This window comes from Toxorhynchites rutilus, chromosome 2, assembly GCF_029784135.1.
Source record: "Toxorhynchites rutilus septentrionalis strain SRP chromosome 2, ASM2978413v1, whole genome shotgun sequence".
Taxonomy (NCBI): Eukaryota; Metazoa; Arthropoda; class Insecta; order Diptera; family Culicidae; genus Toxorhynchites; species Toxorhynchites rutilus.
In genome coordinates, this window is record NC_073745.1 from 213,575,870 (window position 1) to 213,720,048 (window position 144,179).

At 37.8% G+C, this 144,179-nt stretch overlaps 4 protein-coding genes, 2 long non-coding RNA genes and 2 pseudogenes across 9 annotated transcripts in view; 1 reads left to right on the top strand and 7 right to left on the bottom strand.

Moving 5' to 3' along the window:
- Window positions 1–8,531, bottom strand: part of LOC129769334 (uncharacterized) — a 25,790-nt gene extending 17,259 nt beyond the window's left edge. For both annotated transcript variants that reach the window (XM_055771541.1, XM_055771540.1), the window contains exons 1-4: window positions 8,225–8,531; window positions 8,050–8,164; window positions 7,901–7,978; window positions 6,175–7,846 (exon numbers count right to left, since the gene is read on the bottom strand). In XM_055771541.1, the coding sequence (XP_055627516.1) occupies window positions 6,175–7,846; window positions 7,901–7,978; window positions 8,050–8,164; window positions 8,225–8,235 (1,876 nt within the window). In that variant the 5' untranslated portion in view covers window positions 8,236–8,531. The remainder of the gene's footprint in view (window positions 1–6,174; window positions 7,847–7,900; window positions 7,979–8,049; window positions 8,165–8,224) is intronic.
- Window positions 8,532–20,589: 12,058 nt separating this feature from the next.
- LOC129769379 (uncharacterized) lies at window positions 20,590–22,357 on the bottom strand. Its single transcript, XM_055771619.1, has one exon. It carries the CDS (start codon window positions 21,938–21,940, stop codon window positions 20,984–20,986), a length of 957 nt encoding a protein of 318 aa, XP_055627594.1. The 5' UTR covers window positions 21,941–22,357; the 3' UTR covers window positions 20,590–20,983.
- A 6,236-nt stretch (window positions 22,358–28,593) lies between these two features.
- On the top strand, window positions 28,594–29,822 carry LOC129771570 (uncharacterized). The gene is made up of 3 exons (XR_008742409.1): window positions 28,594–28,750; window positions 28,810–29,213; window positions 29,278–29,822. It is a non-coding gene; the product is annotated as an uncharacterized LOC129771570 (long non-coding RNA).
- A 7,588-nt stretch (window positions 29,823–37,410) lies between these two features.
- Window positions 37,411–38,260, bottom strand: LOC129771830 (uncharacterized). The gene is made up of 4 exons (XR_008742486.1): window positions 38,142–38,260; window positions 38,039–38,085; window positions 37,737–37,794; window positions 37,411–37,550 (listed from the first exon to the last, which is right to left on the bottom strand). It is a non-coding gene; the product is annotated as an uncharacterized LOC129771830 (long non-coding RNA).
- Window positions 38,261–38,894: 634 nt separating this feature from the next.
- Window positions 38,895–81,891, bottom strand: LOC129769291 (clumping factor A). 3 transcript variants are annotated; one of them, XR_008741857.1, is made up of 6 exons: window positions 81,656–81,891; window positions 52,435–52,613; window positions 52,035–52,122; window positions 40,533–41,195; window positions 39,449–40,468; window positions 38,895–39,396 (listed from the first exon to the last, which is right to left on the bottom strand). XR_008741857.1 is itself a non-coding variant. In XM_055771427.1 (5 exons), exons 1-5 carry the CDS (start codon window positions 81,743–81,745, stop codon window positions 39,500–39,502), a joined length of 1,989 nt encoding a protein of 662 aa, XP_055627402.1. In that variant the 5' UTR covers window positions 81,746–81,891; the 3' UTR covers window positions 38,895–39,499. The 3 variants fall into 3 exon arrangements, 2 of the variants coding, with proteins under 2 accessions (XP_055627402.1, XP_055627403.1); XM_055771427.1 differs by having other exon boundaries at window positions 38,895–40,468; XM_055771428.1 differs by lacking the exons at window positions 52,035–52,122; window positions 81,656–81,891 and having other exon boundaries at window positions 38,895–40,468; window positions 52,435–52,578.
- Window positions 79,213–79,338, bottom strand: LOC129772047 (U4 spliceosomal RNA; annotated as a pseudogene).
- Window positions 81,892–81,928: 37 nt separating the features above from the next.
- LOC129772112 (U4 spliceosomal RNA) lies at window positions 81,929–82,078 on the bottom strand (annotated as a pseudogene).
- Window positions 82,079–87,760: 5,682 nt separating this feature from the next.
- LOC129770667 (pyridoxal kinase) lies at window positions 87,761–89,519 on the bottom strand. The gene is made up of 4 exons (XM_055773629.1): window positions 89,002–89,519; window positions 88,632–88,881; window positions 88,272–88,541; window positions 87,761–88,208 (listed from the first exon to the last, which is right to left on the bottom strand). The coding sequence occupies exons 1-4, from the start codon at window positions 89,089–89,091 to the stop codon at window positions 87,898–87,900; spliced, it is 921 nt and encodes a 306-aa protein (XP_055629604.1). The 5' UTR covers window positions 89,092–89,519; the 3' UTR covers window positions 87,761–87,897.
- Window positions 89,520–144,179: the final 54,660 nt, after the last annotated feature.

Consider the following 144,179-nt stretch of genomic DNA (forward strand, 5'->3'; position numbering starts at 1 on the left):
CAAGTTTGCCTCAAAACGCGCGATCCTTAATGTGTTAACTAGGCTGGCAGTAAAAATTGTGAATGAATTGGATGACATCGGGTCTAGCTGAAGCGTTCTTTTCTAGACCTGAGACTAATACAGTAAACATTCACTAACTTTGCGAAAAGGGAAAACCAGTCATCGGCATTCGCGTTTTAACTGGTCCGGCATGTTAAACGTCAAATAAAATCGAGGGGAACTTCAATAAATTGTTTGATTCGCGTTGATCATGAAATTGGATAAACAAAAAGATTCCAATGGAAGTTTCACACTGAGTGCGACAACAGGTATGAAATATAATTTGAGGAAATTATTTTTCTGTAATTTAATCAATGTTTTTGTCAAGCGAAAATAATGTCAATTTTCATAACTTTTCAAATTACATTCGAATGTCCCTCACAGCAAATCTTCCATTCGAATATGGCGTTGATTGTTTACGAAATTCGGCTTTTTAACTGGTCCAAGGACCAGTGATTCTATATATAATATGGATAATATGAATAAAACATGGAATAGAAAGTAGAAACAAAGTTGAAACAAAATTTAAGCGAAAAAATAGAATTTTCTTGATTTGTTTTTCCAAAAACTGTAGGAATGTCCACGTGGACAACAGAGGGAGGGGTATAAGAAATGACCACCCTTGTCCACGGAGGGGAAGGGGGTGTCTAAAATCATGCTTTTCTGTCCACGTGGTATGTGGACAGCCCCTTGACTCTTTACAATTTCCTTTCACTATAAATTTCCTAGTCTTGAATGACGTTAACGTTCCTTTTGGAACTATTACCGTCTCAACGTATGCATTAACTAGCGTCATTTATTAATACTTAGTTGAGATTCCTTAAGCCAAATATCACGTCTTGAATGTATTCCGAGGGGCAAGAAGGAAATTTTTTTGACGAAAAATCCCCCGGCCAGAACGGGAATCGAACCCGAACACCCGGCATGATAATGTCAGACGCTAACCACTCGACCACGAGTGCACCCCTAGTACCTTCCTAGTACTTCTACCAACACTCGTCATTGTAATATCAAACGATTTTCACACGCAATTATCGTTCAAGATTTTTCAATCACTCGCAAATAACATATTTCTCCTATTCATGGAATGATATTATAATAGGATGATGACATCTCAAATCGGACGATTCCTTCCTCGAGTTTTACGCTCACCCCTTTGTTTGATTAACTCTCGCAGACATTTGCCTCCACTCCAACCATAACCCTCTACAGCCCAAGCCCGCCTTTAGATGGGCTTCGCGGATTTTCTTTTCAAATTATTCAGTCATTATTATTTTCAATGTTCACCCCCACTAGAACGTCTTTAGAATATTTTCATCTATCACACATACACATTGGTTCTAAGCTGGCAGCTTTCTGCTAGCAGTATTTTATGTTGAAAATCGAAAATTCGTGATAAAAGAGGAATTGGTTTTTTAGATAATTAAAAAACTTGATTGTCGAAACACCATAGAAACGTATCGTGCTCTCTAATACCTCCACAAGACAAATTTGATTCCGTTTGCTTGATTGGTTCTTGAGTTATGCAGAAAGGGCCTGCCCGGGAATGGAAGTAAAAGTGTTCCCAAACCAAATCACCCGCTCTATGGAAAATATTCTATAGGGTAATAAATAAGAAATTTTGACTATTTTTTGGACCATTATGAGGTTCAACATAGGATCTATGGTAAAAAACGTACTTTTTAATGTTTTTCGTGCAATTTTTTTTACTGAAAGTGCAACTTACTATGGTGTATCGAGAAATATTATTAAAAAATATTTTCATCAAAAATTAAAGTACTAAAGAAAATCTTGAAATGTTGAAAAAAAATGTTATTATCCTAAAATCTATAATTATATTGCATTCGTGTGTTCGTGAAAAGTGCCTCCAAATCTTATTACCAGCGCTATGGAAAATATTGTATAAGGTATCAAATTAGAAAAATTAAGTAATTTTTTTTAAACCCTATATGGTTCACTATAAGAGCTGTCGTCAAAAATGTAGTTTTTCTTCTTTTCACGTCATACTCAATAGGCTTGGTAATGGAAATTCGAGAAAATACTCAAAGTACGTTCATTATGATGTACCACGACAAATTATAATTTTTTTGTATAGAAAATAAAAATTTTAAAATTAAAGTAATTTTTTGGTATTTCAAAATTTTGATTTTTTTTTATTTTTAGATCCATTAAAACATAGTTCTCATTTGAATGTACCTATTTTTGATATGCGGTCTTTTCAGAATTTTAGAAGGTTTTGAATTTTTGGAATTATCAAATTAAGTTTTGAGACACAGTACTGCTGTGTTCGTACTTGTTTTTTTTATATTTATGAATTTTTCATAATGTATCGAGTATTGACCGTACTATTCTAAGGCAATTCATGAATACAGCAATAAAAATGGATTTTGCGTTGGAAAATGAAACTGATTCAGAAGAGACATATTGGGTTGGGGAAAAAGAAATGTCGTATATTGTCAATATATGGCAACACTTAAACGCATCTTGTATTATACTTATCGCATCGGGTCATACTATAAGGCTATTTAAAGACGATAATCTGTGCTACAAGTGTCGTTTTGACAGTGTTGTGATTGTCCTTTTCAGCCTCAAGTTATAGCGTGTCAAAGATGGAGTCCACCAAGCAAGAAATTCGCCATATTTTACGTTTTACTACCTGCGAAGTAAAACTGCAACGAAGACGGCCGAAAAAATTCGTGTAGTTTATGGATATTTATCGATTTCGTTCTGATGTAGTGGCTGTTGAAGATACACCCCGTACTGGTAGGCCAATCGTCGTGGAAACCGATAAAATCGTTGGAATTATCCAAGTAGACCGGCATGTGAGCACTCGCTCGATTGGCCAGGAACTGGGTATAGACCATAAAACCGTTTGGAACCATTTGCAGAAGATTGGATTCCAAAAAAAAGCTGGATGTATGGGTGCCACACGGGTTGACGCAAAAAAATCTTTTAGACCGAATCAACGCCTGCGATGCACTGCTGAAACAGAACGAACTCGACCCATTTTTGACTGGTGATGAAAAGTGGGCCACGTACGACAACCTAAAGCGAAAAAAGTCGTGGTCGAAGCGCAGTGAGCCGGCCCAAGCCATCGCCAAGCCCGGATTGACGGCCAGGAAGGTTTTGCTGTGTGTTTGGTGGGATTGGAAGGGAATCATCCACTATGAGCTGCTCAACTATGGCCAGACCCTCAACTCGGTTCTCTACTGCGAGCAGCTTGACCGTTAGGAATGGTGTTGTTTTCCACCAGGACAACGCTCAGCCTCACACATCTTTGATGATCCGCCAGAAGCTACGGGAGCTCGGATGAGATGTCCTATTGCACCCACCGTATAGTCCGGACCTGGCTCCAAGTGATTATCATCTCTTCACGTCCATGCAAAACGCTCTTGGTGATACTAAGTTGGCCTCATAAGAGGCTTGCGGAAACTGGCTGTCTGAGTTTTTTGCAAATAAGGAGGGGGGTTTTATAAGGGGCGGATAATGAAGTTGCCTTCTAAATGGCAACAAGTTTGCGAACAAAACGGCGCATATTTGACTTAAATTGGATAATTTTGAGTAGGTTAAATAAAGCGTCAAACTTCGATCAGAGATACGACATTTCTTTTTCGCCAACCCTATATTTTGAAGGCGATAATATACATTTAGATGATAAATAAAGTATTTTCTTTAAAAACACAAATTCCCGGTATAAATTTGACGGAATGTATTACATATTTAGGGAACATAGTGTTGTGCAATCAAAATTCGAAACATATTAGATGTACCGGTAGGTTTCTTCGGTTTTACAAAAGATGGCGTAACTTGATTATTATTCCAGTGAATCAAATTTCCAGACATTCGTTGGAAAGCTACTGTCATTGCGCGTCTTTTTCAGTATACGTCAGAAAGTTGAAGAGTAAACAACACAGTTCTTGCCACTTCGAATATGTCGAATTTCATACCAACGAGAGTGTTTTTTTTTTCATTACTTCAATATAAAGAAAAGAGTTGTGGAAAGTCATCGCATTTTGATGGAAGTTTATGACGTGGTTTGCACGGTTTAAAAGTGGTAATTTTGACTTGAAAGACGAAGAACGTTCCGGACCGCCAAAAAGTGTGAAGATGAAGAATTGGAGGCTTTACTCGATCAAGGTCCGTCACAAACGCAACAAGAACTTACAGATACATTTGGAGTAGCTCAGCAAACCATATCCGGTCGTTTAAAAGCAATGGGAATTATCCGAAAGATAGGACGTTGAATGCAGTATGAATTGAAGCTACGAGATGACGAACGCCGTTTTTTCACGTGCGATAACTGCTTCAACGGCATAAAAGAACTTTTTTTTTGTATCGAATCGTTACTGGCGATGAAAAGTGGTCCATTACGACAATTCTAAACGTCGGGCAACGTATGGATACCCCGGCCATGCATCAACATCGACGGCCGCGCGGAATATTCACGGCCAGAAGGTTATACCGTCTATTTGGTGGGACCAGCTGGGTGTGGTGTACTATGAGCTGCTAAAACCGAATGAAACTATTACGGGGGACCTCTAACGATGACAATTGATGCGTTGATGTGTTGATGAGCCGTGCACTGAAGGAAAAACGGCCACAATACGAGCAAAGACACGATAAAGTTATTTTGCAGCACGACATGCTCGGCCGCATGTCGCGAAACCGGTCAAAACATACTTGGAAACGCTGAAATGGGCGGTCCTATCCCACCCGCAGTATTCTCCAGACATTGATCCGTCCGATTACTACCGATTTCGATCGATGCAACATGGCCTGGTTGACCAACACTTCTCCAATTTTGATAAAGTCAAAAATTGGATCGATTCGTGTTTAGCCGACAAACCGGCCGATTATCTCCGCAGAGTTCCGCGAATCGCCAGAAAGATGGGAGAAAGTTGTGCTGGGCAATACTTTGAATATTAAATTTGTAACGTATTTTGCAGAATAAAGCATTAAGTTTTGAAAAAAAGCGAAGAAATTTACCGATACTCCTGTACCGTATTATTATATATTATAGATCATCAGAAATATTAGAATATTTTCGATTGTGAAAATTGTGATAAAATTTAGGGCTCTTTTTACGAATACATGAATACAATACAATTATAGATTATAGGAAAAATTCAAAAATGCTAGAAAATCACAAAAAAATAGAAATTAAAAAAATATTAAAAATTTACTAGATATTTTCATACCGCGCAGTTCTCGAAATATTCTCAAAAAAGATCACCAATACCAACACATATAATAAATACACAAACAAATAAATATACATATTTAAATATAAACTAAACCTGTAATGGGTCTCATCATTCTAAAAAAAAAATTAGAAATATATTTTTTGTACCTCGCAACACTGTTAAAATTCTCAAAAAAAAACGCGCATATCTAGGAAAGATGCAAAATCAAACTTAAATACGAATTAGAGTAGTGAATCTTTTGCTGCGAAAAAATACGAATTCACGTTGCTTTGACAGTAGCCTTTGCTCGCATCAGAAAGTTGGAACAGGACAATCAAGATGAGTGCAACAAGATATTAACAAAATCGCCCAGCTTCACATCGATGAAATGATGTAAGCAATATTCCAGCTTGCTGCAGGATAATCAATAATTTTCCGAATTCCTATTGATACTGTACTGAATTTTCAAAAATTGCCTTATCTCGAGTTCGAGATAAGTTTGGACTCAAATTTGTGAGTAATGTGAGTTAGTTTCACCAATCCCGTACAACTTGTTTTCGTCGTAAGGACGATAGTTTGCCAGGTTCGCATGATTTCGTCATTCAATGTGAATGACTTTAGCGAAAAAAAATCGCAAGAACAAATTTCGCACTTGAAAAAATCGTTTATTCTAAAGCAAGCTTAACTCCACTCATAGGAGAAGCAACAACATGCACTGAAGTAAATGTACACAGAAAACCTGGCTAGTTAAAAACACCTTTTGTATCATTAACATTTCAATTACCGCAATAATTGAATTTCTAATCGAATTATATACAGCAGTGAAAATGTTTCACAAATTGAATCTTTCCCTTGATTGGTAACGAAATTTTCTGATATTCTCTGATTTTCGAGGTTTTTCCAGACAGTCGACACCCTCAATGATTAAAATCATGTATGCATTTACACTTACCAGCATTAGAATTCATCCCACGTTTATGAATTCGATGCGGTTCAGCATATGGCACTTTTCGGCTGATCCAAACGTTCGATGCACTATTGATATCTTTCCCGTGTATACTGGCTCGCCTGGCTTCCGTTGCCGACGGTTTCAACCCAGTTGATTGGGTAGTATTTGAACTAGTTGAGTCCATTGATTTCATCTTTTTTCGGACACGAGAGTGCTTATCGCTCTCTGAATCGTGTCGCTTTTTATTGTTTTCTTTATTCTCGCTCACTTTCTTGGACTGATGTTGATGATTTTTTTCGAATGATCTCTTTGATGAACTCGAAACTTCCGTATGAGTCTGCCCATCGTCAATTGACTCGAGAGACATTTTTCTTTTGCCGTGAGAACCCAAATCGGGCGGCGGTTCCTCGTCGCATATTCCTTCCAGGAGACCCTCGAGCACATCGGTTGGTATTTCCTGGTCTCGTGAGCAATAATCGTCTATGCTGATCGGTTCAACACTGGCAGGAACAGCAACGGAACATAATATACCGCATTTGTCCTTGGAAGCAATCGTACTCCTTTCGGAACCTTTTGGTTTGCTTCTAAGTGGAGAATTTCGTTGAGACAAACGCATGAACCATCGTTTAGAATCCTCCAAGTCTTCTTCGTTTTCTTCATCGGAGATGTAAACTGGCACAGAAGCTGAAACTTCTTTAGAAACCTGTTCGACGGCTACATTTTCAATGTTGGGCACTTCATCATTCTGTACCGGTTCCGGTTCATCGTCGTCCTCTAAATCAGCAGCTAAGGCTTCCTGCTTTATTTGACGGTAAAAAGACTGCGTGAGTTTCTGCTCACTAAAATCGTTTTCATCCTCATCGCTATCGTCTACCGAGATAATATTCTCTCGCTCCGGACTGGGGGCCGCGTAAGAATCGCGAAACAGGTCTTCAATTTGATCTGATTCTTGTTCTAAATCGATAATCATCGGCTCCGCAATTTCATCATTTTTTTCACCATTATAATGTTCGCTAACTGATTGGACCTCTTGCTTAATCGGAGGTATTTGGCGTGAAGAGTTATTGTTTACTTCGGCAGTGCAATCTCTCCTTTCCTGTTCGTTTCCAACGTTTTGCCTGTGGCTGCCATTGGATTCGTGTGCGTTTCCAGAGTATCGTTTTTGGTCATTTTCCAAGTTGATCGGTCGCTCTTCTATTTTTTTCGTTTTTTGTCCAACCACATCCTCTCTCTCACTCTGTTCCATCTCTATAGCCCTCTTCTCAGTCTCAGCTAGAATTCCTTCATCTAGCCGTCTCATTCGTTCAACAGAATCCTGGCATTTTACACCTTCATCGTCAGATGAGAGGTCAATTTGTTCCACTATCCGATAAACAGGTGCCCTATTGAATGGATTGACTGGATTTACCTCCTCTTGCGCTTGTGGTAAATCATTCGCACCAATATCCTCCAGCTCTTCATCGCTGCTTAGAATCGTTTCAACATCGCCATCTCTAATAATCCGATTGCGATCCTTGCAGACCTGGTACAGCAAAACGTTATCGTTCGATTCGTAGAACGACTGTGGATTGAAACATGACGTACCGATCCCTACCAGATCTCCTTCGGATAAAATCACGGAACCAGGATGATCGCGGTTGAACTTACGATCGTTCACAAATGTACCGGAGGATGACTATAATGGGAACAAATATATTTATACCTGGTTTCAAACGATGAGTTAACTCACCGTCTCATCCGTTAAAGTGGCCAGTCCATTTTCACATGATATTGTACAATGTTGCTTCGAAATATGCTGGAATTTTATCTATTGATTTGACGAGAAAAAAATATGAGCGAAGTCACAAAACATATCGTGCCAACAAATGTTGACTCTACCTTATTTAGATTGATGGCCGAGCGGGGTGAACGGCTGATATCGGTCCTTTCCTCGACATTTACGATTTTGTGCTCGTTTTGATGTAGCCGCTTTAAGAACCATCGGATTTGTTCCCTGCATAAAAAAATACCACATATAAATTTACGGTTTAAGAACATCAATGCCAGTACCCACCTATATTCCATTTTGTTATATATTTGCTGGAAGGCACAATGTTTTTTGCTCGTCAGCAATATTATAACTGCAGATGCCTCAAAAATTATTCCACAAGTTTATACATGTACAAACGATATTAGATTTTTCCATAAATGAGTATATTGGTTGCTAAAAATCAATTGATTTCTTAACCATATCTATCTTTTTTCGGAAACGAAGATTTTAACAATGGTTCACTTTGTTTATGTTTCCTTTTTGAGTGGCTCTGATGTTTATTCCGTTTATTCGTGTTGACGACACTGAGCTTCGTGCTCCGAATTTGGAAAACGTCAAAGATAGTGATCCCCGATAATCGTTCGATTAATCGATTAATCGAATACTTCCTACAGAAATCGATTATTAATCGAACGAATACTGCACAATCAATAATCGAAGCGAACGAATAATTTACGTCGATTAATCGATCCAAACTCAGAGAGAAAAAAACGTACGGTCGCTGCAGTTTTATCCTGAAAACAAATCAGTATCTTTGACGCTCCCCTAAGTTCGTAAACGAAGCTCAATGCCGTCAACGGGAATTGAGCTTCGTTTACGACTTTAGGAATGAGTAAAAGATAATAATTGATTTTCAGGTGGAATGAACACTTTTTTGATTCCATATGGCTTTCTAGCAAATGAGAAATATTAATCTAACTAATTATTTCTCTCAGTGTGACGATTAATCGATTAATCGATTATTTGGGCCGATTAATCGTATCGAATAACAAACTACTGAAAACTATTCGATTAGCTGATGAACGATTAATTTCAAAAATCGGGGATCACTAGTCAAAGATAATAATGGATTTTCAGCAACGTAAATAGACAGTGACCAGGTATGCCAGAAGAGTACTCGGGTAAGTGCTAGTAAATAGCGTGCAAAATTGTTAAGATTTGTATGGATGGTATGGAAAGATTCGTAAATTAATGAAAAACGGATTCAGTCATTTCATGGTGGATTGATGAAATTCTTGCGTCAATCGAATTCGGTACTCCATAACAATTTTTTATATTGAAGAAAATAATATATGTCTTGAAACTAACTACCGAATATCCGAGAAACATTTGACAGTGCAAGGGTAAAAAGGTTGCAAGTTTTTTCATGCAAAATCAACTTGAAAAATAAATTTAATTGACTCCGTATGACTTAGATTGAGACGAAAAGTTTTTCACGCCCACCTTAGTATATACTTCTAGACGCCTTGGTTGCGACCACTGTCACTCGCGAGAACTGCCAAACTCTCAAGCTGGTGTAAATCAAGATGCTGAACTATAGGTGTTTCGTTCTTGACACTTTCAGGACATGACGTGAGACGAGTAGCGAGACGTAACTTTCAGAATTATTTACTTTTTGTTTGGGTGTGTGGTTATGATTTCAATGTCAACTCGCTAAGGAAAATAATTGAAGGAAAAAATAAGCAAATATATATTCGTGGAATATAGTGCATAACCTCCTTTTGCTCTAGCCAATTACTTGTAACGGCCCTTTCCGGATCTCCTTCCCGGTATATGCACAGCATTCTTCTCCTCCCTGAGCGAAATCAGTGGAGCCACAATCAGCATTATTTTTTGTCACCATCGCCGTAAGCTGATAGTACTCCGCCGATGGGAGCCAAACAGAAGTACATTTTGCTTGGAAAGAAAGGCGAAAAGATATACTAAAACATCCTTCTGCACTGTTATGATTCGACAATAAAGCGCGAGCAGCTATTTTGCCAACGAATGCATTTGTCACCAAAAGATACGACTTGTTTTGTAAGCAAATTTGTTTTTTCACGAGCAATGGCCGAACAGCAATTTTGACATTGCGGTCCACCTATAGTAGAACGCCTTGGTGTACTTAACATACTGCCAGGTGGGTCAAAATGTGAAAACCACTCTACAGCCATTAATTTACAGGATGACATTAACCCCTTCCAATATGATTTAATACATCACAAATCAAATGATTTCACTAGCCTGCTGAGCGTTCTAGCACCCTAGGTTATTCAAGTACCCACGAGTGAGACTCGATGTTGTACGGGAAAGGGTTAACACACTTCTAAAATAAAAAATTGTTGGACGCAAAACCGCAGGGTAGTGATAATGCCCCTCGTTAGAATCCTATCCTAGTCCTCGTCCTAATTTTGATTGGTCGATTGATGATCGATAAAGCAGGAGATTTGAACCAATGAATAGAAAAAAGAACAAAGGTGAAATTATAAGATATTGGCGATCTAACGTACAAATCTACACCTAGGCGGCGCTGCGGTGAAAGTGATGATGGTTTTAAATTTTGCCATGTGAGCTTATGGAAGGTGTGTAGTTCTTTCCATAAATTACAATGTTATAATCATAAAAGATTATTTGATTGCGTTGAGTTTGTAAGAAATTTAATTCTGCGCAATTTTATATATAACATGTTATTTATTTACCTCTTTCAGTAGTGAAAACAATAAAAATGTTGACAATGGTTGAATTAAAGAAGAGAAATCGAGAGCCCAATCAAACAAAAGTAGAAAAATGCACGATTCCTGCATGTGAGAACTACCTTGGAAAGCCCGGAAGTAAAATATACGTGATTTATTTTTGAGTTTTAGGTTACATTAGCATCATTTTTTTAGTTCAAAAACAAAATCCAGATGTCTCACCGATCGTTTACGTTTTGCGTTAGATCGCCAATTAGAAGTTCAAAAGCGAAAGTTATATATTGAAAGTGAGAATAAAACCAGAAATTAAAGAGGCGAAAAGACGAGAAATTATAAAGAAAAGTAAGGTCTATAGGATGTAAAATGTGATTTACAACTAAAATTTGAATTTCGCCTGGATTTGATGCAAAACGAACAGCAAATCAATTGAATAATTTGTCTGTCATAGAAATTGTTAAGGGAAACTACAGTTTGTATGAATTTATAAAAGAACTAAATTATAGAATTATTGAAAATAAAATTTATTTACAGCTTTAAGCTGCCGCTGAAAAAGGGCTGCTTTAAAGAGTTTCCATCATTCAGTTATTCCGAACAAAAATAATGAATGAAAATTAATTTTTCTATTTCGAATATGTATTCTATACAATACAGTATTACGTAATATCGAACTGGAATTGTGTCTGATGATGATTTTATATTATAATGGCGAGTTTTTGTAAATGTTGTGTGTTGTGAAATATATAGCCAAATGGTTAAGAGAGCGTCGTGTTTTAAGTAATCGAATAACTTAAGAATCTCCATTCAAATTTTAAGATTGCACAACTGTCTTCTTTAAATTTTCGCGAATTTGACGGTTGTTTCGAGTTAAATATGATTAGCGAATGGGCGCACCTTGTTACATAGATCTGCCTTGAGCTCACCGAGTACAGTAATCGTTCGCTAACTGGTCCTGGTTTAAATGGTCTGCTTTTTAACTGGGCGAACGTTAACTGATCCTTGGACCAATTGGCGATCTAACGTACAAATCTACACCTAGGCGGCGCTGCGGTGAAAGTGATGATGGTTTTAAATTTTGCCATATGAGCTTATGGAAGGTTTGTAGTTCTTTCCATAAATTACAATGTTATAATAATAAAAGATTATTTGATTGCGATGAGTTTGTAAGAAATTTAATTCTGCGCAATTTTATATATAACATGTTATTTATTTACCTCTTTCAGTAGTGAAAACTATAAAAATGTTGACAATGGTTGAATTGAAGAAGGACATTCGAGAGCACAATCAAACTCAAGTAGAAAAATGCACGATTCCTGCATGTCAGAACTACCTTGGAAAGCCCGGAAGAAAAATATACGTGATTTGTTTTTGAGTTTTAGGTTACATTAGCATCATTTTCTTAGTTCAAAAACAAAATCCAGATGTCTCACCGATCGTTTACGTTTTGCGTTAGATCGCCAATTAGAAGTTCAAAAGCGAAAGTTATATATTGAAAGTGAGAATAAAACCAGAAATTAAAGAGGCGAAAAGACGAGAAATTATAAAGAAAAGTAAGGTCTATAGGATGTAAAATGTGATTTACAACTAAAATTTGAATTTCGCCTGGATTTGATGCAAAACGAACAGCAAATCAATTGAATAATTTGTCTGCCATAGAAATTGTTAAGGGAAACTACAGTTTGTATGAATTTATAAAAGAACTAAATTATAGAATTATTGAAAATAAAATTTATTTACAGCTTTAAGCTGCCGCTGAAAAAGGGCTGCTTTAAAGAGTTTCCATCATTCAGTTATTCCGAACAAAAATAATGAATGAAAATTAATTTTTCTATTTCGAATATGTATTCTATACAATACAGTATTACGTAATATCGAACTGGAATTGTGTCTGATGATGATTTTATATTATAATGGCGAGTTTTTGTAAATGTTGTGTGTTGTGAAATATATAGCCAAATGGTTAAGAGAGCGTCGTGTTTTAAGTAATCGAATAACTTAAGAATCTCCATTCAAATTTTAAGATTGCACAACTGTCTTCTTTAAATTTTCGCGAATTTGACGGTTGTTTCGAGTTAAATATGATTAGCGAATGGGCGCACCTTGTTACATAGATCTGCCTTGAGCTCACCGAGTACAGTAATCGTTCGCTAACTGGTCCTGGTTTAAATGGTCTGCTTTTTAACTGGGCGAACGTTAACTGATCCTTGGACCAATTGGCGATCTAACGTACAAATCTACACCTAGGCGGCGCTGCGGTGAAAGTGATGATGGTTTAAGATTTTGCCATATGAGCTTATGGAAGGTTTGTAGTTCTTTCCATAAATTACAATGTTCTAATAATAAAAGATTATTTGATTGCGATGAGTTTGTAAGAAATTTAATTCTGCGCAATTTTATATATAACATGTTATTTATTTACCTCTTTCAGTAGTGAAAACTATAAAAATGTTGACAATGGTTGAATTGAAGAAGGACATTCGAGAGCACAATCAAACTCAAGTAGAAAAATGCACGATTCCTGCATGTGAGAACTACCTTGGAAAGCCCGGAAGAAAAATATACGTGATTTGTTTTTGAGTTTTAGGTAATGGGAGATTGAAAAACGGGTTAAAGAAAAATGGAAAAACTAACGGAACGTTTTATTAACACGTCTGGCTTTTATAATGGTTGTTAAGCAAGTGAAGAAAATTCTGTAACAAACTAAAAATGTTGCTATGGTTCGCAACAAATCAGAACTACTTCGATTGGATTGAATTGGCTATGGCATTGTACATCTTAATATCCCCGCTCAATTCCGGAGACCATCAATCCAAGACCTGCTCGATGTCGCTGAAATGCGCCTGCTGGCAATCCTTTGGTCATGATGTCAGCTAGTTGCTCATTCGTTGATTTGTAGCGCACAACGACTCGTCCTCGCTGTATCATTTCTCGCACGAAACGATACTTCACATCAACGTGCTTCATACGACCGGTGTCTCTTTCGTCCTCTACAACCCTGATGGTTGACTGATTGTCTTCGAAATAAATTACAGGTCCATCCAGATTCCTACCTATGTCCCGTAACAATCGCTCCATCCAAATACCATGGCATACAGCAACATTAAGAGCTATTAACTCCGCTTCGGTCGATGATAGGGAGACAGTCGGTTGTTTCCTAGTCACCCATCCTACCGTGCAGCCATATACACGGAAAACATATCCGGTGAGTGATCGTCTATCCACCGGATCATTTGCCCAATCTGCATCACAAAATGCTTCCATGATTGGTGCCTCGCTGTTTCCTTTAAAGAACAGCCCAAAATCTAATGTGCCACGGATGTAACGCAGTAAACGCTTCAGGTGCACCCAATGCTCATCCGTCGGACAATTTTGAAATTGGCTGAAATAGTTAACCGCCACACATAAATCGGGTCGCGACGTCAATGTCACATACATTAAGCAACCAATCAGCTCACGATAAGGCTTATTTGTCCGATGGCTTTCATCTCCTTTCAGCAGTCGTAAACGACACTCAATCGGGGTGGAAATAGGTTTGCTTTCATGCATGTTGAATCGCCGCAACAAACCTTCCAGGAAAATACGCTGGCTGATCCGCAAAAATCTATTCTCGATGTTTCTTTCTATTTTCATGCCCAGGAAACTCTTAACTTCGCCGATGTCCGTCATCTCGAACTCGCAAGCTAAAGATCGTTTCACCTCTTCAATTTCCTTCAGCTGCGGACCGATGATTAACATGTCATCCACATAGAGCAACAGGAAAACTAAATTAGCTCCAGTTCTTTTCACGTACAGACACTGATCACTTAAACCTCTCTTGAACCCAAGCTTCTCCACAAATACATGAAATCGTTCGTTCCATGCCCTGGACGCCTGCTTGAGGCCATACAACGAGCGATTCAGACGACATACTAAGCCTGTTTCTTGTTCGAAACCTTCTGGCTGAACCATGTATATTTCCTCTGATATTTTTCCATTCAAAAACGCAGTTTTTACGTCCATTTGATGGATTCTCATCTTTTCATGGTTAGCAACAGCTAGAACCGTACGGAGTGTATCTAACTTTGCAACTGGAGCATAGGTTTCCGAATAATCAAACCCATATCTTTGTGTGAATCCTCGCGCTACGAGCCTGGCCTTGTAGCGATCTTCTCCACCGTCTTCACACCGTTTCAGCTTAAACACCCATTTACAAGTTATCGGGATACGACCTGACGGGATCTTGGTCAAAGACCATGTATTGTTTCTCTTCAGTGCTTTCATTTCCTCGTTCATGGCTGCTTTCCACTTCGGCCAATCAGCTCGCTTCTTCACCTCAGACAACGAACTCGGGAAATTTTCCACGAAATTAATTGCACTCAGAGCGAATCCACTATAGTCCATTTCGTAATCATGTTGCCACATCGGAGGTTGACATTTCCGTTGCAATCGTGATGTACTCCTGGATGTACCCTCTCTACATCGCGAACGCTGCATGTCCCGCAATGCATCTTCTTGATTCGTGTCAGATTCGTGTTCACATATGGTCTCATCAGCACAGCTATCGAAATGCTCTTCATCAGCAGTCTCTTCAACCGCTATCACGCTCTCCATATCACTTTCAGCATCAGAATCTTCCTCGAATCTTTTCATGCGCACGATATCTTGACTGATAACATTTTCTGGAACTGCAGGAACTCTATCTTCGATGAAAATCACGTCTCGCACAACTACAATTGATTTCTGCTGCGGATCCCACACCCTGTAGCCATTGTGAGCGTAACCGATGAACACTCCTCGCCATGATTTCGAATCCAGCTTCTTACGATGTTCCTTTGGAATATGCACATACACTTCCACACCAAACACCCGTAGCTTTTGCACATCAGGCTTGCGACCTTCCCATAGTTCGAATGGAGTTTTCTTGATTTCGAGAGCACTCGCTGGACTACGATTCGAAAGAAATGCTGCAGTTTGGATCGCCGGACCCCAAAACTTTTTGTCAACTCCAGAGTCTTCTAGCATAGAACGCGCCTTCTCCACTAGTGTTCTATTCATGCGTTCACTCACGCCATTCTGTTCCGGGGTATAAGGAACGGTCCACTCGATTTGTATTCCTTTACTGTGACAAAATTCTTGGAACGCACCAGCTCTATATTCTCCGCCGTTATCACAGCGGAAACGCGATATCTTGCAACCAAACTTCGCCGATACAAGGGCCTCGAACTCCTTGAATTTACTGGTGACTTGATCTTTAGAATTCAACAAGTAGATTACCGTGAATCGACTCCAATCATCGATGAACGTGACAAAATATCTTTCGTTGCTTATTCCCACAGGCGATACCGGCCCACACACGTCTGAGTGGATTATTTCCAACACTCGCGTTGACCGTCTATTCTCGCGTGTTGTAAATGGCATTCGAGTCTGCTTTCCAGCGATGCACGACTCACAAACGATTTCGTCACCAGGACGACCTATAAGCTTCGTATTGAGACCGACAATCATTTCGTTACGCACTAAAATTTCCAAATTCTTCGCACTTAAATGGCCATACCGACGATGCCATAGTTCGAGTTCTTTTGGTACACGACCACACGAATAGAACGACGATTTATTTTCGAATTTTTCTTCTGTATAAAGATTCAGATTGTACAGTTTTCCGCGTCGTTCACCAATAGCGACAGCACCCGATTCACGTTCGATGCTAACTGTACCATTTACGAACACTATCTTCAGTCCATTCATCTCGATTTTCCGTACCGACAGCAAATTAACACATGCTTCCGGAATATACAGAACGTCTTTCAGTACTATAGAAATCGATTCACCATTCACTACAGAACGCAGGCGAATCACGCCACGATGCTTCGCGATGATCGATTGTCCTTGCTTTGCAACTGCGATTTCAATGGGCTTCTGCATCGGGATCAATTCCTCGAATAAACCACGGTCATTCGCAATATGTTCCGACGATCCTGAATCGATTATCCAATTCACTTCCTGTTTCTTCGGAATTTTCTCAGCAACAACAAAACACACCGCCTTTTCATCAGATCCGTAATATGCGTTTGGTTTCCTCGATTCATTTCCATTTTTCTTCTCGGAACAATCTGCAACTCTGTGGCCTTCCTTTCCACAGCCGAAACACTTGATTTTGTTCTTCTTCTGCTGCCTTTGCGGCTTCCGAACTCGCGACCCAGAAAAAGCTGCTGAATCCGTATTCGCCTTGATGTTTTCGACATCCGCACTCCTCTTCTTTGTCTCCTCATCGAGTAAACGACACTTGACAAATTCGAGCGTTAACGTCTCCTCCGGCATCGTCTCGATGGCAGTCACAACCGTTGCATATGACGGCCCCAAAGTCAACAATAAATGGCACACGATATCAAGTTCATCAATGCCAGCGCCTGTGGCTTTGTACTCACGTACTATCCGATCGAATTTGAGAAAATGCTCTTGTAGACTAGCACCGTCCTGCCGAAGAGTGATCAGTTTCTTCTTCAAATGCAGCCGACTCGCTATGCTTCGTCTCTCAAAAATTCGTTGAAGTGCTTGCCAAATCGCTTTCGAGGTCAACTTGTCTTGGATATATTCCAATTGACTATCGTGAATACGGGAGATCAACAACGATCGACATCTTTTATCCCTCTTCTGTCTCTTCTCCAAAGCCTTCGTCTTGAAATTTCGTTCCTCAGCCGTGTCTTCCTGATTAATTTTCAGCTCTTCTACTTCCGCTACTTCCTGCTGGATGCATTCCATCAGCTCATGCTCATCAAGTAGAGCCAACATCCGGAACTTCCACGACGGATAGTTAGAACCATCAAAAAGTGGCACACGGACAAAATCGCCTTCTTTTTCCATTTTCATCCAATAAAAACTTATTCTCGACACTCGCGAATAACTGGGCCCATAACCTAATGGGAGATTGAAAAACGGGTTAAAGAAAAATGGAAAAACTAACGGAACGTTTTATTAACACGTCTGGCTTTTATAATGGTTGTTAAGCAAGTGAAGAAAATTCTGTAACAAACTAAAAATGTTGCTATGGTTCGCAACAAATCAGAACTACTTCGATTGGATTGAATTGGCTATGGCATTGTACATCTTAATATTAGGTTACATTAGCATCATTTTCTTAGTTCAAAAACAAAATCCAGATGTCTCACCGATCGTTTACGTTTTGCGTTAGATCGCCAATTAGAAGTTCAAAAGCGAAAGTTATATATTGAAAGTGAGAATAAAACCAGAAATTAAAGAGGCGAAAAGACGAGAAATTATAAAGAAAAGTAAGGTCTATAGGATGTAAAATGTGATTTACAACTAAAATTTGAATTTCGCCTGGATTTGATGCAAAACGAACAGCAAATCAATTGAATAATTTGTCTGCCATAGAAATTGTTAAGGGAAACTACAGTTTGTATGAATTTATAAAAGAACTAAATTATAGAATTATTGAAAATAAAATTTATTTACAGCTTTAAGCTGCCGCTGAAAAAGGGCTGCTTTAAAGAGTTCCATCATTCAGTTATTCCGAACAAAAATAATGAATGAAAATTAATTTTTCTATTTCGAATATGTATTCTATACAATACAGTATTACGTAATATCGAACTGGAATTGTGTCTGATGATGATTTTATATTATAATGGCGAGTTTTTGTAAATGTTGTGTGTTGTGAAATATATAGCCAAATGGTTAAGAGAGCGTCGTGTTTTAAGTAATCGAATAACTTAAGAATCTCCATTCAAATTTTAAGATTGCACAACTGTCTTCTTTAAATTTTCGCGAATTTGACGGTTGTTTCGAGTTAAATATGATTAGCGAATGGGCGCACCTTGTTACATAGATCTGCCTTGAGCTCACCGAGTACAGTAATCGTTCGCTAACTGGTCCTGGTTTAAATGGTCTGCTTTTTAACTGGGCGAACGTTAACTGATCCTTGGACCAATTGGCGATCTAACGTACAAATCTACACCTAGGCGGCGCTGCGGTGAAAGTGATGATGGTTTTAAATTTTGCCATATGAGCTTATGGAAGGTTTGTAGTTCTTTCCATAAATTACAATGTTATAATAATAAAAGATTATTTGATTGCGATGAGTTTGTAAGAAATTTAATTCTGCGCAATTTTATATATAACATGTTATTTATTTACCTCTTTCAGTAGTGAAAACTATAAAAATGTTGACAATGGTTGAATTGAAGAAGGACATTAGAGAGCACAATCAAACTCAAGTAGAAAAATGCACGATTCCTGCATGTGAGAACTACCTTGGAAAGCCCGGAAGAAAAATATACGTGATTTGTTTTTGAGTTTTAGGTTACATTAGCATCATTTTCTTAGTTCAAAAACAAAATCCAGATGTCTCACCGATCGTTTACGTTTTGCGTTAGATCGCCAATTAGAAGTTCAAAAGCGAAAGTTATATATTGAAAGTGAGAATAAAACCAGAAATTAAAGAGGCGAAAAGACGAGAAATTATAAAGAAAAGTAAGGTCTATAGGATGTAAAATGTGATTTACAACTGAAATTTGAATTTCGCCTGGATTTGATGCAAAACGAACAGCAAATCAATTGAATAATTTGTCTGCCATAGAAATTGTTAAGGGAAACTACAGTTTGTATGAATTTATAAAAGAACTAAATTATAGAATTATTGAAAATAAAATTTATTTACAGCTTTAAGCTGCCGCTGAAAAAGGGCTGCTTTAAAGAGTTTCCATCATTCAGTTATTCCGAACAAAAATAATGAATGAAAATTAATTTTTCTATTTCGAATATGTATTCTATACAATACAGTATTACGTAATATCGAACTGGAATTGTGTCTGATGATGATTTTATATTATAATGGCGAGTTTTTGTAAATGTTGTGTGTTGTGAAATATATAGCCAAATGGTTAAGAGAGCGTCGTGTTTTAAGTAATCGAATAACTTAAGAATCTCCATTCAAATTTTAAGATTGCACAACTGTCTTCTTTAAATTTTCGCGAATTTGACGGTTGTTTCGAGTTAAATATGATTAGCGAATGGGCGCACCTTGTTACATAGATCTGCCTTGAGCTCACCGAGTACAGTAATCGTTCGCTAACTGGTCCTGGTTTAAATGGTCTGCTTTTTAACTGGGCGAACGTTAACTGATCCTTGGACCAATTGGCGATCTAACGTACAAATCTACACCTAGGCGGCGCTGCGGTGAAAGTGATGATGGTTTTAAATTTTGCCATATGAGCTTATGGAAGGTTTGTAGTTCTTTCCATAAATTACAATGTTCTAATAATAAAAGATTATTTGATTGCGATGAGTTTGTAAGAAATTTAATTCTGCGCAATTTTATATATAACATGTTATTTATTTACCTCTTTCAGTAGTGAAAACTATAAAAATGTTGACAATGGTTGAATTGAAGAAGGACATTCGAGAGCACAATCAAACTCAAGTAGAAAAATGCACGATTCCTGCATGTGAGAACTACCTTGGAAAGCCCGGAAGAAAAATATACGTGATTTGTTTTTGAGTTTTAGGTTACATTAGCATCATTTTCTTAGTTCAAAAACAAAATCCAGATGTCTCACCGATCGTTTACGTTTTGCGTTAGATCGCCAATTCAAGAGCAGAATTTCGATAACAGTCGACGCCATATTCAAATGGAAGATTTTCTGTGTGGGGCATCATTCGAATGTAGTTTTAAATGTTATGAAAATTGACATTATTTTTGCATGACAAAAACAATGATTAAATTACAAAAAAATAATTTCCTCAAATTATATTTCATACCTGTTGTTGCACTCAATGCGAAACTTCGTTGGAATCTTTTTGTTTATCCAATTTCATGATCAACGCGAATCAAACAATTCATTGAAGTTCCCCTCGATTTTATTTGACGTTTTACATGCCGGACCAGTTAAAACGCGAATTTCGATAACTGGTCTTCCCTTTTCGCCCAGCTAGCGAATGTTTACTGTAGTTTGATAGTTTGGCAATGACAGCTTTATTTGCGACACATCTTGACTCGCGGATCATATCCTCTTGGCCGGGGCCTGGTGCAACCAGACACTTCCGTCCCAGGTGCGAAAGCTCACTCGACGCCAAGGTGTTGTAACAATACCTTTCTACCATTTTTAGTCAGTTTCAGTTTTATTACAAAGAAAATTAAATGTAAGCGATTACATTAGTTATATCAATATCAATTATTAAACAAACATAAAAGCAACTGTGTTGCTTGCTACTCCATTCTCACAACTTAATAGTCGTCCAATTTTCAATTGATATCTCTTTTCGAAACCATTCTTTTCAATTCCTTTTTTCTATTTAAATTTCAACTTCTGGCATTGCTCATCATATTCTATTATTGTTACTGTTCATTGACACTCCGTTCACTATTGGCACTAATCACCGGTGGCAAATTGGCAAACTCCTTCCACAGCCGCTGGAATTCCAACTGAAACGGTAAAACAATATCCGCTTTCGATGTGATTATCATGTTATCCCAGTTGCCGGAAAGGGCCTGCATCGTCCAGTTGGTCGATCCGCTAATGATCATTCCACCGAGGGGTAGCGGCTCGGTACCCATCTCCTGAATTTGGCATTTTTCTATCTTCCTTTTCTGTTGCAGATTACAGCGAGAACATCCATTTTGTGATCCATCGTCGACTAGCTCACATCGTGCTCTTCTTCCGGTTTTCATTCTATCGACATTCTTACCACATTCATTAGCATTATTATCGATAATGGTGCCATCATTCATTGCATCACAGCAAAAACCACTTTTACGAACATTCTCCATATGATAACATCGCGGGCAGAGCCAATCGGTATCGATCAGACAAAACTTGTGGTGCATCAACCGGGCATCATCCATCCGATTGAAACGCACCGGAATTCCTTCTCGGACCAGTTTGATCATCTGTGAACCCGAACTGTACGCCATCGTGGAACATCCGACAACACGTATACGAACGCCTCGTTTCGCAGCCCGCAGGACGGCATCTGCAATGCTATCGACGGTTATAATGTACATACATAGATTGATCGACATCCGGGCCCTGTCCAGAAAGCCCACTATTCGGTTTACGTGCTCCTTTATGAAGTCATCCATGGATGTTCCGGTCGCATACCCTTCGATGCTTCGTTCATTCGCAAAATACACTTCGGTCAATTCTCGACCCACTCGTCGTCGTGCCTCACGTCTCTCATGGTAGGCTCGCAAGCTATGATACATTTCGTAGATCAATTCCGTTCCTACACCAATTCCGAGCACAACAGCGGATACGCGAATCCATCGTGGAAGGGCTAAGATCATATCCTTCATTTCTTTTTTCTTGTTAGCGTATCGGTCGCTAGAAAACTATTACGCGATTTGTAACCAGCCAGTCTGTATTCACTTAACTCACACCGAACTTTACGTACTTTACGTAAACGGAAAATTTCGTGACAAAATAATGAAAACGCGAAAAAATGATTTCTCGATCAGTAAACGGCTTAACAAACTTGACAAAGTGCCATCCAAGACGGGTCTATGGTACCAAGGCGCCTAGAAGTATATACTAAGGTGGGCCAACTTGCTAAAACCACTCTTCAGCCATCTTGGAAGTCTACTGTGTTTTGTTTGTAAACAAAACACAATACGCTATTGCCGAAGCTCGCTGGTGATCAGTCTGTCTCTTTCACGCTACAAGGAAATAATTCCCCTTCTACTTTCTTCCGTGCTGTTTTCATATACCGCTCCCCTAACCCACTTAGTGACGAAACGGCCTCACCTAGTACCATAGACCCGTCTTGTATTTGCTTGTAGCGTGAAAGAGACAGACTGATCACGAGCGACCTTCGGCAATAGCGTATTGTGTTTTGTTTACAAACAAAACACAGTAGACTTCCAAGATGGCTGAAGAGTGGTTTTAGCAAGTTGGCCCACTTTAGTATATACCAAGACGGGTCTATGGTACTAGGTGAGGCCGTTTCGTCACTAAGTTGGTTAGGGGAGCGGTATATAAACAGTACGGAAAGAAGCAGAAGGGGAATTATTTCCTTGAAGCGTGAAAGAGACAGACTGATCACGAGCGAGCTTGGGTACAAGCGTATTGTGTTTTGTTTACAAACAAAACACAGTAGACTTCCAAGATGGCTGAAGAGTGGTTTTAGCAAGTTGGCCCACCTTAGGATATACTTCTACGCGCCTTGGTATATACTTCTAGGCGCCTTGGGTGCCATCATATTAATGCACTGAGAGAAATAATTAATAACGATTTTGACGTAGGACTACGTCTTTCTTTTCTATACCGGGGTATAGAATCAAAATTTCGAAAAAGAAAGCGTTACGCCGGAGACCGAGTTTTTGAGCATTAATAGCTCCTAAACGACTGAACGAAATGGTATGATAAACACTTAATTCGAAAGATAAAATGTCTACGCGTTATATACTTGTTACTTTTTGATCCAAAAACTTGTTTCTACAGCCTTAAAATTGCCTTCATGTTGTTTTCAGGTTATTTAAATCACCAATCGATATATAAGCGAGCGCTGCTCGCAAATCCTCTCAGTTATAATTGAACAGCGATTGGAGCATGTTGTCGCTGTTGTGGTGAAGCTGGTGGTGAAGTTCATCATGAAAGCGCTGATGAACTGTTTGTGCACCTTAGGCCAGAAGGGAATCCATCAGGAGGAAAGTGATGCTACTGAAAAGGCGACAAAGAGAGTATCAGCATCGAAAAACGGTTCCGCTTGAGACATCGATAGTCCTTCATCACCCTTGCGGTTATACCACAGATATAACCCACTTCCTGTTTTCTTGGTAAATGCTACCAATCTACTATTTTTTTTGTCGTACTAATAGCGAATTCGTTTTTGTTCGGTTTCAGCCCCAGTGCTAAACCAGGGGTTAGACATCAACTGAATATAGGCTACCCAAAATCAAAATCAATATGGCGTCATTTGTTTACCAACATATCATTCACGAGGGTTGAAATCGTTGAAATCACGGAAATAGCGCTGCTTTATTTCTAATTGCATGAGCGATTTTCATATTTCGGTTTCACACGGAGATGTTCACACTTAACGTGGAGTTTCAAGTTAGCCACTATTCGACTATATAACCGGACCGAGTTGTAAACAACAGTAATTGACAGAATCAAAATGTTAGTGAACCGCAGCAATATTGGGTACACTGGTAATATGAGGGATTTGACGTTTTAGTCATACCCCTGTGCTAAACTAACTGCTGTCAAAACGCATTTCTTTATTCACTCAGTTTCATTTATTTGTTTATTTACTTGAAACACTTATAACACTTATAACTTAATTTTAACAAGTGTTATAAGTGTTTCAAGTAAATAAAGAACATGATGCGAAAATTTTCATTCAAATTTTAACATTTTAACACCGGCTTCGTGTCTTGTATTTTGATAGAGATTACACTAACAAGTTTGAGATCCGAATTATGGCCCCTAATTGGAAGTTGCCTCCAGACATCGAGACCGCACCACTGTCATCACGAATGTCGCGATCAAACGGATATCCGGTATCCAGCCTATTCGGCCAATATTTGCCATCCGGCCGGATATCGGATGGTAAAAAAATCAATAATTTTTCATTCAAACAAGATAAATCATATAGATAAAGATCAAACATCATATTAACTGATAACATTAATTCGTCAACACTATTACTTTTATTGTGAATTCTTTACCAGACTGATTACGCTTTGCTTCGTACACCAGGACAGCTTCAGAGAAAAATCGTTCTTTGTAAATACTACTGTAAGAAGCTGAAAGATAAACTCTTACAAACCTTGCCGATTGGGGTACTGCTTAGAGTTCAATTACGACCAAACGTAAGGAACGTGAATGCGATCCTTTCGAAATGTTTTCACACAACAGTCGATTTCGTTAGTAATAGGATTTTTTCTTTTCGTGACGATGACTATCATATTCATTTGTAACTTCGTTGGGACTGTCTCAAAAGGTGACGTGAGCTACTCGTATCAGGTTTAATTCAGTTTCGTTTCTTTTGTTTCGTTTAATTTGATTTGTGTCGAAATAAGTGTACCCCCTCTCAGATTATTATCCCTGAAGACAGTTCCATGTTTTTTAAATCTTGAATGAAAATAATTGATTTTTGTTCTTTGCTTATTTGCTTATTCGTAGTACTTACTTTAACTCGACTAGTATTAAAATAATTCAATATATCCACAAAAATTTCATAATTGTAATATAAAATGATTGACAGAAAAAATGTGTTCAATATTCCTTGCCAAGGACTTGACACTTTATTAAGGGATGTTCATTCTATACGGAAAATTTAATAATAGTTGATTATTACTATGTAAAGATGTGTTTATTTCTCCCTAAAATGCAATTTTTTATGAGCTTCATGCAAAAATGCGGTTTCTACCAGTTTCGTCTTCGCAAATAGAGAGCCGAATATCCGGCTATTCGCCTCGGAGCTTGCCGAATATCCAGTATCCGGTATTTTCATTTCCCGGAAAATGAAAGATGGCTAAAAAATTATGCTTTTTTTTATTCTTTATTTGAGAGGCTTTCAGCCTCCTGGGCTGGTTCGCCTAAAAATTATGCTTGAATATTGGGGTTCCTAGCGTTAATAATCGAAATTACACCAATGGCTTTCGTAAAAAAAATATTTTTTGTGTTAATGGGTCAAATGTTATAGGAAAATTGCTAATCCAATAAAATGAAGCGAAAATTTTAATTCAAATGTTAACATTTTGAAACTACCTGTTAATCTGGTACAGGTTGGGTTTTTTTATATTTTGAACATGACTTATTTCAAGAAAAAATGTAATATTTAAGCGTAAAGGTGAGATTTATTGAGATATTATAAGTACTGATTGCGAAATCGTAATTTTTTAAAATTCTATTTGAATGATTACCAAGAATTGTTTACAATGATATTGCAGCGAAATTAGAAAAAATAGCAGTAGATTGTCAAATAACAAATTGTAGAGACCTTTATTTGGGTTGATAGAAACAATCAAGTTTATTATGGTTTTTGGTATAATATTAATTACACCTTCAAAACCACTATCTTTTAAGTTTTACACTTCCAAAATGTTATTCAAAATCCACTAATTTATCAGAATTTATCAAATCAGTTCAGATAATAAAATCGCTCAAAAAGGGTCGCACAAACGAGGAATCGAACAAAAAAGGATCGCACGAAAACAAAAAAAAATGCCTGTAGGGTAACACGGGGTGATATGGTCATATGGGGTGATTTGGTCATATGGGGTGATTTGGACCACCCCTTTATCTCAAAAATTACGGCTCAACTTGGATTTTTTACAATGTCATTTCCTTCTATTGTTGAACTGTATGTACCTAAAGTAAAAAAAACTTTAGTAAAACTTCACAAGTAGAGCATAAATACATCAAGTACTTTGAGCGTCAAAAAATGTGAGTTTTCCGATCGTGGTTTTAAGGTTTTTTCCGCTGATTTAACAAACTTTTCGTGTATTGTGCAGTAAAGTTCTGTTCGCCTACAGAAGAGGAACAATTTGATGTAGCGAAACTGTAAGTTTTATAACAATAAATGAAATTAATTGCATTTTAATTTTTGCGTGTTGTGTGGGGTGACATGGACACGTTTCTGTGGGGTGAATTGGTCCTACAGGTTTGAGACTTTTCTTTGGTCTAATTGTTTCCAGATGCCGCTGAATTACAAGAAGAGGATGGACAGACAACGTTTGAAGAAGGAGGAGCTTGAAAGAGGCAGGCCATCGAGAACGGATTTTCTTTGACCAAGCATCAAAAGTGTTTGAAAATGCTCGACCAACAGTGAAAAGATTCATGCAGAATTCGAGATGGTGTCAATTCAACTTTTCTGGTCTGGAATCTGGCCAAGACACCTAGTATCGATCCCAAAACATTGTTACTGATTGTAACATTATCCCAAAATACTTTACATAAACATAAGTATGTTTTTTACGATTAAACACACACTGGACCAAATCACCCCACAGACGATTCAAATCACTCCGCATCAAATTTTAATGTCAAAAAATCATCTCTTTTATTTTATGATATATTTGGTAGATTGAAGCTTTATATAATGATTAAACATTATTTATTGAGAGAAAACAAGTGTAGCTCAGTAAACAATGGGAGATTTTTCATTTAGATCGTATTGGTTTGGAAATATTAGGCGATTTGCTTAGGTGGTCCAAATTCCCCCCTTTTCCCCTATATGCTGTATTAATTTTTCTCATCTTTCAAACGGGAGCAACAAAACCGTCTTAAGTAGCGTACTTTTCTATGTAGAGCCAGTTTGAGGTAAACAGAGTCCGAAACAAAAAAAAAAGACGGGTGGGTAATGTCGGGGACATAACCGGAGTGACGTAGGACTACTATACAAAAGGGACAGCTTTTGCTAAATATATATTTTAAATATATTGTTTTATTTTCTTCTCCTACGTGAATACCTACCTATCTACCTGAAAAATGGATTAGTTTACTGTTTACTCTTTATGAACATGTTGGGGGTTCTGAAAAGAACCTTTTGTGTTGTGTTTTTGCTTTTTTTTACAAACTTTCTCAATTTTTTCTCACTATCTCATAGTTGATTCTTGATTTTTTTCTGAAGGCTTTGTACTTATTAAATGTTCAACGCCGGGCATCTTTTGGCGTATGCACATATCGTACAATCAAAATGATGGCTGTGATAGGGAATGCATAGGTGGTCATCAGCTCATTCACTATCATATATTTCACTATTGAGCACGTTACCGTACCTTAAACTGTGGTTTCGGAGACGAATGAATTGTAAGATTTGTATCTCCGCAATCAAAGTAAATAGAAATGAAAAAGAACTGAGGTTTTGGAGACGAACTCTACGATCTGTCGAGAATTAAACGAGCTATCAGCGTTCTGAAAACCCTACAGTAAATTAACACAGGATTAAAGTCCTTTAAAATAAGAACAGAGCAGCAGGAAATACATAGCTCGTCATGTTGCTCCTTAGTTATGTTTCTATACAATGCAGATGTAACATCAGTCAATTTTCAACATCAGTTATCAACCAAAGAAAGCAGTTCTTGGTACCGAGAAAATTCGTTAATGCCATCCTGCATACAAAGTGTTGAAATTTGAAGCCACTTTTAATTCGGAAACCATACATGGGTTTGTAAAAACTGAATGATCAATTTAAAAGACCAAACCAATAAGTTCAAGAACAAGCATAAACAAAATAAATCAGTTTATATTATATGTCATATTATGTCACTTTAGAATGCATTGGTATTGTGAAAAACTTTTAATAAGGCCGATTACACATTATCCGGTTTCTGCCGGACCGGTTTGAAACCCAAATGGCAAATTACGACCGTACCAACCTATTTACGGCGCCGTGATGCAGCCGTCTACTGCGACTACAATGTCCGGTGATCGGACAAGCATTACATGCGATGACAGTAGTATTGTGTCGACGACTTGTGGAGATACACAGTTTGGGAAAGCAAATGATTCTCTATAAGATTATCAGACCTTAACACAGTTTCGAATTGTTCAAACTTTGAATGAAAATTTTTACTTCATATTATGTGATTGTTCAAAACACGCAATACTGACTCTTAATTAATCATTTTTGTATAATTTTGCTGATATTTTCACCAAGACTCATCATTATAATATGAAATTATTATCAAACACAATTCTTGCTTAAGAACTTCTCACAACTTGCAAAAGAACGCGTTACTCTATTACACAAAAGACATGTTTGTTAAGAAAAATTTAATTTTCATTAATAATTTTTATTTTGATTATGGGTTAATTGCACTTGGAAATTTATTTTTACTATCACTTCCCAAAAGCGTAGCACGAAGCCCAATGCCATCAACGCGCATTGACAGATGTTTGTCATGTCTGTTAGTATTAGTGCGATTCATGCAATTTTTCGTCCCATGTATTAGCATGTGTGTGCTATTGACGTTTGTTTGTTGATTTTGAAATCATTCCAGAAGCTGCAGATGATATGGATGCCGAAAATTTTATTTCGCTTCTTTATTTCGCTACTGTGGAACAAGTGAAGTGATGCAAATTTCTGCTCAAAGCGAATCAATGGTCACATGCGCACGAGGTTTCATGAAGTGTTTTGCCATGGATTGTGTTCAACGGTGGGTAGTGTTATTATAAATAATTCATTAATTAACTTTTGTTTTTGTTTTGCTTACAGAAAATTTCCCTCATTTGAAATCGATACTGAACAAGTTTTAGGATGTCAACCAAATTTTCAACTGTTTCATCAAGGGGCTTCCATTGTGCTCCCTTGGCCGAGTGGTTAGCGTCATAACTAACATGCCGGGTGTTCGGGTTCGATTCCCGTTCTGGTCGGGGGAATTTTTCGTCAAAGAAATTTCCTCCGACTTGCACTGTGATCACGCGTATTCTAGAACTTGCCACTCAGAATGCATTCAAGGCGTGTTATTTGGCATAGAAATCTCAACTAAGTACTAATAAAAATGACGCAAGTAATACTACGTTGAGACGGCGAAGTTCCTCTAGGAACGTTAGTGCCATTGAAGAAGAAGAAGAATCAAGGGGCAGATTTCAAGCGACTTCATCCAGCTGAATGTGAAGGTGAGTTTTTGTTAATTTGAACACACCAAAATCTTCTAATATTCTTATTCGGTATTTCATACAGTTCAGCCTGACCCGGAACGTGATCGACGAAGAGGTGGTTAAGGCTCGGCTCAAGGAATTCAAGACCAAACTGTCCGATTAGTGCTCGGTGATCGAGATGTTTTCCCTGCCCTACTCTGTCAGAACGCAATCACCCAGCAATCGGTCATTCTTCGCCCAGGATCCGCTGTGCGTTGATGCAAAACGCGCTCAAGAAGCTGCTTCTGCCCCAGGAGTACGTCCTCGAGAAATTACGGCTGAGTGCGTTTCTGGACGAGGATCTGCAGAAGCAGCAATTAGATAGTGTTTGAAAGAAAAGTATGATGTAATTTTAATCACAAAGCATTATTACTGCAATGCTGAAATAAAAAAAAACACTCTAGAATGAATGAATAGGCACACATTCTCTTGTAGGCAGATTTCAAGATGATCACAGGAAGTGAACAGATAATACACATAAATAAGTAGTGCCCCTAGCTTGTTAGAAATTGTTATTATTATTGCTTCATAAAATTTTACACTTTTATCTAACCGTGTTTCTGAGACTGTTAAAAAATATGTGGCAACGGAGCGTGTGAAATAAATCATGCTGTTTGTGACTGTTTGTATGCTGTTTGCAACTGGACAAAAGTTAGTTTTTATAATACTGTTGATGACAGCCATGTTTTTTGTCCAGTAAGTTTTTCATGTTAATTTATCATTGCAAATTTACGTTGCCGTCGTTGTGGGAACTGTTGTAGAACCATATGCGCCTATCATAAACGTGTGCGCTCTGAGAATTACTGAAAAGGTTTGCGAACGTATTTTGAAAATAGGCGGAAAAGTTTATACCTCTGACCGCTCTGATCGCACTTATCGGTAAGAACACCGTCCTGATGTGCGTGTAATGTCTGAGAGGCCTGCACTCACTTTGGCCGTGCTCATGGCGTGCCACACTTCAACATTCGTCCGTATGTACTCTCAAAGGAACGCAAATTTGAGCAGGTTCGTGGTTGCAACCCCAAAAGGCATATCATGAGAGGGTGAATGCCCTAAGCTGCTTACAAACAATAGTGGAAATTCAAAAAACACGGGCTCGATCAGCTAGGTGCAGCTATACCAAGAACAAGGTACAGATGCTTGATCTTCGCTCACTCATATGCGATCGGGAAGCGAAAGATGCGCAAGGGAATTGGGGAATTCACCGCTGCCGATAGCGATCGGGAACATCGCACAGAGATGCGATCAACAAAGCGTAAGCGGAAATGATTTTATTATTCTGCGGAGCAGATACGTCCGGAATCGTCCACCATGGAATCAACAATAAATTAAATATTTTATCGGATGTTTTGCTAAATAAATACAGATTGTAATTTTGTGAAACTGTACATTGTGAATATATGTTTTATATAACTAGTGTTTTCATATGAATATATGTAGTTCTACCAGAACTGTATTTTGTTTGTTGATGTGATGTTTGAGCCGGGTGTTTCGCCGTTTTGTATTTACTGTCGGCATTGCGTGGATAGCAGTTCGAGCTTTTGTTCGCCGACAGCAATTTGTGGTGCGGAAAAGGATTTCCCATACAATGTTGGGAGATTGAAATTGTGGGCTGTCGAATTGAGCCAGCCACCCAACAGCAATCAGTTGTATGTAGCAGAAATATTTGCAGCAATATTTACCTGTCAATCCACTGTATAAACAAATGCATGTATGTGTATGTGAAAGATGTACGGTTTTGTGTAGCGCGAGGTTTCTTTCACATTGTTATCCGGTTATCCGTCCAAACCCAGCGGCGCTTTTTGAAACCGGTCCGGCTGAAACCGGATAATGTGTAATCGCCCTTAACTCTTCTTTGAAAGGTTTAATGGCCCTGAAAAGCGCCGTGTTTTACGGTGGCTGGTTTTGCCACCAAAACAGTCAGTATAAACAAACTTTTTCCTTCTTCTACCTGCTGCCGTTTTGCGATTGCGTTTGCCACTCGCTGAAACTAGTTGTTGCCCCCGAACCGAATATGCTCTGTTCTGTAGGCGGGTTTTCTTATTGTCGTGAGCAGCTTTGCAAGCCATCTCGAGCACTCCGGCGGCCGAAATTCTATAACCGCTATTAAGTATACTGGTGCTCCGGCACCAATCCGTTGATGCGATGTGATGTGAAACGATGCCATTCAACCACACTGATTTACGGTTTGAAAGAGAATAATATATTTTTCAGCGTATCCGCGCGCTTTGTACTTTATCGGTACACGGTCACAGGATAGAGACAAATCGGCAGACTCAGCCAAAGGGGCGAGTCCAACGAGACGAACGAAAGAGCGTTAAAAGGCAGCGATGGCAGAAAAATACATTACGCTACTGACACTCGATCGAGACGGTCATGTTTTTAGCGCCTTACGAAAGAGTTTTTAAATAAAGTTTTCTGCTTTTATACTCTATATTTCCAAATGCGATAAATCAGCCTGTATCAAGGCTAATTCCACAAATTAAATTTCAATACAATTAATTTTTACGACTCTAACGATTTCTTTCTATATTCACAGTTCATCAGAGAAAACAGCAGAGCATCTTCATTCATCTGCGGCGTTTTAACCGCTGTTAGCGGTGATCCCTTGCACTCCTACAAGAAAAAGGCGCGATCGGTGGCGTCACAAACGCTATCTTTCTTCGGATTGTGGGGATCCCTCCAACAGTGAGTAGAGCTTTTCGGGTGTTTTTAAGTGCTTTTGGTGATTCTTTGAACTGAATTTTCATTATAATAGAAACATATTAGTTATTAAAAAGAAAAATCACGATCAAATAAAAAATAGTGTAGTGCTAAATTGCCCTCAGAGGCTAGAAGTGAAGGTGTAAATCGGGAAGTACCCCTTCTTCTTCGCGTTTCTCCTGGCAATCGGCAAGTTTTGTTTTATAAATATAGGTGCTTGAATTTTAGATTTCATACAAGAGCTTTTACGGACATATATCCCAAATAAGGGAAGTGTATCAATATTTTACGACTCTTTCGCCGGCTACACCTGGGGTGTAGCTAGGCAACAAAAATGGCTTCCAGTAGTTCCGGACCTCCAGGAGGCCGGGCTACAAACCGTTACCATTTTGGGCTGACCCACTGAGTGGTGATCTTGAAATTCTTCTATTACGGGCCACAGGGGAAGATACCCTCCCCTCGAACCCCTTTCTTGTAAGCAAGACAGTTGCCAAGGCAGGATCCTTAGAAAGTGCAAGACCACAACGAGACGATAAAAACCGAATTAAATATGTACTCTCAGTAAGAGAAAAGGATGTTATCGATAATTTACTTTCAATTAACAAGCTAATTGATGACACCCCAATAGAAATTATTCACCATCCGACTCTAAATCAACGCAAATGCGTTGTCACCTGTCGTGAAGTTCTAGACTTAAAGGAAGATGAATTATTAAGAGAACTGGCCGATCAAAAAGTGATCGAGGTAAAGCGTATCACCAGGAAAGAAAATGATTCGATTATAGCCACACCAACATTAATTCTGACCATTCGTGGAACTGTTGTTCCTGAATATATAAATTTTGGATTTCTTCGAGCAGGGACTAGGAATTATTATCCGAACCCCATGCAATGTTTTAAGTGTTACCGCTTTGGGCACACAATAAAACGGTGCAGACGAAATACTCCACTCTGCAAAAACTGTGGAAAAGACCACAAAATAAATATTTCCGGAAACAAAATCTGTAAATCCCCTGAATTTTGCGTCAACTGTAAGGGTGATCATACCTCATCCAACAGGACGTGCCCAATATGGGTAAGAGAAGACAACATAACCAGAATAAGAGTAGATGAGGGAATATCTCACAACGAAGCTAGGAAAAAGTATGACCTCCAGAACAATGGAATAACCTATTCCAGTGTGCTGCAGGACAGACTTAATACCATCCAAACAACAGACGATGGCTGCACTCAATGCAAATGCCAATGTAATTCCGCTAGACCCAATCAGGATAATAGCCAATCCATTATTTCAGGCAATGAAACGGAAAGCTCGATAGATGAATCTGAAGAAGATTCCGAAGAATCAGAAGGAGAAGAAATGGAGGAACAAAAGAATATAGAATCTGAAGAGGATAGACAGGACATGCAAACCGAAGAGGAATCAGATAATCCAATGGAATACATTGAAATTTGGAATAAAAATAAAAGGAAAATCTCGAACAAAGGAATATCGTCTGAAGAACATAAGTCTTCTGACGAGGAAAACAAGCAAACCAAAGAAGTTTAACGGAAACGGACAAGGAACGAACAAACAAATCAAATAAATGAAAGAAACAACACACACACACACACCAAAAATAAACACCCACATAACAACAATCAACAATCACATGCTAACACTCTATACCACTCCACTCCAAATAAAAATAACACTAACACAAATAACACACACACCTCCAAAGGGTAATCATAAAAACAAATAAATAATTCCTTCTATTACATAAATTTAACCTTTGATCTGCAGCATTTTTATATCAATCAATATTATTTTAGTTAAACCGAACGGCCCGGAGTTGCCGTCCACCTTATTTTTGAAGGAGGTGGGATGGACGGCGGCTCCAGTCTTCGATCTCTTGATACTATTTACCATACTTTTCATAAAATAATTCATAAATCGAAAGACCTGGAGCCACCTTCCGCCTTATTTAAGGAGGGATGGGACGGAGGGCGGTCTCCAGGCTTTCACTTATTCATATTATATTTAATCGGATTATTTCTTTAAATAACTTTCATAATCGTAGGACCGGAAACCGACTCTCACCTTATTTTTGGAGATGGTAGGGTGAGTGGCGGTTCCTAGTCTAATATTATATTTTCTCTAAAGGCCGGGAGTTGTCCTCCATTTCACTCAGTGGGATTGATGGCGATTCCTGACACTCAATACTTTTTAAATACATATAAATATGTGTATGTGTGTACATGTATAAAATAAAATAAAATTAAATAAAATATATATACATATAAAAAAATGAATAAATTACTAACAAATGCCAACTAACTAGTTTACAATTTCAAAAGCCATACCTATCCCACTCCTTCCCCTTTTCCTACCCATTTCACTCCTCCCTAATCCATTCCTTTTAATCCCACCCAAATCCTTACCACTCCTTTCCTTCCTATCCTCCTGAAAAGGGCCTTTTCGTTTTTTTTTTTTTTGGAGCACGCCTTTCGCCGGGTCACTTGTGCTTCGTTACCGCTTTGGTCCTCGGATCATTAAATACTTACTTCCCTTTACAGCTTATATTAAATATCTTATGAAGCATAGGATCCCTTTCTACCTTCTTCTTGATTCGAAAATCGAGCGGACAGATCTGATGGATGTTATTTTGTTTTTGGTTTCCCTTTTCGCCAATCCCCTCTGGGCTGGTCTTATTGTGGCTCTTCACTGGGCTAGAGGCGAATGAACTGCAAAGTTTAAAGCCTCTTAAAAACAAAGAAGAAGAAGAAAAATACATTCATTACGATTTGTTCGCTCGTTGGATTCACATGCAGGCTAAAAAGGGTCATTTTCAGGATCACAACATTATCTTTAATCTAAAGAGTTTATTGTTTTGTTATCACTCGATTTCCTCATCTTGTTCACCTAATCCTGTTTATCGATTGCGTTTGCCACTCGCCGCAGCTTTCACAGTTGGAAAATTTCTTCCCATCCAGCTCGTGACATGTTGTACAGTAAATTATATTTAATGCGACGTGCCGAAGCACCACTCAGTGTCGCATTGGAGGCTATTTTAACCTGTAATTGAACATTTGCGATGACAGTGGTACAGTGTCGACTTTCGATGTGGGGTCATAATTTGGTCCCCGAACTCTATGTTTACAAAAATATCCAACTAAATATGACGCATTACATGTCCGTCCAATTAGCTAAATGTCGAACTAAATGTAAATTACTGTACTTTCAATCTGGAAACAATTTAAGAATTGGTGAAAATTGAATAATCTGGAAATTCCCCAACCATCAATAAGCTCAGAACAACTGCCAAATTCTCATACTCGATATGATGATTTGGAAAACAAATTATGAAAAAATCAATTTGCGTTTTATTATTATTTTGGATATTGTTTTTGAAAGCATTGAACTGTATTTCGTAAACTCTTTTTTGAAAGGTTTAATGGCCCTGATAAGCGCCGTGTTTTATGAAATGGTTCCAATTTAGAAAACTTAGTACTCGTGGTTTTGAAAAAAAAAAAACCATTTCGAATGCCCTCGATGCCGCCTTGTTCTGGATTTGCCACCAAAGCAGTTTGTATAAAGAACAAACTTTTTCTCTTCTGCTACCTGCTGCCGTTTTGCCATTGCGTTTGCGTCTGCCTGTTGTTGTCTTGATATTCACCGAACCAAAGCGCGAGCAGTTTTGCCAGCCAACTCGATCACTTCGGCAACGGAGCTCTATAACGGCGGCTAGGTGGACTGGTGCACTGGTAATAACGCGCTCGGCCTAGCTACCCTTGCGGAGCAATTGGCGAATACACCTACGGGAAACTGCAGTCCAACACGGTTCGAGAGGGATTTTGCAGTTCCCTTCACTTTTCCTCCTTCCAGACATGGCTACTTGTGTTAGTTTGTTGATGTGATGTGATGCGAAACGATGTGGTGTACGATATGGATGAGAATGATCGTCTGGCTCGCTCGAAAATTACGCATGTGTGAGACTGCGACTAATGTTTCGTTCATTTTTTCCTTTTTCCTTTCCTATCGTGCTTCATTGTATTTCGCTGCTGCTGTGGTTGCCCGTTTTGGTCGGTACGATTTGAGGAGCACAAAACGGACCAATCAAAAATGGGCACATAGTGCATTTGGACAATGCTTGGTATTTCACAATTATTCAATTGTTTATATCTCAAGAAAAATGAAATGTTATTCGTTATGATAGATGCGTAGATATATTTCCTATCAATTTATGCAAACACCTTTGCGATCTATTGTTATAAGCGTTCCAAATCTTGCATTTTTTCCTACTTGTTCAGTGCCTAGATTTTCATTTCACACCCTATATCTTCCGGTTAGACGTAGTCCTACGTCAAAAAAATCGATAACTCTGTCATTGTTCAAATTTGAATTTTCTCAAAAAGGCCTGGTTTAGATAGCTCACCATCAACATGAATGCACAGTCAAAAGTGTAACGAAGTACTTCAGTATCATTTTCTTCTGTTTTTACATCAAAAACAATGTGATAATTGGGTAATTTGGCATCAATTCATAATATTCGGAAAATAATGGCATGGTTTAATGAATAAGGGATTCAGATCCTGGACTAGTCGGCTTGTTTACCAAATTGAAACCCTGCCAGGAACTTATGAAGAGTGATCAGACGAATAGTAGATGCAGCTTACAAGCAGTATGAGTGATCTGGAGAGCTTAAAGGAGCAGTAACCTCTGCGTAGAACGAGATACACACTACAACATGGCGCAGCATGGTCGTAACCACCCCGAATGGGTTTTTTTTTAACTTATTGAGAACTAAAGATGACCTACGAATTAGAAACTTATCCTAATTCATGTTAAATTAACGTTAATTTTGTAAAGGAGTGAGAGTTATTCCATCTGGTTCCAATAGAGGCGAATGAACTGCAAAGTTTAAAGCCTCTCAAAAGCAAAGAATGGAAAGAAATCTGGTTCGATAGTTATGAAACACTTTAGTAATTTTAGTATTTTGAATGTTTCGCGCCTGAACACAACAATAAAGTTGAAATGGCCAGTCTTATAAATGAAAATAGTTATTGTATTCTACACCATATACTTCCATTCAACTAACATCTTACATATCTCTGGACACTCAGAAAAAATGAGTGGTTTTATAGTAGTGAAACATAGTTTTAATCGAGTCCACCCTGTAACTGCCCAGTCTACTTTGTTGTGCAAAATTGGTTCCAACAAATGGTGTCGACAACGGTACCGATATCGTGCCATTTTGCAATGATTCTGTCGACCTACCCTTCGTATTTGACAACCACTTATGAGCCAACATTGGGCCAATCTGGCACCGCGTCGACCACACGCAAAACTGCTCGACCCTTATTATGGCTCTGTTTCTTTTCAAGGAAATGAAAATAAAATGTAATGAAAGAAATACTGTTGATAAAAAATATGTATTTTATTTCTAGAAAAAGCAATTTACACTTAAATACGATTGCAACTTGAAATACAATCATCAACTTATCGGTTATTCACTTAGTTTTATAATGTACATCTAAATATATATTCATGTTAAAAGTATGTGTAGTATATAATAATATTGATGTGAATGCCTGCTGTCGGTGGAGCGGTGGAAGGCAATGCGGGATTAACCTGAAAATAAATAAAATAATTAATACGAAAGTACATTATACGTTAGAGATAATAGGAACGATAACAAAAACGATTCCTTGGTCTAGAAAAAACCAGAAACAAGGAACCGTTTTTACTATTAGGTCGATTCCGTTCATAACAAAAAAACATGAAAACTATGCAACAAAAATAAATCATTGTACTCACCTGTATTTACTATGATGCCTGTTGAAGCTGGAGCAATAAAAGGCAATGTGAAATTAACCTGAAATAAAAATAATAAATAGTATACATGTGTATAAAATATTATAGCCTTTAGAAACGATATTATTTTTATTATATTACCGGAATAAATATTCGTTATCAGATAACAAATATTTATTCCGGTCACATCCCTGGATACGGGAAAATTATCCGGCACAATTATTTTAATAATTCAACTGTCTCTATGTCTCTGCCGACCAATACAACAGATTTTTCTGATAGAACAGTGAAATAAACTTACTCACCTGTCCTATCTGTCTACTCTGCAGTTCGGGAGCGTGATCAAGCCAATCTGAAACGAATTAAATTGAGTTTAAACTGAAAATAAAAGCAATTTTTAATACTTACAAAAATCGTTTCTCTTTCCAAAAACTGTTGTGTTGTGTTTTGACAGTTCAATGAGAAAAAAAAAAGGCTGCTGTAATAGCGATTCGCTCAATTCGTGTAGTTTTATTGTGATTATAGCAGAAGCTTAGGGCAGTGCTGTCTGCGGGTGGCAAGGCCGGGTAAAATTCCGGCACTTTTGTAGCATTTTTCGTCACTCGATCGACACTGTGCTTATAACCGCTCGAAAATATAGGAATCTGGGTATTAGTGTTTCTTATGGCGGGTTTACATTAGGGAGATCTATAGCTATAGATGGATTTATTCACGTGAAAATAGGTGTAAACGGGTGAGAATAAATATGATACACTTATTCGAGGTATATATAACTTGAATAAATTCAGCATATTTAAACGCTTGTGAATTTCTCACTGGTGAGAAATCACTAAAGTTGGATGCAGTTCTACTTCAGGTGAATAAATTTACCGAAGATATGAATATATTCATTATAGAAGTTCACGCTAGTGTAAACGGTTGATGCGATTTCTATAAATCTCATCATATTTCTTCACATGAATATATCCCTAGTCTAAACCCACCCTTAGAACAGCTATAAATGATTTATAGGTTGGAGTCTCGGCTACCAAGGATGTCGCAAAATAAATATAGCTTCCGAGGCGAACATTAATCGAAATAATAAAAAGCTATTCCATTTCTTTTAAAATGTAGCACTTTTTCGGCTTTATATTTTTTCCAGGTTCAACAAAACACAAAATCCCGCTTGTTGTTTTTATTTATTTTTCAATTAAGTATATCTCATGTTACAATTCTTACGTTTACGTTTTCCTCTGACACGCTATTGTTGCTAAAATTAAATTATAAATTACATCTGTTGGGTGGAAACATCTAACGATTAACCTTTCTAGATTATGTTTCTATGTAGTCATTCTGAAATGTTTTTTTTATTATGAAGCGCCTAGCCATATTTTTTCTAGTGACAGTTAATTGAAGATGAATCAGAAGATTTGAACGAAATATGTTGGGTTCTATGAACATGCAGTATTCTAATGTACTGGTTGTCGTTGATGTGTAACATTTCTTATCAAAGCTTATTTATTCTTCATTCGGATTTTAGAGTTTACTTCACATAGTAATGCTGCTATTTTGTCGTACAACACCTAGTGATAGTTCAAGTTAAATTTGTAAGAAACCATTTGGGCCTAAAAACCGATACGACTTGATGACGCGATAAAATGAACAACGACAGCCTGAAAAAAAACTAATTTATTCCTAATTAATCGTAGTTTAAAATTTTTGAGAAAAACATTTACTGTTGTCCGTTTGTAATAAAACGATCGTTGAATGAAGAGCAGTAACTCAATCTAGTCTGAATCGTGATCACTGTCACGATCAGAACCACTATCTGACCCACTGTCCTTATCGCTGCCTTTCGCGGACCGATCATCAGATTCATTATCGCTCTCCTTGTCCGAACCATGCTCTGAGCCGTGTTCTGATCCTTTATCTGATCCGCGCTCGGAACCCTTTTCCGATCCGTGCTCAGAACCCTTTTCCGATCCCTTATCCGAACCACGATCGGATCCCTTCAAGGACCCCTTCTCAGAGCCACGATCGGAATCCTTATCCGAACCATGGTCTGACTCTTTGTCTGATTCGTTGTCGGATCCTTTCTCAGAACCGTGCTCGGAATTGCGACGAGATCCTTTTTCGGAACCACGTTCCGAGCCTTGATCCTTTTCTTCCTTTTCATCATTTTTGGCCTCCTCCTTCTTATCGTCGTTTTCTTTGTCCGAGTCCGCGCAGCTCTTGACGGAACCGTTACTTTTGCTGACTTCATCATCCTTGCTCTTGTCCGAGTCACTCTCTTTCTTGCTTCCCCCATCCTGTTCGTCTTCCTTATCATCCTCTTTGTCGGACTCGCGAGGGCTTTCCTTTCCAGAGTCAACATCGCGAGGACTATCCTTGCCAGTTTCCTTTGGCGTTGTCCTTCCCGATCCAGATCCTTTCTCAGACGCTTTGTCGCTTTCGTTTTCTGCCTCGTCATCGTCATCCTCAATGATACGATTGCGACCACTGCTCTTTTCGCGTTCCTTATCCTTCGACTCTGTTTTGAGCTTATGTAACTTCGTAGTGGCCAAGAATCCCATGTGTTTCTTCTTCTTCTCGGCAGCATCTTTGGCCGCTTTCGACAGTTGTGCTATCTCCAGCAGTTGTGATTTGAGCTTTTTGTTTAAAACATCAACTTTGAACTCGTAATTTTTCTCCATGTCCTTGTACTTTCTCATCAAATCTTGTTCCAAATACAAATGCTTTCCTTTCCAGGCGCTAATCTGTTGAGCGAGAAAAGAACAATTAAGTTTGTAGACAGGTATGATAAATTAATTTACAACTAACCTCTTTCTCCTTCTCCAGAATAATACCATCCTTTTGTTTGATCTTCCTCTGCAGGGTAGCTATCGTTTCCTTCAGCTGTGTCATCGCGATCACATGGTCAGAGCTGTGTGGATCGACGTATTTGGTGTGGGCACTCTTGGCGACCTTTTCCGGAATTTCCGGCATCAAATGTTTGATGTCCATGCGTGCTTTTTTGCTGTGCCGTCCATTATCGTTTTTGTCTACACGATCCAATCCACTCCCACCGCCACTCCCAGAGCCCCCCATAGGAACACTTTCGGGCATTTCCATTGGCACAGGCGCAACGTCACTCAACGGTGCTAGGTTTGACGCGGCAGCACGACTCTCTGCGCTGCTGCTGCTGTTGCTCTTGTCCGATGGACCCCGATCTGGGCGCGATCCTCTGTTCGACGAGTTTCCACTAACAACGGACGAAGACAAGCTCAGTGGCTGTGTGATGCCACTACCGGTGCTACCATTACCCGCTCCTGTAGCTCCTCCTCCACCAGCGGAATTCGCGGCGGACCCAGACGTTGTCGGTGGAGGACCACTATCGGGGCCACGTTTCTTAGCCCGACGGCGGTCACTCTCCGCCTGGCGGGCCTTCGTTAGGGCACGCTTGTAGGACAGGGTGCATAGCCAACAGAGCAGCTTACCGTCGACCTGGTGATTTGAGATGAAAGAAAAAAAGGATAGTGGTGGTTAACTTTAAATTGACGATCACTTTTGGTGACGTTATGCTGCTATTTGATGCGAACAAAAATAAATAGGAAAGATCACAAGCTACCGAGTATGATGTTGGTTCATTGGAAGCGGATTGATGAATATGAACAGAAACTTACAACAAATTTAACTAAAATATGACTTAAGGTTTAGAAGAACTAAGGTACCATACGAGAACTCTGAACTACTTTTGTGTGCGTTTCGCTATCTGGAAGAAGTCGCATTCGGACTAATCTCAGCAAGTGATTGGAGAGGTTATTTTGTAGATAAAAAGGTACAAAGCAATTTTATGTTGTTTAATTTGACTTCCACAAATCTCTACTCAGATGATGATTGCTTTCCGTATAATATGATGGCCATGTATTCTTTTATTATTTTATCCGGGGAGATTGCCCATGATCGATCAACACTTAGTTGAGCTAACCCCTTTCACCATCTCCAGAATATACTATCCTTTTGTTCAATCTTTTTTCTGCAGTGTAGCTATCATTCCCTTTAGATGTGTCATCCAGATGACTAGGTCGGAATGTAGATCGATGTATTTTGTGTAAGCACTCTTCGCGGACTTTCCTGGAATTTTCAGCTTATTCGTCTTAATTCCTTTTGTGCTTTCTTGCATCGTTCGTAGCATTGTCCACATGATTCAAATATCCGCCAAGCCCTGAGCTGAGATCCCTGAAGTTTTTTGGAGTGTATACTTTTACTCAGCTAGCGACGTAACATCTCCAATTCTCACTTTCTCAACTCATGTTGTTACTTCAACTCCTGCTCTTTCATAAGGGTTTCTTCGTCGGCGATCTTCATTTCCTCTTGTAACAATGCTACTCTTGCGCTGGATATGCTACTCTTGATTGTGACGCCGATTGTGGAACTGTCTTTTCATACTCAGGCTGCTCTTGGATACCTTGGACATATAACGTATATACTGTAACAGTTCAGTTCTTGATTAATTGATAAGTGGCTTGAAACCTCTCAGTTCATTCGTCTGTAATTTACTATATGACGTAGTAGATTTAGGATGATTTAACGGTTCTGTTATTGCAGTTTTCACCTTTCACGCTCTACCGTTCTCTTTCTCTATTTTCGTTTACTTTCTCTCTTTTTCTCCTTTATCTTCGTTCTCTTTTCTCTTTCTCATTCTCTCTCTCTTTCTATTTCTTTTTCTTTTTTTCTCTCTCTCTCTCTCTCTCTCTCTTCTCTATCTTCGATCACTTTCTCTCTTTTTCTCCTCTATCTTCGTTCTCTTTCTCTTTTTCTCTCTCTCTCTCTCTCTTTCTCTGTCTGTCTCTCTCTCTTTCTCTGTCTGTCTGTCTCTCTCTCTCTCTCTTTCTCTGTCTCCCTCCCTCTATCTCTCTCTCTATCCCTCTCTCTCTATCTCTCTCTCTCTATCTCTCTCTCTATCTTTTTCTCTCTATATCTCTCTCTTCTATCTTCGTTCGTTTTATCTCTCTTCTCTATCTTCGTTCTCTCTCTCTCTCTTTTATCCACATTCTCTCTCTCTCTATCTTCGTTCTCTCTCTCTCTCTCTCTCTCTCTTATCCACATTATCTCTCTCTCTCTCTCTCTCTCTTTTATCCACATTATCTCTCTCTCTCTCTCTCTCTCTCTTTTATCCACATTCTCTCTCCCTCTCCTCTGTATATCATCGTTCTTTCTCTCTCTCTCTTCTCTGTCAATCCCGTTCTTCCTTTCTTTCTTTATTTCTCTCTCCCTCTCTCTCTTCTCGAACTATCATCGTTCTTTCTTTCTCCCTCTCTCTTCTTTGTCTATCATCGTTCTTTCTCTCTTCTCTGTCTATAATCGTTCTTTCTTTCTTTCTCTCTCTCTATATATTCTCTGTATATCATCGTTAATTCTCTCTCTCTCTCTCTCATCTTCTTTGTCTATCATCGTTCTTTCTCTCTCTTTTTTCTTTGTCTATCATCGTTCTTTCTCTCTCTTTTTTCTTTGTCTATCATCGTTCTTTCTCTCTCTTTTTTCTTTGTCTATCATCGTTCTTTCTCTCTCTTTTTTCTTTGTCTATCATCGTTCTTTCTCTCTCTCTCTCTTTTCTGTCTCTCATCGTTCTTTCTCTCTCTCTCTTTTCTGTCTCTCATCGTTTTTTCTCTCTCTCTCTCTTTTCTGTCTATCATCGTTCTTTCTCTCTCTCTCTTCTCTTTCTATCGTCGTTTTTTCTCTCTCTTCCCTTCTGTTTCTCTTTCCTCCCTTTTATTTTTTCATGCTTCCTCTTTTTATTTTTCTCTTGCTTTTTTCCTCCTCTCTCTGTTCCGATCAATGTGATCCGTCGCGCCAGTAGATTGCTCTTTTTAATAATCCTAATGTCCCAAATATATTCCTTCTCAGTGTTATATTTCTATCAAAATTATTACTCGTACTTCTATTACGAGCAGTTAAAGGCGCAAAGGTCCACTCGATTCGATGCCGAGTCAGCAATATTTTTTGAGTTACAATATCTAACGTTGGGTAATTTTTTAGATGGATTGGGCATTTTCAACGGGGTGTAACATTGCCGGTTTTTTTTTTCCTTGAAATGTATATCCTATCGATACATATGACAAATTACAAAGTATCGTCTTTTCGGCTTGAGTGTCATTTTGTTCCATTGTTCAATTGTACCGTACAGCGGGATAATTGAGAGGTGTTGTGTTAGTATTAGCACAAACAGACCGAATGCGACATCGATTGAAATGTGTCATCTAAATTCTATATTATCTCAATTTTTTAAATATTTAGCAGTAACGACATTTGTATTCAACTTCACGAAGTGTTCGTTAGCGTTATCGTAAGTTTTGGTTATTCTGTGCATATTCAATTTTTATATTTATAGCACGAGGAATAAAACTATTGATCTTCTTGGACGATTTGCACCAGGATAATCTTTATTTTGCTTCTACCTAACATAATAATCATGCATTTCAAACGCTGACTCGTGGACGCATTAAAATGTAACGTATTTGTGCACTATGGACAAAGGTAATAATTTCATAGTAATATAAATTGTCTAAAGTTATCTCATTATATTCTAAGCATATACAGGATGTTACGTAGTTGATCAAGAACTTTCCAGGAAGTGATAAGGAATCATATTGATTGAAAAAAGTCTTCTACGCACCTGAACAAATATGACTGACAGAGTTATACTCTTAGAAAGATTGGTTTATTGTTGATTCATTCGAAAGATTTGAATTTGATACTGAAGATAATTTAATTGAGGCGATTTGATGTCTTAAAGTGAATTATAAATCGATTAAAATCCATTTTTAGCACAGGAAAACACTAACTTTATGGTTGTTACTTTAAAAACACTGCTTTTTTATTTCTATGTTTTACAGCTCTATCCAGTACTACATTTTCTCATCTTGCAAATGAAATCAACATAATCGTTCTAAGTAGCTTACTTTTTGAATTAGAGAAAGGTTAATACTATCATCTTATGGAAGATTCTGGGTCAATTGCCTAACACTCTTGAAATGTTCACTCGAAGGGCTATCATGTGTTGTAACTAAACATACATAAACGTTTTCTCTCTGCTCTGAACCTGCTCTCAAGCTCTTCCATCAGAATGATAAGCTTGAAAATTGATGATATCTAAGTATTTGTTTAACTTAGTTTCTATTTGTACTAGCATTTCATTGTTAGTAAACAATAAGCCTTCATCATTTCATCAAGGAAAATATCATTTACTTCATTTGCAATACAAATCCAGTTCCGGTGTTCTTTCGCAGATATAGATGTAAACCGTGAATCTAAAGTTATACCAAATTTTCGACAACTGAGTAGGTCGATTATAAGTCAGTTTGGAAAACTGAGTTATTGCCATAAAGAGTGTACCGGGAGTAAAAATCCAATCCATTGATATTCGTTCACGAGTTTGTTTGTTTGATCAGCATCACCATCGATAGTTCGTGATCAAAAATGAACTGAAAAAAGTAAGGCCGCTTTGTTCGTGTAATTCGATTCATGAGCAAAGCAGCAAGAATGAAAATTTGCTTACGAAATTTGACTTGTGAGCATATATGAGCATGTCAGAGTAGAGCTGTCTAATTTTCTTTTTATTTATAACGATTAATGAGTGAATGGTCTGAATACAGTATCTTTTAAACACCAGCTATGTTACTTAGAACAGATTTAATGCATTGTAAATTATTATTCCTTCATTGTCAGTCAAATGAGTTTTGCATGGTCAAAAAAAAAATTGGTGAACGTGGAGGATGTCAATAAAATGAGTATTTACTCGTAAGTATACTGCTGATTATCAGCATTGCAAAAAGCAAGGTAGCGAGTAAGCGACTCGTGAGCTCTGTTTCTCGTGAAAAAATGTGTATATCAAACTAGATGTTAATGCATAATCATATGAACTTCCACTACTGATTAGAACTAACTAATTTTATTATGTGGAGTGACGTTACACTGTGTATTTTCTCCACTTTTTGTCGTTGACAAATGTTTAAAGTTTTGAAAAACTACCGTTTTCTCGTCATGACCTACAAAGCTTCAATGCATAGTTACGTATTTAGAAAAATTGAAATTTTCGTCTATATCGAGAAAATTATATTTTCCTAATCTAATCTATCCAACGATTTCGAGCGAAACAATGATTTTACGTTTCTTCGAGAGTAATATTATATTGATGATTTAATTACTATTGACAAGAAAGCTATGATAGACATTTCTACATTCATCGATTGAAACGTAGATTATTTTTTATGAAGCATGTCTTTCAAAATATATATAAATGCATACATTCCAAAACAAATCTTTTTTGTGCCATCCACTTTAAAACAATTCCATGTCAAATGAACTGGATATCTCAAAACATTCCCCTTAGATTTACTTTATATATTTAAATTAGAATAATTGAAGATATGTTTTTTTTAATTCATGAAATTCCAATACATCAAAACTATTAGCAAAATCGTAGCTATTAAAAAAATATATAAAATATGAAATATGCAAATAACCAATCTTAATGCAATTCTACATAAACAATTTTAAAACACATTTTATTCTAAAGCTAATCGTTTTCAAGATATAATATAACCGATTTTATACGAAGAAAATAATGTTTATGAATTTTTTATACAGTTACGAAGCATTTTTATAAAATTTATCTCATCTTCAGAGCGGCTAATTTAATAGTAGAACGTTTCATATATATTTCCTCATGTGGAATGCAGATTTAGTTTGTACAAGAGTGCATGTAGATCTCATTTTAATAATCTTTTCTAAATTGTTATGATTTTACAAAGCATCGAAATTTCATCAATTTTAAAACATTAATTTCTTCATTTTCGTGAGTCTGAGTTTGTTAATTTCAATAAGTATTGGAATAAGAATATATAGTGGAATCCGTTTATAATGACATTCAAGGTAATTGACAAACGCGTCATAATAAGCGGACGCCATACAATGCGTTAATGTATTTAAAATTGTTCATGTTAGGCGACATGCCACTGTAAAGGAAGTCATAATATCCGTCGTTTTACAAATAATTTTAAATAAAACCAAACTTCGTCGTGTAATTACGTCATATTAAGCGATCAATATAAACGGGTTCTACTGTATTTCAAACATCGAAGTATATATAGTTGTGTTCCTTACTGCAAATTATTATACCCGTATTTTTTATTTTTTTCATTAGGGTGCCCATTTCTGTTCTAAATTCTAGTCCAAAAAATCTTAATTTTAATATTTTTTTTTTCCAAAAATGACTTCATTATATTTGAACTTCTAAACCGATTCAAATGATCAACATATCAAATTAAAGCTTATTAGCTGGTGCTTTTTGGGAATAAATTTGGATTTTGTTTCTGTAATTATTGATTGTATGACTGAGGTATTTTTAAAAATTCTTAACTTTTCAACTACTGGACCGATTCTAACGATCGGCATATCAAATTGGGGCTAATTAGCAAGTCTTATTTCAATATTACAACTGTAATTATTCGTAATTATTGATTGTTTTTGTTTTTTTATATTTTACTCGATTAAAGGTAGAGGGCCTTATATTTTGTTATAGTTTTTCTTGAATGCTGAAGTTTTTTACACAACTTATCCGAAAATCAAAGAGTTTGTTTTTTCATTTTTGAACTATTATTTTTCAAAATTAAAACGTCTTCAGTCTTCGTTCATTATTCCAAATTGAATAGACTAGATCTATGTGACAAGAATCCTATTTTTCCGCAAGTGTATTATTTTTTTTTTAAAGAAGACTAGCTCATTGGCTTCAATTTAATATGTCGATCATCTGAATCAGTCCAGTAGTTCAATAGTGATGACTTTTTCAAGAAAGTCATTTTTGGATAAAAGGGGAACACATTATTTTTCGGGTCATCGGTTAACTTTGAAAAATCATAACTAGAAAAAAACACAAAAATGCCTCTCTGATTTTTGGACATGCTATGTAAAAAAACTCAGCAACAAAAAAAAAATAACGCCCTCTAGTCCAAAGCCATGTAGACAATAAAAAAACAAATACAATCAAAAATTACGAAAACAAAATCCAAATCATAAGCAACTGTAATACAAAAGAAAAGTTACCTGGCTTTGATTTGATAGCTCGATCATTTGAATCGATCCAGAAGTTGAAAAGTTATGAATTTTTGAAAAAAATCATTTTTGGGAAAAAGTGAAAAAACCACTCTAAAATGAAAATGGGCGCCCCAAAAGTAAGAAAATACGGGTCTAATATCTTGCGGAAAGGAACACCACTACTATTTGAACGAAAATCTGAGAACCGTTATATCGGTTCGGCATGAAATTGCTAAGAGGCGGTATTTTAATGTTTTAAGATACAGTTTTTTTAATCATGAATTCAGTTTTTGAGTACGTTGTATTATAAATATTAACATTCCTAGATTCCTAGATTAACATTGGCTTCCCAACAATGCAAGATTAAAATCGGCTAATTTAGTGTGGAATTGCAGTTGTAATGAGTCTTAATATGATAAGAATTGTTCGTTTATATGGCCGTCATAGTTTGTACCTGATTATGACTCTGAATTCATAGTAGAAATATTATAATTGTGTGTCCTAGTCCTACCCTCATGAATTCACAGGTACCATTTGGTTAAATTTATTCTTGTTGTGAATGGCGTTTGCTTGTGGTGATTTTTTTTCATATCTTTTAAACTATTGGCAATAAAAAAGGAACGTATTCGTAAGGAACATTACGTATGCACGACGCAAGAGCCAATTTTTTTTATGATCTTTTTTTATAATCTCGTATCCAACGTAAACGCGGTTTTACTTATTTTATCTACGATATCTTTACAATGCCCTGCAACAACTAATTTTTTGTCGACAGACGCTGATGAGTCTGTCCAAATTTTTCCACTCGTTTCAAATTCATGATGAATGAAGGAAATTAGTACACAACGAAAATAATCTTCAAACCAGAGTAGTGAAGAAACCCTATTTGTAAAAAAGACTGAATAACATTTGTTTGTCAGTCAACTATTGATGTATATATGTTTTATCTTTTTTGTAATCTTTCTGTATTCTGTTTTTAAGATTTATTGATCCACTTAAACCTTGAATTAACTTTTGTTCTGCTTTATTTTTTCCTTCATCTCTTACTGTCGTCTCTAATGTATCATATATGAATTGATAAAACATATCCACAGCTTGCCCTATATTGCTATTGTCAGAGATAGTTAGCTTACGCTTGTGTCATTAGGGTTTTATATCAATCTGTTGATAAACTGGTTTTTAAATGTTCGATAAGATGCTGAATTCAGAGAACACAATCAATTTCATTCTGCTCGCTATTAATAAGCCTGTTTGAATTCAAAATACGCGATTCGGTCAATTCGTCATTCAACGGTGTGAAATGCTTCATTCTTCACGAGGGGAACGTGTGGCTAAGTCATGCAAAAATTATCTCCCAGAATTGGTATAAAAAAAACGATTATTTTTTGTCATCGACAAAAAAAATTGTCCACTTAAGAAACATAATTTCACAATTGAAAAGATACTTGCAACAATTTGATTTTTTTTTCAAGGATTCAATAAAGATGAACTTCAGTTATCTTTTGGTACTTTATCTCATTACTACGTTGCCGAGGTTTGCTCTTAATTATTTACGGTACGTTTTACATTAGCGTATTTACGTTCGTTTCCCTAACATTGATAAGAGCCTTGGTACACGAATTACTAAGTACATATTCTTTCTCTGATCATATGTTATCAATACTCAATGAAATAAGTTCAAAAACGTAGAAGACTTTGGCATAAAATTCGTATTTCTAAGATGAAATTGCATTTCCTAGCAAAACTTACACACGACAGTGTTTTACTTTGATATTAACCCCTTAGCCTACGATTCAATTTCCAAAAGAGCACACCAAATTACAAATGCTTCGATGGGTCACACGCATCGAGTAATTCCACTACCCTGCTGAGCATTCTAGAGACCTATATTATGCAAGTTCTTCTTTCTTTCTTTCTTTGTTTTTAAGAGGCTTTAAACATGGAAGTTCATTCGCCTCTAAATGCAAGTTCTAAGCAAGCGGTCTGTTTTATGTTCTCACTATTCTGTCACAAATCTTTACTGCCAACAATTTCAACTTTTTTCATATAATAATTACTTGAAATCCAGCTTTTGACTAAAATATTGTGTTCTACAAAATTTTAGAAGAGTCAATGAAATTTCTAGTGAACATTCATTGTAGGATAATTGTAGGTTAAAAATTATCGAGTATCGATCGTGGAGGGGGTTAGAAAGAAAGGGGTGTAAGTGGCTTGATCGATTTCTCTTCGTCAACTTTTTCTTTAGTTAATAACTCAACTGCAAAAACGTTCCAATTTGAGTTTGCTATAGAATCCGATAGATGAGATTCTGACCTATCTTTCATATTGTCAGAAACAGCTAGGAATGTTTTTGCAGCTAAGTTATGACCAAAAGAGAGAGTCTATGTATAGAAATCGATTATGTCACTTACACCCCTTTCATTTGAGCCCTTCATATAATGGTGCGCTAGGACTCTCAGCAGAGTAATGAAAGGCGAGCCCAATTGATGCGTTTGAATTTGGTCTGCTCTTTTGTAAATTAAACCGTATCTGAAGAGGATTAAATACGCCGTCAAAACGCACTTACTCAAAAATTTTAATTAATATTAAAACTTATTGCATCACAAAACAGCCTTTTATATAGTTACGATAGTTTGAAATATTTCATTTTTTTTTTAATTTCATATCATCATTTTTGTGACTTCTTCTTTTTTTAAGAGACTTTAAACTTGGCAGTCTTTCGCCTGTATCGTGAGCTCGAAACGGCACCACTATACATATTACTTTATTGAATTAAAACATTATTCCAATAAAAAAATTTGTGAAGATTATCGAAGGTTATCTGTTTTGTCGGACATCAGGAACGGATTTCCGGAGGGCATACCTAATTTCCCAGCTTTGGAATGAATTTAACTGAACATGTCGATTGGAACTTTATGTTTCTAGTAATCACACAACTAGAAGATTCTTCTTACTCAGAAGCGATTGACACGAAACTGTCCAAAATTGATCCAAACAACTATGTTACGAATGTTTAATCTAACTGCATAGAATGAATGATAGTAAATAATTGCAAAAGATACAGCACTTCAAAATTAACTATAATTTTTGGTATTGAGGATATCTCCTGTATCTCTACATTACGCTATGTATCATTAGAAAGACTTTTTATACTTTGGACATTTGACCTAAATCGGTTCATTCTAGTCTTGTTGGGTAAAGCTTTCAATTTCGTGCAAAAATAGGGGGGTTTTTATTCAACCTAACATTATAGACTGCAAAAGGAAACTCAACATTATTTTCCGTTGCTATTTTTTCAACGATGAAAAACGCAGAACAAAAAATGGTACAAACTTGGACGCCCATAGTTAACACTCGGTGCGTCAAAATACTGCAACAATTGAAGATTGCAATTTTTTGAGAGCCGTTAGTGGTACAAACTGAACGAAATAGCTTAACAAACGCGCTTTCGACATTCCGACTTCCGTACAACTCCAACTAATTTTTGTACTCCACTGTATAGCATATAGATTTGTAAAGTACTTATTTTTGATTGGCAGAGGAAGCAATATTGATTGATTTTAATTTTCAACTGTGAGGAGAAACATTCTCGGCAATATCGTATCTTTTATAGATCACTTTTCAACAGATCCTTTTTACGTACACCGGATTACGTACACCAAATTACAAGGGACAACTGACTTATGAGTACTCATCTATGGAATATTGCGGTATGGTCTTAAATACGTTTTAACACGGAATCTGTTATTCGGCACTTGAAGATGGTTAATAATTTTAGGGGAAATTCTTGATTTGGTTTTGGCACACTGGTCGACTGTTCCTACCGCATTGTACTCTGATGCAAACCGTCTAATTCAACTAATAGCTGAGTATTCATCGTTTAGACCATATACCTTAATTCTACACTCTGCATAGTACAGTTTTTTTTTCTTAAATGTTATCATTATTCTAGTCTTAATTCTAAGTCCGCTTCCAATCACACATCTCACACTTGCTTTCTTTTGGATAAAACAGCCCATTGTGTTCAACGAGACAGTATTTGATGTGTGCTGTGGTATGTCTCTCCTGTTTCTTGCATTCGCTCTTTAGCATAAAATGAACCACCAGTGCCACGAATTTGATTGTTATTGTGTACAGCATTCGTGTGTTTGTGGCAGCATGTTTCGGTCATTCTCAAAAAGCCACGGATGGTTCCCAGTGGCCCAGGGGGAGAAGTCGGTCATCACTTCAAGTTGGTGTGATGCTAACCTTATAATCTGGCCTATTAAAAGCACATCGTTGTTTGCACTGATCGCATGTTACCGCTGGTCCGTACTTTGACTCGGAGTTTGTACACCTAATCGAGGGGATGGTACAAATATGTTTGCGTCAAAATCAAACGTATTCTTGTTTTGTCTGACGTTGCAGCAACAATAGTTCTTTTGTGCTGACAATCACGGACTTTGTTTGTTAATGAATTAGAATGGATGATGGGATGGGTTGATGGGAATGTATACCGTTATTAGAAACTGGAGAACTGTCTGGGTGAAAGACTTCCGCGATTAATGAGGCTAAACATTCTATTATTCAACTTCTGATAACGGTATAAAACGGGAGGACATGGAAGGGAAAAGTGGTTCTACATAAGATGAACAGTGGTAACACAAACCTTTGGCATTTAGAGCCGATGAAGGCAGCGATGATGTTGCAGAGTTCGCAGGCAGATGGTTTCCCGTACTGTTTGACATTTGCCTCGCATCTCTTGCACGAAGTACTTCCTTTGGATGTCTGCTGGAACTCTGCCCGGCAGTATGTGCATTTTACTATTGGATACGATCCCCGGCAATCCTGCAAAGGCAGATGAAAATAAATTGTTTATATTTAAATAAAGTAGGTGGTAGCATTCGAATAATGTTTATATTTTTCATGAATTAGGAATATATCCTTGATAAAAATTAGCGTGCAGAATCTCACACGACGGCGAGTATTTAAAGTAAATAAATTACACCTATCTGAGCAACGTGAAATATACAGAAGTAGTCATAAGTAGTAAATTATTATAGGATACCGAGCGTAGAGAAGCTCTATGGGAGAGCATTGACCCCAAGTTCAAGAATAGCTGTTTTTTTTGACATGATCTTAACTTAATTATAGTGTTGCCGGACGGTATAGAGTCCAAAAATGTCACGAGCCAAAGTTCTTACGCTTCACATCTACGTCGATTTTAAAGCGATAAACTCGAGCTGGTTGACGAGTTAGTCTACATTGGCTCGTTATTAACCACCGGCAACAACAACAGTCGTAAGAAGACGCAAAGTGTTCGCGACCGAGAGCGCGAAAGTTAAGAAATTGTTCCAATTATCCAAATCTCATTGTCCATCTCTATCCTTATTTCTATCCAATCCGCTCCCTACCCATCATGGATGCAATGTGTGGTGTATTGGCACAAGTTCTAATCACTTAACGAAAATAAAGAACGCCGCGAAAAGTTGCTATGAGACGAAGACAAGGTAAAGAAGAACGTTCGTGATGCATAATTAACATATTGAGTCTCGGATTGTTTTTACAACACTTTCTATTAGGTCCGCATCAAGAGCGTATCCACAATATCAGTGTAGGTTCCGACTCCCAAAGAAACTTATTTTTTAAATTAAAAACATTCAGAAATTTGAATAGAAAGTAGTCATATTTTGTATCACATCCGAAAACAACCCATATATTTTTTTATTTAGTATCTGTCAGTCCCAGTCAATCAGCGCTTTCCTACTAAAAAAGCTCAATGTATTATACCTTCTTCAATTATTCTTCAATTTGTAAATTATTACGCTTCTATATTCTACATGGCATTATGACATTTTTTAAAGGAAAATTTGTTGGATATCCGGGAAACTACAATAGATATTTCAATTTTAGACAACTTCATTTTAAAATTTAGGCAATTAGATATAAACTAATGTTGAAACTTATCCCATGGGTTTCACTATTTCAGGAGAACTTCTCTGATGAAAAGAAATGCAACTTGAATATTTTTTTTTATATTGGAAGGACTTACGGAACGTGTCATGTAATTTTTTCAACTCGTAACTTTGGCAGCAGTTTGGTGGTTTGTGGAGAATTTTATCAAAAAGGCCTGGTTCCGATAGCTTTTCCTCAACACGAATGCACAGTCAGAAGTGCAACGAAGTACTTCAGAATCATTTACTTCTGTTTTTGCATCAAAAACATCGTGATAATTGGGTAATTTGGCATCGATTTATAAAATCCGGAAGGTCTAGTATGGGTTAATGAATAGGGGCTTCAGATTCTGGACTGGTCAGTATGTCCATCAGATCAAAATTCTATCTAGAACTTATGAGAAGTGATCGAACGAATAGTAGATGCAGCTTACAAGCAGTATGAGTGATTTGAAGAGCCTAATCGAGCAGTATCCTCTGCGTAGAACGAGATACACACTACAACATGGCACAGCTTGGTTATGAAACATTGGAATTTTAGTTTTTTGAATGTTTCGCGTCTGAACAAAACAATAAAGTTCAATTGGCCAGTCTTATGATTGAAGATAGCTATTGTATTCTACACTATATACTTCAATTCAATCGACTTCTTACGTATATCTGAGAACTCAGAAAAATTGAGTGATTCTATAGTTGTTAAACGCAGTGTTTATATATTACCTTCGAAACGTAGTACAAGAATTCCTCGAGTTTTGTTTGTAATTGGACAAATATCTATTTTAACACAAAATACAAATACGAACTTTTGCTCCATAGTCAAAAGTGCGCACTTATTGAATTGAAATTCTGAGATAACTTGTAACAAAAATAAATGCTTTATCATTACCAGCGGGAGAAGCATCATTACTAGCGTGTGTAATCCAGTGGGGAGGAGGGGGTGTTGTATAATATTTTATGGGTGGAGAAGAGTGGTTGTTATAGTCGAACATGATTTTGTTATGTGTTGACTAATTTTTGGCACCTAGAAATATGATAACGGTCCGTAGTGACGAACCAGCCAAAAGTGTTGAAAGTCACTATAATACATAGAAAAAAATATGACAACGGGCCATCCACATACCACGTGGACGTTTTCGGCAGGGTGACAATATAAGATATCTGAAAATATCCAACATTTGAAACAGAATTCTTTTTATAACCAAATAATGTTTTCAAATACAACTCATTGTTGAAAAAAAAACAATATTTATTTGAAGTTCATTTTGAAAACATAAACATAAGCGAAACTTAACCGTCATTGAGTTGGAAATAAAAACATTTTTCATTTGAAATTTATTTCGAATTATTTTTAAGCAATTGTTTATTTTTTTCTGCACTGTTGCTTCGTTGCGCTGTTGTGGGATTCGAAGAGACAGACGATGTTTCCTCATGCAGTTAGAAGCCTAATCCCTACCTGCCAGTTTTGCAACGTGGTTGAATTCGTGCTGGAGGTTCTTCTTCTTCTTTTTGGCTTTAAGAGGGTTTAAACTTTTCAGTTCATTCGCCTCTAGGTGCTGGAGGTTGTTGGCTTCCGTAAAATCAAACGTCAGGCACCATAAATTTTTAACCCGCTACAACCCAACCCCGCCTTTAGACGGGCTTCACGGATTTTGTTTTCAAATTATTCAGACATTATTTTCAATGTTCACCCCCACTAGAACGTCTTTAGAATATTTTCATCTATCACACATGCACATTGGATTTATGCTGGCAGCTTTCTGCTAAGAGTATTTTATGTTGAAAGTCTGAAATTCGATAAAAAAGTAGAATGGTTTTTTTTAGATAAATAAAAAAAAATGTCTTAGAGGGTTAAAAGCAGAGTTGCAAAATCTCACACTCACTTTACTGACAGCGCAAGATATTGAGACAACATCAAAATCAACCACCAATTCCGAGAGGAGGCGATCTGGCGTAGTGGTAACATCCATACCTCTCACGCAGAGATCACGAGTTCAATTCTCACTCCCGACATTCTTCCAAAAATGGAAGTAAAAGTGACGAACCAGCCGAAATGTGCTGAAAATCACTATAATAGAGAAAAAAAAAAAAAAAAAAAAAAAAAACCACCAATTCCCCTGCAGTTCATGACAAATGAACCAAACTTAATTCCATGCAACCGACACTTATCGTCACGTGGAACATTTGGTTTTTGCATTATTCCCCACACTCATTCGCTCCACTGTCTCACTGAGAATTTACGCCCGAAATTTTCATACGCATCTTCGATCAGCTGACAGTGGAAGGGAACAAAATTCCATACAAGGAAATATCATCTCACTGACACCGCGTCAGACGTTTAAACGCGTGTTCGTGTGTGTTTTCCTAGTATGTTTCTAGCCCCTGTCCCATTTTTGTGCCGCTTATTGCACACACATCGATGGGCAACGGCACATTTGAGTGCTGAGTTTATGGGTGTATGACCAACGAAAATTTAACCAGGACGCAATGAAAGGTGATATTTTCGGCTTGAGCATTCACTGACATCGAGAATGAACTGATATTTCTGTTGATGGAACGAAAACTATATCAAAACAAACGAGATGGTGAGCCAGCGGTCGTGGGCACAGCGGCACCGCGATAGAAAGAAGTGAAGAATGTCGGTGGAGATATTTTGCACTGATAAAAATTGCTTTTCGATTTCAACATGTTCTTTCGAAATTTTGCATCCTTGGTTAGAAGTGATACCATAGAAACCTTTGTCCAGTGCTCTGCAATGGTTCGCCAAATTCTCTGAACCGCCCTAGGTGCTTGCTGGCACATCCTAGCAGAAGTAAAAATATCAATAAAAGATAATCCAAATCGTAAATCCTTTACTGATATCACCCTCTTCCTCAAAGCTGATTCAGAAATACCGAAAACTGCCACAGTCCGACACCTTAAGACTCCCTCAAGCAAACGACGGTGCGAACTTTTGCCGCACAAGCAATTTTTCAACTAAACGAATTTTTAAAAAAAGCTCTTAAACTTTTTCACGAAAACGAATACACACTTTTATCTACTATAGAATAAAAGTTTCCTCGACAATGAAAAATTTCGAACTTTCCAGTTATTTTATGTAACTAAATCGTGATTCCCAAAATTGAAAAAATTAGATCAAAATAACGCAAAACTCTTCTTACCTCATAGCTTTTTGCCGTTTCGTGAAATGTATCATGTTTATATGTGTGAGCTGCTGGTGTAATAATGTGTCAAACGAATACACTGTTGCCGAATTTTCATACTCGTTTGTTTCATAAAGGCCAATGCGCACTCTTGCCCCGTGCGCACCTTTGCTCCGCACTACTCTATATAGCGCAATACAATCCATAGATGGATGGAAAAAAATTTGTTTTGAGGCAAGTCTAAAAAATCGTTCTTTAGTTGTTTTCATATTTCCATGAAAATGCCATGTTAGTGTCTAAAACATGTTTTTGGCTTGTCCAGGGTTCATACCATAGTGGCATCTTTACTGATTAAGGATCCATACGATTTTATGTTTCGGATAATCAGAAGCACTGAAAACGTATAGGGGAAATGCGGTTAAAATGAACAGGGTTGGTAAAATGAACCAGAGATCAAACTTCGATAATTTAACTATAAACCAATTGATACTTCTTTATTATCTTATTCTTAGAACAATTGAATCTATTTCAAACACCCTGGTATGCATGCAACTGTCAATTGTAAGAAATAATAAACAAAACAGGAATTTCTCTCACGGTAGCCATTCGGATGTATTCGGATGCGCGCATCGTATTTAAGGAATTTCCCGCGAAATTTCGATCTGATATCTTCGACAAATCATCAGTTTGGACAACTGTTCACACACTCAATAAAAGGTAAACAGATATTTTGTTTGTTTTCAGTGATAATTTCGCATTCCAAATTACTTTGTTGTTTGGGGCAAAATGAGCCCTCACTGGATAACGACTAACAGTGTTATGTTTTCCAAAGCTGATTTACCTCATCACATGTTGCTTTTCAAGGAGTCCCTTCTGTGAAAGTGAAAGAACATGCCACCTCAACCGAAACCAAACCTCAATGTGTGAAGCGTTATGTGTTTCTACTACGTTTTCGTACGTATGAGAAAATTCTTATTACTACTCTTGGTAAATAAGCACAGCTTGATTCATACATGTACCTACTATTTCAATAATGATTGAAACAAATTTAGATAAGGAACAACGCATAAATCTATCCTATTTAGCATGATATGTGTGATTGTTCATTTTACCACCACATGTGATCATTTTAATCGCACGATAAAAAAATGTTCGATTTTACATCTTTTTTTCTTTTAATGAAAAATGTATTAGGTGTATCGGTAAGTTTCTTCGGTTTCGCAACAGATGGTGTAATTTGATTATTATTCCAGTGAATCAAATTTCCAGACATTCGTTGGAAAGCTACTGTCATTTCGCATCTTTCTCAGTAGGGGAGAGGGAGGCAAGATGACGAATCGGTAATTTGACCCGTTGTAATGAAGTTGTGATCATAACAAGGCCAAACTTTGTACTCGGTAACTCCGCCGAAAACGTTATCACAAAAAAGTGAAAAATAAAAATGAGAAAAATCGTGATTTTGTTATTTTTTCCGTTTTTTCAAATTTCATTATCCACTTTATGAGAAAAGTTAAAATTTCAAAATAATTTTAAACATGATAAAGGTACTCTATTGTACGTAATCTGTTTGTTTCCGGCGAGTTTCAATCATGAATTTTTTTCAGCCAACCTTGAGACGCTATCGACGAAAATGTCCAGACATGGAGGTTAGATTTTCAATTCAGCATTTGCGTTTCCATGTCCTTTATGCAAGAAATATTAAATCTGTATCAATTTCAGGATACGTCGTCCAATAAAGGCCGCCTTAAAGTCACCTACAGCGAGCGGCCGTGCGGCCGCTTTAAAGCCACATTCAGGTCCAGCTTCGAAGAATTGCCTATTCGTTCGCGGTTAAAAGTGGCATAGAGTACCCTTTCAAAGGAACATGCGCTGGACGGACATGGGTTGAAATGTTTATGAAGGCTCATAAGCTACCTTTGAGAAAGCCAGAAAATACCTCAGCGGCTCGATTAATGGCGTTCAATAAAGAAAATTGTGACTTATTTTTTCGAACTTTGGGAGATATACTAGCTCAGTATCGTTTTCCAGCGTGTGACATTTACAGTATTGATGAAAATGGCATTTCCACTGTTCCAACCAAGGATAAATAAATAATTGTTATTACAATTTGTTGATTTTTAGGTGACCAAACCATATTCGCCAATTTGCCTCCAGGCAAGATGGCGAATTCGATGCTTTTTGCGCAACGCTTTTGGGTCGACAAGTTTTTTATTTTTTTTTTCCATCCAATAGATAATATGATAGAAAACACTTCAGGCTATATGAATCAGCATCAACATTAAAAAAAAATTATTCCAAGATCCAGGGCTCGCCAAAGCTTAACGTCGCTAACTTGCCTCCCTCTCCCCTATATGTGAAAAAGTTGAAGCGTAAACAACATAGTTTTTTGCCACTTCGAATATGTCGAATTTCGTACCAACGAGAGTGTTTTTGCGGGGAGTTTTACTTCATTACTTCAATATGAAGAAAAAAGCTGCGGAAAGTCATCGCATTTTGGTGGAAGTTTATGGTGACCATGCTCCAACTGAGCGAACGTGTCAGACGTGGTTTGTACGGTTTAATCCTCCTGTACTCGCGTGCAAAATCTTAACACATATACTCGATGCACGATGTCATAGACCGAAAATTGAACTTCTCTTTAATGTTGCCATTGTGTATTTTGCAGGCTTTATTGGCATTTATTTGAAGAAGAGGGTATGATTGAATGAAAATACTCCAAAAAATATGTTTTCGTCGTCTTTATTATGTTTTGATAGTCATCAAATTCAGCCTCCACAAAACAGAGTAGTTTTTGATACTCCAACACAAATAACGAAAGTCGAATTTTTCACTGTTATTAATTGAAGGTAAGCAACTGAATATAATTCATGGAAGTATAAAGAGCTATAAAATAACATAAAAACGTACAAATCGATTGTGGTTTCATTGGAGTAAGAATCAGAACATAGCATAACTGCAAGCTCGAAACAAATATATTTTTTACATTTCATGCAGTTGTTGCGTGTTTTTCGGGTATTTTATCGAAGAGAACAATGTATAACGACCTTCTAGATAATTACCAGATGATAAAGGTTCTGGATAGTTAATAGTTAATGTATGGATCTGTCCAATCCAGTTACAAAATGGACTGAAATCAAATAAGAATAGTCCGGTAATGTTCTTAAGCATTATATTCAACGCCACTAACATTAATTTATACATTTCATTGAACAATATTCTAGAATATGAAAAAAGGCACTTATCGAAAAAAATTATTCCTATACTCGCGTCGGTGTGTCAGACCGAAAGTGTTAAAAAAGTAGCACACGTCCCCTTTGTATCGACAAATGCGATACGCAAAACTATGACGAATAACGAAGCTAGAGAGAATCGCAAAGTCGTAGTGTTGATATTTTCTGAGAAATGAACGAATTATTGATTTCTCGGTCGTAACGCAAATATGATTTTTTTCAGACCAATGCGCGAGTATAGGAGTGTTAAAAGTGATATTTTTGACTTGGAAGACAAAGAACGTTCCGGACCGTCAAAAAAGTTTGAAGATGAAGAATTGGAGGCTTTACTCGATCAAGCTCCGTCACAAACGCAATTAGAACTTTTCGATACACTTGGAGTAGCTCAGCAAACCAAATTCGATCGTTTAAAAGCAATGGGAATGATCCAAAAGAAAGGACATTGGGTGCCGTATGAATTGAAGCCACGAGACGTCGAACACTGTTTTTTCATATGCGAACAACTACTCCAATGGCACAAAAGAAAGGTTTTTTTTTGCATCGAATCGCTACTGGCGATGAAAAGTGGGTACATTATGACAATCCCAAACGTTGGGCAACGTATGGATACCCCGGCCATGCATCAACATGGACGGCCGCGCGGAGTATTCACGGCCAGAAGGTTATGCTGTCTAATTGGTGGGACCAGCTAGGTGTGGTGTACTATGAGCTGCTAAAACCGAATGAAATCATTACGGGGGACCTTTACAATTGATGCGTTTGAGCCGTGCACTGAAGGAAAAAAATGTAAGGGGTTGTATCTAGGACACGACCGCATTTTTGACGTAGAACTACGCAATTATATTATGCAATCCCCTTGTTGACCACATCGAATATTATTTTAGAATGCATCGACATTTTTGAAATAACTTTTGAATTTTTTTATTGTTACTACTTCAGTAGTAATCCTCTTTCCGATCTATTAAGAAATGTTCGAGTTATAAGCATTCGAAATACGGGTAGGGTTAGCACACAAATCGGAAGAACAAATGTATGGGGAAAAATGCTTCCAGTTTTCATGAATTTAAACCGTTTAAAGATTAGCGAATTGTAATGTATAGCATATCAAACAAATCTTAAAGAATTTCCGATTCGATTGGTATGCAAATCATGAGAATTCGTTCACAGTGAAAATATTTATTAACGTTAACTTTATTTCATAAAAACGTTACCTGTTTTCTGATTTGGCACCCTTACATTTGATGCGGGGTGATTTGGTCAAGTGAGTGTTTTATGAAAAAAAAAATACTTATGTTTATGTAAAGTATTTTGGGATAATGTTACAATCAGTAACAATGTTCTGGGATCGATACCAGGTGTCTTGGACAGATTCAAGACCAGAAAAATTGGATTGAGACCTTCTCGAATTTTGTATGGATATTTTCACTGTTGTTCGAGTATTTTCAAACACTTTCGATGCTTGGTCAAAGAAAATCCGTTCTTGATGGCCTGCGTTTCTCTTTCAAGCTTCTCCTTCTTCCAACGTTGCTTGCCCATCGTCTTTTTGTAATTCAGCGACATCTGGAATCAATTAGACCATTGTCATGATAAATGCTTCCCTTCCCTTTTTATATCAACACGCCAACACACCGTGTGTTGAGTGGTGGTGGTGTGGTGTTCAATTCGCTTCTTTTACTCTACACACTACTGTTGCTTGGAATGAAAATGTGAGAGAAACTGGACATCATGTGAAACAAACATGTTTCATTTTTCAACAACGGGTACGAAGAAATAATGTTTGTCTGCAAACATAAAAGTGCGAGAGTAGAGAGAACATTGTTCGTCTCGTAACCAGTGTTTAATGTGAAACACGGAAGACTAGGGGCTATCCACATACCACGTGGACAGAAAAAGCGTGAGTTTAGACACCCCCCTCCCCCTCCGTGGACAAGCGTGTACATTTTCTATACCCCTCCCTCTGTCCACGTGGACATTTCTTCTCTTCTAAGAAACAAAATTCGAGGAAAAAATTATGTTGCGTCTAAATTCTATTTTAAATTCGTTTTTATTTTCTATTTTCTGTTTTTACTTGATAAAAATGTTAGCTTTATTAGTAATAGCAGTATGTAATCAATTTTTGGTTGATTGCCTAACATTGCCCGTGAAGTTATTTGTATCGTTGTTTAGTTAGAAACATCACTAGTGAATCTAATCTCGGACATTTTCTATCATAAATCAACGTAAGCTGATTGAGTTGTTCCAGTTTTTAATCTGAAATGTTCTTTAAGCTTCCGACTGAAATGGAGTATATAGTGTAGGATATAATAACATTTGTAAGACAGGCCATTTGAACTTTATTGTTTTGTTCAGGTGCTAAAAATTCAAAAAAAAAAACAAAAAATGCCGGTGATTCATAAATAAAGAACCAGATGGTAAACTATCACACCTTTCCAAAATTTAAATCGATTTTGCATGAATTACAACCAGTTTCTAATCCGTAACTCGTTTTTAGTTCAATGTCCGTTCAAATAACTACACTAATTGTTAGCTACATCTACCGTTCATAAGATTATTCATCACAAATTCTCGAATGGGTTTTGATCTGGGAAGCCCCTAGTCCCTGAAGACCGTCCGTATTTCGTTAACTGGTGCCCGATTACCAAATAATCGCGATGGTTTTGACACAAAAACAGCAACAAGTGATTTCGAAATACTTCGTTCTACTCCTGACTTTTCCATCTGGTTCTATAGTTATGAAACACTGGCGGTTTTGTTTTTTATGTTTCGCGCCAGAATAGAACAATTAAATTCAAATGACCAATCTTTTTTTTTTATCCCATTTATTTATTTAAGGCTCATTAGCATTTTAGCTGTAACAGAGCCAAATTTTAATCGTGTACATGTCACATGGTTATCATATCTATAATTATCACATTACGCAGTTGCCATTCGCCAGTATTCCTTCTATACCATTACATATGGTACATTCACACAGTAGCCATTTAGGCGTAAGGGTATTCTTTCTGTTCTTCCATTATCCAGTTGGACCACCGGACAGCGGAGACAGTTGATTGATCATTGTTGAGTTATTTATAGAACAGTAGCCCGTGTGTCTGGCAGAGCAGAGCAGTTGTATGGATGAATCGATCTTATTTCGACCGTGGATCGATCTCCATCGCTGATGATTGTTGCGTTGACGTAGCTATTCTGTAACGACACAAAGATGGTCAATGAGGGCCCTGAGTTTTGAACTCACGATCGATCGCTTACTAAGCGAACGCGCAACCAATGTGGCTACGGAGACCCCCCATGACCAATCTTATAAACGCTCAAAATAATCAGTGCCTAATTGTTGATGCTGTTCACTTAACTTTTCTAAAAAAAAATCTATCCTCGTCTAATCATCAATCTGCACTACAAAAATCTACCAATGATCTTTCTGTACAACTTCGTAAATTTTGGGATATGTAGGGTTATTCGAAATATTTTTGCCGATTTTTAGGGGAAAAACAAAAGCATAGTTTTTAGGATACACACTTATATGATTCCACACTTCAACTATAGAACCACTCATTTCTTCTAGCTTTTAGAGATGCGAAAGATATCGGTCCAAATAATAAAATGGTGTACAATGACTATTTTCGTTCATAAAACAAAATTTGCAATCTTTATTGTTTTTGTAATCCTTAAAAAAACAAAGTATCGGTGTTTCTTAACTTTACCTTCACTTTTTAACTTTTTATTTACTTTACTTTTTTAAACATTACCACTCCTTTATAAAATTAACGAAGATAGTTAATGTTTCCTACAATTCACACTTCGTTTCAACCGAGCTTTTCCTGATCGCTGAAAAATTCAAAAACTAGAGTGGTTCTAACTTCTTGAAAGGTACTGTATGTGCACCGTTTTTTTCTTCACAAATCCACAGACCTTTTGTTTTCTCGTCAAAAAACTGTGCAGGATACTTTTTATGCCATCCCATGAGTCGAGATTCTTACCCTTTCTTCCAACGGCCTCTGAAGATGCAATATCTGGTGAGTACGGCTAAAATGGGTACTCCACCGAGTACCACATCCCAGTCAAACTCCAAGAATTTTTTCCGGGCTGTCAAAAAAACATGCGATTTGGCATAATTCTGGTGGAACAGCTTACCTATCAGTTTTGGGGATAGCTGATTATGGTTCATTCCACTTGCCTCAAAGATACACTCCAAAATACATTCTCAGAATTCACATTTCAGCAAAGTAGTTCAACTATATGAAAAATATAGATGTTAAACACTATCAGACAGCTCAATCCTTTTTGTCGATAAAAACGAATGAATTTATTGAAAATGCAGAATGCAGAAATTTCCATATATTGTTAAACACAGATGTGAACGGTTTTTTTTTTCAAAATATTCATTCAACGTGTCCACGTGGATATTGTCTATACCCCCTCCCCCCTCACCGTGGACAAGTGTGGACATTTCCGTAACCCCTCCCCTCCCCTAAAGTTGTCCACGTGGTATGTGGACAGCCTCCTAGTTGTTAGTGGTGTCTAATCATATTGGCACTAAACTTATGAACATTTTTTGATAATCAAAACTTTTTAACTTCAATAACTGGGATGAAGTATTCTACGTGATGATGAGGCGTAGAACACTCAATACAAATCATACACAGATAAATAGTGTTAACTGTCATGACTTTGACATTATTCCAAAGATATTCTTTTCTTCCATGTTCTTAAATGGCCTTTACGTTCCTAGAGAAACTTCGCCGTCTCAACGTAATATTATTTGCGTCATTTTTATTAGTAGGGGAAATGGGGGTAATTTAGCCCACATAAGCAAATCGCCTAATATCTCCAAACCAATACGGTCTAAATAAAAAATGTCACATTTTACACTTGTTTTCTTTCAATCAATAATGTTTAATCACTATATCAAGCTTCAAATTTCCAAATATACCATAAAAAAAAGGGATGATTTTTGGGCATTAAAATTTGATGCGGAGTGATTTGGACCGTATGTGGGGTGATTTGGTCCAGTGTGTGTTTCATCGAGAAAATTATACTTATGTTTATGTAAAGTATTTTGGGATAATATTACAATCAGTAACAGTGTTTTGGAATCGATACAAGGTGTCTTGGCCAGATTCCAGACCAGAAAAATTGCATTGAGACCATTTCGAATTCTGCATGAATCTTTTCACTGTTGTTTGAGCAAAGTTGGTCAAAAAACCGCGCTTGATGGCCTGTGTTGCTCTTTCAAGCTCCTCCTTCTTCCAACGTTGTCTGTCCATCCTTTTTTTTTGTAATTCCGTGACATCTAGAATCAATTAGACCAAAGAAAAGCCTCAAACCTGTAGGACCAATTCACCCCACAGAAACGTGTCCATTAGGGGCCAATGAAAATGGTCATCTCGAGTTTCAAAAAGTTACCCCGTAAAAATGTTCACCACCTCGAAAAAACACCCTATGCCAAATATCTCAAATATCTTAAGTCAGCTCAATCGGACTTAAGGGAGAGTGGCGCAAAGCGGTCAAAGTTTATGTTTTTTGAAAATCGAAAAATCAGGGGGGAGTAAAGGAAATAGGGGTTTTCGAAAAAAAATTGTTGATGCCAAATGTCTTAAAAAACGTCGAGATCTAGCGCCATCTCGAAAATTTTTTTTTTGTCAAAAATCGACACTCTAGGACTTGGTTTTTTTTTCGGCATGCGAAACGAAAAGTATGGTTCAGGGTGATAATAAAAATAGTTATCTCGATTTTTCATTCAGAACATGCTACGAAATGTTGATTCGAACAATAATATACCCTATTCAAAATATTAGCTCATTCGGACTTCATTTACTGGTGTCACAAACGTTAAAATTTGAGTTTTTTGAAAAAAGAAAAATCACCGAAAATCGAGATTTAAAAATTTTTTTGTTGGTGCCAAGTCTTAAAATTGCATTATTCGCCGAGATTTACAGTTATCTCGAAATTTTTTTTATCAAATAAAAAGACGGGTGGGTAATGTCGGGGACATAACTGGAGAGACGTAGGACTACACCAAGGGGTGTCCATTATTCGAATATCATGGAGCACAGATCCCAGAATGACAAACTTTTCATGTACAAAATTACAGAAAAAAAATCAAAGGACAAAATAAAACCTCAGCACTCAGCAATCACTCAAACGTTTAGATTCAAATACGAAAAAATCAAAATTTGTCGTGCAAATGATGTAGGGGTTATTGTTCAGCCGGCAACGAACACACAGTTGATGGCAAGCATATCGTAATGGGAATTTACCGTCTGGTATCGTGAAATAATTGGGCTTTGCACTCCTCATGAATAACTGGGTTCTACTAGTCAAGTCCTTCATTTTTTACCCATATTAAAGGGGCTTTTAAAAAATATGTAATCCGCCATTTTGTAGCGGTCACCATCTTGGATTTTCAAGATCATGAAATACGTAGTTTTATAATGACTGCAGAGATAAAGGTGTGTTCCAAATTTCAGATCAACCGGTCAACAGGAAAGGGGTCAATTTTCAATTAATGTAGTACAGCGTCATAGACAAACATGTTACATACAAACATACAAATATGTCACAGTTAAATAAAACCATTTAAAAACTCCAGCATTCTATCAAATCGAGCACTATTAGCCACTCATTCACCCGGCGCGACGCTTCCACCGCTTTTGACACACTTCGATAGGCTCTCCTGTTCCACATCCCATCCAAACTCCTGTCTCTCACTCTTGCGGTATCGCACCGCATACATCCCCGGCAAATGCAGCGATATCTCTTTTGCTGACAATCAATTTCAAGATATCGTCCATCCTGCTTGGCGTCCGATGATAGAATGTAGCCAAGCCCCACCATCGCTCATTTTATATAGCCATATAGTTAACGTTGTAGCGACCGCCTATATTTATTTATAATCTCTTTTTTGTCTCTCTCCTTTACCTTGTCCATACGTTTCGCTCGTATCCGTGGTTGCTTGTAATGAATAGCCGTTTGCTACGGGAGCGCAGACAAAATGTATGGGAAAGTAGGGAATTCTTTCTTCCAATTTTCATCAATTTGCACTTTATATGAGCTGAAACCCGTAATGTGTAGCATATAAACAATTGCTGAGGATATTTCCTATCAATGTATGTATTTGGAACCAAAATCCATACATTAATTGAGGAGGTATTAGTGTTCAAAAACTGAATACTTTTTCACACCGATATATTTAAAAGGGCCCTTATATTGAAAGGTTAATCGTAGTCCTACGTCAAAAAATGTTTTTTTGGTACTTGGTCGTTTTTTCGTCTGAAAAATTGATTTTGGATTTTTTTTTGAGATAACTGTAAATTTCAACGTGTCATGCAATTTTAAGACTTTTGGCATCAATTTTTTTTTAAACCCCGATTTCCGCTGATTTTTCGATTTTCAAAAAACTCAAATTTTAACGTCTACGACACCAGTAAATGAAGTCCGAATGAGCTTATATTTTGCATAGGGTATATTGTTGTGCAAATCAACATTTCGTAGCATGTTCCGAATGAAAAACCGAGATAACTATTTTTATTGGCACCCTAAACCATACTTTTCGTTTCGCATGCCGAAAAAAACTAAGTCCCAGAGTGTCGTTTTTTGACAATTTTTTTTTTCTAGATGGCACTAGATCTCGACGTTTCATGCAATTTTAACACATTTGGCATCAAATTTTTTTTTCCAAAACTCCGATTTCCTTTACTCCCCCCTTTTTTTTTCACTTAAATTCTTTTTATTTCTTAATTTGGTTAACATTATAATAAAGTACTACATATCAAGTGATCAACCTAGGGTTCTACATCTTTAAGTTTTTACTCCCCCCTTGGGTGATTTTTGGATTTTCAAAAAACTCAAAATTTGACCGCTTTGCGCCAATCTCCCTTAAGTCCGATTGAGCTGAAATTTGGCATAGGGTGTTTTTTCGAGGTGGTGAACATTTTGCACAGGGTAACTTTTTGAAATTTTAGGGTCGATTTTTTCCCATACATTCATTGGCACCCTAGTGTCCATGTCACCCCACATAACATGCAAAAATTAAAATGTAATTAATTTCATTTATTGTTGTCAAGTTTCGCTGCACCAAATTGTTCCTCTTCCTTATGCGAACAGAATTTTACTGCACAATACACGAAAAGTTTGTTTATTCAGCGGAAAAACCTTATAACCACGATTGAAAAAAAATACATTTTCTGCTGTGCTTGCTGTGTTCATGCTACTATTTCCCTCCACCTGTTAAATTTCACCAAAGTTTTTTTACGTTAGTTACATACGGTTCAACAATAGAAGAAAATGACATTATAAAAAATCCAAATTGAGCCGTACTTTTTGAGATATAGGGGTGGTCCAAATCACCCCGTATGACCAAATCACCCCGTGTTACCCTACTTAGTTGAGATTTCTATGCCAGATAACACGCCTTGAATGCATTCTGAGTGGCATGCCCTCGAATACGCGTGATCACAGTACGAAGCGGAGGAAATTTCTTTAACGAAAAATTCCCCCGACCAGAACGGGAATCGAACCCGAACCCCCGGCATGTTGGGTTTGAGGCTAACCACTCGGCCACGGGGGACACTCTTTTCTTTATCGAGAGTACTTAATCAGAAAAATATCACAGTTTCAATTACTGCGCGTGCATTTTAATGATTTAGAAACCAATACAAATACTCTAAGATTTGTTTAATATGTAATATATATGTAATATATTAAACTCCCTAGTCTCCGTAAATGGTTTTAATTGACAAAAATTGGAAGCATTCTTTTATTTCTGCTCTGAACATTTCTGTATTCACCTACACAGAAAAACGCGAATGTTCTGCTTCCCGCAGTTTACACACACTCAATCACAGGCGAAAAAGTTATCAATTATTTTTGCAGTGGCTGACTTTAGTGATCAATATCACGCGTAATATCGATCAAACAATTTCAAATTTAGGCTCGTTGTAAAGATGACATTTCACACTAAAAAAAAGTTCTTTTGCTGTTTTTTGTTTGTTTCATTCAGTTGTGAGTTACAGGGTGTTAACAATGGAGGTCAACAAAGAGAAAATTCGGTACATTTTACACTTTTTCTTCTATAAAGGCGAGCTTGAAATTGTGAATTATGTTTATGATACCGACACTGCAACAGTTAAATACGTGTAATTTAATTTATTTTAAAAAATCTGTATTTTTTAGATTCAAAAAAAATTTTTTTAGTGCAATACACTGCATTCAGATCTCTACTGTCAACAAATGAACCAAACAATTACCACCTTTTTCTCGCATTGCAAAATTTCCAGTGAGATAAGAAGTTGGAATCAAGAGAAGATTGTAAATATCTATTGTTAGAGTTTTTCGCCAATAACAAGGAAGTTTCGTATGATAGAGACATTATGAAGTTACCTTTAGAATGGGAACGAACTTTAAAACAAAAAGGTGCATATTTGACCCATATCGGACAATCCGAAGCATATTAAAAATAGTCTTGAATTTCACCCAACAGTGATAGATTACTTTTTCCCCAACCTAATATATTTGTTCCATCAGCACCACCATTATTCTATACTTTTTATCACTTCAATCTACCTTTGACAGCACATAGAAACAACAACTATGTTTGTATATTGCAAAAAAAAAAACTCAAGCACTCTCTGCCAGACGGCACAAAAACCGATGCGATGAATAATTTTATCAACCCTCCACTATGGATTTGGATTTGCGAAGAAAACTACAACGTGGTGTGACATATTTTACTCACAACGCACTATCGAACCTTCGAAGTGATTTTACTTTCGCTCTTCGTATCGACCAAAATCGCTGTGTGTGACATCAGTATTAACCCATTTTGCGCCAAGCGTTAGAAAAATCCAACAGCAACATTTATAATTGTTCATGTCTTTGAAAAGTAACCATATGGTCATGTTTTGGCATCAAATGATAGCTACAACTTACCATCGATTTCATTCAATTTTGTATAACATAATTGGGCAATAAATTTGATTTATAGCAAGTATGTCTGGAAGGTGTTTTTGTGTTTAGGTGAAGGAAATACAAAAATATGTGAACTTTTCTAAACGGTATTTCAATAGTGACGCTACAAAAGAAGACCGATAGGGACAGCAAATGACGACATATTTTTCCGCTCTTTGACATTTCTCTTCAGTAAGGTTTGCTATTTCATAATGGAAAGATATACGATCCAACAATGAGTCGAGATTATTAAAATTTACCACCAAAATTCGGGATCGATGGCCTCAACTTTAAGAGCGCTACGTCCAATTCATGGTTGTCATAATCGTCCTGCCAAATCAACAATTGAACGTCTAGTGAACAAAATTTAATCCACATGCACGGTACAAAATGTTCCCGTGCTAGTGAGATAAAGAAGTGCCCGTAGTGTCGAGAAAATTGCTGCCGCTAGCGCATCAATTGAGGAAAACCCATAACAGTCTCTCACATGTCGTTCTCAAGCGTTGGGCATCTCTGTGACGTCGTTGTGTCGAATTTTGCGAAAAGATATTGGCCAACATCCAGATCAAATTGACGCAAGAACTGAAGCCGCTTGACCACCAGAAGCGTCGTATGTTCGTGAATTGGGCTGAGCAACAACTTCAAAATGATTTGGATTTTCATCGAAAAATCATCTTCAGCGATGAGGCTAATTTCTGGGTGAATGGCTTCGTCAATAAGCAAAATATGTGTTATTGGTCAGGCAGCAATCCACACGTACTCCATGAGTCACCATTGCATCCCGAAAAAATTACGGTTTGGTGCGGTTTATGGTCCGGCGGCATCATTGGGCCGTACTTATTTCGTGATGATCAAGACCGGCACGTTGCTGTGAATGGGAATCGCTACCGCTCAATTATAACCGAATATTTTTGGCCTGAATTAGATGATATGGACTTGGACAATATCTGGTTTCAACAGGACGGCGCCACAAGCCACACAGCGAATTTAACAATCGATTTATTGAAAACCAAGTTTGGTGAGCGTGTTATCTCACGGGGTGCGACCGCATCAGCTACTACAAATCCACGGCTCTTTTCACACTACAGAAATTTCTACTAAAGATTCATTTCAAAATTTTCGATGCATTCTAAAATATCCGACGGTATTAAACCAGCGGATCGAATCAAATAATTTCGTAGCACTTCATCAAAAATGCGGTCGCACCCTGAACAAAACCCACTAAAATTTTTAAATGATGTGAATAATTTTCGTGATTTTTTTTTAAATTTTATCATGTACACTCTGTCCAACTTATGTAAGACCAAGTGATGATCTTGCTGCTTTGTGTCATTCCCCCCTTTTCTACGCGGCGAATGACGTGAGATGGCTCAAGTCACGGGGCCTGATCACGAACGTCACTTCACGGTGAAAACGAAGTGAATTGTATACAACCTTATTACGGCTGTCACCGTGTGTCTAGAATCCAGAAGAGTTCATCCGTCGTGACAACTTTGATGAACTCGGTGTTATTATGAATACCACGATACTGTCATGTCACGGAGAAAAACAGATATATTTGTCACTTGTGTTATAGATGGTGAAAGCTAAAGGGTGTGTCACATTAAATTGCATCACGGAAAAAACGCTGTAGAAATTTAATTTTTAGGAATTATATCTTCAGCTCTCGCTTATAATCAGATAAGAGTGTATAGATTACGTTGGCCATGCTTCACTGTCAATTTTTCGTAAATATGGAAAAATGTCGTCGAACGAAAAAGAGCGTCGTGAATTAATCCTGCGCACTCATTTCGAGAATCCGGAGTTGTCACATCGGGACATCGGTAAGATGCTGGGAATCGTCCAATCCACGGTCAGCAGAGTACTAAAACGATACTTCGAGAACCTAACCATCGACCGGAAGGTGAAGAACGGCAAAAATGGATGCTTCGTCAGTGAAAAAGATCACAAGCGCGTAGTTAAGCAGTTTAGACGTGATCCGAGAAGTTCGGTCCGGGATGTCGCCAATACGCTGAATTTGTCAAGTTCATTCGTCCAGCGGACCAAGCAGCGGGAGGGACTGCGTACATACAAGGTTCAGAAGGCTCCTAACCGCGAAGAAAGGCAAAACATGGTGGGGAAGACGCGAGCCCGGAAGCTGTATACGAAGTGCTGACGAAGCCGCATTGCCTGGTAATGGACGACGAAACCTACGTCAAAGCGGACTTTCGTCAGCTGCCGGGCCTGTTGTTCTTCTCCGCAGAGGAAAAATTCAGCGTTCCGGAGGAGATTCGCAAGCAGAAACTATCCAAGTTTGCCAAAAAGTACATGGTGTGGCAAGCGATCTGCTCTTGCGAAAAGCGGAGCGCCCCCTTCGTGATGACCGGCACGGTAAACGGGCAGGTTTACCTTAAGGAGTGCCTACAGAAGCGCTTACTACCACTATTGAAGCAGCACGAGGGCCCGACCATCTTCTGGCCGAATTTCGCTTCGTACCACTATTCAAAGGACGTGTTGGAGTGGTACGAAGCCAACGGGGTTACCTTCGTGCCAAAGGAAATGAACCCGCCTAACGCGCCGGAGCTTCGCCCAATAGAGAAATATTGGGCGATTATGAAGCAGACCCTCCGGAAGAACCCAAAAGTTGTCAAATCAGATGCGGACTTCAAGAGAAAATGGATTTCTGTTAAAAAAAAACTACAACCTGACGTTGTACAGAACCTTATGGACGGGGTAAAGAGGAAGGTGCGAGCATACGGGCTTGGGCTCGAAGTATGAATAAAAAGAAAATGCCAAAAGTTGTTTAATAGTTTTTATTTTACTGTCTAAAATTTTCAAAAGGATCGGTCTACTGGGCGAATTTCTACAGCGTTTTTTCCGTGATGCAATTTGATGTGACACACCCTTTAGTCACGCGGAATGGAGTAAGTTTAATTTCGTATTTATTTAGCTTTATTGCAAACATTTTAAATATTGTCTTGTCTTGTTTAAGAAATAAAAGATAAACAAACAGCAATTTACCCGCCTGGTGTCATTTTTAGAACGAAATTCTGACGTACCCAGAGGCCGAAAATTTGTTTATGTGGATTCGGTAAATGCGCTAAGGGATTAAGGATTAGAAATGTAGTTCCCGTAGGCCCATTGAAACATGGCGAAGGTCTATTTCCGATTGTCCTCAATGAACAGAAATTTTTGTTTCTATTTTTAGGATTAGACTAAGAGAGAGTTGCAACACCATAAAATGGCAATGGAGGCCACTGGCCCAAAGACGATCATTATGATTGATTATGTATAATATTGATTTGTTGATATTTTGAATATAAAATAAAAAAAAATGAATCTATCTTTGCAAAGCATTTACAAGATACTGTTTTTAAATTCTTCTCTAGTTCTTTTTTACATAATTTTCTCGTCTAAAGAAAATCTGAATCACTTTCGCTATTGTCAAATTCCTTGAAACCCATCAGATGTTATGAGGATTATGCTTCTGACCGACGCTGCTGACCAGTTTCTGTTTAAATAATTGAATGAAACCTCATGTCCGGTATATCAAATTACACGAGAATGGAAAGGATAAGAGGATTAAACTTCAGAATCCCATATGAGAGTAGCTCAGATTATTCTGATCGTGAGGTGGAAAAAGTCGGGTTTGTTCTGATGTATAGAAAATATTATTATTCATCAAAATTGTAGAAACGATTCATAAAAATTAATTCTAAATATTTCTCACTATTCAAACGAGTAAGACATAATAGTCATGTTTTATCTCTAGCGTAAAGTTACATTCCCATATGTACAAAAACTACATTATTTCCGAGCAACCAAGTATTCCTCCTCATCTTCGAGCCAGTATTTGATTCAGCAAACTGATCATCGAGGTATAATCGCAAACTTGTCGTTCTAAAATATACGATTAATTAAATGAAATATTATATCATATTAATTTTACCTACATAACGTTCAAACGTACAAAATTATGCAACCGACACAACGTTCAAACACCCGACATTATGCAACCAACATGTCTCTCATAAACGGGAATGAACACTTTCACTTCACGGTGTTCATTTTTACACGCAATTGTCCGTGACAATGATGATAGACACAAAAAGATTAAGTGAAGTGTAAGTGACATGAAAGCGTCCGTGACAGTGATGTTCGTGATCAGGCCCACGGTGTTCCCGGAGGCGAATGGGGTGACTATAGTTTGTCACTAGGTGATATTTGAAGTCGTGTCCTCATATGTTATCGACTATGGTATCAAATAGGAGCTAAAAAGTAGGGTGGCTTCCAGAATAAAGCGAGAAACTCTGCCATCTCACCTCATTCGCCGCGCAGAATAAAGGTGATTGTAAACAAACAACAATTTATATTCTAGTGTGTTGAGTGATTTTCATATATGTACGTGCATACGCTGAACGTAAACAAATGTTTTTTTTGTTTATCAAGTGTTAAGTTTGTATAAGGCCAGCTACATTTTCCGTTGTTTTGGTTGTTTTGATCAATAAATCTGGAAAATGTCGAAGGGAAAAGCACTAACGGAGAGAGAAAAAAGACAAATCGATGCATTTCATCAAAAAAATTTTGGTATCAGAGAAATTGCTCGTCGAATTGGACGTTCCCATCAAGTAGTGCTCAATTTGACGAATACTAAAAGATACGGTAAGAAGAAGAGAGCTCCATGTAAATCAAACATCTCTGACCAGAATAAACGGGAAATAGTTAGAACAGGTTTGAATACCTCAAAATCACTTATTCAAATAAAGAAATCTTTGAATTTCAATGTTTCCAGGGAGACAATACGTCAAGTTTTGGTAAAAAGTCCATACACAAATACAGCTAAAATGGTTACAACTCCTAATATTACACAATCTCACATCGAAATACATCTGAGTTTTTCCAAAGATAACATGCACTGACAGTGGGACATGGTATGTTATGACAAAGAATGTTTTCAAAAGAATACATTTTGCTATATACTATAATGCAAAGATCTTCAATGTAAGACGGCATTTTTTTACTTTTAACTTTGCTAGGTTATCTTCAGTGACGAAAAAAAAATCAATTTGGATGGTCCTGATGGTTCCAACAGGTACTGGCGTGGTTTAAAGAAGCAGGAACTGTGTTTTTAAAATCACGAACTCGTGCATGGTTTGGGCGGAATTCTGTGCAACCGGATGACTCAGGATAGCTTCCAATCCTTTAAAATGAATAGCAAGGATTACACAAACATGTTCTTTAATGCTCTGTCCTACCCTTTTTGCGAAGATATCGTCGCAAAAAAATCGCATTCCAGCAAGACAATGCCGCTATTCATACCAGCAAGAAAACTAAGCAATGTATGAAGGACCAAAAACTTGATTTTTTTGGACTGGCCGGCACGCTCTCCAGATTTGAATCCTATTGAAAATCTTTGGGGATCCTAGTATACAGATTCTACGCTGAGGGAAAACAGTACATCACGGTTGATGAACTCAAGGTCGCAATTCCGGAGACTTGGGAAAATATCGAGAAATCCGTTCTGCAGAATTTGGCCCACACAAATTTTCCAGGTTATTAACCGAAATGCAAGATTACCAATTATTGACATGTAATTCTGCGAAATTGTAGAGGTTTTGACGTAGAACTACGTCTTTCATTAAGAGTGCCAAATCAGAAAACAGGTCACGTTTCTATGAAATAAAGTTAACGTTAATAACTATTTTTGCCGTGAACGGATTCTGGCGATTTACATACCAAAGGAATCGAAATTTCCCTAAGATTTGTTTGATATGCTATACATTACAATCCCATAGTCTGTATATGATTTAAATTGATGCAAATTGGAGGCATTCCCATTTCCTCGTCCATTTGTGTACTTTCCCGAACAGAGCTGTGCGTACTTCATAACCCATACGTAAAAACAGTGCATCTTCACTACGTTGAAACCCCATTTGTAATGATAAATATAAACAAGGAACGGATATAGCGGAAGGGAATTACTTCTTCTTCTTCTTGGATGGCACTAATGTTCCAGTGGAACTTTTGCCTTCTCAACATAGCACTACTTGCGTCATTTTCATAAATAGTACTTGGTTGAGACTTCTATGCCGAATAACACGCCTTGAATGTACTCTGGAGTGGCAAGATCTAGAATACGCGTGACCACAGTGCAAGCCGGAAGAATTTTCTTTGACGAAAAATCTCACGACCAGAACGGGAATCGAACCCGAACACCCGGCATTATAGTGTGGGACACTAACCACGGGAGCACAAGGGAATTATTTACGATAGGGTATTAGTAATGAATCTCTACTGAGGCAAATATTCAGCCTTTTTCTAAGCAGTTAATATTGTTTGTTTTCTGTCGTCATAAATGCTTCGTTGGTGTCTTTGACATTGCATCAATGCATTGAACTGACGCAATGGTGAAGTTGGAGTTAAGGTTGGGCACCAAAAAATTATTTGGGGAATACCAAGTTATTCAATAAGTTATAATAAGTCATTTTTTTTTTGGTTTCGCGTGCAGATAGAGTTTATTTCGCTTATTTAGTCACCAAGAAAGTAAATGTCGTTCTGGAATTTTGTATGTGCTTTGGTTTCGCTTGCCAGTAGCAAAACATTCTTCACTAAGGATGACAGCTGCGCTTATCTCGTGCATGTATTGTTCTGCGAGCCTAAGAATGAATCATCAAACAATTATAGTCAAATGATTCTACAATAAAAAATATTCAGGGCGACCAAACTGATAGAACGATTATTTCAAAATTTTCGTAGCATTATAAAATAATATCCGCAGTTATAAACAAGCGACTTGAAATTAATTGTTTGTTTGAGAAACCCCATAAACGCCACTTTTATCAAAATTGACTTTTTGGCAGGTTTTGAGTTCTTGAGGGTATCTACATCGACTATCAAAATTTGAGGAAAAGTTGAGAAACCCCATAAGTCCATGTTTAATTATCACCATGGGCAACGCTGCCCTGAAGAAGCATGCATAACTCAACATGATCGGAATATCTTCTGATTTGGATTGTGACTCAGACATGACTGCGTGGTGTTCGGCGGACAACAAAGTACAAAGGGCTAAAGTTAATGGAAGCGTATGCAAAAATAGTTAAGGGAAAGGATTTTCCAGCTGTGACATTACTCAAATGATTTGAGAAGCAAATCATCTCTCGGAAACCCCAAGCTGAGAACTGTAATTGACCTTGTAATACAACACATTTCATCGTCTCTCGTAAAAGTATCCCAGTACACAATCGCCGAGAAAATCGAGGACATCAGGAAATTGAAAGTCTATATTCCGGATAAAGATTATACAACATAGAAGCCCAGGATGAACCTGGCCAATAATACAATTCAGGTAACAAGATTCGAGTTACAAATAATCCAATGAAACCATTCAAAAGTTTGCCTGCCATTAAAATTTATTTCATTTGAGAATATACAATATTCACATGCACACACCCTCCCCTCCTCCCCATTCTCCACCCTTCTTAATGCAGAGCATAACTTACAAGCAGCCCCATTCCTACTTGGTACGAACATTATGGACATTAAAAGTATATAAAATTGAATTAAATCATTTCAAAACCGCCAAATACAATTGATTTCTCGTTTGTTTGAGAAACCCCCTAAGTCCACCAACTTTGAAGAGTTATATTTTGAGCTTAAGCATTTATATTGATGAAGTAGTGGTCTCAAATAATATGTTTTTGGTGTAATAAACAAACCTCATACCAAAAAAATGGAGGACCTGGTAAAAATTTTGAGAAAAACATTTTTTTGTCGTTTTCTCGCAAATGCGTTAAATGGATTTATGGGATTTCTCAAACAAACGATTCAATTAAACTACAGCGTAGTTCTACATCAATAATGTGGTCGTGCCTTGAACACAACCTCCTAAAATTTTTTTCTGATCTCCTCTATTCTCCAGATTTGGCTTCCTCGGACTACAACTTGTTCCCACAGAAATGACAGGTGTGGAAAAAGAGTGGATTCAAGCAAAAGGGATGGGATAGATGAACTCAAAAGGAGTCTATTTCGAAAAATACAAAAAAAGGTTTACCCAAACAATCAAATACTTTTAATTTTTGCGCGGACTTTTCAAACGACCCTCGTATGTGACCAAGTTGTTTTCTACAATTTGTCCGTAGCATCGACGTAAAATTCATGCATATTTATCAATAGATTCAATTCCTTAGATGACTTGAAAATTTAAATTATTTTAACACAACAACGAGAAAAACTTTTACGACCGTTTATTAGAATCTCGATTATCCGCGAGCGCAAACTCCATAGTAATTGTATAGGCTCTTTTGTTTTGGTCATGGCTTTCACATTACCTGGCCACTGCACTATAGTCCAGGGAACGTATTTAGCAGGAGATTTGCATTTAGAACTCGACAGTTATTCGCTAGACAAAAACTGTCTTCGACAAATTTGTCACATAAGATGCAGCGCTCATTTTTATGTTGTCAAAAATTGGGTGACCAATATTTTAGGTAGAATCAAGAATCTATTTATTTTATCTTTATAGACAGAGGTAAACATTGTTCAACAATGTTGTACCCCCAGTTATTTGAAGCAATTTTGTAGAACAAAGATTTGACGTAGGACTACGTTTGAGATATGGAGAGTGAAATGAAACTCGAGGCACTGAACAAGAAGGAAAAAATTAAAGATTTTGAACGTTTATAGCTCGAGCATTTTTTAATAGATCGCAAAGATGTTTGCATCAATTGATGGGAAATATTTTACGCATATATCAGAATGATTAACATTTTATTATTGTTGAGATAAACAATTGAATAATTATGAAATGTCAAGCATATTTCAAATGCACTATGTGCCATGTTTTGATTGACCCAATTTTTGCTCATCAAATGGCTCCGAAAGGTGCAACCAGAATGACAGCGGAAGATAATTCGTATACAAGCAAGAAATTGGGTCTGTTCACGAGTGTCACTTCATGGGGAAAACGAAATGAATTGTATGCAATTTGATCAGGCCCATTGTATTGTAAGAATGCATACTTCTTCGTACTGATCAAGAAGCCAATCAAACTATTGGGCAGGAACTTAAAGGCCACTGTTTCACGAATATCAACAGCAACAACCAACGAGATTTCACTTTGTTGTCATCAAATTGCCAACTGCAACCCACCGCTTTCGTGTAATCGAACCAGCTAAAGTGATATCCGTAAAAAATCCGCGTTGAATGGAAAATCCACGTAAAAAACCGCGTGAAAAAACCTGGGTGCACTTGGGGATGTTTTTTCAACTAGCAATAATCGCACCTCGGTAAAACCTCATTGGTTACGATATCGCCACTGCGCAAAGCTTCACTTGGGGATGGTCTGTGTTAATTCAGACGTATTTTTGAGCTTAGTGGTGGTTGGGGTCTTTCAGATCGAACACTCAGTTTTCACGAATTCGTGCATGATTTTCTAATTGAAAGTAATGTAAAAGTAGAACACATTGCAAGCTGGATGGAAGGAAGAAATTTTCCAGCAGCGAAAGCTGTTTTCATTGTTAGTTACCACCAACACAATCGTCTTCGGACTTTTTTGTTGCCAAGCTGCGAACGATGCCGAATACTATAATTTGTATAATTTTCGTGCTGAATTAACTTTTTTATGCTTGCACCTGCTTTGTTTTAGTTTTTTTTAAAAATATTTGTTGAAAGAATGGGTAGCTGACGGACATCGACGCTGAATTGATGGCGTATTTCATTTTCTATTCTGTTAGAATATATAAAATTATATCCTAAACTATTGAATGATTCAAAAATTTTACGCATTGTACATTCGAAAATACCACGTTGAATTGGTTCACTGTCACGAGTTATTTGTGCCCCGGATGTAGCTCTCGAAGCAAGAAGACCTAACAAAGCGGAGAGGCCCAAATCAGTTGCTGCTCTTCTACCGGGTAGAATATTTGCTTTTGAATGTATCAGATGATTTTAAAAACTTTGAACGCCGACCGAGCCAGGGGATCGACGCTGAACTTTTCATCTAGCTCACATCAATCTGCGGATTTATAGTGGATTTTCGTAAAAATCATTTTCTAGCTTTGTTGCTGTCGTTCCCAGTGCTGACATTCTTCAAATGAAAAATCCACTGTCGATTCGATGAGATCGGTGCAAAAAAGACGGAAAAATCATTGTCAGTTCCCGTGGAAGCAATCTGGCGTAGTGGTAACATCAATGCTTCTCACGCAGAGATCACGAGTTCAATTCTCACTCCCGACATTCTTTCAAAAATAGAAGTAAAAGTGACGAACCAGCCAAAATGTGTTGAAAGTCACTATAATAAAGAAAAAAATTAAAAATGTCAGTCCCCAGGAACCGACGCGGGGCTGAACGTGTTAAAGAAGTATTAGCCAATGATTCCATCGGACCACAAACCACAACAAACAGCACATTTTTCGCGAGGCATTGGCAGCTTTTGTCATGTTTGTTTCTGCTAATTGGATCAAATACAGCAGTTTTGCTTGTTAAATCATCCGACCAGCCAAAAATGTGCTTCATCGCCAAAAACAATTTTTTGATGAACAAAAAAAAATGTTAACTGAGAATTGATTTTGATGACAATTGTATGTATTATTTTTTTTTTCAAACTGTATATAATCGAGTCCAAAATTGTATGTAAACGAATCACATATAGGCACTGATCACGAACGTCACTTCATGGTGATAACGGAATGAATTGTATGCAATTTGTATGCATTTAATTTCGTTTTCACCGTGAAGTGACGTTCGTGATTAGGGCCATAATCGAATCCGAACTGTATAAACACCGCTCTGTGCAATACAATCGTTGAAAGTCGCATATTACGATACATTATACGTACACATTAATTTAAAAAATAAAATAATTAAATTGTTATTTTTAATATTTAATTAAACAAAACACGAAAAAATGTGTCTTTCACTCTACAGAATGTTATCAATATGCCGAATGAATTGCCCAAAGTACCCCTAATCTCATTCGAAAGAATTTTTTTAATCAAGAATCCAACGCGTTAAATTATGAAATAACGTGGGAATATTCTCTTTTCGCACTGACATTTGCGAAAAAAAAACAAAATGGACGATAACTTCGTCAAATGTGTTCCATTTTTTCACCAAAAATCGCACAAAAAAGGTTTGCCTGTATGTCACGCAGAATGATTATTATCCTAAGTAGGGTCCTGTGCATGACATTGAAAGCATTCAATGTTGCCCAGTTCGGCAACCCTGACTCGAAAGATGCACAAAGCCGCAAAAAAATTCACATGAATTGATCTAGTAAACTACGTTCACTGAAATGTACGAAATTCAGAATTACATTTATGATGCTTGTGTTGCCTTCGATCTCTCATAGTATTTCATTTTTTCAGAAACAATCTTTTTGGTATTTATCACATACACGTCATTCCAAATCTTCGATCTCAAAACAAAGTTGTGCATAATTTCACACATTTTAGAGAGAACACTCGGTTTTTATCATCACACTATTGCACTGTCTTTGCTTTTCCAGTGTTTTATTACCGTCTTTTCGCTAGGATTTTACATTGGCAATGTTTCGCTATATTCGCAATAGCGCCATGATTCGTGCACAATGACGCAGATTTTGACGTCTGTTTACTATCGCCATTATATCCTTTCATTGGACTTACCTTGCAAAGCTGCTGGCCTGGAGATAATTCCTCGAACGGATGGCGAGAAAAACACTTCGAACAAGCAAATAACATAACCGACGAGCTCATTTTGCCGAGTTTATGGATAAACGAACGTACGCTTCTCCAGGTTTACTTCAAACGGATCGGAAGGAAAACGCGTACACACACTTTTTTGTCTTGTTCTCAAAATTTGCTCCGAGACTGCTGCCAGCGTTCGACTGTTCAGTTTTTGACTGTTTGTCTGTTGCTATTTCTGACGCGTCAACCAGCTTTTGCAAAAAAAAAAAAGATTGGCATCGTTCGTTTTGGACGGACGCAGCCAGTGCGCACAAATGGATATGGTATGTTTCAGTTTTCAACTAGTAATAATCGCACCTCGGATGTACCTCATTGGTTACGATATCGATACTGCGCAAAGCTATTATGTTATGTTTCATTAGGAAGTGTACAATTATTTGAAGGCAGTAGAAATTTTTGAAAAATCAGTTCTTTTTCTTTATATTCCTGAAGTTAAGGCACTCAAGAATATAGCCTAAAAAGGAATTTTCAAAACTATCATTATTCAACGAATTATAGCCATTTTGGTGATGCGGTGCCTATCTAGTACGGCCATAAAATTAACTTAAACCGCTTTTTTTTACGAAACGTCTTTCCATTAAACCGATTTATGTTGAATTCATATGAATACAATCTGATTGCATTTCTCTATTGCAATGAGCCAATAAAAATCATAATTTTATAATTTCACTATTTTTAAGAAATCAGGAAATACGTTTTAAACAGCATTTTTCCTGATTTCTTAAAAATAGTGAAATTATGAAATTCAGAAAACAGGTCACGTTTTTATGAAATAAAGTTGCTGTTGTTTCCATGCGGTGCCAAAGATATATTGATGTAGTTATGAGATGTGGAATAATGGTGCTGCTTCAACATGTATATAATTGACTGTATCCGAATCTATGTCAATAGCGAAAAAGGCCACCGGAATAGCGTTCGAGGTAAATTTTCAATACATGATATAAATTGCGACATATGATCAGCTAGTGTATTGTTCTTCTTTTTTTTGTTCAAATGCACGCCATTTTGAAAAAAAAGAACAACATGTTTTTGACTTATCCCAGGTTCATGCGATAGCGGCATCTTTACTGATTCAGAATCAGTTCGAGATTTTTATTTCAGATAAGCAGAAAGGCTGGAATCGTGTACGCCATGGCAAAACTTTATTTTGAACCCCGCTCACTTCATCAGTAATTATTCTAGTTATGAATATTTTTTTCCGTTAAGTTTTTTGTTTATTGTTAGAAGATAGATAAACAAATAATGATATAATGGATGGAAAATCTTTATTATTTAAAAGCTAGAAAATTTTAATGGACTCGACCGCTTTGATCATATCGTTGGCATAATACTCCACTGATAGATGTAATCATGCTAACCCGTTCGTTATTCTTGGTCAGGTTTATCTTACTCGATGAGCAGAAAGCATGGACCGAAAAAAAAGTTTTTACTTGACCTTACAAAAAATAGTAAAAAACATAACTCAACTTTTAAATAATCCGCTTTATTCTTCGCGGCGATGGCTCAAATCACGGTGTTCCCGCAGACGAATGGCGTGACTATAGTTTGTCACTTAGGTGAGATTTGAAGTCGTGTCCTCATATGTTATCGACTCAGGTATCGAATAGGAGCTGAAAAGTAAGGGGCTGTCCACATACCACGTGGACAGAAAAAGCATGATTTTGGACACCCCCTCACCTTCCGTGGACAAACGTGGACATTCCTTATACCCCTTCCACGTGTTGTCCACGTGGACATTTCTCCAGTTTTTGGAAAAAAAAGTTCTATTTATTTCGCATAAATTTCATTCCAAGTTTGTTTCTATTTTCTATGCCATGTTTTATTGATAAAAAATAAAACATAGCATAGAAAATAACATTATAAGAAACGATTATTTTTAATTTTTATTCAACATTGTCTGGGAAGTTCTTCATTTTCTTACAAATTCCATTTACGTTATCTCCATATTCATATACAAACATCACTTGTGAAAATATTCTCGACTATTTTCATTAAAGCTGGCTGGCTGTTTGAATTGTAAAAAAATCATACAATGAAATCAAGCACTTTGTTTGAAAACAGTTGTTGGCATTTATCGAAGAACAGCGAATCTCGAAGCAATACAATAAACAATAAAAAAACGATGTTGAAATCATCGCGCTGTTCAAATTGTGAAAATATTGTAATGTGTTGCTAGTTTTTGATCGTTCCACATACCCGAATTGTCGCTCAAACACATATACGTTAGACAGTCCAATTTGTAATGCTGTTCATTTAACTCGCGTTGTCCGCTTAAACTTTGTGCTCCGTCTTTGGGAAGGGATAATGACAATAGACTAGTGGATTGAATACACTTTGGAAATAAAAATTATTAACTAAAGCTTACTTTTTATAACACCAAGTCAAAATTTTAATTCATTTTTGTTAAACTTAAAATTGGTTTAGAGCCTGCTAATCTAATAGAGAGATTTTTTTCTCTAAACCCGTGCTCGCGACTAGATGTGAACATTCTTTGTTTCCTCGTCAAAAAACTGGGCAAGGCACTTTTTATGTTATACAAGGAGCTGAAGTTCTCACAGGAACCCTAGCAATTGATAATCTTAATATGCAATATCTGGTATGTATGGCCGGTGGAGTCTTAGATGCGTCCAAAAAGCGTTCTGGATCGTTGGTTTTGAGACGTTCAGGTGCGAATAGTACTTGTTTGAATCCATCGGGACTAGTTGTATACAGATTTTCCTCCAGTCTCACCAGTCCCAGATGATGACTTCAGTCGTTTTTGTACCTAAGCTTCACCAGGTGTCCATGAACAGTGGTTATAGACATCTATAGCGAATCTACTAATTCATGTGTCGTGTACCGAGGATTAATCTTGATAAGTGTTTGGTTTCATTATCATCAGTAGCAGCGCGGACTTTCCAGATAACCGTATAAGTGTCGAAGTGTACTACAAAAATTACCAAACATCATTGCAAAAAACAGATATCTAAAGATACGTCCCTTGCACTCATGTTCGGTTAAATTTTCGGAAAATCTTGGGAGTTTTTGAAAAATAAAAACGAAGCAATTTTGTCTTTAAAGGATGAAGTTGAACCGAAACCCGCACATAAGTCGTAATTTTCATTACTACAAAATTCCAACATTTTTTGTGTTTTTGGATGTCTTTATTCTGACGGAATGCATGGTTCATTATTACCGATTTTAATAAATTAATTGATCCCAGTTCATGTGCGTTTCTTTCAGAATATATTAGGCTGTCAAAAATGTCCTGCGGTATTTCCGCGAGGTGTCGTTGTAAGCGCGTAGTTCTAGTTGTATTCATTGTATCGAGTCATACTATAGCTTGTTGGAAAGGTATTTGTTTTGTTTGGTTGCGCAGTGTTTTGTTTGGTTGAGTCGTTCGTGAGTGATTTGTGTCGCAAATATGGAGCAAAATAAAGAGAAAATCCGACATATTTTACAGTACTACTATGACAAAGGCAACAATGCATCTCAAGCTAAAATTTGTGCAGTTTATGGAGCCGATACAGTTTCCATTTCCACCGCACAACGATGGTTTCAACGTTTTCGTTCTGGTGTAGAGGTCGTCGAAGATGCGCCACGCTCCGGAAGGCCTGTCGTCGAAAATTGCGACAAAATCGCTGGATTAGCCGAGAAAGACCGGCATAGTAGCAGCCGTAGCATCGGCCAAGAGCTGAGGATAAGTCATTAAACCGTTATTAACCATTTGAAGAAGCTTGGATTCACAAAGAAGCTCGATGTATGGGTGCCACACACGTTGACGCAAAAAAACATCTTTGACCGTATCGACGCATGTGAATCGCTGCTGAATCGCAACAAAATCGACCCGTTTCTGAAGCGGATGGTGACTGGCGATGAAAAGTGGGTCACTTACGACAACGTGAAGCGCAAACGGTCTTGGTCGAAGCCCGCTGAAGCGGCTCAGACGGTGGCCAAGCCCTCATTAACGGCCAGGAAGGTTCTGCTGTGTGTTTGGTGGGATTGTCAAGGAATAATCTATTATGAGCTGCTTCCCTCTGGCCAAACGCTCCATTCGGACCTGTACTGCCAACAACTGGACCGCTTGAAGGTAGCACTCATGAAGAAGAGGCCATCTTTGATAAACAGTGGCCGCATTGTCTTCCATCAGGACAACGCCAGGCCACACACTTCTTTGGTGACGCGCCAGAAGCTCCGGGAGCTCGACTGGGAGGTTCTTTTGCATCCGCCGTATAGTCCGGACCTTGCACCAAGTGTCTACCACCTGTTTTTGTCCATGGCGAACGAGCTAGGTTTTTGGTCCTTTTGCGACTTTGCACTCTGTTTCTCTAATTTTTTTGTCGAGTGTATTTCGGAAGTCCATGATAAATGAATGAAATGAAAGTCATACGTCAGACTTGCAACGAAGAACGTATCCGCGTTGACGGCATTGAGCTTCGTATTACGAAATGGGGGAGTAGGCATGACAATATGGGTTTGCAAAAGAAATGAACTTTTAAAATAAAAATTATGAATGAAAATTAGTTAGTTCCCAAACCAAATTAGTACTCTATATAAACGAAAATCACTTTTGCTTGCAAGTAGTGAAAACATATACCAAAATTATGTCCAAAGATAATTTTATATTATATTGATAAGTTTTGGTGAAAATATCTGAAAATTCATTGAAATTAGTTTAAATTAGGGTCAGAACAACGTACTTCTGGTAAGTAAATAACGCCAAGAAAAAAAATTTCATACAAATTTTAGTAATTTAAAACTGCCTTAGGGCCGACTAATCTGATAGAGAAGAGTTGGCCTCATACAAACTAATATCGACACCATTCCGCCGTCAACGCGAATTCCATCGTAATGGCAGGTTTACATTAGGGAGATCTATAGCTATAGATGGATTTATTCACGTGAAAATAGGTGAAAATATGAATATATTCATTATAGAAGCTCACGCTAGTGTAAACGGTTGATGAGATTTCTATAAATCTCATCATATTTCTTCACATGAATTTATCACAAGTCTAAACCCACCCTAATGCATGAATTGACCAGAATTGGGATTCGTTCGCAATTGAAATATCTACGATAAATTCGAGCGAGAAATGGCGGTGTTCATATCGCAATATTTCCTCTCTCCTCTCTCCCGTAGAACGAAAGTCGCATTTGATTCGTGCATCACGGTGTATGTCAGCGTCTTTCCGAGGGCAATTGAAATACAAATGATTGAGAAAAAGATTATTCAATTCTCTTACATAAAATAACACTTACATGTTGGCATTCAGCGGCGTCATTCGGACATAACAATCGTTTAGAGCAAATTCAGCTACGAGTCGAGCGATGCAAGAAAATCGTTAACTTCCTCAAGCGAAAAAATCTGGTAATCTTGTTCACCTATGAGAGCACGTTTTTCATCGATCCCGTATTAAATTCCAGATTTGATGGCTATATTAGTTCTCTTCCAGTAGAAGATGTGGCCAACGAGCATAAAAACATGTGTCAGACCAAGCATCCTTTTAGCGTTATGGGGTTTGGATTGGTGGCAGCCGATGGCCAATAAATAAACTCGGTGTTCATTCCAAAAGGCGACAAAGTAAACACGGTGGTTTACATAATGCCTGCATGTAAGTATGTTCTTTCGCGGATCAAGGAGCAGTACGGCTGGAAGTCAAATGTTGTATTTCAACAATATGAGGCTCCATGCCACACCTAGAACTGAACCCAGAAGTAGTAATAGGACCTGCCGTACGTTCCAGAAGCGCGTAGTGGTCGTAATTACAGCAAATAGAAACTCGATCGGTGATTAACATAATATCAACAACAAGAACAACAAAACTCTCAGTAACATTTCCGTTTTGAATAAATAGGAAAAAAAATCGAAACCGAAATTTTTGTGTACTTTTTTAATTTTGACATTGCTTATTGGTTCAAACATATCACGCCTACGGTATCAAACATCGTCTAATGACAAACTATAGCAACACCACTTGTCTTCGGGAATACTGTGATTCGAGCCATTTCGCATTATTCTCCTTGAGAATAAAGGCCAATATATTCGGATAAAACAAGCAATTTATTATATTATCAATATTCAACAATTTGGCCTAAATAGGATAACCAAAAAATATTATTGTCCTGATTTGTCTTAATTTTGAAATGCTTTGTTCTATTTGGTAAATATATGCAACATTTCAAATCTTGGAACAACGTAGTACGACTTCGGGGTTTTCGATCTCCCTTTTGCTTTGGACAATCTTCAACTCACGTTGCGCGGAAGTGACGGACGTTTTGCCGGCCTTTACATCATCGGGAATGTATGTCAATGTTTTGGTGATCACCGCTTGCAAACTGGCAATGGTGCGCTCCAGTGTGGCACAAATATCGAAGCCAGTCAAGGACGTATGCGCCAGAAATAACGAAGCGAACAAATCACCGGTCCCGGTGAAACGAATACCATTGCCTTGCTTTGGAATGGTCATTTTACATCGCTGTGATTTCGATCCTGTTGCACGAGAGAAGTGTTTCTAGCCGATTCATATTATTAAGTGAATAATTGCGTATTTACCATCTTTATGACTGACAAGTGCGAGTAAAGAATCGGATTCTCCGAGTTCAGATGAGGAAATGGCCACAGTTTTGACGCCCCTATCGTGGAACCATTCGATAGCATTCCATGCATCTCGCTCCGTCTTAATACATTTCTCTGTTAACAGCTCAACCTCGTATTGATTCGGCGTAATAATATCAGCCAGAGGTATGATTTCATCTCTGTAAATAGGCAGCAATTCTTTCGGGACGTACATGATGCCATCATCGCCCATTACCGGATCGCAGACTGGAACGCAAATTAGATTTAACGAAGATAATACACAATGTTGCAAACGTATCAACACTTATCGCCTTCTGCTACCCAACGGTTACATACCATAAACGAGCGATGCATTTACCGAACGGAGCGTTTTGAGGATATTTGCGATTTCACGCAAAAATGTAGGATTTCCAACATAGCCAGTGAGAAGATGGGTGTAAAGACAATGCAAGTTGTTGGCCACCAATCCGGAAAATACATCGGCAAGTTCTTTTTCGTTCAGAACCTGTCCTTTGAAACCATTCTTGTAACCGGTATGGTTGGAGAATTGTACAGAATTGATGTTATCAACTTCGAATCCCAGCACCTGGAAAATTATAATGTAATTCAACCGGACATTGGAAAATGACTCACAAAAAAACTTATCCATCACTTTTCATATTTGCACTCAAATAGGCTATATAATCAACTAGTGTTATTTACACACCTGTAGCGGGAAGACGGCACTCTTATTCCCAACGTAACCATGCACTACATGGCTTTGAATTGAGAGAACACGATTAGTGATATTGGACATCTCGAAAATTAGATGGAGTCAATTATCTATTAGTTGACACCTCTCAAGGAACTGAGTCTGGCGATGTTTGATGGTATACTGAGCTATTGCACTGGTTTGCGTCGGATGTTTAATACTCCAGATGGAACGACAGTCAGCAACAGATATCGCAGCTGAATACCAAATGATAACAAACTATCAAGAGATAGAACCGAAGTAAACTTAACGCGCCACCCGACTGTCTGTTGATAATTTTTAGATTCTAATCACTAGAACTTGCTGAGCTACAATGCTGCAATATTATCTCATCTCTCGGGAACATTATTGCAGTGTGAGTAAAAATTATTGAAACTGTTGGTAATTACAAAATGATGTTATATATGATAACGTTATCTCTGATAAACGCTATGCAAAATAGATGGTGAGATTCAATTTATTTGTCGAAGTTTATGACATTTGGATTTTGTTTACCATTTGCCAGTCGACATTTACCCAACGTAAGTCGACATTTACCTAAGGTACGTTATAATTTTGGTATCCCAAAATTATTTGAGGTGGATGTACACTGTTTGACCGGAGGACGAATATTTGACACTTTTTAAAATATAATTACCCTTATTCCAGACCCTGAACGAGTTTGGAAATTTACCAATCCGATCGAGATCGACTTTTGCATTCTAAAATCCGTCCGAGATTTGCACTCAGACTTAGGCCGAGGTGACATTGGATCGAAATACGCACGAAAATTTGATTGTACAACTGACGAAGAGAAATAAACAATTTTGTTCACTAGAAGCAAAGGGTAAGTTATGTAACCTCACCAATACAATTTTATGTAGTTGTTTATTTCTCTCGATTGCATGCGTTTCGTGCAGCCATATTTTCGTGAGAAGCTGCAAGCAGTGTCATCGCGGACTTAGGGTGGGTTTAGACTAGTGATATATTCATGTGAAGAAATATGATGAGATTTATAGAAATTGCACCAACCGTTCACACTAGCGTGAACTTCTATAATGAATATATTCATATTTTCGGTGAATTTATTCACCTGAATTAGAACTGCATCCAACTTTAGTGATTTCTCACCAGTGAGAAATTCACAAGCGTTTACATATGCTGAATTTATTCAAGTTATATGTACCTCGAATAAGTGTATCATATTTATTCTCACCCGTTTACACCTATTTTCACGTGAATAAATCCATCTATAACTATAGATCTCCCCAATGTAAACCCGCCATTAGATACTGGAAGATTATCATTATCGTCATCAGAATCGTGTGATTTTTAATACACAGAAAAATGCAGACACAGTTGGTACTGCGTCTGTTCTTTTAAACCTGTTAATATTTCCATCAGATACAAAAACAGTTTCCTCAAAGTGCACCCGTTAGGCCTTTTACACATTAGGCAACCGCAACCCGATCTATGTTGGCGATGTCAATCGCATCTCCAACTCAGCTCTGCACATTGAGGCAACTCAAATGCGATGAAATCGTTAAGTTTTCATTCGTTATCATAAACTGCACAATGGCTGGCAGTGATGTCGTTTTATTAACTACTGAGGAGCAATTTATGAAAAACGTTTTTGAAAAAAAAATACAACTTAACATGAGATTTTACTTAACAAGAGCGAATTCAGAAAAAAAGCATTCAATTTTGCAAATAGCATCAAATTGAATGTATGCACAACTTTTTAAAACTCTACAATGGAATCAAAACGGAACCTTTGAATTACAATTTTCAGTATAAAGTAGCAGTTAATCCGTTTGTATGGCATTCTAACGTTGAGCTATACTAAATACTTCTTGCTATTTAAACGAGTAAGACAGAGATGAGTACAAGAGTATGCGAAATATCGATTATTAAACTCATGATAGTCATGCTTGATCTTTAGAGTAATTTATAGAAAGAGTAATTTATAGAATAAAATTACATTCCCATATGTTCAACAACTACATTATTCAAGAGCAACCAAGTATTCCTCCTCATCTTTGAACCAGCGTTTGATTCAGCAAACTGACGCACCAAGCAAATGATTTATGGAATGAGCCCGAATAGTTGGCATTGAAATACCTAATCATCGAGGTATAATCGAAAACTTGTCATTCTAAAACATACGTTCAATTAAATGGAATATTATCTCATACACTTATTAATTTTACCTACATAACGTTCAAACGCCCGAAATTATGCAACTGACATGTCTCTTATAAACGGGAATGAACTCTTTCATTTCACGGAGTTTATTTTTACACGCAACTGTCCGCGACAATGATGATAGACACAAAAAGATTAAGTGAAGTGTAAGTGACGTGAAAGCGTTTGTGACAGTGATGTTCGTGATCAGGGCCACAATCGAGGGTTTTCCGGTCACATGTCGTTCCACAATAATTAGCCAAAACTTCAAAGCTGGAATGAACATTTGAGTTTTGTTTCGAGTTATTTATAAAACAATTTGACAAACGAGAGTTATCTATTCTATTTTTTAGCATTTAAATTTTATCACAATCCGTTTTGACGTAGGACTACGTCTTTCATTTATTTTATTTCACCATCTTCGACAACGTCGTACAGACTGAAACCTTAAGATCTAAATTATTCTAAGTTTCTTATTCTAGTACTAAACACATTCTTGGACAGAGTAAAATCAAACACATCACTAACATTGTTAAAAGAACGTAAACACAAATTGAAACTATTGTTGAAACCATAATTCGTTCTATGGAATGGTATAAGAAATAACGATGAGTTACGAAAACGACGGGGAGGAATATTCCACGGAACTTGACGTAACAGTTCGGGACAGTCCACATTGCCGGTTATTAAATTATAAATAAATATTCTTTGTAGTTTGGTACGCCTGGCTGATAGTGTTTCCAAGTCAATCAGTTTGGAACGATCAGCATAACTCGGAAGATTTATCGGATCATTCCAAGGGAGCTGTCGCAAAGCAAACCGCATGAAACTTCTCTGGATTCGCTCCAACGCAACGATTTGTGTAACGAGGAATGGGGACCAAACCGGTGCAGCATATTCCATGATGCTCCGAACTAGCGCGCAGTATAACTTTTTGAGGCAATACACGTCAGAAAATCCAGAAGCATGGCGACGAATGAAACCGAGCACATTGTATGCTTTAGCGGTTGAGATCACAGATCGAGTTTGCCGTTCTATGGGCTCCAGCCCCATGTGGTATTGGTGGCGAATGACATTATTGCAGCGACTGTAGGATATGGCTTTACACTTTTTACTATTCACACGCATACCGTTATCATTGCACCAGATTAGCAAACAATTAATATCATCTTGAAGTTTGATGCAGTCAATGGATGATGCAATCTCACTGTAAATTTTGAGATCATCGGCGAACAAAAGCTTGGATGTGGAAAGTAGCTCACATAGGTCGTTAACATAAATAATAAACAGAAGCGGGCCGAGAACACTTCCTTGTGGCACACCAGATGGAATGGTGAATATTCTAGAGCGCACGGAATTAACAATAACGAAAGCTTTACGATCCGATAAGTACGAGTATATCCATTTGGTAATCCATGAGGGAAAACCAATGTGATTCATTTTTTGAATGATGAGATTGTGCGGTACTGTATCGAATGCTTTCGCGAAGTCAACATAAACTGAATCCATTTGTCGCTTTGATTCAAAAGAACGTGATATTGCTGACACATAGCACATAAGGTTTGTTGTTGTTGAACGCCGTTTCATGAATCCGTGCTGGCTGTCAGTGATGATTGGTGCAGTCACTCTATACAATACTGCGTGAACCAGCTTCTCAAACACTTTACCGAGACAGCAGAGAATGGATACACCACGATAATTGGAAACACAATTGGAATTTCCGGATTTGAAGATCGGAACTATACATGCCATTTTCCACGCGAGTGGGAATACTCCGTCTTCTATGGAGCGATTGAAAACTGCAGCTACAGGTATCGCAAGCGAAGCGGCACAGTTTTTCCAAAACACAGGAGGTAGATCATCTGTTCCAGGTCCTTTAGTAGAGTCGAGGTCTTCGAGAGCTTTCCTAATATCATCCAGATTAAACGGTATACATGGCAGATTAATGTTGAATGTCTTGATGTGGTCATAGCAATTCTGTCGTTGAACAGGCGATGCTTTGCTGAATACGCTTTCGAAGAATGTTGCAAAAATATTCGCTGCCTCCACATTCGAGTGTGAAGTGATTTCACCAAACTTCAGCGTGGCAGGGATACTGTATGTATCTTTCCTCTGCTTGACGAAATTCCAGAACCGAGAAGGATCCTTTTTGACTGTGGCCTGAATTTTGTTCAAATAGTTGTCGTGACTTGCAAGAAGAACAGTTTTGTACTCTGACTCAAAATCGCGAAGTCTGGCTCTATCAACCGGGGTGCAGTCCAAAGTTTCGAAAACGAGAGAGTGACCCGGGACTGCAAGGTTTTGAACGTTAATACCTCTTTACCGGCCGAATGGAGTGGTATAATAATCACTTCATCCGAAAGATAAAATTTCAACCAGTTATATAATTGTCACTCATTGGTACAAAAAATCGTTTCAAAAGCTATTGAAATCAATCTAGCTCTAGATGATGGTTAGTGATCGCAATGTGTTCCCGAACACGCAAAATCTAGGCACCTGGAGAAACCATCATAGCGAATACATGCCAGCTGTGATTTCTTTGGGTTGCTTGCATTAGTATTTGGGAAACCATAGCGGACACATGCAAGGCGTGAGTATTTTTACTCGCATCATTTACTCTGATTGGTTGATGAATAAAAATCGTCATTGAAGTAAAAAAATCGCGTTCATTGTGAATGATTGTAAATATGGCAAGAAACGACAATTCGCGTAGTTTCGCGCAGCGTCGGACAGTGTTCAATTGAAAGCTTATATTTTTACCTCAATTTATAATGTAATCAATGTAACCGCCGCAAGAAAACTTTCAAGCTGATTTCCTACAAAAAATCACAGTTTCTCATTTTTTTTTAAATGATTTTACAATATCTAATGAAAGAGAATTGTTTTGTATAGTTCTTTGAACAACTTTTCATTTGACGACAAAAATTCAAGCTATCATTGAAGGTGGAGAGCGTTTCAAAGTACAGTAGAACCTCGATTCGAGGTGCGGATTGTCCGCGAAAACGAGTTCTACAGTAATTCTATAGAGCTTCCTGAAACTTTGGTCATGGCTTACACGTTATCTGACCACTAATCACAGCTAGATTTGAATACATAAAGAGTTGATATCGAACCGTGCCGTTTCAACTAGTATCTTAATTCAAAGAAACGAACGATAGAGGTAGAAAAAAAAGTTTTTGATGCTGTCGCGTTTCGATTTTGGCAACATGATATTTTTTGCTTTTTCCCCAAAGCTATGGTACACAGATCAATTTATTGGAATTCTGGTTATGTAATTCTTTAAAAGATAAGCTTTAGTTCACAATTCATTCGAAATAGATAAAAGAAAGTTAAACAAGAGTTAGAATTCATTTGTCAACTTCAACTTCCGAATGTGTGACTGCTCGTTCAACCCATTGTTGAATAAATATCTGTGGATAACTGTTCGGAATATATTTTTCTATTAAAATTATAATTAGTTCATCTGCGGTTTGTACTTACGATAATAATAATAACAAGTGATATTAGTAATAACTTCTTCGTGAAGTGAACGGAATGGATCGGCCATATTCTTTCCCAATAAGAGCAATGAGTTGCTCAACACTCGCATTAGCTCTATTCAAATTGTCAATAACTGTACGAATAGATTGTCGCTGGCGTAAAACGTCGATTGTTGGAGGCCTACGAAATTCCAACACTTCGTCGGTCATGGTTGAGACCGAATTAAACGTTCTGTTTGAATGCGCTTCAGGGAATGATTCCCGATTGACGGATCTCGCCATTTGTGTGTCGAAAAATTCTGACTGCGTGTTAAGTAAACCAATCATTATATCCTGGGTGAATGATTTGGAAGCTGGTCCAGCAGCTTGTGATAGTTGGTTAACCATCTGTGTCTCATCAAACGTAAATTCTTTGACTGCATCTACATTATCTGAATTCTCACCCGAATCGATTCGACTGACCACAGCTGGCGCTAATCGTGGAATTTTAGGACATCTCGGTGAGAACGATGGAATGTCGTTATTGTTTTGGATTCCGGTCTGGAATTCAGACAAATCATACCCGATCCGTCTGTCATCTCTGTATTGCAATTCCCGTTCCGGAGATAAAACGATGGTTTCAATTTCATCCACAATCGGAGCATTTTTTTCCGTATCACTTTGTTCATCATGTTGCCTCCTTGACAGGGTCTCAGATGTTCCGGTGAAATCGACATAGTTGGATGTTTGCTTAAACTGAAATTTATTGCCTGCAGGAATACTCTTTGATTGCATTGATCCGGTCGAGGTTTCATTTCGGTTCGAAAGAAAGCCACTGATGAACGAGTGAAATTTTGGCGAAGATGATTGCTGATCGGTGTGAATAGTAAGGTCTTCGTGAACAGATGTCGGAGATTCACATACACGTTTCATATTCATCTGAACGGTTTCCGATGGGTTCCACGAATCATTCGGTACTTGTGGAGGCGATGATGGTGCACATGATTTTCGAATTAGCGTCGCTTGCCGACGTGTGAATGGTTTTTTAGCCGTGTCCATCTAGGGAAAAAACCGGGAGATCGAAGAAAAAAAACAACCGCACGTGGTTAAACGTCGAAATCAGCTGAAAAAAATTGAATTTTCTAACGTTCAGATGTTTGAAGTTTGAAATATTTCATCTTTCGATGTAGTCGACTTGCCTCAGGTCGACTTCAGCGTTGTGAGCAGTGTTGTCAAATTTCATTGTTATTGAAACAATAAGGGTGCTCATACACTGGTTGACCGATTCCAAATATTTGACCATACTACTGGTCAAATATATTCGACACTTGTTTGCTTAAACTTTTTAGACCAATTTGTCAAACCATGTACTGTCGTACGTTAAATATTCCAGTCAATTTTTTTTGTATTTTTGATGTTTGGCAGTGTTTGCCACTGTTGATAATTGAAGAATTGCAAACAAAGTGGCAAGTGGCAAATAAAACTGCAAAAAGGGATGCCAGATCTTTTTTATTCTAATTTTTATTCATTCATTTTCAAATCTGTGGAAATCGGTGTGATATGTATTTTTCAAATTTTTGAGGTGAGTTTGTCACTCTTTTTATTTTATTAAATCCAACGAAATGATTCAATGAATTTTAGGTCTGCGGCACATTAGAAAAAAACAGCAAAGCGGATCAATCCGTGCACCTGGCGTTCTAAGTAAACATTAGTGAACATTTCGCAATATGGCAGAAAGGTAGGTTTGATATTTTCTATATTAGATTATTATGTAATTTGAGATTCATTTATATTTCAGATCTTTACGGTTAGACATTTCTGGATGCTCAAATAGAGTACATATTAATCTGTACACCTGGCATTCATACCTGGTTAACGTTTCTACATTTTGCATTATGGCAGGAAGGTAATTTATTTTTTCTATATAAGAATATTTTTTCTGTTATGATTAACTTATAGGTTTGTGGAAACCCGCTTAATGGACGACTCGGACGAAGAATTCGAAATTGCAGCGTTCCTTGATTGTGTGGATATTTTTATGGCCAAAAAGGGTCGGAGAGGATGGCGGCTTAAAGAAGTACGAGGAAAAGATCCTCCAGGCTATCGAGAATGCTTCAGATAAATCGCTATAGATCTGGATCAACGCATCCCAGGCAATCAATGATGTGTTGGTACAACACTATGTTAGTGGATGCGATCAAGAAGTTCATGAAGAAGGTTATAACACTAATAGATTAATATTTAGGGGCAAATATGTTTCATCTGCCTGAAATTTTCATCAGTCGGAATCGGGTCGAGCTTAGAATTATATTATTTGCTCCGATTTGTAGTAAAATTTGTGTTTATTTCAATAAAAAAAAGTTACGTGTGTTTATAAAAAATCTTAAGCATAGCTGATGAACGATGTTAGATATAACTCGCGAATTCAACTGAAAACAGAAAATCAAAAACGCACCCTTAATGTGTTTTTAATAGACGCGCAAATCGATAAACAGTCATCACAGTTATGTATGTGCCGCCCTGTTGATAAGTAGTATACTGTTTATTGAGAGCTCCCCCTGTTTTCTTCGCAACCATTGCCATAACTTGTTCAATGGTTTGCTCTTCAAATTCTCTTTGGTTGTGCTGGTTGCTACGTATCGACATTTCTCTGGTACAATGCCTGCCATATGAAATCTTAGGTTTGCGCTTAACACTCTTAGGACGAAATGATCAAAAGCTGCTGTACTCGGATTCTCCTCCGTTAATGCTGCTGCTGGAAGTGTGACTAAGAATTGTACCAGATTTATCGCCATCTTCCGATTCGGTCTCAGTATCGGATTCAGCTACCGACCGAGACAGTTGCCGCGTTACTGTTTTTCGATTAGCAGGACTTGCATGAGCATCACCGTCCACGTGAAACATAAGTAATAGGCCCTGTCGTGACAGGTGTGTCAATATATCGATTTTGTTCCACCACGGATGACTTGCCATGTTGGAAGGCTTAAATAGCGCTGTTTCATACAAACAGCCACTTTTCTCCTGCTTGCATTGCCAAATGATGAATCGCACGATCACGGTCAGGTAAAAGAACCGTTTTTGTTCTTCAGATCTATCAGGACCAATTCTATAGTACCATATGACGTCTTCAGCGACAGTAGCCATTTTCATCTACAATATTGTTTACTTTGAAAAATGACAGCGCACGCATACAAGATAGTATCCGACTCGACAAACAGTGTACTATGTGATAACCGTGTTTGTCATTCATTCCAAATAGCTGTATTTCGCCAAATAGTTTTATGTCAAATTTTTGACAAAAACAAATAGGTGTAATTATGGTTGTAAAATATTTTCGTCAAACATGAAATTTGTACTAAATTTTGACCAATTTTTTTCTGTCAAAAAATGTTAAATATTTGACCTCCGGTCAAACAACCCAGCAAACATTAAATCGCATAACAAGCGTATATATAACATCATATGCCCTAAAATTTGATTGGCATATAATGCGCCTAACTGGCATATGCATGCAAAAGTGGAGGTCATATACATACATGGCAAATGCTTACCGAATTTGTTTGGATGAATATGCAACTTTGACCGGCTATAATAGCGATTATGTTGAATTGAATTGCGATCTAATATGAATATATTCATGAATTGTCAAAGCACCAAATACGACTTTTGCCATACTCATATACGCAAAATATTTTCGTGAAATGTTTATTATAGCCTCACGAATCGCCATTTTTATATATGAGTATTTATGTTTGTAGAAATAATAATTGTTTGATTGACTTGTGTTGGGCGTGGAATATGAATGTTTGAAATGGCACAGATTAATGTTTAGTGAAAACTGCTCCGATGTGGGTTCGAACTCCGGTCGTCTGGATTATCATCCACCAGCTATCTCGCGCGGCTATCTGAAATTTAATTCAACAGCGGTTGAAACTTTCGAGTGCATCAGAATTTCATTGACATTTCAATATGATATAATATGTTCTTTATTAGGATCTAATATGATTTACTGTTTCATGATTTTCTTCAGCATGCAACACGATTTACTACAGTACTGAATCGATTTAAATTATACGCTTATACACGACAAACAAACTGCATCAGCGTAATATACGCATATGATGCGAATTAAATATATTTTACGACAATGTACATAATAAAATTGATGTTTATTATACCGAAATGCGACTTAATTTGATAATGGTATATAAAATCGAGTTTTTGCATTTTATGCAATTTCAAATATACACGACACATACTTTAATTGATATTATATGCGATTATGATTTATTCGGATTTCTTGTAAGACTTGGCACGTGCAAAATTATACAATTTAATGTTTGCTGGGAATGTACGGCCACCTTAACATTCATTTAAATTTAAATTCAAAAATGATAGTAGGGGAAGACGGGATAAGATCGGCCGGCGGGGTAAGACTGAACACTTCTAGTTTTATAAGAAATTTTCAGTATTTTGGCAAATATGCTACGCACGAGGCTTTGAAGCATATTTTTGTCGTTTTGAAATACCTTGCAACACCTGAGCGCACGAAATGTCAAAATTGTAAACAAAACAAAGTTTTCGTCCATTGAAGTTGCAAGCGTTCTCAATTTCAAGGCAATCAAAGTAAGGTTTTTTTCAGCAAAAACTGTATACAGGCAAACCTTTTTTTTTGTGCGGGGGACAGGGACCGCACAAAACAAATCGCATAAAAAATCGTACAAAACTTCACCAGTCGCTTTAAAAAATCCTGTTCGGTACACAATTTGAAAAATCATTTTTATTGGGATAGGGACCGCATAAAAAAAGTTTCCCCTAAGAAAATAACTCAAATCCATGCAGTTCACCGTTCGGTTTCCTTTTGTTTCCCTACAAGATGTGTGGAATAAAGGTGTGACCGTGTCGTCAATAAGTGCGCGACGGTATAAATATACAGAGGACTGTGGAAAGGGATTTGACTGGGATTTGACTCGTTTATTCAATTGTCGATTAATCGTGGGGTCATTTTTAAATATTCGATTCATTCGAATAATTGTTTTTCAGTATTCGATTAACCGAGCGAATATTTATTTCTTGTAATCAAAAAGAACAGACATATTTGTAATAAAAAAGTATGATGTCATAATTTTAAAAGTTACATTAAATATAATTTTGAAATAAACATGGTGCAGAATAATTGTTTTTGAATGAAATGGTATTTCAGTATATTGATAAATTTACCATTTCATGATTTTTTGAGGACGATTGAAAAAAAAGTACACAATGAGAATGATGCACAATATTATTATTGTATCAACATAAATTTTTTTCTGTTCAAAATTACCTGTTCTTTGAATGTTGAATGAAATAGCTGATTTGTTTGAATATTTCTGCTTGGTCCTTATAGCTACTAGTTCAAAAGAGGTACATTTATAGAATCATTGACCACTAGTATGGTATATTTTCCTCGGCACTCTGAATTTGAATACTACTATTTTAGAACGGGAGCTGACCCTAAATTCTTCTTCCCAGTCTCCTCCACCACCAGGGAATCATTTTTATGGTTCAATCGTAAATGATTTAGCATATCCGAAGAATTTCGATGAAACACCATGACGGTTAACACTCCTATACTCGCGCATAGGTCTGAGAGACCAAGAAATCAATAATTCGTTCATTTCTCAGAAAACATCAACACTACGACATTGCGATTCTCTCTAGCCTCGTCATTCGTTGTTCATCATCGTTTAGCGTATCGTATAAGTTGGTACGAAGGGGACGTATGTCACTTTTTCACCACCTTCGGTCTGAGACACCGACGCGCGTACAGGAGTAACTTTTTGGAACAAGTGACTTTTTTTCCTATTTTAGAATATTGTTCAATGAAATGTATAAATTAATGTCAGTGGCGTGGAATATTTATAAAATTTAATGCATAATATCATTTTCGGACTATTCTTATTTGATTTTAGTCCTTTTGTCACCGGATTGAACGGATTCATATATTATTCGTCGATATACTCGTTGTTAGATTCATACGTGCAAAAGTAAAGTACAAATGTTTGACATTCGTTTAGTTGTTCACTAAATATAATGGTCACGCATATACACACTTGTGAAATATATGCACTTGCGGAAGAATTGTAAACTGTAAATTATAAATTAATCGGAGGCTTATGGTTATTTTTACAGTTATAGCTTCGGGTTTTTTTCTATAATATATGAGCTGAACAATATCGACGATAAAACAAATCGCAGGAAGTTCCTAGAAATCCTTTTATATCATCTTTTTATGCCCCATCAAAAACAGGCATTAGGTTTTTGTTAACCAAGAACACAGAAACAAAGAATATTAGATATAGGAAAACTTGAAATTCCAGAAACCTTACAATCGAATAATTAACCGACGTCTCTAACTGCAAAACGCGGGAAAAATGCCTCCATCATCGACCGACACCGAAAGTCGATTTATTCTCTTGAGCTGAAACATATAAGATAGAGTATATTACAAACCTAACTTTAACCGTAAAAGACTTACCTTTCAACTTTTCAATGCTCTTATTCCCACCAAAACAATACCACACACAAAGAGCAAAAAAAAAGATATTGCAAAATATTGCAGATTGTTTACATAAAAAATCCAAGATGGCTGAAAGGCCTTTCTCATAAGTTGCGCTACCGTATTGTATTTATCGTGGTTTCCCTACTTATCGAAGAGACAGGCCTTCTCGGTTGCGCTTGGCTGTGTTGTGCTTCCAGTTGCATGTCGAAACTTCCCACTCTACACTGTTGTGCCAAATCGGTCCCAACAAACGGTGTCGACAACGGTGCCTATATCGTGCCATCTTGCAATGATTTTGTCGACCCATCCTTCGTATTCGACAACCAATTATGAGACAACACTGTGCCAATCTGGCACCACGTCGACCGACAGAAAAATTGCTCGATCCTCATTATGGCACTATTCTCTTTTCAAAGAAATATATATAAAAAGTGAAGAAAAAACAAACCGTTGATGGATATTATTTATTTCATTATAAATATATACAAATACATCATACATTACATTTGCTATTAACAGCTAACAGTTTGAGCGCAACGAATGATCCCTGAAAATAATCAATGACCGATTTGTTCGCAGTCCACCTACACATCAGATTTGGTCTTCATGTTGTATCACAGTCGAGCGAATCATCTCCGATCGCGACAATAACGCCACCCTCGCCAGTCCATCCATCAGCTCCATCGACTCCAAATCGGAGGAGGTATGTATGTGACGACCAACTATTTGGCGTTGCTATGTGAATATGTAGCAGCATAATGTAGGCAGCCCACTCTGCTAAAACCATTTGAACAAGCTGAAAAAAGAGCAAAATACATGGAGGTTGTAATGAAACAATACATTGTAACTTAATGGAAAAAACTTTTCATACCTACGAAATCTGATTCTCTATCCATTCTCTGTTTTGTTTTGAATGACAGTTCAGAGAGAAAGAGAAAAAACAATCACTGCAGTGATGCCATTTCGGTCAGTGAAAGTATCGAGTTCATTTATAGCTGCAACTATAGGAAATCCCACTCTACACTGTTGTGCCAAATCGGTCCCAACAAACGGTGTCGACAACGGTGCCGATATCGTGCCATCTTGCAATGATTTTGTCGACCCATCCTTCGTATTCGACAACCAATTATGAGACAACACTGTGCCAATCTGGCACCACGTCGACCGACAGAAAAATTGCTCGATCCTCATTATGGCACTATTCTCTTTTCAAAGAAATAGATATAAAAAGTGAAGAAAAAACAAACCGTTGATGGATATTATTTATTTCATTATAAATATATACAAATACATCATACATTACATTTGCTATTAACAGCTAACAGTTTGAGCGCAACGAATGATCCCTGAAAATAATCAATGACCGATTTGTTCGCAGTCCACCTAGACATCAGATTTGGTCTTCATGTTGTATCACAGTCGAGCGAATCATCTCCGATCGCGACAATAACGCCACCCTCGCCAGTCCATCCATCAGCTCCATCGACTCCAAATCGGAGGAGGTATGTATGTGACGACCAACTATTTGGCGTTGCTATGTGAATATGTAGCAGCATAATGTAGGCAGCCCACTCTGCTAAAACCATTTGAACAAGCTGAAAAAAGAGCAAAATACATGGAGGTTGTAATGAAACAATACATTGTAACTTAATGGAAAAAACTTTTCATACCTACGAAATCTGATTCTCTATCCATTCTCTGTTTTGTTTTGAATGACAGTTCAGAGAGAAAGAGAAAAAACAATCACTGCAGTGATGCCATTTCGGTCAGTGAAAGTATCGAGTTCATTTATAGCTGCAACTATAGGAAATGGTGCCAGCGGGGGGCAAAGAGGAGCTAGATTCCAACACTTTTGTAGCACTTTTCGTCGCCCGACCGACGTGGTGCTTATAACCGCTTGAATATATTTGAAACTGGGATGGTGCCAGCGGGGGGCAAAGAGGAGCTAGATTCCAACACTTTTGTAGCACTTTTCGTCGCCCGACCGACGTGGTGCTTATAACCGCTTGAATATATTTGAAACTGGGTTGTTGCTATCAGAAATCATGTCATGCGCAACTTAGAGGTTAGGAATGATTTGAGAAGTGGATATTTTATACGCAAATATGCACTGGATATAAATCATTGAAACAAACTAAATGGACGACAACTTCGTCAAATATGCTTCTTTTCATATATCGCACAAAAAACTTCACAAGAACAGAAAAAAAATGGATTTTGTTTCCGTTGCTAGTGATTGTATTTGTTCTTGTTTTACATGGTTTAGGGACCAAGCGCGCTGTATTTTTCATGTTTTCTCTTGAAAACTGAGGTTTTTTTTACATAAAATATCCAAAAATCGAGATGTTTTGGTTGCTGTAGCTTATTGGATAGAAGATAGAAACATCAAAAATCCATTTTTTCTGCAAGTCTAATATTTTTTTTCAAAGAATTGGCTAGATAATTCGCTTTAATTTGATATGGGGATCATCTGAATCGGCTCAGTAATTCAAAAGGTATGAATTTAAAAAAAAAACATTTTTGGAAAAAGGGGAAAAATTATTTTATCAACGGTTAGTAATAATCATAATTCATAATTCAAAAACGAGAAAAAACACATCTCTGATTTTCGGATTTCTGATGTGAAATACAAAACCTGACTAAGAAAATCAATTTAACTCTCGTTGCAAGAAAGAGTTAGAAAATGCGCTCATAAACCTTTGTCAACAAATGGTCTTTTTATAGTGTTGCTCCAGAATTGGATTGTCCTTGAACCCCAATTTGAGAACTATTGTTGTATTTACCTGAAAAAAGTGTGTCCAAACATCTTCTGTTCGAAATTTGAATCATGCGTCGAAACTTGATTCAAATTCCGAACACTACTTGAATGCTAATTTTAATGAAGATTTCTGCATAGAAGATCGTTTTTTCACCAATTTATAGTAGATTCTTATCTTTTCTAGCACTCAACATGAAAACAGCAAACAAAATAGATAGAACATCTACAAAAACTGTAAAATTCACGATGCTTGAATTTACTAACGCAAACATGTTATCACTGCACAATGGTCCAAGAGATGCATTTAAGTAGAAATTAGCATTTAGAGCTCGACAGTCATTCTCTAGACAAAAACTGTCTGAGACAAAATTGTTACATATGCGCACATTTTTATGTTATCAAAAATAGGGTGACCAAAATTGTCGATAAAATAAAAAATATAACTTTCTTATTTTTATAGATAGAGGTAAACATAGTTCGATAATGTTGTAGTACCAATTATTTGAGACATCTTTGTAGAACAAAGTTTTTTTTATATCTTTGAAATAACCGATATAGCGCCTTTTTGTGACAGTCACATTTCTTGCGAGTGCTTGGTATTATAAATCAATACCTGTAAATCATGTTCAAATGAAGCCTATAACTCAAAGAATGTCAAGGTTTTGATTATTCAATTATTTATAATATTAAAGTTCAGTAAATTTTCATTAAAAAATTAAGTGTTTGGAATTTGAGACTGTTTGGAATATGAGACAAAACGGTTGATGGTTACCGTCACTATAGGTTTACTCTTATTTGGCAACCTTCATTATTGGTACTCTTCGTGCCACTAATTTACATTTATTTATTTTCTAAAAGGTACTGCCAAAGGAAAGGAAAATCACTGCCAAAAAAATAATAATAATCTGCGCAAGCAATATGGTGTTACCTCGAAAGAAGTATGGCTCCACTGAGTCTTTATCTTCTGAACTTATAATTTATTCGCTAAAACTACTTTTTCGTTTTTATTATGAAAATTAAAATAAAATAAAACTAATTTAAAATTTAAAATTAAACAAATGTTGGCGAATTGCAATCATTTCCTTGATTTTTAATCAAAAAAGAAAGGCATGCCCACGTGGTTAACAGTGGGAGGGGTATAGTAATTGTCCACGCTTGTCTTCGGAAAGGGAAGGGGGAGTCTAAAAGCGTGCTTTTCTGTCCACGTGGTATGTGAACAGCCGCTGATTACAAAAAAATAAAATCAAAAACATTCACAAGCTCGATTTATTTATGTTTAATATTAACATAAATAAAACATAACATAAAATATCTCAAACTGCCATGTTCGTACTGATGATGATGATGATGATGATGTTCTTCTATTGTTAAATTTGTTAAAATTGTAGATTGTTAAAAAAAACGAGCGTTGTCTACGAAAGTTTGAGCCTCTCGCGCGTTTGGTGGGCCTGGACGAATGTTAATTGAATGAAATTTTTATGCAGGGTCTGGAGTGGAAACTGGAATTGGGATAGCTCATTCGGAATTGTCGTAAACTATCTTTCATCAGATGGTTATATCGATTATTTCTGATTGTAGCAGATCTTTTTTATGTTCTAACTTTTACACATTGGGTTCAATTCCCAATCAGTCAAGGATCTTCCCGGGTTGGAAATGTTTTTGACATGCCTTGGAAAAAACATTGGGTCTGAAGTTGAGACTATGATTATGTCAATGCCAATATGGATAGGAACATTGTTTGTTTTTTTCGCAGTTTGTGCCTATTTTTACTGTTCTATTAATATATATTTATGCCTGCAACAGATCCAGTTCCCTTTGTTTTTTACAATACTGGTCTCTTGATATTTTTAAACTTATATATTAATTATCTATAAGATAAATCGTCCTGCTCAAACCTTTGTAGGGGTATGAGGTTGGCCATCATCATCATTTCTTAAAATAACACGTTTTTTTTCTCAATCGTCCCGCTGCCAAAATGTGCCGGAGAAACAACCAATTTCCGGTTGTTCTGCCAATCCATTGAGCAAAGGTCAAATAAAGTTAGTTAATCACGGAACTTAATATAGTATATATAACTTTTGCATTCTACACATCTTCATAACAACACAATTCAGCAATATCATATTGCGTTCAGTTGCTCGTTCTGATGAATTCATTCAAGCAGGATTTTCAAAAAAAATTTGAACACATTTTTCAGGGCTGCAATCGATATCTGTAGCTCTTCGAGCTGAAACAGTTGCATTTCGTTTCATTGAAAACCACCTACCAAAACCACAGTATTTTTAAAAATAGAACAACGGCAGAAAAGCGTGCCTTGATCCAGTTACATTGCTTATCGGAAGCTTCCTATCTTTGCACTTTGGCCATTCTTCAAAAACTATCAGTTTACTCCGAGCGAATTTCGTGCACATCAGGTAGGGAAGCTGAAGCCAACATAATAATCTGATCAGAAAAACGGGTCCGCTCTGATGTAGTGTGGCGTTTCATTTCGTTTTCGCTTTGCCCATTTTTTCCGGGGTTCATCCCTTATTCTTTCCTCGTTAGGGGAACGATTGCTGTAATTTCAAGTGTCCTCTCGAAATGTTATGTTTAATTAAACCTTTAAGTTGACGAAACGCGTTCCAGTTGGAATGTTGATACTAGAATAGATTTAAAGGTTAGTTCGCCAAAACGCATGTTTTCATAGATTGATCAAACAAATGTTCATGTTTCATTTTCGTTCCTACCTGAGCGTGAACCATTGCTAAAATATTAATCTTAATAAAACCTGTTCGTAAATTGGTACAGCTTTCCACATTGCATGAATAATCAAATTGTTGGTAGTCAATTTACGTTATTTTTGTGGCGTGATATTTGGGTCTCGTTTGGGTCACTTGAGAAGTATCTGCGCTTTTGTTCAATTTTTAGATGATTTTTTTTCTTTACTGAAAACCGATTCTAATGAAGTATATATTGACCATTACCATCAACAACAGTTGTTCGCTAACTGGGAGAGAAAGGCAACTCAGTTACCAGATTCATCTCGCTAACTGGACTGACATGTCAAATTATTTTCGTGTCTAGAAAGGTTGCAATAAGGTAATTTGGAACATCTCATAAATAACTCAAATAACTTCTTCGTCCAGCGTTAACAGATGGTCTCAAGAGCCAAATGCACTGCTTCAACAAGTCCAATTGCTGAGCCGGCAAATTAGTGAATGTAATACCACCTATAATAGCTTTGATTTGTAATGAAGTAAGGTAACCCCCTCAGATCACGATCCTTGAAGACAGTTCTTTTTGTTTTGGTTGAAAATAATTAATTGATGGTCTTTGCACACTTTAATATGTATTATTTACTCTTATTCGATCAGTATTAAAATTATTTCAAAACATCCAAAAAACCTTGTTATGAAAATATCATAAAAAATCTGTTCAAGATTCCTTGTAGAAAACATAGTGCACTATTAAACACTATTGAAACTTGTAGAGAACGTGGTGCACTATTAAGCACTATTAAACATGACTGAAACTAAGCACTCTAAACATGACCGAGAAAAAACACAAATGAAATGAGCCCAACTGAAATTACCTCGGGGAAAAAAGCACAATGTCACAAAAGTAATGGATATAAATGCCACACGGAAAAAAATGAATTTATTTTTTTCGTCATAAAATTTATTCTGAGGTCAAGTCCCCATCTAACGAGAATAAGGAACCGAGGCCCCAAGCCGCCGAGGTAGCGCGATCCGAATTGGCCGCCGACCCGCCGTCGGAAGCGTTTCGCAAGCAAACCTGTGTTCCACTGATTGCTCAGTTAGTTGGAAACATAAGAGATGATCCTTTAGTAAGATCGACGACATATGTTTGCCTGGTGGATTACGTTTGAATTTGAAAGCAGACGTTTTAACGTGACGATTGACCTATTCATTATCATTTTTATTTATTTATATATTTATTTCTCATCTGGCTAGTTGCCTTAATGATATCACATGTACCGATAAGATGAGGAAAAGCCCTTTTGAGTTGTTGGATGTTTTTCACAAAAGGGCATAAAAACCTCATATCTTTTCATAATTCCTACTACAAAATATTAACAATAACTAAGCACATAGTACAGAGAAAAAACATAAAAACAAACATTCTCATAAATCATAATAATAAAATTAGAGTCATGAATAATAAAATGTATACAGTGAAGCTGCTGATCGTGGTGGTTCTTCAGTATTCCAATGTTGGGTGTTATCCATTTAATAGGTTTCGATTGAATGTTGCAGCAGAAGAGTTAAAATCGAACATCTGATAGACTTCGTTGAATCTTGTCGCCATAAATCGAATGGGGTCGTATTGACCATATGCTGAACGACGACCGTCTAGTAACAGGAAGTCCCGCTGTCGAAGGGCTCTAATAGGTGCATATATATTTAGTTGTGTCAATATTTCCGCTGAGTCAATATCGCCCAAAAGTATTTTTGCGACAAACATAACTTGGGCAACATATCTCCTGCGTTCCAACGTGTCAAGCCCGAGGAGCCTATATCGCTCTTCATACGGTGGTAAATTCAACGGGTCTCGCCATGGAAGACTACGGAGCGCGTATCTAATGATTTTTTTTTGTATTGATTCGAATCTACTTATCCAGTTTAACTGATACTAGCACCACACGATTGCATTTGATTCCAGAATGGAGCGCACCAGTACACAGTAAAGTGACCGAAGACATTGTGGATCACGGAATTCGTTGGATACTTTAAATATAAAGCCTAGTTGTCGGTTAGCCTTTGCAATTATGCTGTTATAATGGGGGCAAAAAGTCAACCCTGTGTCAAGGATGATTCCTAAGTCGCGTATTTGATCAACACGCACTAGAGGCTCGTTAGAAATATTGTAATTGTGGATGATTGGGTTCAATTTTCGATGAAACGATATTGCGTTGCATTTATGGATACTGATCGTCAATAAATTATTTGTGCACCACTCTTCGAATTCATTGATCCATTGTTGTAGAGTATAGCACTCTTGGATTTGAATGGGCTTTATGTCGTTTTAAGTTTCACATGTGAAAGGACGATGACTGGTATTTGCAAATTTGCAAAATTGAAACTTTCATTCGATTTCATTTCTTCAAACTTCTTTTCTGGACCGTCTTTCATAAAAAGTGGAATTAAAAGAGGTATATGAGGGCATATTAGTCTTACAATCAACGTATAAGTATAGGTATATGAGGGCATATTAGGACAATCAGCGCCGACAACTGATTACCCCTGCTAAAGGGTGTGTGCACCCGTGGCCGAGTGGTTAGCGTCTCACATTATCATGCCGGGTGTTCGGGTTCGATTCCTGTTCTGGCCGGGGGATTTTTCGTAAGCGAAATTTCCTTCGACTTGCACTGTGGTCACGCGTATTCTAGAGCTTGCCCCTCGGAATACATTCAAGGCGTGTGATTTGGCTTAAGAAATCTCAACTAAGTATTAATAAATGACGCTAATTAATGCATTCGTTGAGACGGCAAAAGTTTCACAGGGAACGTTAATGCTATTCAAGAAAGGGTGTGTCACATCAAATTGCATCACGGAAAAAACGCTGTAGAAATTTAATTTTTAGGAATTATATCTTCAGCTTTCGCTTATAATCAGATAAGAGTGTATAGATCACGTTGGCCATGTTTCACTGTAAATTTTTCGTAAATTTGGAAAAATGTCGTCGAACGAAAAAGAGCGTCGTGAATTAATCCTGCGCACTCATTTCGAGAATCCGGAGTTGTCACATCGGGACATCGGTAAGATGCTGGGAATCGTCAAATCCACGGTCAGCAGAGTACTAAAACGATACTTCGAGAACCTAACCATCGACCGGAAGGTGAAGAACGGCAAAAATGGATCAGTGAAAAAGATCACAAGCGTGTAGTTAAGCAGTTTAGACGCGATCCGAGAAGTTCGGTCCGGGATGTCGCCAATAAGCTGAATTTGTCAAGTTCATTCGTCCAGCGGACCAAGCAGCGGGAGGGCCTGCGTACATACAAGGTTCAGAAGGCTCCTAACCGCGACGAAAGGCAAAACATGGTGGGGAAGACGCGAGCCCGGAAGCTGTACACCGAAATGCTGACGAAGCCGCATTGCCTGGTAATGGACGACGAAACCTACGTCAAAGCGGACTTTCGTCAGCTGCCGGGCCTGTTGTTCTTCTCCGCAGAGGACAAATTCAGCGTTCCGGAGGAGATTCGCAAGCAGAAACTATCCAAGTTTGCCAAAAAGTACATGGTGTGGCAAGCGATCTGCTCTTGCGGAAAGCGGAGCGCCCCCTTCGTGATGACCGGCACGGTAAACGGGCAGGTTTACCTTAAGGAGTGCCTACAGAAGCCGGGTTTTTTCATGAAAACAATCGTTTTTTGGGTGAACCTGTATTTATTCCTCAACATTGTTTCCTCCGAGGGCAATACACATTATAAACATTTCGATTCCCTTCCTGTATTACGAAATGTCTAAGTCTTCGAAATATGCCTCAGTGCCACTCTGCAGATTGCCTATTGGACCCAGGATTGGGGTACTAGAATCACGATTCATCCATTATCACAAAATGTCGAAAGAAGTCCACTCGATAACGCTTCAACAACGCCAAACCGGTTGTTGAATCATTAACGTGCTGCTGTTTTTGGTCGACGTTCAGCAAACGCGGCACCCATAGCGTGGATAGCTTTTTCATGTCCAAAATGTGTGTCGTGCAAAATGTATTTCATTCGTTCTTTTGAAATACCTTCGGCCTGAGATAACTATCGTAACTTCACTTTACGATCGTTCAAAGCGAGTCGATGCACTTGTTTTACGATTTCTGGATTCGTAGCCTTTTTCGGGCTTCCATAGCGAAGTGCATCTGTGGTGCTTGTACGGTCCATTCTAAATTCACTAAACCACCAATAAACTGTTGTTCTCGAAGGGGCAGAAGGGGAATAACATTTCGTCAACTACTGCATTGATTGTTCAGGAGTTTTTTTTTCCATAAAAAAAACAATGTTTGATCAAAACACGATATTTCTCTTTTTTCATTTTCTATACTTAAACTTAAACTTAAACAAGTGTGGTTTGTGAACAAATAAACGAAATGTCATGAAACTACACACATAAGCTAGCGACAGATGAACCTCTCGAAATGAATCTTGTTCATTTTTAGTGGCGCCATCCGTTGATAAATATCGGGATTTTTCAGTCCAATTGCCAATTGATCCATTCACTGAATAAATCGCTTTCGTTCGTTCATATATGATCTTACAGATATCATTTCACCCAGCCGCATTCTTTTGTTGTTACGTGCTACATATCACGACACCATAGAGAACGAGACAACCCTGCTTCGGTTCGAACTTCATGATACACCAGCACGCAAGCAAAACCGTCTTGTACGCTTTCGGTGCAGAAAGTTCATTTTCTTCTTTGCCTCTAACATATACATATCGAACCTCTCCATGCATTAAGAATCAGCAGGATCATACGGACTACGCAAAGCGAATGATTCATATTCAACTAATGTAGCAAATCCTGATCGATACGTCGCAGAGAGTGCAAACTATATGATTATATAGCTAGAAAGAGACTAAGGGAAGAGTAGCCAGATTATATTTTTCATTTTTAACGATGCTATCCCTTGAAATATATATATTCATACAAACCGCATAGTTTTACTAGCAACACAGCTCCAGTGAGAAACAAAAACTCTGTCGTTTTAGCCCTTTTCCCACTCTCTGCAGTTGTCTGTGCAGTGGTTTTCGCTATAGCAGAACGGGACGGGATATATGCGGCTCAAACTTGTATGCAGGCTTCGAAAATGGTGTGCGATGTTTGGTACAGTTTTAACCCGCGACGCCGGGAAAGCGCGCGCGAGTTTGTCGCGACCGGAGGGTTTTCCGCAGGTAAGCGGTTGGCTTAAGCGCCACTCCCGCGAGGGAGACCAACCGCCGTGTTCTTGCTTTGCCCGGCAATGAGACACCCAACACCTGAGGGCGGGGTTTTCCTTCGTTCCAAACCCGGTTTGCTCCGCGACTTGCACCTGCGCTAAGAAGGACCCGCGACACCGTTTGTCCGCGTTCCACAATTCAAGTAGCAGAGGCACTACGGTTGTTTCCAATGAACACCGTTTATGCCAAACTTCTCATCATTGAACCTACGCAATGATGCCAAACCTACCCACCTTGAAGTTTCAGAGGACGAGGTGCGGGGGTTGAAAAGTTGTCCACAACAGAAGAAGAGCCCCAACTCTAGGCTCGTGACCTATCAGGAAACTTAATCGGGCTTTCAGGCTACACCGCTAGTCAGTAAAATTGCACAAAGTCTCGTCTACTTTACATTAACACTAAAAACTAATCACGGAAACATTTATTCACTTAATTTAACAACATCATCTATTCCCACAAATCTATGTTATAACATCTATCTTATATACGGCATGATTACAACAAACTCTATCCAACGAAAAATAATTTATGTTAAATTTATTTTATTCATCACGGGTTTCGAACATCGGAACCTTCGATTCACGCCCAGCGATCTTCCTATCGAACCTAATTCCGCAACTTGTGTTACCCTGAACTGGTAGCGATCAGTATGTGCGAGCTGTCGATATTGTTCTACTCTTTGATTGCGTGTGGCATTGTTGTGTGGCGTTGTTAGTTGGGTGTGGTTTTATTCTTTCGAACCCTACATGCGCATGTTAAACTCAGGGCTAAAAATAGGTTTCTACTCATACTACCTAGGTTTTACGTGGAGAATCTACCTTATCGCCGTTCCATGCCAGGCGATGAATGGTAAGTCCGTAGGCGTATGTAGTGATCCGTCTACGTTGAGCGCGCATACGACGTGTAGTGGTGCCGTGCTGCGTCTTCCTTTGATGCGCGAATGACGATCCAAACACTGCCATGTAGTATGCCATAGAGGACGGCAGAACACTACCGGGGCATCAGTTTTATACTGAATCAGTTGGAGAGAGTTTGGACGAATGCTTGAAGCGATTGTTTCCATTGTGTAGAAAGCATGACCTGCCTCTTCCTCTTCTGGCCAGATTTGGCAACGGCTCATTACTCCAAACCTACTGTCCAGTGATTTGCGGAAAACAATACCATGTACGTGGGAAAAGACATCATCCCACCAAATTGTCCCCAACTGCGATCATTTGAACGCTACTGGGCGATTGCCAAGGGCATATTCATATTCATATTCATATTCAGGAACCATGGGGGTGTTAAATCCAAGGTACGAACATTCTACAGAAATCAGCGATCTGCGTGAAATATTCACTCTACTGTTTGCCAACGCTACAAATAATTATAAAACGTGGCTAATCAAAAATTTCAACAATCTTTTCGCTTTTTTTTATTTTTGAAAGTTTGTAATCACTTTTCGATACACTTCTTACATGAGCATGCCGCGGTCATGCCGCCCACATCTTACCGAAAATGTTGAGTAGGCTCTTGAAGACGTTGGGGATAATTCTGGCCAGAAGATATCGGTGTTCAACTTGCACTATGATCAGAACTCTTCGAATTACGAAGTTACGAATTTCGAAGGATGAGTTTTCACCCATTTAAGGCAGACCCGAGGATATAACAGAGACGAATTGTGCTGCCTCAAGTTGTGTTGGTTTTCCAGTCTGGCAACCAGTGATGAGTCAACAATTTCGACCTATGTCTCATACAGAAGATTTCTTCACTGGATAAGAAGAGGCATGCCATCGGAATCTATTTCAAAAAAGTTCCGCAATTACCGTTCCTTCACACCTTGATTTGAGAAATATATCGAGGAAAAAATGTTGGCATCCCCAAGGCACAAGTACAGGTATATAATGGATTAAGGAAGCTATGCGAGTAGACATTGGCGATGCGATGTTTTGCACTATTACTAGTTGAGCTTGTATGATATACGAGGTCGATAACACGAGGTCCCATTGTTTGTACCAATTCCAGTAGATATTTCATCAAGCCGGGGTATAACTCTCGCGTAAGAAGTACTGGAGCGTGAAAAGGTTAGGTGATCCTGAAATATGGCCTAATAAGATGGCAATATCGTTCGGATAAGAGGTACTGAAGGTCTGTCGTCCATGGGTCTACCCCACGTGTACTGAAGTGAGAAATATCGAATTAAAAAAAAATTTCCACGAGCATTTGGTACGAATTATACTCGATCATGAAAAAAATTCCATTATTTTCCGCATTATCTAAAGTATTCTATAAAAAATATAAACATGTATATTTTTCTTTTAAAGTTGTGTGTACCTATGATTTTTTTCTTAGACACTTTTTATTTATAATCAACAGTTTTCGAATCGATGGTGAGTTCAAAACTCAGGGCCCTCATTGACCATCTTTGAGTTGTTACAGAATAACTACGTTCACGCAACAATCATCAGCGATGATGATCGATTCACGGTCGAAATAAGATCAATTCATCCATACAACTGCTCTGCTCTGCAAGAAACATCGGGCTGCTGTTCTGTTAATAACTCAACAATGACCATATCAACTGTCTCCGCTGTCCGGTCTAACTGGACAATGGAAGAACAGAACGAATACTCTTACACCTAAATGGCTACTGTGAAATGTAATGTACCATATGCAATGGTATAGAAGGAATACTATAACGCCGAAAAATGGCAACTGTGTAATGTGCTAATTATAGATATGATAAACATATGACATGTACACGATTAAAATTCGGCTCTGTTACAGCTAAAAAAATCATAAATCGAAAACTGTTTTTTTATCCCATTCATTTATTTCAGGCTCATTACTGAAATAAACAAATGGGATAAAAAACAGTTCTCGATTTATGATTTTTTGAGAAATAATACTTATGTCTTATTTATAATTTTTCAGAAATGTTAAGCAAATATGCCTTTTTCAAATAAAAATCGTTTTGAATCGTGATGGCCTTTCCAACAAAATCCTAGCATCTGCACATGTTGAAAGCTTCATTCAAAGTGGAGAGGGTTATGCAGTATTTTATATTCTTCTGCCAGTTGTGATTTAGAAACGCTCAAACGCTACGGTTTCAAGATAGAATTTAGTTACGATAGCTCTCAAGAATCACAAAAAAAGTCGTTTATTAAATTTTGCCTTACATCACCTGACTAGCCGTAATCAGTGGGATTACAATACACACATTTTTTTTCGAATTTATCGCAGCGTGATTTCGAGATTATTTTTATGACAATCGCAACACCTCTTTTTATGTTGTCCGAACTTAACAAATAATAACCGAACCTAATCCTCTGCCGTATAGAACGCCCACTGAGAGATCCTTTCCGCCATGGGGGTCAAAAGAGTAGAGTTTCAACTTTCTGGGTGTGTGACCACAACAAAAAAAAAACGTTTTTACACCTTCGGATACTTTACATTTACTTTTACATCAACATTCGTAAACAAATAATTCTGTTTGATTTTATAGTGCGATAAGTTAAACGTCACTTCCGTCAACACACTCTACCACCCTCTTTCTAGCAACATTCCCAAACGACCAAAAACAATGCAATAGATTGTACATAAGTGTAGCGGAGCATAATTGGAACGCGGCAGCTGCATTAGCATACACACGACATACAAGTCAAACCAATGAATTTACAGAAGAAACGTTGATTTCCCACATTAGCCATTCATAACGTTGTCCTGTCCCGACTGTTGACTGTTTCCGGTTACCTGTTACAAGTTCGGGAAAATTAATTACCGCTCTCAATCAGACTTATGCTCCCTCCCGAATGTGTTCACATCCGTGCAGTGAGTGACACGTGGCTGTGTGCTGTGCTAAAAAGCATAAGGGCGCAAAAATCGTTAACACCGACAGATGTGAGGAAGTTAACTGAAGCGATTTTGGTTGCATGATAGTGATTTTTTTATGCTTTTTCGAAAAAAGTGTCCCTGGCGATGGGTGGAAATGCATCGATTTTCGGATAAACGTTGCCCGAACACCTAATGAGGATTTTATTATTTTTAACGATAAAAAATATGTTTGGGCGAATTATGATCGCAATAAATCTGGAGGGTTACTGCAATTGCATCGAGCGTTGCATTACAGAATCCTATGTCACAGTGGCAAGTCGAGATTTAAACCACTCATAATTCATTCGTTTTTGCATACATGCATTTGGTGTACTGTATTATTAGAACGTTAAGCAAGCATGCTAAAAATGCTAATGATGCCAAGATGACAATTTTTCGGCATACATTTGTTGGCAGGTTTACACAACCAATTCTCCCTAGATTGCGCAAACCACATTTTCAAAATTCGAATCATCACTTCCGCAAGTAGCTACATACAGAGAAAAAAATTACGAAACCAAAAACGTAGGGGAAAAACACAATGGCTTTTATTCCAAAAATTTTGGTTGATTGACAAAAACGATTTATCGGATTTCACGTTTGTCAGCAGCCGTTATAATCTGCAAATTTGGGAGATTTGGACACGGCTTGGATGTTTGTTATGCAGCTTATTGGTCACGGTAGATCTACCAGAGAAACATTGACACTCTCCTCCATTAGCAGCTTCCATTAGAGCAAAATTGGCCATCGTATCCACAGTAGCAATCAATATCAATCAGGATTATTGGTGGATTAATAATGCTTTTTTTTTGAAAATTTTCTTTTTTGGGTAATTGGCATACATTTGGTTTGGCCAGTAGACATTGAAGAAATTAGTCTTCTAATGAAATGAACCGAATTTGCTCGGATCGCGAAAATTATGGAATAGAATCGTTGTTGGTACCATTTGAATCTCGTTATTTGCTTTCTAAAGACAAGAAATTCCTAAAGCTACTCATGGTACTCCTTGTAATCATTGCTCACTGCTTATGCGATAATCAGTGCAAGAAGCGTAAAACCTGGTTGGGGTGGTATCAATCGTGCCACCAAAAAACATTACCGCTACCAACGCCGATTGCAACCATCCTTCAAGCCACTACCCAATCATTGCAAGCATAGAGCTTTTTAACCGAGAGCTGGAAGCGAGTTGCACTCCTCGGAATATTGAATTACTTTCATTTGCCTCGCACAGGAGGATTTGCACATCTTAGGGTGAGTTTATTCCTCCGACAAAACCATTATTAATTCAAATAGGTACCACTTTCCTTCCATCCCCTAAAATGAGAATTGGAACGAACGCGGGTGCTCCGCTTTGAACGGAGCGGTTGGCATTTCGGCCCATCCTTCCCTCGTAGGGACGCAACAAATTATGGTTATTGTTGCATTGGGGTCATGCGTCAGTAATTAATATTCCAACAGTTTATTTTTATAATAGAAAACTGGTTATTCGAGCCTTAGCTATGCGTAGCGTCGCAAGGGTAACAATTTGTTGGTTTACGGAGGCGCGACAAATACTTCCATCGCGTATGCAAAAATGAGTTCGTTTTCTAGTCATCCGACATTTTCTCTCGACAAAGTATAAAAGGTAAACAAAGAAGTGATAAATTTAAATACAATGCGCCGAGAAAGTGCAACTCCACTGAAGACTGACATTGAAGCAAATATCACGAAAGAAGAATTTGATAAAAAAAAATTATACCTTTTTGGTGACGACTTCTTCACAACGTTTCATCCATCTCCGGGAGACACCAACTTTTCTCAAGTCTTGCATTACCTAGTCAAACCGGGGCTCTTCTTCTTCTCGTCCCCACCGGATGCGATGCGAACATCATTTTTGCCAGGGTTGACAATGATATTTCTCAATAAACTGGAAGAGTGCCTTAAAAAACTGGATCGTGTGAAATCGTTCTATTTTAAGAATATCGGTTTAGATTTATCTAAAATATGCCTTCACCCACTCCAAAGCTTGAGAAATAGAATCACCTTCGAGGCTTCGTGTGATATTTATATGTATTGGGTTGGGGAATAAGTTCATTGCGTTTTTATATTTCTTTTATTTTACAACGATTTGTTTACTGTTTTGCAGAAAGTAAGTGTTCATACGATAGAAAATTTTCCTCGTTCTACAAAACTCTATCAATTTTGTTCTCGAGTTATTTAATTTTTTATTAGTTTTGTGGCTTAGAAATGGAAGACGCAAGGGACAAAAATCACTTTTTGACATCTGCTCTTCTTTGTTTTTCATCGAAGTTAGAAGGCTGCCGAAGTGGCTCACAACATTTGCGATGTGTATGGAGAAAGTCTACAGCACGGAAATGGTTTGAAAAGTTCGAAAATGGCGACTTAGACGTCACTAACACGCTCCTTCTGTATTCGTTGAAGAGCGTCTCAAATCACATTTGAAGGAGAACGGTCGCCAAACCAATCGTGAATTGGCGGCAAAAATGAATAATTGATTAACTTATTGATATAATTATTGTTTTCTGTTTAAATAAAAGCAACGCTAAAAACTTATTCCCCAACCCAATAGTTCATAAAACGGTGAAATCAACCATTCCCTTTCCCACAACTCGAACATTACAGTGAAACAATATTTGAGGATCTTGTCTTCTAGAGTCTCTAGAAAGCACGGTTTATTTGGGTAAAACGTGAAAAATCTCATATTTATTGCTTCATGTCCATAAAATCGCTGATTATAGATCGTCGCTAAACTGTTCGACCAAAACACTGTATTTTCACCACATGCACTGCACGCTCACCATGTGTAATCCATCCCTTGCATCCCTTGCGAGGTAAAGCGAGGGATAACATTTATATATTGTGAATTTATTTTACATAAAATAGGTAAAATAAGTGATGAGAAAATCAGATTTTGAAAAGGATGGAAACAATTGAAAAAAGACCGGAAAAGCTGGAAGAATCGATTTTTATTTATTTTGTTCATATTTGCAAGCAAAAAGACGATGTACAGTGACAGTGAGTGAATTTTTATATTTTCTTGTTTGTGATAATTTAAACATTTTACATTTTAACATTATACATTTGTTTTACATTTTGTGTAATTCTAACTAATCCTAATTTTGCCTTTTTTTTATTACTGTTTAATGCTTTAGAAATTGTAGGGGGTTCAATCCAAGATATGGCCGCTTAGGACGTACGTCTACGCATTTGCTTTACTTAATTTTATCATTTCGGATATTATTCATAAATGCAAAGAAATTTCTTTGTTAGATCAGTTCCGGTGAGCCTGAAAAGAGTAAATTATTAACCCTTGGCTTTGTTGAAAGAGTTCTAGAAGCAGCGATTCTCTATTGCCTTTGCGAGAACGATACACGAAGTGATCATATGTCGCAATTTGTTTCTTCGTGTCAATGCACGCATTGCACTGAGTATTCATTGCGCTCTGAGCTTTTTCGCATTTGACACAAACACACACACTCGGCCATATGCGATTAAATATTTGTTCCATCAGCACCCATTGTTATTCCACATTTCTTAACTACTTCAATAAATCCCCATAAAACAACAAAAATAGCGATATTTGCAAGTATCAAGTGTTGCTTCATGTTATTTAGTGTCGTTTAGTGGTATCGCACCTATAGCCATCTTCCGTGCATTGTGAAAGAAGAACAAATCATTTTCACTCGACGCTCGCCGGCAACGATGTTGCGTCGATGACCACCAAACGGGAAGTGAAAATTTGCTTTCTTCTTCTTCTTTTGAATTATATAGATTTTAAGCTTAAGACTTCATTCGTCTCAAGCCTTGAGAAGAGCCTTTGGGAAGAAAACTACTTCAAACTCCTTCTCTACCTGCCTTAAGAAAGACACTTCATTCTCGTTCGACGCTCGTCAGCAAACCGTGTCTGCTTTCGAGATCACCAAACAAAACTCTGATTTTTTTCAATATTCATCGTACTTACTGTGCGAGGGTGGATTTTATGCTGTTTCTAAAATGTATGGGAAATGAAAATGCTTCCAATTAAAACATCGACTTCAAACATTTCCAGACTGTAGGATTGTAATGTATAACATATCAAACAAATTTCGATTGGTATGAAAATCGTCAAAATCCGTTCGCAGCAAAAAAAGTTATTAACGTTAACTTTATTTCAGAAAAACGTGATATGTTTTCTGATTTGGCACCCTTAATGAAAGACGTAGTCCTACGTCACAAAACTGAATGTTTTTGGGATTCTACTGTTTGAATGGATCGAGAGAAAAAAATTGGAAGAATGCAGTTTAAACTGGAACATTTGCAGTCCTGATCTTTGTGGGTCTGCTGTTCGGTATTCTAACAACATGTTCCGATCATCATATTCGTTCAGCCTTGGCGACTTTTTGAATGCTGGGTTCGCCGTAGAGTTGTGTCAGTTTGTGGTTCATTCTTTTTCTTCAAACTTCGTGTATACGTGTATACTTCGTGTTATGCTACGTGCCTGTAAAGGACTACCGGTCATATAAGAGACTAGTACATGGTACACTTTGTACCGGGGTTTGTTGGACCTTAGGGATTTGTAGAGCTCATAGTAGGCACGACTTCCGTTGATTCTGCGTCTTCGAATTTCACGGCTGTTGTTAGTTGTTATCAACGAATGATGATGGCCCGCCTCATACCCCTACAAAGGTTTGAGCAGGACGATTTATCTTATAGATAATATTTATTTTCAAACGTATCAAGAAGCCAGTATTATAAAAATAAAAACAAAGCGAACTGACTCTGTTGCAGGCATAAATATATATCAATAGAACATTAAAAATAGGCATAAACTGCGAAAAAACAAACAATGTTCCTATCCATATTGACATTGACATAGTCATAGTCTCAACTTCAGGCCCAAAGTTTTTTCCAAGGCATGTCAACAAAATTTCCAACCCGGGAAGATCCTTGACTGATTGGGAATTGAACCCAATATCCAAAAGTTTCAACTTAGAACATAAAAGAGATCTGCTACAATCAGAAATAATCGATACCACCATCTGGTGAAAGATAGTTTACGACAATTCTGAATGAGCTATCCCAATTCCAGTTTCCACTTCAGACCCTACATAAAATTTCATTGTGTGTCAGTTTACTGCCAGTGTTCATTATTAACATTAGTCCAGGCCCACCAAACGCGCGCGAGGCTCAAACTTTCGTAGACAACACTCGTTTTTCTTTTTTTTTAATAATCTACAAAACAATAAAAAAAACATCATCATCATCAGTACGAACATGGCAGTTTGAGATACTCGTAATTTTTTTTTTAAATTTCAATAATTAATAAACATAAAAAAATTAATTTACAAAAAATTTTCGAGACCCTGTTTATAAAACAGATTTAACGTGGGAAATACACATTCGCTTAAACTCTGCCATTGTTGCCGCTCGTTTTATTTCCCTGGGCATCGAATTGAAAAAATGTATTCCTTTGTATAGCAACGAGTTCTGCGACCTACTGAATATAAAGTTGCCTGGATCAAGGTGGATAAACTCGTCCACCACCTCGAGTTCGTTGCAGTCGAGTACAACACCACCACCAAGAGGGAATCTGTCACGATCAGTCCCTCCTGCCAACAGAGTTTTAGTCTTAGACGCATTGACCCAAGCCTTGCTTCGTGTTTCAATCGGATATACAAGTCCACAACCTTCGCATGTGTTTTTATAATTATGTCCACGTCATCAGAGAAGCAGATAAACTGATTGGATTTGTTCAAACTCGCTTTTCGTATAAAACCTTCCAGCGCCACGTTAAAGTGCAGACAGGAGAGTCCATCGCCTTGTCGAAGTCCCTTGTGAGTCTGAAACGACTCCGACAGACCGCCTGAAATCCAAACACTGCACTTCACACCGTTCATCGTTGCCTGGATCAGCTTGTCAGCTTTCGGGGAAAGCTATGTTCGACCATAATTCTCCATAGCTGTCGATAGCTGTGATAGACGGCGAAAGAGGATCTGGGATAGAATTTTATGGACTGCATTTGGGATCGTGATTGTACGGTGGATCTCACAATCCAGCTTGCCACCTTTTTATAGATGGGACAGATTACTCCTTCTTTCCACTCCTCCTGTAGCTGTTCCATGTCCCAGATCCTGACTATTACCCGGTGCATGCACTCTATAAGATTTCCCGGATCTGCTTCGAAGAACTCTTCTTAAAGACCATCTTTACCAGCTGCTCTGTAGTTTTGATCCGTAACTTCACAGCATCAGAGGAGGTACGTTGTCGTTATTCACTGTACCGGTTCTCGCTCAGAAGCGGTCGGTACTCGTCGCCAAACCATTCGTTCTGTTGTCCAGATTCTTTAAAATAGTCGTTCATACCCGATGACGCCTCTGCTGTGTTGCTAATTACTGCTTCCAGGGTGTTCCAGCATTTCTCGATGGGAGCACTGTTCAGTTTGTCTACCACCGGTAACGCTGCTTCAAGACGCTGCGCGTATGTGGCAGCAACGTTCGGTTCCCGCAGTCGTCTTAGGTTCTACCGTGGTGAGCGCTGATGTCTTGGTTATTGACGACTCACAGTTTAGAACGCAGTTTGACCCAATTTTTCCCAAAAATGCCTTTTTTCAAAAATTGATAACTGAACCGATTTAGATGATCGACATATCAAATTGAAGCTACCCTTTCATTACAAAATATTGAACTTGAAAAAAAAATGGATGTTATTTTCGTAATTATTGATTGTAGTCGTTATTTATTGTTTTAATGGCTTTGGACTAGAGAGCGCCATACTTTTTTATATTTTTCCTTGATGATCTTTTACATACCATATCTCGATACCAGAGATGCTTTATTTTTCGTTTTTGAGATATGATTTTTTAAATTCAACCGATGGTTCGAAAACCTTTTTTTCCTAAAAATGTTTTTTCCGCAAAAAAATCATAACAATTGAACTACTGAACCGAATTAGATGATCGACATATTAAATTGAAGCCAATAAGCTCAAATCACCATATCACCCTCTAGTCCAAAGCCCTGAAAACAATAAAAAACGACTACAATCAATAATTACGAAAATAAAATCCGTTTTTTTCAGGTTCAATATTTTTTAATAAGAGGCTAGCTCATTGGTTTAGTTGTTCAGAAGTTATGAACTTCAAAATTACAGGGTCTTTCAGATTAAATGCTCAAGCAACAAATTTTAATAACATCTACAAAAGTGAACCGATTTTTATGAAAAACAAAGAAAATAAAGCATATTTTAGGACATTTTCAATCTGGCCACCCTTTTTTTTGATAACGCGTTTTAAGCGGTGAGCAAAATTCTTCATGCACAACTCTAACATTACGACTTCGATGCTATTGAAAATCCGAGTTATTTCTTCTTTAAGTTCCTCCAAATTTTGTGGCTTATTAACATAGCAACGGTCCTTCATGTACCCCTAGAGGAAGTAATCGACGACAAGAAATGTTGAAATACTTACCATAAGAGGACAAAGTATCATCTAGGCTTCGGTTCTTGTAAATACACGTTCTTGTAAATTGTTCATCCTGACACTAAAAACCATCCGATCAGACTGAACGAGTAGCCGAATATTATCGTCCCGAAGAGACGAGAATGCAGTGTTACCATCGACGGAGCGAATAAAAATTTTTATGGGGAGCTATACGATTTTTTTGCGTGAGCGTTTAATCTAAAAAACCCACATGGACATGTTCATAATATACGAAGCATAGAGGTTTAGAGGTCAACTCACAAACCGAAATATAACCATCAACGAACTCAGTTTTGCAATTAAACCACTCAAAATGCTTAATATCGAAGCCGCAAAAGTTACATCCACACGCGGAATCATGTTCGATTTTCGGTTTTTGTTTCTCTATTCCACTTTTGATCAGTATTCATTGTCATAGGACGGTTTAAATATTATAGAATAGCATGTAGAAGAAACCCTTCTACAGACTATTCTATAATATTTAAACCGTCCTATGACAATGAATACTGATCAAAAGAGGAATAGAGAAACGAAAACCGAAAATCGAACATGATTCCGCGTGTGGATGTAACTTCAACAGAAATTTGAAATTCGTAATGCAACTATGCGAATCAACCATCTGTCCATCATACCCCCACTGTCCGTCTTACCCGCGGTTCCCCTATATGATTATTGCTGCCATTCCAGCGGAAATGGTGCAACAAGTCATCCAAAATTGGAGTACACGTGAACACCGATGCAAGAAAATCGAGTTAGTTATTTGAATAATATTTTGTTCGAATGATAAATGGCATAACTTTGTTCATCAAATAAAGATATTCCGCTTTTTTTATTTCAGCTTCAAATCCTTCTGCTCTTATAGGATAACCCCTAATATCTATTTTTGTTGTAAACAATAAGAGGATTGGACTAACTATATTATTAAGGGGGCTGTACATTGCTATTTTTATTTTTCGATCGGCGACTGTAATTTCTTTGAAACCACCGAACAGATTCTTTTGAAATTTATTCACAATGAATTGCTATAGCGCATTCTGATTTCAAATTGTAATTAATTTTTTTTCTGTTTATGCATATATGAGTTTCGTTTTCGTTTCGTTACTCGCATATATGAGTTTCATTACTCTGTTTATGCAAAACACGCAGGTTAGTGAAATCAGCACGATATCTAATGTTATTGACATATTTTTTATGTATTCATTTGATATGGTATCAGATAACAATATGCTCGCATGCATTGTGTATTGCTTATCATAACAGAAAACTTCAATTTCAGAAATAAAAATGTTGTATCACCTGCTAAATCTGCTTACCACGCAACGCAATACGTTCAATAGAAAAACTTGAAGTGTTTACTTTGAATCACATTGAATCGGCCTTGCATAATGTGTTTTATTTTCACAGATGCATTCATTTCAAGTGCAATGTTTCATGTGGTTAGAACCCTTTCGGGTTCTTCAAAATGCAGTTCTGCCAACTGATGTAGTGGAAGGCATCATTTGTATTGTTATATTTTCTCACATGTCCTTGTTCATAGTGTAGATAACACACATTGCGAATTATCATGCTCACATGGAACTATGTCTGATGATTCTATTCGGTGATTCAATTGAAACATTCAGTCTTGTCATGCACCCGTTGGCCCTTGGCCTACATATTCACTAGCTCGGCATGTCCAGCATAAATCATCACATTTTTGGTCGAGAACAGTTTAACAACCTCAAAACAAAAGAATAATCAGATCAAATAATGGACAATCAATTTTTATGATTATTGTTATCTCGCTGCATTCGTCTCTCCCTCAGAACGCAGAATACATAGATTCCGATCGAAGATTTTACTTCAATGACCCACACAGTCCGGTTCCACGATGGTCTTTCTCTTCTGTTAATGTGCGGTACATTTAGCCACCCTCCATTCCCGGTTATGCGCTTCGGTATGAGATCTATTGATTTCGGAAAAGTTTTATGGCCGATCGGCAGCTTACTGGGTTTGAAGGCAATAAAATTAATTTTAGTGTTTGCGCCGAGCATTGCTTCCCTTTGTCGTTAATGTATGCAGAAGGTACCCGAAGTCAGTGTGTCAGTGCATAGCAACTGAGGCAGATTTCTGCTGATTTACGATAAAATTATACGGGGGCGAATTGATTGTAACTCGACCGACTTCTGCATTGGCTGACAGCTCTCCGATCGTAGAGCACCACGTGCTTAGCTCGTCCCGTTTTCGTTGTTTGTAGATGGATTTTGAGTTCCAGGCTCGAAAGGCAGGTGATGGCTAAACAAAAGATTTTTTTGTTCTCTCTATCGCAGCAGCATCACGTTCCTGGGGTGGCAAACGGGATTGTCCTTGCTCTGGTTTTTCAGCATACGAGTGTATAGGGGTGAAATTCAAGTTCGTTCAGAAGTCATACATCAAGCAGTATTTAAATGCTTGTTAGGAGGAAAAGGATTTTTAAAAACCCAATTTTCTTTTGTTTCGCTGTTGTGATTTATGAGCAGCACACAATCGAAAGTTATTCGCCGATGCTGGAAGGTTTATCAAATTTATTTTGTTTTCCGACATGCAATTGAAGTTTGGATTCGGATGTTTATTATTGGTAGTACGACATCAAGAATAATGTTGCCAATGCAATCCATATGAAGGTTTTCCGATTTTGTTAATTTCTGGTTTAAATTAATAGAATAATCAAAACAAAACTAATTAAACAAAAAACAAAATTAATTGCTTCTTAGCAATTTAAAAATTTTTGTACACCATTTCTTCACTCATTTTTTGGATTGTGCTAACGTAAGAACTACGTTAACGTTTACGTTTTTTTAAGAACAATAAGTGTTGTGTCCTGTCGCGCCCCGCGTATAGTGTTGTGGTCACCATTTCTTCCTTACCTTTTTTCTAGATATCAATTGCCCTGCATTGGTAGAATATTATTTCATATCAGTTACCTATAGCGTAATTCAGTGATAATTCATGGGTATCTTCTGCAATGGCAGTAACATTCCTAGAGGGATTTCGCCATAACAAGTCTTAGAATGCGCATGATTATAGTGCAAGTCGGATGACATTTCTTTGATCAAAGTTCTCTTCCTACCAGAACAGGAATTGAACCCGAACCCCCGACTGGATATGCGTGCCGTTAACCATTCGGCCATGAGGATATACCTAAAGGGTATACATTTTTTGAAAACAATAAATTATTTCAATCTATACTTTAAGACTTAAATTATTGAATTTTACTCTGTTAGCAACTATAATATTCGTGTATTCAATCCACTGCACAAGGGGGGTTATTCTGAGAGTCATTTTACAACGCGACAATACGTTTAGGAATGCTTTAGTATTCCGAGAGGCGAGTTTCAAATGTTTCACGCGATGAACTTTGTTCATTTTTCGTTATATTCTCGGAGTTTTTGGTTACAATGTTCTGTTTGCACGATTTCCGCGAGTATGACATAAAACAAATAAGTTGAAATAGTAATGCCTTTATGTTTGTTCTCATTCTGGTTTTGATTATGATTATATTCATTCAAAGCAAAAAAAAACGAACAATAAATTTTGTTCAAACTAACGATTTGCTATGGAAGCCTTTCTGATTGTGATATTTTTTGGAGCAATTTCTTACATGCCGGGGATGGATCGAAGTGTATCCCAGACAATCTTTTCACTATCCGAGAACCACAATTCGATACTTCTTTTCGAAGCAGGGTTTATATTTAGATTCAACAATAAAGACAATAATAGAAAACATTCAATTTAACTTTACAGCAGTGCACTAAAGACGTCCATAGAACGAGAATCCTAATTCCATCGGTATCAGTTGTAATCCGATCCATTTGCTCTGTAGTCCGTTATTGAAGTCTGCCATCAATCAAGTACTGGTCCAGTTCCAACTGCTTGATCCGCAATTCTAGCCCGATTCGTTTTTTGGTCTTCTTCCGTCGAGTCAATGATTAACTCATATTGCACTTTCGCAAGTTATCCGGTCACAATGATGGCTTCTGTTCCTCGAGCTTACCGAAACCGAAATGCTACATCTAAACCGTCTGCAGTTTGCTCCTATTTGCCTGGAAGTGTCGGTAGCGTTCGCAGTGTATCCGCTCGATTGAAATCTATTTAGAATTCGTGTATGAATCGATCACCAAAATGCATACCTTCGTTCATGTTAATTTTCAACGTTATAACGTATAAATTCGCTCCACCGTATAGAATCCAGCAGCAATCGATCAGGAATTATGTTTAACGTCTAAAACAGCTATGGTGACTCTCTATATTACAAACATAAACAAACGATCAGCATCAAGCTAAAGGGCCTATGCAAAAATGCTTATCATTTGAAATGTTTATTATTCAAAATGTATGTACTGGATAGAGTAAAGTAATGTAATCTAATTATAATATGATGTCAAAGTTGTAATGTATTTTTCGTATTATTAGTCATAGTCATAGTCATAGTCAAATACATTATAAAAATTAGGAAATACAAAATTTGCTTTTTCGAAATATTTCGAAGTGAACTACTACTCCTGGCATTGGTCCTTTTTAAAGAGGTGCATGATTTGACGTTCCTTATAATGAACCGATTTTTAGTTGTGATTCATCTGTTCGTCACCATCGAATGCACTCGTCACATCACCGTCGGACGAACCTCAGAATACGACGAGAGTAATCCCATGACAACGACGCGATGAATCTCACGTATCCCGATGCGACTCTCGGAATAGTCTCCAAGGTCCTTCGCGTTTGTGTCGGTGATAGTTCACGCAGAACCATCGGGGTAGTGCGGTGACTCGGAGAATTTGACGCACGCTGTGACAGCGTTTGATGATTTCTGGTTCTTGCTCAGCAACTAGAAGAGCTACGGTCTTGCGTACTCCATGAACCTCCGTGGTAGCTGTGGAAATTGGTATGTCTTTGGATTAGACAAAGTCAAGGACTGTAACCACGTCGGTTCGCCGAAGCATAAAAAAAGACGGGTGGGTAATGTCGGGGACATAACCGGAGTGACGTAGGACTATACAAAGGGGACAGCTTTTATACTCTAGCGGTACACACTCACAGGATAGAGACAAATCGGCAGACTCAGCCAAAGGGGTGGGTCCAACGAGACGAACGAATGAGCGTTAAAAGGGAGCGATGGCAAAAAAATACATTCATTACGATTTGTTCGCTCGTTGGATTCACATACAGACTAAAAAGGGTCCTTTTCAGGATCACAAAAAGTCTAAAGAGTTTATTGTTTTGTTATCACTCGATATCCCCATCTTGTTCGGTTAAACCTTCCTGTTTAGCGATTTGTTGTCACTCGCCACAGCTTTCACAGTTGGAAAATTTCTTCCCATCCAGCTTGTGACATATTTTACAGTAAATTACATTCAATGGCACGTCGCATTATCACCACTCAGTGCCGGATTGGAGGTAATTTTTAACCTGTAATTGAACATTTGCGATGACAGTGGTACAGTGTCGACTTTCAATGTGGGGTCATAATTTGGATCTCTATGTTTACAAAAATGTCCAACTAAATAAGTCGCATTACATGTCCGTCCAATTAGCTAAATGTCGAACTAATTGTAGATTACTGTACTTTAAATCTGGAAACAATTTAAGAATTGGTGAAAATTGAATAATCAGGAAAGTCCCCAACTATCAATAAGCTCAGAACAACTGCCAAATTCACATACTCATCAGATCCTGGCAAACAAATTATGAAAACATCAATTTGTGTTTTATTATTATTTTGGATAATGTTTTAGAAAGCATTGAACTTTATTTCCTAAACTCTTCTTGGAAGGTTTAATGGCCCTGAAAAGCGCCTTGTTTTATGGAATGGTTCCAATTTAGAAAACTTAGTACTCGTGGTTTTGAAAAAAAACCATTTCGAACTCCCTCGAAGCCGCCTTGTTCTGGATTTGCCACCAAAGTAGTTTTTTATAAAGAACAAACTTTTTTCTTCTGCTACCTGATGCCGTTTTGCGATTGCGTTTGCCACTCGCCACTCGCTGCAACTGCCTGTTGTCTTGATGTCCACCGAACCGAATGTGTTCTGTTCCGAATGCAGGTTTTCTTATCGTCGCGAGCAGCTTTGCCAGCTAACTCGATCACTTCGGCGGCCGAAGCTATATAACGCCGGCTAGGTGGACTGGTGCACTGGTACTAACGCGCTCGGCCTAGCTACCCTTGCGGGGAACTCCAGATCAACACGAGCGGGAACTCCAGATCAAGGTTCGAGCGGGATTTTGCCTTTCCCTTCACTTTTCCTCCTTTGCCATATCCAACCATGGCTGCTTGTGTTGGTTTGTTGATGTGAGGTGATGCGAAACGATGTGGTGTACGGTTCGGATGAGAATGATCGTTACGGCAGCGGAGAGGGGATTTTTAAGCTGACTGGCTGGCTCGAGAATTACGCATGTGTGAGACTGCGACCAATGTTTCCCTCTTTTTTTTCTTTTTCCTTTCCAATCGTGCTTCATTCTATTTCGCTGCTGCTCTGGTTGCCCGTTTTGGTCGGTACGATTTGAGGAGCACAAAATGGACCAATCAAAAATGGGCACATAGTGTATTTGGACAATGCTTGATATTTCACAATTATTCAATTATTTATCTCAAGAAAAATGAAATGTTATTCGTTATGATAGATGCGTAGATATATTTCCTATCAATTGATGCAAAAACCTTTGCGATCTATTGAGAAATGCTCGAGTTATAAGCGTTCCAAATCTTGCATTTTTTCCTACTTGTTCAGTGCCTAGATTTCCATTTCACCCCCTATATCTTCCGGTTAGACGTAGTCCTACGTCAAAAGTTTGCCGAGGTCCCTTCCACGGAAGATGAAATCTGCGGGATTGTTTTCGAACGGAACGTGGCGCCACACAGCATGGTAATCAGATGATCACTGTCGGAAAACCTGTAGATACAAGCATCGCGATGATTTCCCTGTAGAATTCGGCAAATGAATCGGTATTGTCTGAATCCACGAATTGATTATCAACGTAGAACCCATGACGTACGCTGGAATGTCTTCTCTACATAGTTGGTGAGCTTTTCCAATACTCTGTCTGCAAGAAACGGGGTACTACTGGTGCCGAAGGTGATAGTGCAACGCTGATACACCTTGAGCGATGAGACAGAATCGTCACGACACATGATGACACATGGAGAGGCTGGTCTGATTTGTGAATCAGGCCTTGACGGTAACAGTTCGGCTGAAAATTTTATAAGGTAACACAGTAAAACAATTTTTTTGCAAAATTCAATTTTATTATTTAACATAATTGTCTCCGAGAGCGATACAGCGATTATAGCGATCTTGCAACTTGATACCATTTTTATAGAACTCTTTCAGTTTTCCTCAAAATAGGCCCCAGTTTCGTTAACCACTTCATCATCGGTCTTAAATTTCTTGCCAGCGAGCATTCTTTTCAGGTCTGCGAACAGAAAATAGTCGCTGGGGGCCAGATCTGGAGGATACGGTGGATGCGGAAGCAATTCAAAGCCCAATTCATGCAATTTTGCCATCGTTGATTCGTGATTTTTCCATTTTTTCACAATAACAAAAGTTGCTTCACTCTCAATTTTGAAACTCACGAACCAATCGACCGATTGTTGTCAAATTTTGACACGTATCCATTGAAAGATGGTGCTTTGTGATAGTCAAGTAGATTTTTGCAAGAGGCGCCATCTAGACGTCAACCTTATGAACTTTTCAGCCGAACTGTTACATGTTCTCAATGAGAGCTGAAACGACGTGATGGCTGAATCTGAAGCGTAGTATGCTTGTAACCAGAGTAACCAGATGGTGCGACCGGAAAGAAGAAAATCGTCGAGCGACATGTTAGACATGGAACGACACGACACATTCAAACCTACCCGAATATTGGTCGTGCTACTCTCTGGATTCATCCCTGCATGGTGAGGAAGGAAATACGGCGGCTGGAGCTCTTCGGTAGCGTTCACATCGTGCATATTGACCAACTCGCTGACAATGCAGGGGTTGCTGAACTGACATTTTTGCCGATCACTACGACCCAACCGAATCTGGTACTTTGAAGAATAGACGAGTCATCTCCTAGCGACACACGATCATAGCGGTTGGTAAGAAGAGTCATGAACGATGAAATTGCTTGAAGTAGAGGGAGACTGTTTCTGGACGGCATCTGTGGGGCGGATTAGTCATTTGCGGCACGGAAGTTTTCTGGGATTGTGGAACGGATGTGTGTTGTTGGACTGCCACGCAGAAGCTGGTATTTGAGGCAGGGCCTGAAATCTTCGAAGATGAGAAATGAAAATCGACTCTCCTCTCAGTAGCTTCACTTCGACTGGGTCTACTTCGGCATTCGTCGTCAACATAGTTTTAATTGACTAGAAAATGAGTTGTCGAGCGTTGAGAGCGAAGATGACTGATGAATTATTCTAGTCAATAATTATTCTAATTGATGTGACTAATGAATACAAATCTGGCTCTTCATTTAACTGACTTTAATCCTCATTGCTACTTTCCCCTGACACGAATCTCTTTATTCGCGTACACAATCTTATTTTTACGTCCATATAAATTGAAACGAAAACTTGATTTCTAATGCAAAAGAGTAGTTACACTATTAATGGACCGTTTATTGTCTACCCACCGCGAACTCAAACCAAGGAACAAGGAACAGACAGTTATTAAGTATGCTAGCAAGGCCCTCGTGTTAGGATTGATAAATGGCGTGCAAAACAGCGTGCAGTTTGGGAGAAATTCTAAACAAAATTTTAGTTCACTTTTTCTCCGAGTTCAATTTTGTGAAAAAAAACATACAGAAAAACGAGTTTATATCAACAAAATTCACAAATTAGTCAATGTTTCTGAACACAACACAGCACGCTATTTTATATGTGTGAGTAATTTTCGTGTACGATACAAATCAAACCTTTAGTATATGTCAAACCACGTTGAACTCAAACTTCGATACATGCATACGGGATACATGAGAGAGAAGAACTAATTCAGTCTGGAAGGAGTCACTTCAGAATATAATGAAATCCATTTGAAGGGGAAGTATGAAATGAGATAGTCGAGTCGTAGAGGGAGATAGCGACTAAACGCCCGACTGACTGCTGAGTCATGTTGACGGAGGAACTGCTGGAAGAAACCAAAAGTCATTTCCAATTGAATTCGAAGGGGAGTTTCTTCATAGTACCCTGACCATCTTATGCTGACTATGTACATAGCCGATTCTCTAAGTTCGATGATGAATTTTTTCCCATACATTCATTGCCACTCAGGCTAAGTCGAAGGCTTCCATCAGGGCTTCGTCATAGACGGTTTTTATGAAAACAAAAAGTGATTGCGAAACAAAGAGACTTCAGTCGACGCTGTGTCATTCCTCGCTCAGAACCGGTCACGATTCTTAAAGCAATTCGAATGGGCTTTAATTGTGTGATTGCAACAGGAAGCACAATACTGACGGCACAATTCAAACGCATAGGAGTTGAAGAACACCTGAAAATGTGGAACGAGTAAAAGTTTCAGATGAGCAATCATTGAGACGGTCTGTGCGCAAATATGTTGTTGCTACGCTTTGAGTTCTATCTTTACAAAATCATATTAACTCAAGAATTAAATGGACGTGATCATGTCAGTCTACCATTTCATCAATATCTGAGATGACCATTTTGAGAAAATCGACTTTTAGTTTTTGAAATCGATTTTTTTCAACGTAGGATTTGAAAAAAAAAATTTTCAGCATTTTTTTCTGAAAATTTTATTTTTCTTTAATTATTTTTCTAAAACTCTTGTATAGATCACTTTTTTGTAGGGCTTACCATTTTCGAGTAAAAAAATATTTAAAAAATGGTCAAAAATATTTGGCATGGAAAGGGCATGTTAGTCTTGATAAATTTTCGGAAAACTAAGTTTGCCAATTTGCCAAGATGCTCAATTAGGTAAGGTCTTCATGCCCAGAAAGTTTCATTCAATTTTAAGAGGGTCATGCTAACATCTGGACGAGTTGGTGCGAAATCCGTCATATTCACATTCTCCAAAGGATACAGTATACAGATTTCAAACCGTTTGAACCGCTATTGAAGTTTGTGTTGACCAAAAAAAAAATAGGTTAGCTTGCTGACTGCTCGCTAGTTGGAGCAAGACTGAGTATTAGAAATCCCGAATTGCCTATTTACATTCCTAGCGAGCGATTTACGCACGGCTCATTCGCAGTGATATATTAAAATTATACCTTACGGCCTCGGAATAGAAAGTACGAGTACGAGTACACTGGCAGAACAAATGTTTGGGAAAATGAATGTGCTTCCAATTTTTGTTAGTTTAAACCGTTTACGGAATAGGGAATCGTAATATATATCATACCAAACAATTCTTAAAGAATTTCCAATTCGATTGGTTCACAGTAGAAAAACTATTTCATAAATATACTGATTTGGTACCTGTTGCGAACGCCCCTCATCAATCGACACACCGCTAAAACAACCTTGGGATAACAACTGACAGATGATAGGTGATTGATCGCGGATAATTGAACTGATCTTATAATAAGAGAATTCACATTGTTCTAAAACTTCGAAGGAAGCGAACTCATGTGCTCTTGAAAATCGTTATTTAAAATTTAATTATATATATATAAAAGTAAAATACACGCGGATAATTGAACTGATCTTATAATAAGAGAATTCACATTGTTCTAAAACTTCGAAGGAAGCGAACTCATGTGCTCTTGAAAATCGTTATTTAAAATTTAATTATATATATATAAAAGTAAAATACACTGTATTAGTAAACTATAGTGCCCAAATTTAGTTTACCGATTGGTTGAAGTGAGTAAAATAGGAATTATAAATTAGAATTATGTCTAAATGAATAAATCCTCGCAACAGGTTAGGTGCTTTGTAACTTGTAGGTTAGGTGCTTTGGACCAACGCTCCTGATTACGCTCTTTTATCGTTTCTTCGTACGACACGGTAAATTGTAGCTTAAAATTAAGACAAAATAGTTAAAATTTTGCTAACATAAAAAAATGTTAAAATTTAGGATTTCACCAGGGATTTTGTTCGGATTAGATTTTACTTCGGGCTAAGCAAGAAGAGGTTAGAAAACGTAAGTTGAACTCAAGAATATGAAGATGAAGACTCTAAAATGTAACATTCATTGTAGGAAACTTTAACGGTATCATCAATAAATTCGTTAAAATTTTGGAACCAACTATCTCTTCGTTGCATAAGCAACTGTACCTTTACTGAAAAAAGTAGTCCTGCGTGAAATAAAGGAGGAAAAATTTCTTAACACTATGAATTTTTTTTACGTTACTGCACTGGAGTAATTGAAAGATGAAAGTCTAGTCTAGAAGAAACATAACAGTATTATATTAGCCACTTGCCCTACGATTCATTTCGGACAGCACGGACCAAAGACGAGTACACCGAATCATTCAGGTTTGATGTTGTAAGTTTTGGCACAATCTAATCACCACAAGTGTGATTCGACGTTGTAGACTAAAGGGTTAAAATCGGTAATGGCCAAATATTTAAAATAGCATTAAAAAAACTTCCTGAAATAAGAAAGTGGAACAAACAATCTTGCGTGTCTCGTCTTCATTCCTGAACTATTTAGTTTACCTAGTTACGAGTTATGAAAAGTTTTTTATTTTTACATTTTTCCCCACCCAATACCTTCCCGTATTCTCTTCTTACTCACGATGTACAACCTTCAGTACGAACTTTCAAAGGTTTCCGTTACAGTTACGCCTATTAACATTTTTCTATGATGGGTTTCTCTTGAAAATAACAATTTTGAGATCAATCGTATGATTAATTTACATGTCCTCTTTTGAAAATTAAAGCGAAAACGGTTGTTGATGAAACGAGGTGATCCAGCGTAACATCTTCAAGCCATGCATAACTTTTTGCATTTCGGTACGCACTTTGTAAATTGGCTAGAAACTAAATATTTTTGATTTCTATGTATAATCCTTTATTTATTCGTTTTCCAATTTTGTTTTAGGGATTCAATCGTCCATCTTTTCTGTGGATGGCTCCAATGATTTACTTATATCTTTTTCGTATTTTTTGTAAGGTAAAGTATGTAGATACGATGAAAATAGTACAACTAATCCTAGCGATGAAGTAAGGAAAATTCGTGATTGTATCTTCTAACAACAGTTTCAAAAGATATTCCCAAATGCAACCATTTTCCCATGGGATTTGCAGAATTTGTAGTTCACGTGCAATTAGAAGTGTATTTATAATATTATCCACTATGATTGAGATCACTACAGAAAATTCCCACAAGGATAGTTATTAAAAAACCATTGATACCGCCGCGTGTCACCGATCATTCCAATGTTATCTGATACTCGCATACCAGATGCGAGTTCCCATCACGGCACACGACTTCAAACCCCGCACCGGAACGATTACAAGCCACCACCCAGCAAAGATGCTTGCCTACCGGAAGATCATCTTTAGCGGCCATTGTGTCAACCAACTCAAGTGCGCACGCTCCTTTCGCACAACGCAAACACCTCCTACGAGCATTTGTTATTCTTTTCACTTTTTAATGGCGGCCACGCGTCTCCGATGAGCTCGCCTCTTACCAGCTCAACAAGTTGTCTTTAGGGCACGTGCCAACAGGCGACGTGATATATCTATTGCTTGTTGTTATTGTTTTCACTTTTTAACCGCTATTATCACACTGGTTAATTATTTTATTGGCTACCGAGCGCCACGTGGCGCTTTAGATATAGCTAAGGGCAACAGTAGGCCACACGTGGCACACGGAAACACTTTTGGCATATTTTAATTTTCTCCGCTTCTCCGAGGTTTCGTTCGAAACGGGCGCATTGAGGTTTGAGGCGACAGGCGCAATAAATTGAGCTGCAAAGGAGCGTGAAATTTGTGTTTAGTTACGGCTGGTGATGTGTTTTTCGGTTAGAAGTCCTTTTTTCCTCCTCGCAATTAGGGTCGATGAATATTTATACATGTGCGCATATTTGCTCTTGTACGTTTTGATTGCGTAACCAAGCAGAGTAAATTGGATTAGGTTTTGGACGGAAGTGGAAGCAAATTAGGCTGATGAAGGAACAGCTTTGAAGTGATATTCAATTGAAACGTTACCAATGGTAAACATCAAACAACACTGCAAAAAGGAAATACGTGGCATAGTTTGAAAACTTTTGCATCCAGTACGCTTTCTATTCAGGAAGTAAGGTTTTTTGAATGTAAATGTTGCTTGTTGGAATCCGTCTTAGAGCGAGGATACACGCATTATTGGTCGATTTATTTCCTGAAGAATTCTTTTTCCATTATGCACCGAAAGAAAGTAAAAACAATTTCACGCCAAATCTGCCTCAAGTTAGTCAAGAGAACCAAAATTCAACACCACCGTCACAAATCGCGAGAAAGGAAGTGAAATAAGGAAATCAGTTATTTGTCACAAGGATATTGGTTGTTTCAGAAGCTGTAACTTGCGTATCCTCGGGGCATCCTGCTCAGGAACGCATTTGTCCATAATATCCGTCCGGAGTGTGAGTTTACTCGGGAACACACGTGGTAATCAGCATGGGTAATTATGTACCTTATAGCCGTCCTGCTGCTCCGTAATCCATTTCCAACAAGGGCTGCATCAACGGTACTGCATATAGGAAGAAAGGAAAAGGGAGCGTAACGCCTACGGCCATTAAAAGCTAATATTGTAGAATTTATTCCCAAATCAAATAAGATAATACGTACCTATTTGTTTATCTTGTTCATCTGACGAGCACCCTGAATTTCGTTTCATCGGCTGCTGATTGAAGTTGCCCGTGCAATCGAACCGACCCACTGTGCGGAATATGTTTACTCAAAGGCACATGAACATCAAACAAAGCAAATTCTCCTCTTGAATAGGAACGGCCGAAAGGACCGAAAAATGTGCTTCGACTGAGTTTGTTGAATGATTGGATTAGTGGTTGAAGCACAGTGTCGGTTCGGTGATGGCCTTTACAGAACGATTTTGGGCGTCTTCTTAGAAATCGAGTGGTATTTTTAGTTTTATAGGACAGTCTTATTATCAAACCTTGGAAAGGTCTTCTGGGTTTTTTTTGGAATGTCTTCTTATTAACACTAGATTGCCCAGACAATTCATTTCGATTGCCGTTCGATTTAAATTAGATTACAAATCATGCATACGATGATGCCATTCTTTAGGATTCTGAGACTCTGGCCATCTACACACTAGGCAACCTAAGCTGGAAGTCAACTTAACGAATATCGCAAAAAAGTCGAGAGCACGTGTAATCAATTGGGAGTATACACACTAGGTAACTTGTAACTTAGGTCGGACCAACTTTTTCTTTCAGCTCAGCATTTCGAGTTGCGCGCGATGTGTGTTGGCAACTTTTTCGTTCAATTGTTGTTGACGTTTTGATTTCTGCTCTCGATGGATTTTAACGTTCATTAATGGTAAAACCAAATTTTTGTTGGTGGTACCACAACGAGAATGAAACGGTACTATGGTACAGGTCCGCAAAGATGAAAAGGAAATTATTGGCAATGATGTTTTGCTCGTCTTGAAGGCATTGAATTTCGTGTGCTGTCATTGGGAGGCAAACATCATAATGAATTTTCGGGTGAGATAAGCACAATTTCAAAAATAAAGATTCTGAAAGAAAATTTACTTTTCCGTAGCGTATACAGTCATACCTCGATATAAGGCAACCTCGATATAAAGCCACCTCGATATAACGAAACTTTCACCTCGATATGACGTAACTTTTTAAGATGTGAAAATGAACAATAATCCCCACAATAATAGTTTTTGGAGTATAAATTATTTCGAGAAAATGTTTCCAGTAAGTTTTCAAACAAATGAATACCGTAAAATGGGGTAGCATTGGAAGTTTTCATTTTGGATATCAATTTCATTTTTTTAATAAAAAGAAGCTTGTGGAAAAGCAATATACGGATTGTTTTGTATTACCTGGTATTTTTGAACTTTTAGCATATCTTTGAACATGTTTCAAGAGCAAAATTCAGAGGAATTTCCATTTGGATATAAAGTAAGTCAAACATAGAAACTATAAAATAAACATTGATACTAGAGATGAAAGGGATATCCTGCCTATCCGGCCAATATTTGCTATCCGACTGGATACCGGATACTGGATAGCGAAGATTAAAAAAACAACAAATAATAACAAAATAACTCATTAGCTAGCTAGCATAGGATAGCAATACCATTTATCCATGATTAATAATAAGGTGTGATTACTGAAATGCCTGCTTTTTTTTTAAATTAAATTTATTAATTTATGAACAGTACTGAAAATTACCCAGTGGCTATTATTATAATGAATAAATAATTAATTTTCGGAAGTTGATGATGACAACCGATTACGCTTTGCTTCGTAAACCAGGTTAACTTCAGAGAACAATCTTCGTTGTAATACTATTGCAAGGAGATGAAAGATAAACTCTAGCAATCCTTGCCCTCGATTGACTGCTTAGATTTTAATGACCACCTTATTTAGAATCGATCGCAAACGTGAATTACACTTCATCGATTTCGTTAGCAACGGGATTTTTTTTTCCTGAACACGACTCTTATTTTCATTTGCCGCTTCATTGAAACAGTCCTAAAAGGTGTGTCGTGAGTTTCGTGTATAAGGTTTGATTCAGTTTAGTTTCTTTCCTTTCATTTACAGGTCTTAAAGACGACGATGAGTTATTCTCTGAAGATTCGTCGCAAGATATTTTATGTCCAATAGAGCAATTCCAAATGAAATCGACAAATGACAAAACATGAGTATTTTTGATTCGAATGAAAGTTTGTATTCCGTTTGGGTTGAGGGAAATATGAGTTTTCCACAGCAATTAGGATTTTTTTTGACTCAAGCGTAACTTCTGAAAAGGGCGTATCGATTTTAGTAGGAGAAATCTTTGATAATTTATATCTCAATAACTATGAGTCGTACCGAAATAGTGTCCTAGAAAGAGTTATAGAGTATTGATGTCTAAACATGCAAAAAAAAAAATACACAACATTTATAAAAGGAAAAAATATAATTCTCTACAATTTGGTCAAATAATTTCCAAATAAATTCCTATATTTATCGAAGTTTAAGAGATACTAATAATAATACTAGAATTTTTAGCATTTATTTTTTATCAACATTTATTTTTATCAACTAACAATTTTGTTGTATATAATTAATTTTTTTCATTATTTTCTTATATTTCTATACACATTATGATAACATTGTCGTTAGAGTACAACTTTGCTGCTACTTCATTCTCGGATACAGGTACAAAAGAATGATACTTTTGGGTACCTGGAATTTGTTTGATGTTATCATACATGCTACTCAACTCTTCCACACCCTTTTTTTATTATTTAAATCGTTTATTCTTACAGGCGTAACTGAGCCTAGGTTTAAACTGATAGGTTTAAAGGAGCCGAACTCCTTACTGTATTGTTACTAGTATATAAACATTTTTCCTTAATTCATGTTAATAATATAGAAAACCGATTACTCGCGGTCGACTCGAGTTTAGAAGGGTGACATATTTTCTTCAGGAAAAGGAGGGGATATGAGGATATATTGACAATGATCACACTCACACTCTCAATCACACTCATCACACTCAATTCTTAAACCTATCTTATATCTAATATGTATTTACATTTAATCTTATTCTTAAGAAGGGATCCGATCTCTCACAAAGGAAAAGGAAAAGGAAAAACTAAGGGTGCAAGGACAATCACACACGAAGATCGATAGCTTTAAGGAATACATATATTTGGGACATGTAATCAAGGTCTAACCGAGCCAACACGTCTCTCACCGGCATCATGGGCTGCCTTCCTCGGGCCCGAAGGGTGACTACTAAATTCGATCTGGCGACAAGATACAGCTCGCACGACCGAACAACGTGCTCGATGTCGTGGTAACCTTGGCCACAAACACAAAGATTGTTGTCGGCAAGATTAATACGAAAGAGTAGCGCATCTAACGAACAGTGATTGGACATGAGTCGGGAGAAGGTGCGAATAAAGTCCCGACTCAAGTCCAGACTTTTGAACCATGGTTTGAGGCTAACCTTAGGGATAATCGAGTGGAGCCACCGGCCCAATTCATCTTCGTTCCATTTGCGTTGCCAGTTAACTATGGTATTTTTGCGGACTAAAGAATAAAATTCATTGAAGGCGATTTGACGCTGATAAATATCGCCTTCAATTGCACCTACCTTTGCTAATGAGTCAGCCCTCTCATTACCCGGAATTGAGCAATGTGGAGGGACCCAGACAAAGGTAATGACATAACAGCGTCTGGATAAAGCACTCAAAATTTCTCGTATTCTCTCAAGGAAGTACGGCGAGTGCTTTTCCGGCCTCACTGAACGGATAGCTTCGACAGAGCTAAGACTATCCGTTACAATGTAATAGTGTTCAACAGGTCGTGAGGCGACGCTGTCCAGCGCCCAGTGTATCGATGCCAATTCAGCAATATACACTGAGCAAGGATTCTGAAGACTGTGTGAGGTGCTAAAAAATTCGTTGAACACTCCAAATCCTGTAATCAGTAAAGTACATATTATCACAATTGATATCCCCATACTTTGCATCGAAGATCGTTGGAACGATCCTCGATCGAAGATAGTCTGATGTTCCATGGATATCCTGCTTCATGGACAGATCAAAATGTAGTCAGGAAAACAAACACGGTTGGGAATATACGAAGAAGGATTAACCTGCATGGAGACGAATTCATGATATGAGCTCATGAATCCAGAATGAAAATTTAGCTCGATCAGCTGCTCAAAATTTCCGATCACCAATGGGTTCATAACCTTACACCGGATGAGGAACCGAAGAGATAATAAATTGAAGCGATCTTTTAGTGGGAGTAGGCCTGCCAAAACCTCGAGACTCATGGTATGCGTTGAGGGCATACATCCCAACGCGATACGGAGACAAAGATACTGAATTCGCTCGAGTTTAATGAGGTGTGTTTTGGCAGCTGATTGAAAACAGAAACTGTCATACTCCATCACTGAGAGAATAGTTGTTCGATACAACATTATAAGATCTTCGGGATGGGCTCCCCACCAGGTGCCGGTAATTGTACGGAGAAAGTTTATTCTTTGTTGACATTTTTTACTCAGATACCTAATATGGGCCCCCCAAGTACATTTAGAGTCGAACCAGACCCCAAGATACTTGAATGACATAGCATGAGTGATCGGTTCACCCAAAAGTTGAAGCTTTGGTTTTGCTGGTTTATGCTTCCTAGAAAAAACCACCATCTCTGTTTTCTCCGTGGAGAATTCGATCCCTAGCCCAATGGCCCAGGTTGAAAAATTGTTCAAAGTATCTTGTAAGGGTTCTTGCAGGTCGGATTCGTTTGATCCTACGACAGACACCACTCCATCATCTGCAAGTTGTCTTAGGCTGCAATTTTGTGTAAGGCAATTGTCAATGTCGCTTACGTAGAAGTTGTACAAAAGGGGGCTTAAACATGAGCCCTGGGGGAGTTCCATGTAAGAGACCCGACTTACTGCCGAATCTCCGTGAGAAAAGTTCAAATGTTTCTCACAAAGCAAGTTATATAACATATTATTCAATAGAGGCGGTAGACCCCGAGAGTGTAATTTGTCTGACAGGACCTCTATTGAAACAGAATCAAAGGCCCCCTTTATGTCCAAGAATACTAAAGCCATTTGTTTTTTTTCGGCGTAAGCCATTTGAATTTCTGAAGAAAGCAACGCAAGACAATCATTCGTCCCCTTGCCCCTGCGGAACCCATATTGTGTATCTGAGAGTAGGCCATTCGTTTCAACCCATCGATCAAGGCGAAACAAGATAATTTTCTCCAACAATTTCCGTATACAAGACAGCATTGCTATTGGGCGGTACGAATTGAAGTCGGACGCGGGTTTTCCGGGTTTTTGAATAGCTATAACTCGTACTTGTCTCCAATCATCTGGAACAATATTATGCTCCAGAAACCGATTGAATAAGTTCAACAAGCGATGTTTCGCCACATCAGGGAGATTTTTCAGCAAGTTGAACTTAATTCTATCCGATCCCGGAGCAGAATTGTTACATGAAAGGAGAGCAAGAGAGAATTCTACCATCGAAAACTCGGAATCAAGATCGCACCTATCTTGTGGTATATCTCGAATAATTCTTTGCACTGGAGCGGAATCGGGACAAACCTTTCGTGCAAAATTAAAAATTCATCGATGTGAATATTCCTCGCTTTCATTGGATGAAGAGCGATTTCTCATGTTTCGAGCCACTTTCCATAATTTTTTCATTGACGTTTCTCGTGACAAACCTCCCACGAAATTTCGCCAATAAGCACGTTTTTTCCCTTTGATCAAGTTTTTAAATTGATTTTCAAGGTCCAAATACGTTTGAAAATTCTCAATGGTTCCACGTTTCCGAAAAGCTTTAAATGCATTCGATTTATCTCCATAAAGCTTGGAACACTGGCCATCCCACCATGGATTGGGAGGCCTTCGACGAATAGTGGAACCTGGGATGGGTTTCGTTTGAGCGCGAACCGCGCTGTCATAGATCAAACGAGAAATGAAGTTATACTCCTCCAATGGAGGCAAACCATCTCTGGAATTGATGGCTAGAGCAATCGCGTCCGCATATTTTTTCCAGTCAATGTGTCTTGTGAGGTCGTATGCCATGTTTATTGATTCAGAAGAATTCAACCCATTGGTGATAGAAATTTTGATTGGCAAGTGATCACTACCGTTGGGATCCTGGATTACATTCCACTTGCAATCTAACGATAGTGAATTCGAGCAAAGCGAGAGGTCAAGAGCACTTGGTTTAGCAGGAGGTTTAGGTACACGTGTTGTTTCCCCAGTGTTCAAAACGGTCATATTGAAGCTGTTACAAAGGTCATATATCAACGATGAACGATTATCGTCGTACGGTTCCCCCCAGGCAGTTCCGTGAGAGTTGAAGTCTCCCAAGATCAATCGTGGGTCTCCCAAGATCAATCGTGGCTCAGGAAGGAGTGAGCACATGTCAACAAGTTTCTTGCGGCTAACCGCAGCTCTCGGAGGCCAATACAAGCTGACTATACAGAGGTCTTTGCCTCTGATGTTTGCATGACAAGCAACAGCTTCGATCCCTCCAATAGGTGGAAAGTCAATTCTAAAAAATGAGTGACACTTATTGATCCCCAATAGTACCCCTCCGTATCTGTCATCGCGGTCCAAGCGTATTATATTAAAATCGTGGAAAGAGAGATCATTTTGAGAAGAGAGCCAGGTTTCGGATAGAGCAAAAAGATCACAATTGAGTTTATGAATTAGAAATTTGAATGTATCCAATTTAGGGATAAGACTACGACAATTCCACTGTAAAACAGTGATATCTCCGACCTCTCTATTAAAATTAGACATCAAGAGAGATAATCATTGCAAGGAGGGGCCATGTTTGCATCAATTGCTGCAAAATTGTCTTTAGTACTGGAAGCATTGCGGTGACAATGGTTCTGATGGAGTCGGAAACATTAAAACACGTGAAGATTTGATCCACAAGGTCAGACAATTTTATAAATCCCGATTGGGAAGTTGAACTTGACGGAAAAACAGGGACAGTTGGGGTTTTTGATGTCCCCTCGAGTGCTGGGTCGTTCGAAGGTGAACTATTACCACGGAGGCCAGGAGGGACCTGATTTTGCTTATCCGCTGCACTCGATTTTTTGGGCAAGCTAACAGGGGGTATCACCGGAGGGACTTGTCCTTGAACTTTGGAAGTGGTCACATTTTTGCGCCGGGGATTCCCTTGAGAAATAAACGGCGTGCCCCCGTTAGCTGTATCCGCTTCCATTTCGTCAACTGGCAACGTAGCGAAGACATTGTGTGTATTGATTGGTTGTTGTTCTTGAGCCAGTGGAGAAGCGCCCTTCAAAATTTCTGCGAAAGTGCGTTTAGAGCGTTCCCTCAAAGATCGCTTCTGTTTCTCCCAGCGAGCCTTGTATGTTTCA

What these genes read in the sequence shown, in the direction of transcription:
- LOC129769379 (XM_055771619.1), bottom strand. Translation starts at nt 21,940, where the DNA reads ATGAAGGATATGATCTTAGCCCTTCCACGATGGATTCGCGTATCCGCT.
- LOC129769291 (XM_055771427.1), bottom strand. Translation starts at nt 81,745, where the DNA reads ATGAGCTCGTCGGTTATGTTATTTGCTTGTTCGAAGTGTTTTTCTCGC. An exon ending in CAGGCCAGCAGCTTTGCAAG is followed by an intron (nt 52,614 to 81,655) that starts GTAAGTCCAATG and finishes CTGCCTTTGCAG; the next exon opens with GATTGCCGGGGATCGTATCC. An exon ending in TTCTGGAGAAGGAGAAAGAG is followed by an intron (nt 40,469 to 40,532) that starts GTTAGTTGTAAA and finishes CTCGCTCAACAG; the next exon opens with ATTAGCGCCTGGAAAGGAAA.
- LOC129770667 (XM_055773629.1), bottom strand. Translation starts at nt 89,091, where the DNA reads ATGTCCAATATCACTAATCGTGTTCTCTCAATTCAAAGCCATGTAGTG. An exon ending in GTGCCGTCTTCCCGCTACAG is followed by an intron (nt 88,882 to 89,001) that starts GTGTGTAAATAA and finishes ATAATTTTCCAG; the next exon opens with GTGCTGGGATTCGAAGTTGA. An exon ending in AAATGCATCGCTCGTTTATG is followed by an intron (nt 88,542 to 88,631) that starts GTATGTAACCGT and finishes TTTGCGTTCCAG; the next exon opens with TCTGCGATCCGGTAATGGGC.